Source organism: Marmota flaviventris, chromosome 5 (assembly GCF_047511675.1).
Source record: "Marmota flaviventris isolate mMarFla1 chromosome 5, mMarFla1.hap1, whole genome shotgun sequence".
Taxonomy (NCBI): domain Eukaryota; kingdom Metazoa; phylum Chordata; class Mammalia; order Rodentia; family Sciuridae; genus Marmota; species Marmota flaviventris.
Window position 1 is genome coordinate 70,642,824 of NC_092502.1, and position 144,179 is coordinate 70,787,002.

Here is a 144,179-nt window from a genome sequence, read left to right on the forward strand (position 1 = left end):
TTTGTACTGGGAATTGAACTCAGGGGCACTCAACCACTGAGCCACATCCCCAGCCCTATTTTGTATTTTATTTAGAAACAGGATCTCACTGAGTTGCTTAGTGCTTCTCTGAGGCTGGCTTTAAACTCGAGATCCTCCTGTCTCAGCCTCCAGAGGCCGCTGGGATTATAAGCGTGTGGGGCGCCCATCGAAGATCAACTTTCTAGATTCCACAACTGTGGACTGATTGAACCTCAGAAGGAGTACACCCCGTTGTGTTAAGTCCTGAATGCAAAGTTTTTTTTTTTTTTCTACAAAAATAATACAGGCAGACACATCATGGTTTTTCTTCAGGCAAGTATCCAAGGATGGCAAACTCTTCAGAGTTTGCTGATACAGACTTTTCCTGTCATTTCAGAAGCTCTAGAGAGAGAAAGAAAATAACCATTTAGTTTGAAGAGCGGATGAGAGGGAAACACAGCAACACACTCCAGTGACTTCCAGTCCATAAATGTATATCATATACTGTCAACTTTATGCTCAGGGTAAGTTTTATCCTCCCACCCCCCAATTTGTTTTACTAAAGTGGTGCCAAGAGTTAAAGTGAGACTGAGGAGGTAGGTCAGTGCTAGAGTGCTTGCCTAGCATATGTGAGGCCCTGGGTTTGATCCTTAACACTGGAAAAAAAATCAAAAGGTTAAAAACTAGTTTGAAACCCATAAATCTCATAGGGTTTTTAAAAAAATATTTTTAGTTTAATATTTAATATTTTTATGTGGTGCTGAGGATCAAATCCAGTGCCTCATACCTTCCATGCAAGCACTCTACCACTGAGCTACAACCCAGCTCCTCTTGTAGGGCTTTTGTTGTTGTAAATGTGAAGCCACCCAGAGATTCCACAACCCAGGGCACACTGAACACAGACAACAGTGTGTGTGTGTGTGTATGTGTGTGTGTGTATGTGTGTGTGTGTGTGTGTGTGTGTGGTACTGGGGATTGAGCCCAGGGGTACTCTATCATTAAAATACTTTCCCGATGGGTGTAGTGGGGCATGCTTGGAGGATTTAAAAGCCAGCCTCAGCAATTTAGTGAGGCCCTAAGGAATTCAGAGAGACCCTGTCTCAAAATAAAACAAACAAACAAACAAATAAATAAAAGGCAGGGGATGTGACTAAGTGATTAAGCACCCCAGGGTTCATTCTCTGATACCAAAACCAAACCAAACCAAACTATATTCCTAGACTTTTTAAAAAATATTTTAATAAGTGAGACAGGGTTTTGCTAAGTTGCCCAGACTGGACTCGAACTCAGCCTCAGCCTCCGAGTTACTGGGATTATAAGACAGTGCCACACTGCATCTGGCTGAAGATGGTTCTTACCAAAAATCCCTGAGTTACTTGAGAAAATCAATTGTCAAAAGAGAGAGCCAAGCCTGGTTTGGTGCACATGCCTGTAATGCCAAAGACTTGGGAGGCTAGATAGGAAAATTGCAAGTTTGAGGCCCGCTTCAGCAATTTAGTGAGAACCTATCTCAAAATAAAAAATAGAAAGGGCTGGGATGTAGTTCAGTGATTGAGTGCCCCTGGGTTCTTTGAATTAATACCCCCAAAACTTCAGGTGATAGGACATTGAAAAGAAAATTTAATATAATTATGTTCACTATGTTGTATTTATGTTTACTATTAGGCCAAATCATGTCATTACAGAAAAGAGCAAGTGAATTTGAAAATGACCAAACAGGGGTTGGGGTTGTGGCTCAGTAGTAGAACGCTTGCCTAGCACATGTGAGTCAATGGGTTCCATTCTCAGCACTGCATATAAATAAATGAATAAAATAAAGGTCCATCAACATCTGAAAAATATTTTTAAAAATTTACCAAACAGAATTTAAAGAATTAAAATCTATAGTTACTGAAATAAAAACCCAATAACTGGTTTACATAATAAACTAGACATGTTTGAAGAGAAAATTATTACACTGACAGATAAAGTTATAGAAACCCAGGGTATAGAACAGGGAAATAGTGTAGAGGTTGAGAGATGTAGATGCATCAACATACTTCTTCTTCTTTTTAATAAGGAATACTTCAACATTTTTCTTCTTTTTTTAAACATTTTTTTTTAGTTGTCAGTGCACCTATATTTTGTTTATTTATTTATTTATTTTTTTTTTAAAGAGAGAGTGTGAGAGAGAGAGGGAGATTTTTTTTTTAAGAGAGAGAGAGAGAGAGAGAGAGAGTTTTTTAATATTTATTTTTTAGTTCTCGGCGGACACAACATCTTTGTATGTGGTGCTGAGGATCGAACCCGGGACGCATGCATGCCAGGCGAGCACGCTACCGCTTGAGCCACATCCCCAGCCCTATTTTGTTTATTTATATGTGATGCTAAGGATCCAACCGGTACCTCACACATGCTAGGCAAGCGCTCTACCACTGAGCTACAACCCCAGACCCACTTCAACATACTTCTAATGGGAGTTCTGCAAGGAGAGATGAGAGTCAACATTCCATGAGATACTCATTAAACATTTACCAGAATTGACATGAATCTTCAGATTAATGAGGCATACTGTTCCAAGCAGGAAAAACAGACAACACACATCAGAGCAGATTGGCAGAATTCAAATGTGTGTGTGCCAATATGCCCTGTTTCAAAGTGTATATTTTAAAAGACACCAGAGAAAAGAGAAATTTCTAACAAAGTCATAAAAAGCAGTCTTAACAGAGGCTGCTTTTCATCAGTATCAGTGCCTGTGAAGCACCGTGATAGGTGTAGAAGTTGATATAAGTAGTGAGAAAACTGCCTATTTTAGAGGAGTATATAGTCTAATACAAAGAATGCTTTTAGAAGGAAGAAAGTGTTGTCTTTTTTTTTTTTCTTCTGGCGTTGGGGATGGAACCCAGGGTTTTGGGCATGCTAGACACATACACTCTACCACTGAGCTACATCCTTAGCCCTAAAGGGTCATGTCTCAAGAGAGGAACAGATGTCTTGAGCTGAGTTTAGAGGAGAAATTATCTTTGTTCTGTATGACAGGGGATATGGTACCAATCTGCTAGACTTTGAAAGACAAACAGGACAACGCTAACCACATCAATTTAACTATTTATTGAACACATATTATGTGTATGGTGCTACATTTGGAGCATTTCATCCTGGGTTCATTTATTTTTCACAATAATGCTGTTAGATCAGTATTGTTATTCTCAATTAAATATGAAGAGATTAAAACTCTTCAAGGATAAGTGAATTCCTGAAAACCACACAGCTAGTAAATTGTCCACCTTGGTTCAAGGTGGACCAAGCCTTGAATCTATATCTGGCAAGTTCCCAATTCCCTGCCCCTTTACCTCTCTAATGGTTTTTAGAGTAGGTACAAAATTTTCATTTCCAAAAGCCAATTATCATCTGTCCCTTGGGTTCAAATACCAGGACTTGTCACAAGATGTGGTTTGCAGGCGATTTGCATCATCAAGTCATGGGAAGAGTTGCCAAATTTCCTGGCCCTACTCTCCAAGATTCTAAGAATTAAGTCTGGGATGAGCCCAGAGAATGTTTGTTTGAGTTGTTCCATATTGAACCCAGGGTTTGCGGATACTAAGCATGTGTTACACCACTGGGCTACACACCCATACACACCCAGTCCAGAATTTGTTTTGCTTTTTTTTTTTTTTGGGGGGGGGGTTACTGGGTTTTGCATGCAGGAGCGCTTAACCACTAGCCACATCCCCAGCCTTTAAAATTTTTTATTTAGAGACAGGGTCAGGCTAAGTCCCTTAGGGTCTCACTAAATTGCTGAGACCAGCGATCCTCTTGCCTCAGCCTCTGGAGCATCCCGGGATTACAGGTATGTGTCACTGCGCCTGGCTCCGTTTGCTTTGTAAAGCAAATTTATTTAGTCTATCTTGAGAACACTGTATCTAGAAAGTCTTCGAAGAAACAAGTTCTTCTTTGGAAGAACACTCCAACTACGCTTCAAGTTTTCTAATGGTCTTTTCCATATTGGTACGCCTGAAGCTCTAGTCTTTACTTATCCTTGACAGCACAGGGACTAGTTGTAAGACTAAATGACTGATGAGTGGTTGAGCTGATCTTCATATATCTCAACTTAGAAGCACGAACTAAACTATTTGTCAAATTGCATAAAATCACACACAAAAAATCTGCAGTTTCGGCTTGGAAGATGTAGAGGAGCAAGTTAGGCCTGACCAATTACATGGTAAAGGCCAACTAAATTGGAATCTCGAACATTTAAGCGTCACCGGTCGGAGATGCTCGGGTAGGGTTGCGGGGATAGGGATGCGAGCTTTAAACGAGGTCGTTTGAGTCTTGCACAGGCGCAGAAGGACAGCGGTCAACCAAACCTCAAGGCGCGCCCTTCCCCCACCCTCTTTCCAGCGTTCCCCCAGCGCGCAGGCGCATAGAGCGCATCAAGATGGCGGCCCCCGTGGATCTCGAGCTGAAGAAGGTAAAACGGGTCTTTAGTAGGCAGAACCTCTTCTTTGGGGGATGAGGGACTATCATCCCTAGAATATCAACTAGAATATCGAGGGGGGCTGGGTCTCAGAAGGAAAGAGGCTAAAGGGGAGGGGGGAATGGTTTCCTAGAGTCTTGAGGCGGGCCCAGCTCTTCTAGCTGGGGTTGGGGGCGAGCGGCTCTTGCTGGGTAGAACTGGTTAAGCTGGGGTAAGTGTACCTGCCAATCCCCGGCCTGTCTCCAGTCTGAACTCTAGAGCCATTTCACTGCGTTTGAAACCCTCAGATATTCAGCTTCATGATAAGAACTGAAGAGAGCGTTTCAAATGGAAGCCCCTTCGGACCGCTTGCCCGAGCTGAGGCATCTAAAATTCGACCTCATTATTTGCTTTGAAAAGCCCCGAGTTCAACCTTTGTTTTTGGCCACTTATTGGATACCATACCTTGAAAGGTAGCAGTATCAACGCTTCAAAAAATCAGACGTTGTTATAGCAGTGTTCTTCAGGGGTTAAGCTCCCCGCCCCGTCCCCTTTTGGAAAGACTTGTCCAAAAAATCTAGTAACGTTTTCCAGTAAAGTATCAGAAGGAATTGTATTTCTCCCTTTGTTCAAACAATTACTTATAAATAGGTTGTTACTCAGAAACATTTGCCACCTAGGAGTGGGTCAAGGATTTTAACGACACTGCGGACCCCAAACCCTGTGTAATGTACCAGTTTAAATGTTTTTCTAAAAAGGTTTCAAAGATGGGGACTATGTACAGTATCGTCTGTTTTACCGTTTACTTTTTTGTTCATTAGTTAGGTTATTCAGGTTAGTAACATCTTACTTTAATGACTACCTTTGGTTAACCTTTGCATAAAAAACAGGACAGCTGAAATAGCTGTTTTGCCCAAGGAAGCTGTTATTCCTCTGGGGATATTAGGTGTCTGTGTCCTGTTTTTTTTTTTTTTTTTTTGCCATTCTTGAAACTTGTAAATTTAGTCCTTATGTGGTATTTTCTTACGGTGTAATATCTTGGCTTTAACAGTACTTGCTTCCTTAGCAAACTGTATACACAGCAATCAGAGATCCTTGGAATTTACATTTTAAAAAATCATGCATTTAAAAAAATTACCTTTTTTTCCTGTTTAAATTTAAACCATTTCATGGTTTAGTGAAAAAGCTAACAGGAGTACAATTGTACTTACCTACATTAGAATTTGTTGCTAAGAAACATAGACTATGAATGCAAATAGAAAATGATTGCATACTTTAATAGTTTGACAACCAGTTAAATAAGAGCTTTAAACAAGTTCTTTTTTATAATTATCTAGTGGCTTTCAATTTCTTTTCTTCTTGGTGAAAACTAGTAGGAAATTACAGACACCTGTCCAACTCCAAAGGAGATCTTTGGAACATCACTAGTATGTGACAACAAAGTCAGGATAAAAGTTAAGTAGTAGCCTTTGCCATGTATTGTTCCTACCAAATGTTGTTAAGGCATAAATCTGACAGCATGTGAAAGTCATTCCAGGCACTTCAATAAAAGTATCCAAGAACTGTGTTTATCTTCCCAGTTAAGTAGCATACACAAGGGTCACATTTGGCCTAGTATGTGCAGATGAAGATCATGATGCAATTCTGCCACTGCCTAGCATTTTCTCTTTTTGTTTTGGTCATTCTCTTTATAATGACTGCTTTCTGAGTTGAGACAGTAGAATGAAAAGATTCCTGAACTAAGGGGTCAGAAGAAATGGGTTGAAATATCTGTCTTTTCCACCTTTAGTGTTCAGTCTTGTGCAAACCAGTTTTCTTTCTTAACTCATTTAATTACTTGTTTGTGATATGTGAATGATGAAACTGCTACCCCTTACTTAGGATTATTGGGAGAAGTGAGATCTCTTTAAAGTTCTCAATAATATTTCTAAGCTAATATTTTGAACTAATGTGGGAAAGTGCTTTGAAATCCAGTTGTGTAATACAAATCTAGTCAGTTGTTACTTGATGTTTCTTGCTTTGAGTCTCTGGGTTTCATCCTCTATTGGGCTTATTGTTTATTATTTTTTGGCTACTTGATATGTTTATATTTAATGTGCATTTATTTTGCTTTTTTTTTTTAAGAGAGAGAGAGAGAGAATTTCAATATTTATTTTTCAGTTTTTGGCGGACACAACATCTTTGTTTGTATGTGGTGCTGAGGATCGAACCTGGGCCGCACGCATGCCAGGCGAGCGCGCTACTGCTTGAGCCACATCCCCAGCCCCTTATTTTGCTTTTTAAAAATTGATTGCATCATATATACATTTATATGTGTGTGTATATATATGTATATATATATTTGTAGACACAATACCTTTATTTTATTTATTCACTCTTATGTGGTGCTGAGGATGTAACCTAGTGCCTCATTACATGCTAGGCATTACATGCTCTACCATTGAGCTACAATCACAGCCTCTGATTGCATCTTCTAGGGAGAGGATAAATTCAGTATTTAGCATAGCTAATTATAATGTTAATTGTAATTAACATTAAACTTATTGACTCTTTTATGTTTGCATTAGTAAATTTCACAGCTTAGTCTCTGGTTAGGATCTAATAAATTTGGATTTGACTTAAATGTTTTCTGTAAAATGTTTAAACTGCTAAATCAAGAACTTGTTTTTATTAGGCCTTCACAGAGCTTCAAGCCAAAGTTATTGACACTCAACAGAAGGTGAAGCTTGCAGACATACAGATTGAACAGCTAAACAGAACGAAAAAGCATGCGCATCTTACAGATACAGAGATTATGACTTTGGTAGATGAGACTAACATGTATGAAGGTGTAGGAAGAATGTAAGTAAAATATGTCCTTAATGTTATTTTGGGAGAGCTTTTGTCTGAATTAAATCATAGAATTTGTTGTTCCTTTTTTTTTTTAATGAGGAATTGAACCCCACATAGGTATTGTTTAAATTTACACTTTGAAGATGGTTGAGGTGATACATATCTATAATCCCAGCTACTAAGGAGGCTGAGGCAGGAGTATTTCAGATTTAGGCCAGCCTTGGGCAACTTAGCAAGACCCTGTCTCAAATAAAATATAAAAAAGGTGGGGGATACAGCTCAGTGGTACAGTGCCCCTGGGTTCAATCCTCAGTACCACCACCAAAAAAAAAAAAAAAAAAAAAAAGGCACTTTGAAGTACATTTCTTAAATATTTTACTGTTTTTTTTCTATGATTAGTTACTGAAGTGTGTTGCTTCAATGCTGCAAATATGATTTTTTTTAAATGGGAATATGTTTATGTTTATGGGCATTTTGTATGTGACGATTTATTTTGGTACGTATAGTTTTAATCTCCTTTTCCCTACTTATTAGGAATCTACAAATCACAAATCTTTTAGATGTCTGACCGGAGTTGTAAAATAAAAAATAAAGATTCGCTTGCCATTTAAATACACTCATTCTAAGTGTCATGCATTGTTTTAATAGGACAACTTGTGAAAAATTTAGTAAGTCAGTTTACCTTTTCTAATTATTATTATACAATTAACCACCAACATTTCATTTTTTTTCCCCTCTTTTTAAAAAAAAATTTTTTTTTTTTGTACTGAGGATTTGAACCCAGGGGTGCCTTTACCAGTAAGCTACATCCCTACCCCTTTTTTATTTTTTATTTTGAGACAGGGTCTTGCTGAGTTGCTAAGGCTGACCTTGAATTTGTGATTCTACTGCCTTAGCCTCCCAAGTTGCTGGGATTACAGGTGTATACCACTCAGCCTGTCTTACCTTTTTTTTTTTTTTCCTCCTTTTGAAAAACGTCATTCTTGGGACTGGGGTTGTGGCTCAGTGGTAGAGTGCTTGCCTCGCATGTATGAGGTGCTGGATTTGATCCTCAGCACCACACAAATAAATAAATAAAGGTATTGTGTCCATCTACAACTAAAAAAGATTAAAAAAACAAACAAACCAAAAACAACATTCTTGCTGGGAATGGTGCACGAGGCTCCCAAGGCTGAGACGGGAGAATCGTGAGTTCAAAGCTAGCCTCAGCAATGGTGAGCAATGGGAATGGTGCACATGGCTCCCAAGGCTGGGGTTGTGGCTCAGTGGTCAAGTACCCCTGAGTTCAATCCCCGCTACAAAAAAAAAAAAAAAATCATTCTTGGCCAGGCTCAGTGGTGCTTGACTGAAATCCTAGTGGCTCGAGAGGCTGAGGTAGAAGCATCTCGAGTTCAAAGCTAGCCTTAGTAACTTAGCCAGGCCCTAGAGGAACTCAGTGAGACCCTGTCTCTAAATAAAATATGAGAAAAGGGCCAGGGATTGAATCTGGGGCACTTAATCACTGAGCCACATCCTCAGCCGTTTTTATATTCTTATTTACAGAGACAGGGTCTTGCTGAGTTGCTTTAGGGCCTGGCTAAGTTGCTGAGGCTGGCTTTGAACTCGCAGTCCTCCTGTTTCGGCCTCCTGAGCTGCTGGAAATACAGGCATGCGCTGCCTAGCCTGGCCAAAACGTTATTCTTAAAGAGAGAGAATAGGTCTGCTTCATATTCTCTAAGCAGAAAATGAGGAATGGAAAAGCTTTTAAGTTACAGGTCACATTCCATTACTATGAGCTAAAAGGAAAAGACTTTTATTTAGGTGTGGAAGGTAGGGGAGGAGGGTTTTTCTGGAATTTGGTCTTTACTTAAAATGTACCATTACTTCAAGTTTGGAGGTCTCTTAGTTAGAATGGAATTTGACCTCAGTCTTGGGATGACTTGTTTTGTGATTGATTTGAAGGAAGCATAGCATGTGTAAAATTTAGTAATGACTTTAGGATGACATCATGAGAAATAGACCCCTGCTCAGGGGCTAGGGTTGTGGCTCAGTGGTAAAGCACTCGCCTCTCACGTTTGAGACCCTGGGTTCCATCCTCAGCACCACATAAAAATAAATAAACAAAATAAAGATATTGTGCCCATGTATAACTAAAAAAAAAAGACCCTGCTCATGACTGGATAGGAGATGGATTATAGTAAACTTTTCTGATTGGCTTTCTTAGAATGAAAGATATATCACATATAAATTTTATCTCTGAGTTCTTTTCATTTTGGTTCCTTTTTAAGAGAGTGAGATTCCCAAATTGAGAATTTATTAATGGGACAAAAGAATTGGGTTAAGAACAAGTAGAATCCTTGATTAGGTGTCTATGTAGTACATTAGTATTAACTATAAGGTGATTTTTATTCTTAATGTGAATATCCTGAGGTCTTTAAACAGTAATGCTAGCTTTTCTAGCACGATTATTAACATGTTGTGCTTGGATTTTACATCCTTTGTATAGCCAAAGAATCTTTTCAAAATAGAAACACTTTTTCAGCATCTTTGGTCTTTTGAGCTACACTGAAGTTTTTATTTTTTAATTTTTTTAAAAATATTTTTTATTAGCTATTGATGGACCTTTATTTGTTTGTTTATATGTGGTGCTGAGGATTGAACCCAGTGCCTCACACATGCTAGGCAACCGCTCTACCACTGAGCCACAACTCCAGCCCTATTTTTTAGTTTTTTAAAAAAATATTTTTTTAGTTGTCAATAGGCTTTTATTTTATTTATTTATATGTGGTGCTGAGAATCAAACCCAGGGCCTCCCACATGCTACGCAAGTGCTTTACCACTGAGCCACAACCCCAGCCCTGAAGTTTTTATTTTTAATTGCAATACTTTCATTTATTGAACATTCACAGAAGTGATAGAATTGCTTTTTTAAAAAAATATGTCTGAAGTACTCCAGATAGATTATATTCCATGCAAAGAATGTTAGAGTTTAAAGGCTTGGATATGAATTAGCTAATAGTAGAATGATGTTTTCAAAAGATTTAGTTTATATAAATTATGTTCCTTTAAAGAAATGTGTAGTTTTAAGTGTTTGGATAATCTTTGGTTTTAAATTTGACTTTTGTGCTTTCTGCATCTTACTGGGAGTATGAGTTTGACCCTGCATTGTAGGGCATGTAAGGTGAATACTGTTTGTTGTTTGGCTAGAGTATTAGTGCCCTGAAAGGAAGAAAAGACTTGCTGAGTATTAGTCTGGTCATGAGGATGTTCTCTTTCTTGATGCTAAACCTGAAATATCTATTTCTGAATTTATGGTCTTGAGTAATCTTGGGTATCATTGTGATTCACTTCTTTAATTCTAGTGTTTACCTTAAATTGTTTTTTGACTATTATTTGTGAATTCTGATTAACAATATTAATTTTCCCAAATTCTTATTTTTAAACCACAGATTATAAGATCCAATTGTTTTTGTTTTAGAACCTGCAGTAGATTTTTCCATTGTGAAATTCAGGCCTCATTATTTCTTGCTTAACTATTGTAATGGCATCTTCATTGTTCTTCCTGCCTGCATTCTGTCTGTCCACATCCATTCTTTATATATCTGCCAGACTTGATCATGTTAATGTTTTTTGTAAAATCCTTTGTGCATCCTGTTGTCCACAGGATAAAATCTAAACTTAGCCTAGCATTCATGGTCATTCATAAGCTGTCCTTAAATTACCCATCTAGCCTCAGGTCTACCAGCCTCAGGATAGCACATAAATTTTATTTCTACTAGTTTTGTGTTATCTGTTGGGGACTTAAGGTTTCATTGGTCTTTAAACATGCTCTGAGTGATTAGTGACATCTGTCATGGGATAAGGGTAGATTACTATCGTCTGTACTAGCAGTTATATCTTTACTCTGGCTCTTTGGGTTTTCTCATCTATGTTTCCTCATTTCTTGGTATAATGCCTGGCACAGAATAGGTGTTAAATGTGTGTTGATTTGAATTGAGTCTGATTTTCTTTTGCTTGAAATAATTGCATTTTTCTTTTGGTTCTTCAAAGGAAAGGTTATGTTTAGAAAGTGTCAGAGCTTTAAGAATCAGTGTTATTCTATTTTATTATATGATTTAGTCAAGATGAAATTATAAAAGTAACATTTTAAATAAGGTCAGAGTTTCTAACCAAATTGTCCTTTTTCGGAAAGGATTAATCTAATAGGATTGTTTATTTAATTTTTCAAAAGTATTTTTAGTTGGAGATGGACACAATGCCTTTATATTACTCATTTATTTTTATATGGTGTTGAGGATCAAACCCAGTGCCTCACATGTACAAGGCAAACGCTGTACCACTGAGCTGTAACCCCAGCCCCTGATTGTTTGTTAATTCCATTGAGAAAGTTGATTTATTCTAGATGCCAGTCAGAATTGACAATGTAGAAAATCCAAACCTTTAGAAATATTTGGAGGGAAGTATAATTCTTGTAGAATAAAGGCTGTTCTGTGCATACTAATATCAGTATAATGGTATCTATTTTACCTTCTTCATCTTACATAGATTAGAAGTCAGATTTTTCTTGTAAGGGTATGGGTTTAACAAATCATTGCAGACCTGCATGCACTTTAACTCATAAGTATGGAGAGATTTGAAAGTGTTAAACACTTCTTAAACATGGCTATTTTTGGTTTAAAACAAAGAAAGTCAAACCAACAGGATCAGAGAAGATGAATTGCTATATACTGTAGGCTCCTAGTACTCATTGCTCAAAGCTATATTCCATCCAGTCCTTTGGCATGTTGCCAGCACATTTTAGTTCTCTTACTTCATATTCTTTGGAGAGGCTGTTGTGTAGCCTGATACTACTACCACCAATTTCTAGTTTTGCTACTTAAGCTGTTTGTGAGCTGACCTCACCATACTGCTTTGAGAACTATGATGAAAGTTACAACTGTGGGATGATCTGTCTGAATATTTGGAAGTGTTCATCTTTGCATCTTTCTAGCATGCAAACAGTGAATACAAATCTTAAATGTGATGTGAATATTTCTTATATCTATTCAATTTTTTTCATGAATAAAAACTAACATAATTACTTGTAGGGGTTTTCTTCTTTGCACAGTAGAGGATAATAATTTTAAAAAATTATTTTTAGGGCTGGGGTTGTGGCTCAGTGGTAGAGCACCCGCCTCGCATTGTGTCCATCTACAACTAAAGAAAAATATTTTAAAAAATTATTTTAATGTTTTTTGTAAGAATTATATTTCAAAGTCCACATAACTGAAATTTAATCATGCTAGCATTTCAAAGGATCATCATTAGAGAATAAATGTCAAATTTATTTTATTACAGTAGATAATTTATTATCAATATAATCCTGACCCTGATTTGATGTGAGGACTTATTATTCTAATTCCCTTTTTGTTTGAGCATTACATAAATAACATTTCTAGTTTCTAAAAGAGACAAATTAGGCTTTTATTTTTTTAATAAAGGAGGAACTTGAGTAGATTAGCCTTTGGGAAAAATCATAAGTGCCTTTTTAAAGCTTGAACCTGACTAAATATAACTTTGTGCCACATTTAAACTAATTTAGAGGTATGTTACCATTCTGTGGGTATTTTTTACATTTGAGGAACTAAGAATGAACAATGGTATAAATCTACCAACTAGATAAGTGTCTAGCAATGCAGAAATTGCTGTTTGGGAGCAGGGTTGCTATTTCTACTTGTTGAAGTAATTTAGTGGTTGATCTCTGATGGCTGAAAGATCCAGAAGTATAAATTTAAGATAAAAGTCACACAGGTAGAAAGTTAAATAGTATATGTATTCTTGATAGGTAACACATTTTAGCCTAAATAGTTAAGCAATTTTTCACCTAATTAGGTTGTAGAAATCTTTTTTTGTTTTTTTGGTGGGGTAGGGTGGTACCATGGATTGAACTCAGGGGCACTTGACCACTGAGCCGTATCCCTAGCCCTATTTTGTGTTTTATTTAGAGACAGGGTCTCACTGAGTTGCTTAGCACCTTGCCATTAATGAGGCTGTTTTTGAACTGTCGATCCTCCTGTCTCAGCCTCCTGAGCCGCTGAGATTATAGGCATATGCCTCCATGCCCAGTTTAGGTTGTAGAAATCTCAACTTTTTATTACAGCTTGGTTGAACTATGCTTAGTTTAAAATTTTAGGTTGGTTTTGTGGGGATCTTATTATGTGGATTGTTGCCCTAATTTGAATTTTGTTGTTTGGTAAAGGCAGGATGAATAATTTACAATTTTTCTAAGTTATGTTAAATGTTAATAGAAAACCTGCTGCCTTAGGTAGCCCTTTTATATTTTCATGTAGATTTAGAGTTGATCTTCCAGCCAATTTGATTTGTTGGTTTTATTTTATTTTATTTTTTTATACTGGGGATTGAACCCATGGGTGCTTACCCATTGATTCACATCCCCAGACTTTTTATGTTTTATTTAAAGACAGGGTCTTGCTAAGTTGCTTAGGGCCTCCTAAATTGCTGAAGTTGGCTTTGAACTCAGGATCCTCTTGCCTCAGCTCCCCAAGCCACTGGGATTACATATGTGTGCCACTGCATCTGGCCTGATTTGAGGTAATTTTAAAGTTGGAGAAATAGTCATACTATATTTTATTACTGAGAATAGAAAATAAAGTTAAAAAGTCTTAGTGTGGTAAATACTGTTGATAGTGTGGTAAAAATAGTCATGTTGTTGCTCTCATCAGAATCAAGTTTAAATTTTTAGTGCTTTCTACAGAAGGGGGAGAAAATGTGTAGAATACTTTTGGTGTAAGAGCCAAATTGCAAATTTATAAATTCTTTTAATGCTCTTTAAAGGTGTTAGTCTGTATTTTAGAGTAAAGAACACAAAGCAAAGATAAAACAATTTTAAAAGATAAGAAATTTTCCTGGGTTCAGTCCTCAGCCCTAGGGAAAAAAAAAGATAAGAAATTTAGTAGTTTTCTTATATTTTGGATTTTATTTTAAAAGTTCTTGGTGCTCAGCTGCTTTTACTAGTAGAATATGACCCACCCTTTTCTTCTGTTTTTATACAGAGCCATTTAAAATAATGGCTTTCATGCTCAGAGTTCTAAGGGTGGGGGGGGGGGGGAAGAAAGAAAAAAAACAACTTTTCCTGTTGTGCAGGGGGAAATGACTTCAGTTCTGTTGATGTCAAATATGTTAAGTAACCCCAGATGGACACGCGCTTCTCTTCCACAGATGTGGTACTCTAGGGAGAGATTTTTGAGTAATGTTCTTAATTTCCTTAAGTTGTCAGTGATTTGAAAACTTGATGTTCATTATAACCCTGTCCTACTGCTGTCTAGAATGACATCACTGTTTTTTTTATGTCAGGAGATATTAGCAAACATTTTTGTAAGAGGTACATAATTATATTTTTTCTACAGAAGAGTACTTTTAAATAATTCTTTCCCTTATTCCCCTTCCATGTCCTTCAGAATCTAAATATTTCACTGAAATATGAGAAATTAATTTTGAGAATGTCATGCTAATTAGAAGTCTGTTGTTAAAAAAGTAAAAAGAAGTCTGTTATCTTGAGTATTAACATGTTAAACTAGAATATTTCATGTGTGCTTGTTATGGGCTTACTTATTTTAGGCTCTGAATTTGTTTGAAAAACATAAATGTAATCCACTCATTGGTTTACTTGGAGGACTTTGTTTCTGTAGTTCCTGACATCAAAAGACCTGGCTTAAAAAAAAAAAAATATATATATATATATATATGTGTGTGTGTGTGTGTGTGTGTGTGTGTATATGTATATATATACACACACACACACACACACACACAAAATTTAACAAAATTGGCTTTTGTTGGATAAAAGTAGTAGTTTTGCAACAATACAGTGGTACTTCAGTGTGTCCCAATTGGTGATAAGCAAGAATAAATGTAGTTGACTGAAGGAAGGTTGAAAAGTACCATTTTACTTGTTGTTCCTATGTAAATAAAAACAAAGGTAGCAGCATTCTTGAATTGTTGCTTTGTCCCTGGGGAACCGTGCGCTGTAACTAACTTAACTCTAGCTGAATTTCTGTGAAAAGAAAACAGTTTAAATAGTACCAAGAATTTTCTGATTTTAGCTGCCATTTATAGAGGCAGATTCAAGAACAATTTAGTGTCTGATCTGTTTGAGATGACTGAAATGTTCGTGTCATGGAATATAATCTGCTTAAAGAAATATCCAAAAATGAGCTCAGAAAAAATATTGACCTAAAAGGCAAGAGTCAGTCCACATGTATGAACAGATGGTTGGCAGTGGCTTGTTAGTAGTCTTTTCTTTCTTATCACTTATATTAAAAATTTGCTGGGTACTGCAAATAATTTTTACCCTGATGGAGTAAATAAGCTTAGAGTGTGTTGCTTGCATCATTTATGTCTGTGCTTCTGTGAAGAATGTATGCACATTTTATTTTTAGAATTTAAGTTTGGATACATCTGGGAGAGTACCCCATTGTCCTGTCCAGGAACTCTTACCACTTCTTGTTTTGAGGAAGATTAGTTAACTTGAATTGGACTAGATTTTTTTTTTTTTTTTTAATTAGCTACACATGACATTACAATGATCTTGGCAATTCATACATTTGAATCATTGGGGTATAATTTCTCATTTTTCTGATTGTACAGATTGCAGAAATCACACTGGTCATAGAGTCACCTATATACATACAGCAATCATAATGTCTATTCTATTCTGCTGCCCTTCCTATCTCCCCTATTCCTCCCCTCCCCTCCCATCATTTCTCTCTATCCTGAATTGGACTAGATTCCTTTAAGACAGTATTCTTTTGGCTTTGGAGAGAATTTGAGATGTTCTTATGTAAAAATTTGCACAGTATTAAAAATGTGTCTTTCTTTTTTTTTTTAGTTGTAGTTAGACACAATACCTTTATTTATTTGTTTTTATGTGGTGCTGAGGATTGAGGGCCTCACACTTGCTAAGTGAGCACTTTACTGCTGAGCTACAACCCCAGCCTCTTAAAAATATATCTTTAAATAGATAAGAGTGGGACTACCCTAAGCCCAACCTTTTATATTGTTTCAGAGTAAAAAGATTTGAACCACAGTATGCATCCTCTATGTGTGTATCTGAAAAAAAAAAAAAAAAAATATATATATATATATATATATAGTTATTGTGTTTTTTAGACTATTTATTTATTTATTTTTATGCTGTGCTGAGGATCAAACCCAGTGTCTCACACATGCTAGGCAAGTGCTCTACCACTGAGCCACAACTGCATCCCCCCACTGGGCCTGGGCCATATTTTTAAAATATTTTATTTAGAGACAGGGTCTCACTGAATTGCTTAGGGCCTTACTAAGTTGTTGAGGCTGTGTGCCCAAGTATATTTATATTTCTCTATGACTCTCTGCTTTTGTACCAGGAGTTTTCTGTTCTGTATGTCTTTCAGTACTTGTGTGACAGTACTTTTTTTTTTTTTTTTTAACTGTCTAGTGGTTATATTTTATTCAGTGTTGTATTTTAACCTACTAGTAAAATACAGGTCACATCTCAAAAAGTTGTAGAATAACTCATTGCTTGCTTATGTGTGGAAATGTTTGGGGTTTGAAACGGCCAGTGTAAAAGTGGTAAACATCAGAGGTGATTATTTACCAGAATTCTTAGAATGCCAGATAGTAACCCAAAATAAACATCATGTTTAAAATAGATTAACATAGTACGGCTTCTATTTCAGGAGGAGTAGTTTTGATTTTAAAATAGACAGTGATTTTTAATTGGTACAAATTGAACCTTGCAGTGTGAGTTACTTATCTAGAACAGGGAATGTTTTTATGTGGGATTGATTTCCTGAAGAGACTGTGATTCTCTTAGAAATTTCAGTGAATTCTCAGTTCTAATTTTACTTGATGTATAGGTAGTCTTTAGTCCAGCTGACCTTTCTTCCTTAATGCATTTTCTTCCCTTGGCTTCAGGGTTATCACCTCTTCTTGGTTTTCCTCTTACCTTGGTCTCCTTTACTATTTCCTTTTCTTTTACATTTGTAAATGTTAGATTAACCTTGGGTTTAGCCCTTGGATTTTTCTTTTCTCTACACTCATCATGATTTTACCCAGGCTTCTTTTTTTTTTTTTTTTTTGGTACCAGGGATTGAACCCAGGGGCACTCAATCACCAAGCCACATCCCCAGCCCTATTTTGTATTTTATTTAGAGTCAGGGTCTCACTGAGTTGCTTAGTGCTTTGCTATTACTGAGGCTGGCTTTGAACTGGAGATTCTCCTGTCTCAGCCTCCTGAGCCGCTGGGATTACAGGCATGCGCCTCCACTCCTGGCTGGGGCTTATTTCTTTAAATGCTATTTTATATACTGACAAGCCCCAGATTTTTATCTTCAGCTTAGAACCTTCCCCTGACTCCACACTTGTATACCCAACTGCCTATTTTATATCTCCATATGATGGTGTAACAAGCATCTCAGAATTAGCTTGACCAATAAAATTCTTGCTGTTTACGAATAAATCATCTTTCTCAGTCTTCCTCTTCATAAAATTCAAATCTTTCCAGAAGTCTTCTAATGGGTCTCCCCTCACATTTCATGACAAAAACTGAGCCATGTGCTTGGACTTAAATCTTAAGGGACATGCCATGATGGATGACATGAATTAAGACTAAGACTTGATTCAGCTTAGACTTCACTTTCCTTGGGAAAGTGAAGATTTCACTTTAATTGGGGAAGTAGAGGGACCGAAAACTGAGATTATACATCAAAGAAAAAGAAACAGACATTGGGTAGCCAGTTGGGAGCATCTGCTAAAATTGTGAACAGATGGGCTGGGGATGCCACTCAAGCGGTAGCATGCTTGCCTGGCATGCGCACGGGGCGCTGAGTTCGATCCTCAGCACCACATAAAAATAAAAATAAAGATGTTTTGTCCACCGAAAACTAAAAAATAAATATTAAAAAATTCTCTCTCTCTCTCTCTAAAAAAATAAATAAATAAAATAAAATCGTGAACAGATAATCATTGCGGTGATCTACAATTAAGGGCTAACTGCATGAAAGCTGTTGATATATTTTGGATGAATTAAGTAGAGTTTAATTAGGGAGTATAGACAGGTGGAAAACCATTGAAATAATTAAGCAATATAGTAATAAGGATGTAAATTAAGGTGGTGGAAGTAGAATGAAGATAGAGGGTCAGTATGAAAAGAAACGGTAAATTGGGAATATAGAAAATGAGGAGGATACCTAAAGTTTTGGGACTGGTACTGCTGAACTACATGGTTTCCCAACTTGTTATCAACCACCATAAACCACTGGCATCCCAGATTGTTGAGCACATCCACATGGAGGCTGGCACAGGACCAAACTTGAGACACTCAACTTATAACAGTTGATGAAAAATTGGATATCACTACATTAACTGGTGTTCCAGAAGAGCATATCAAAACTAGAAAAGTCAGGATCTTTGTTCCTGCTCGAAATAACATGCAGTCTGGAGTAAACAACACAAAGAAATGGAGGATGGAGTTTGATACCAGGGAATGATGGGAAAATCCTTTGATGGGTTGGGCATCTACGGCTGATCCTTTGTCCAATATGGTTCTAACCTTCAGTACTAAAGAAGATGCAGCTGTCTTTGCAGAAAAAAATGGATGGAGCTATGACATTGAAGAGAGGAAAGTTCCGAAACCCAAGTCCAAGTCTTATGTTGCAAACTTTTCTTGGAACAAAAGAACAAGAGTATCCACAAAATAGATTGGCACTGACTGTATCTCTACTTGACTGTGAATAAAGTCAGCTGTGCAGTATTTATCGCCCATGTATACATCTCTTAATCACCTAATAAATTTGACCTTAAAATTATAAAAAAAAATAAAGTTTTGGGACTTAGATGAGTAGGAATGTGATGATAGCATTAATAGAAGCTGAAGCTGAGGTAGTGAAATTGCTTGTCTGGGATGTTGGTATGGGTAGATAAAATGAGCTTAATGTGGGACATACAAGTAGAATGACCTTTAGATACTGGATGTAGTGCAGATTATAGGGGTTGACATTATTTTGAGTATCATTGTACCAGTTGAACCTTTGAAAATAAATGAATTCTTTGGATAGAGAGCTTTAGCAGAGAGCCTTGTATAAGTGCTTGCAATATGGGCAGTGGAGAAGAAAGGGGGGGGAAGGTTTTATGGGTGTAGCACTGGAGAGTACAGTACAGAGATACAGCAGCATCCCTCAGAGTTAAGACTTGAGCCTATAGTGTTCTCTGTAGATTTCTTATGCCTGAGGTACAGCAGGTCTAAGTGCTCTATTTCTCAGTTATAATCTAATACTACATTATTGTTATCATTTTGGTAGTGAGGATTGAACCTAGTGGGGCTTTACCGCTGAGCTACATCTTCAGCAAACCCTCCCCTCATTTTTTTTTGATACAGTGTTTCACTGAGTTGCTGAGGCTGACCTCAAACTTGCCATCTTTCTGTCTCAAGTCTCTTAAGTCATGGATTACAGGCATGTGCCACTACCCCCAGCTAGCACTACATTGTTTATTCTGTTGCTCAAATAGAGGTTGGCTTTCAGGGTCAGTCAGGGAAATGTAGTGAGATACGTTTGGGCATTGAGAGTTCTTTCAGATTGTTGCCTGTGTCCTTTTAACATGTTCCTAACATTCATTCATTCATTTATTTATTAAAATATAGTGTAGTTGGACACAACACCTGTTTATTTCACTTGCTTATTTATTTATTTTTGTATGTGGTGCTGAGGATCGAACCCAGGGTCTCACCTGTGCGAGGCGAGCGCTCTACCGCTGAGCCACAACCCCAGCCCCTAACTTTTATTTTTTTGAAGCAGTTTATGTTTAAGAGAAAAATTAAACAGAACAGACAGCTCTCACATACTCCCTTTCTACCTCCTCTTCCCCCACAGTTTCCTCTATGTATTTCCTCTACCTCTTACAACAGTATGGTGTAATTGTTAAAATTGGTGAAGAAATATTGATAAAACATTGTCTCAGCATTTTCCATATTGTTCAAATTAATGGGTTTAACTATAATGTTTCCACATAAGCATATATCATGTTCCAATTGTATCCTCCCTTCTGGTTACCCTCTCTTATTCCTCCTCTTCTTCTCTAGTATTCATTCCTTCCACTATTTTTAGACTCTTTCTTTTAATTCTAGACTTGAATTAAAGAAAATTTAATTTCTTTACAAGAGAGAAAACTTGTCATATTTGTCTTTCTGTCTGGCTTATTTTATTTTATTATTTTTTTAATATTTATATTTTAGTTTTTGGCGGACACAACATCTTTGTTTGTATGTGGTGCTGAGGATCGAACTGGGGCCGCATGCATGCCAGGCGAGCGCGCTATTGCTTGAGCCACATCCCCAGCCCCTGGCTTATTTTATTTAACATGATGGTCTCTAGTTACATCCAATTTGACATGATTTTGTTCTCTTCTTCTTTCTCTTCTTGTGCACTGGGGTTAAACCCAGGGATGTTCTACCACTGAGCTACCACTGAGCTTTTTATTTTGAGACAGCATCTCTCTTCCCAGGTTGGCCGTGAACTTGTGGTCCTCCTTCCTCAGCCTTCTCAGTAGGTGGGATTACAGATGTGTGCCACCAAACATGACTGTTCTTTATGACTGAATAATACTCCAATATGTATATATACCATATTTTCTTTATTTGTAGACAGGCATCTAGGTTGATTGCATAGTGTAGATATTATGAATAGTGCCTCAAAACATGGGTATTCAAGTTGACAGGTTATTGTAGACTAAGATTAATAATTTACATTAGGGATCATTCTTTGTCCAGTCCTGGGTTTTGACAAATTATAATGTCTTGTATCCACTGTACATACCATAAGAATATTTTCCCTGTCCCTCAAATCCCATGTGCTCCATTTATCTATTCACCTTTTCCTTCCTCCCCACCACATCCTGCCTGCCTGCCTGCCTGCCTCTTCTTTTCCATGGTGAGTGCTTGCTGATCTTTCTGCTATCTCCATAGTTTGGCCTTTTCCAGAATGTAAGTTGGAATCACATGGTATATAGCCATTTCACAGTGGCTTCTTTTACTTAACAATAGGTGTTTACGGTTCCTCCCTGTCCTTTTGTAGTTGATAGTACATTCTTTTTTTTTTTTTCTGTTAAATAACATTCTATGAATGAAGACACGAATTGGTGTGAATATACTTTGTATACAACCATCTCACTGAGTTAGTTGCTCAGTGCCTCACTGTTGCTGAGGCTGGCTTTGAACTTACTATTCTCCTGCCTCAGCCTCCAAAGCTGCTGGGATTACAGGCATGCACCACTGTGCCAGCTCAGTACTGTTACTTTTTTTTTTTTTAAATATTTTTTTAGATGTTGATGGACCTTTATTTTATTGATTTATCTTTATATGGTGCTGAGAATTGAACCCAGTCCCTCATACATGCTAGGCAAGTGCTCTACCACTGAGCCACAACCCCAGCCCTCAATACTACTTCTTTAAGGTTACTTTTTTTAAAAAAATATATTTATTCTTAAGTGTTAAATGTTAGGTGGACACAGTATCTTTATTTTACATTTATGTGGTGCTGAGGATCGAACCCAGTACCCCACACATGCTAGGTGAGCATTCTACCACTGAGCCACAACTCCAGCCCCTAAGGTTACTTTTATTTATTCATTTGCAGTAGGTAAAGTCATTTTATAATAAGGCTGTTATTTCCATTTTGTTGGAAGTGAATTCATTTATTCATTTCCTGGATTGTTTATTGACTTTTTTTTTTTTTTAAAAAAGACATTCACTATGTTGCCTAGGATGGTCCTGAACTGCTGGGCTCAAGCAGTCCTCCTGTCTCAGCCTCCAGAGTTGTTGAGACTGTAGGAATGCACCATCATGCCTGGCTTTGGCTTTTTATTTTTTGAGGTGTAATGTACATAGAGTAAAACTTATCCTTTATAGTTACACAGTTTTATAAGTTTTGACAAGTGCATGCTATTATGTAATTACCACTATAGTCAAGCTAGAGAATAGTCACATCAACTCAAAAGCATGGCTTCATGTTTCATGTTTCGTACTCTCCTTTTACTTCCATTCCCTGACAACCATTGATTTTTTTCTGTCCTTGTAATTTTGCCTTTTATTTATTTAAAAAGTGCTATGTGAAAAGAATTATACCATATGTAGACTTTTTGTATCTACTTTAACTTAGCATAATGTTTTTGTGATTTCTCCATATTGCTGCATGCAACAGTCATTTGTTCACTTTATTTGCAGCCACTTGGGAAAAGAGTTAGTGGTTTCTTTTTTTAAAAAAAAATTTATTTTTTAATTGTAGTTGGACACAGTACCTTTATTTTATTTATTTATATGTGGTGCTAAGGATCGAACCCAAGGCTCCACATGTGTGAGGTGAGTACTCTACTGCTGAGCCACAACCCCAGCCCCGAGTTAGTGGTTTCTTATAGACCAATCATATTCCATTCAACCCATCATTTCCATCTGTAGGTAACTGTACAGCTACACACTGAAATGCTATTCAATAATAAAGCAAATCAATGATTTTTAGGGGTGGGAGAAAAGGATAATAATAATTATTATTATTATTCTGTGTTTTAACTTTTTTGGGTACTGGGGATTGAACACAGGGTGCTTTACCACTGACCCACATCCTCAGCCTTTTCTTTTCGTTTCGTTTCGTTTAATTTCATTTTTATTTTTGAGACAGGGTCTCCCTGAGTTGCTTAGGGCTTTGCTAAATTGCTGAGGTTGGCCTTGAACTTGATCCTCCTTCCTCAGCCTCCAGAGTTGCTAAGATTCCCAGAGTTGCTAGGATTCCCAGTATGCACCACCACGCCTACTTCTCTTATGTTTTAATTTCTTAACTTCCAAACTGTTTTCCATAGCAGCTGTACCATTTTGCATTTTACACACACACACACACACACATTTTTTTTCATACCTTTATTTATTTATCTTTTTATGTGGTGCTGAGGATGGAACTGAGGACCTCACACATGCCAGGCAAGTGCTGTACCACTGAGCCACAACCTCAGGCCCCCATTTTGCATTCTTGCCTGCAATGTGTGAAGATTCTGGGATCTCTCCAGGGTCTTATTATCTTTTTGATTATTGCTGTTCTAGTAGGTGTGATTATCCTTTTAATTCTAACCTATTTATGTGTTTTAATTTGAAACAGTTTTCTTGTAGACTGAATGTAATTGGGTCATGCTTTTAATCTAGTGGGATAGTCTTTGTCTTTTAGTTTATATTAATTATATTTCTAACAATGGTTGCTATGACTGTGTTTAAATCTACTACCTTGCTACTTGTTTTCGTTTCATTTATTCTTTTTAAAAAAATTTATTTACTCTAATTTGTTATACATGACAGCAGAATGCATTTCAATTCATAGTCCAAATATAGAGCACAATTTTTCATGTCTCTGGTTGTACACAAAGTAGAGTCACACTATCCGTGTTTTCATACATGTACCGAGGTAAAAATGTCCATCTCATTCCACCATTTTTTCCTACCCCCATGCTCCCTCCCTTTCGCTCCATCTCCTTTGCCCTATCTAAAATTCCTTCATTCCTCCCATGCTCCCCCGCCAATCCCCATTGTGGATCAGCATTCACATATCAGAGAAAACATTCAGCCTTCATTTATTCTTTATTCCTTTTTTCCCCTGCTTTCTTGGATTCTTTGGTTAATAATTTTTTATCTTTTTGCAGTGCTGGGGATTGAACCCAGGGTTTCATGTGTGTTAGGGGAATGCTTTACCACTGAGCTGAGCTAAATCCTCAGCCCTGATTTTTTTTTTTTTTAATGATTCTGTTTTATCTTTGGTTTACTAAGGATTCCTTTTTTTTTTTTCCCCTTCTGTTTCAGCAATTGAACCCAATGGCACTTAACCACTGAACCACATCCTCTCCTTTATTTAATTAATTTATTTATTTTTGAGACAGGTCTCACTATATTGCTCAGAGCCTCATTAAGTTGCTGAGGCTGACTTTGAACTTGTGATCCTTCCGCTCCAGCCTCCTGAGCTGCTGGGATTATAGGCAGCTCCTGTTAAATTTTCTAAATTTAGTGTTTATCTTGTGTTTTCTATTATCCATCTCTAATTTATCATAATCTACCTCAGATATTATTATACCACTTCATCTTTATATGTCAGATTTGTCTCTTCCATCCTTTGTTTTATTGTTACACATTTTACATATGAGCTCATGGTGTGTTGCTATTGTTTTTGTTTTAGATGAGGGATTAGCAAGCTTTTTCTTTTTTTTTTTGGTAATAAGTCAGTAATAATGCATTTTGATTTTGCTAGTCATAGGATCTCTGCCACAACTTAATGCTGCCACTGTAGTGAGGAAGTAGCCCTTGACTTTATATAAACAAATGAACATGGCTGGATTGACCTGCAAACTAGTTTGCCAACTAGTTTTTAAAATGATACCTCTGTTGTTATTATAGGACAAACATCTATTATATTCATTCTAATTTATACGATTTTCAGTACTTTTGTTTCTTTATATGTTGCCATGTTATACTCCTTTTTAAATTTTTAATTAAATTTTAATAGCATGTGTGAATGGTGTATATTAATGTGGTTCAGTGTGATATTTCCATGTATATAGTGTGTACTGATAAAATCCAATCACCATCCTGCTTCCAGGCTCTACTATTCTATCAGGTTAACTCTCTTTAGCTTCCAATATATAAAAAAGAACATGTAATACTTTCTGCATCTGGCTTCTTTCTTTCTTTTTTAAAGTTTTTTCCCTCTATTTTTAAAAATTGGTGCATTATAATTGTACATATGGTGAGATTTGTTGTTAAGTATTTGTATGTGCAGACAATATAACAACATAATTTGGCCAATATCATTCCCCAGAATTTTCCCTTTCTTTCCTCTCCTCTGCTCCCTCCCCCTTGTCCCTTTCCTCTATTGATCTCCCTTTGATTTTCATGAGACACGCCCCCCCACCCCTCTAGCTTCCACATGTGAGAGAAAACATATGATCCTTGACTTTCTGAGTTTGACTTATTTCATTTAACATAATATTCTAAAGTTTCATCCATTTTTCTGCAAATGATGTAATTTCTTTCTTCTTTATGGCTGAATAAAACTCCGTTGTACATATATACACTACATTCTCTTCATCCATACCCCTACTGATGGACACCTAGGCTTGTTCCATAGTTTGGCAGTTGTGAACTGTGCTGCTGTAAACTTGGGTGTGCAGGTATCACTGTAGTATGCTGACTTTTTAATTCCGTAGGATACATACTGAGAAATGGTATAGATGGGTCATGTGGTAGTTCCATTGTGTTTTGTGTATTTCATTTAATATATGACCTTGAGTTCATCCTACTTTTTGTTTTTGCAAATGACAGGATTTTATTCTTATGACTGAATGATACTCCACCGTGTGTGTACCACATTTTCTTTATCCATTTATCTGTTGATGAGCTGCTAGGCTGATTCCATGTCTTATTTATTGTGAATAGTGACACAATAAACATAAGTGTGCAGGTATCTCTGGTATGTTATCATTTTCTTTGGATATATACCCAGAAGAGGGAGATAGCTTGGTATTTTTAGTATTTTTCTTTTTTTTTAAAGAAACCTCCATACTGTTCTCCATAACAGGAGTACTAATTTACATTCCTATCAACAGTAAATGAGTTCCTTTTTCTCCACATCCTAGCCAGCATTTATTATAGTTTTTTTTTTTTGATAATAGCCATTGTAACTGGGGTGAGATTATTGTGTTTTGATTTACATTTCCCTGATAGCTAATGATATGGAGCATTTTTTTCATATATTTGTTCCATTTGTATTTCTTCTGTTAGTATCTATTTAGTTCATTTGTCCATTTTATAATTAGATTACTTTTTTGTGAAGATTTTGAGTTCTTTACATGTTGTGGATATTAACTCTTCAAAATGAATAGTTGGCAAATACTTTTGTCCCATTCTGTAGGTTGTCTTGTATTCTATTGTTTCTTTTGTTGTGCAGAAGCTTTTTAGTTTTATATAATCCCATTTATCAATTTTTGCTTTTACTTCCTGTGTTTTGGGGGTCCTAATCAGAAGATCATTATCTGTGTGAATGCCTTCAATGTCTTGAAGTTGTTTTCTTCTTGTAGTTTCTGACTTTCAGGTCTTACATTTAGATTTTGATCGTTTTGAGTTGATTTTAGTATAGGGTGAAAGGGGTCAAGTTTCAGTCTTCTGCATGTGGACATCCAGTTTTCTCAGTACTGTTGGTTGAAGATGCTGTCCTTTCTCCAATATATGTTTTTTTGGCACTTTTGTCTCAAATCAGTAGGCTATATATATATATATATATATATATATATATATATATATAGGCTTATTTGTGGGATTTCTGTTCTGTTCCTTTGGTCTATATGTGTGTTTTTATGCGAGTACCATGGGGTTTTTGGTTACTGTGGTTCTGAGGTATCAATAATTTAGTACTCCATCTTTGTTCTGTTTGTTCAGGATTGCTTTGGCTATTTGGTTCTTTTTGGGCTTCCATATGAATTTTTGGATTATTTTTTAGTTCTGTAAAAGATTTCATTTGATGAAGATTGTATTGAATGTTTATGACTTGTGGGCAAAATGGGCATTTTAATAATATTCTTTAAAATGATGAACATATGGGAGGTCTTTCCTTTTTTATAGGGCTATATGACATTGATTTCCAGATGAAAATAGAGACTTTTTAAAAAAAAAAAAATACATATATATATATTTTTTTTAGAGAGAGAGAGAGAGAGAATTTTTTAATATTTATTTTTCAGTTCTCGGCGGTCACAACATCTTTGTTTGTATGTGGTGCTGAGGATCGAACCCGGGCCGCACGCATGCCAGGCGAGCTCGCTATACTGCTTGAGCCACATCCCCAGCCCGAAAATAGAGACCTTTTACAAAGCAGTAACTCTAATCTAGGTTCTATAATCCTGAGTATTATAAGCATGTTATCTGTGTATCATTTGTCATATTAGAATATTTTCCGTCTTCATGGTTTATTTTTCCTTTTATGGCACATTATGAGCTCCAGAATTCTTTTTCTTCCATTTGGTTTTTCATTAACAATCAGGGTCTCTATGAGATTCTTTACTTGGAGAAATTGTGTACCTAATATTTATCTATGATAATAAGACTTAAAATTGTATTATGATATATCCTCTCAATAGAATCTGATATTTCACTGCCTTTTTATTTTATTTTTTATTTTTATTGGAAAGGAAGAAGTAATACAGTCTGTATTTGTAGATTATATGAGTGTCTATCTGGAGAAGTAAAAAAATCCTAGGAGAAAAGTAGTGTTAAAGGTGGAGCCTGGTCCATCAGCCCTGAGCCAGCAGTGATCATGCAACAGCTGGCTATAATGGATAGCTAATTAGGGGACTGTCATTCAGCATTACCAAGCCTGTCCCCAGTGATGCAAATAGAGGGCAATAGGAATCCCGAACAGGGCTGTTGGAGGTGAAAATAAGAGAACATTTTGATTGGAGGTAAAAATAAAAGAACATTTTGATGTTTTCTAGTAAAGTTGACAATTCAGATACCCTGAATCAGCAATTCCACTCCCAAGCACATACCCTAAACAAACTCAGGGATGTGATTGTGAAAGCACACACACATTCCTGTACAATGTTCACAGTGACATTTAAAAAAATTCTCAGGTTGTCAATAAGCCACATGTCCATTAAGAGTGAAATGAGTAAATATGCTGTGGTGTATTGAAACAAGATGTACAATAACAAGCATGAATGAATTAAGAATTAGCTACACGACTGAAGCGCTTTTTTTTTTTTTTTTTGTGGTACTGGGGTTTAATCCCAGTGGTACTTTACCCTAAGCTACATTTGCTTCACTGCCTTTTTAAACAGCAGATAATGTGTTTCCTAAAGACTGTTTTCCCAGAAATCTAGGCATTTCAATTTCCTATAATGTATCTATGCCCTTTCTTGAATTGGAAACTAAACCAAATTTTTCATGAATTTTTATGTGTGAATATTGACCGTGTTATTATTCTTTAAGGTAAACAGTTGAGTTTACACAGTACTCATCCTTGTTTAAAATTTCATGACTGAGATGCCTTAGGCTTATGGTAGTAGGTTGGTCAGCCTTAGTCCTTTAAAGTTGGCACAGTCCAATATAACTACCTCGGGGATGTGTGACCATGGAAAAATGTTTTTGTTGTTAGTGTTCTTGCTTTCTAGTAATTTTATTTTCTGCTCAAGGGATTTAGTATCTGTGCAGATAGTTTCTTTTTAAAGGCCACATAAGTAATGACTTGACCTCTAATCTTAGCTTTGAAAATTTCCCAGACACTAATAAAGATTTGATGTCTGATGACCTATTATTTGAGAATACTACTAATTGGCCAGCAATCAATGCTATTTAAAAATGTGCATTTTACTTTGAAAATTATTTTCGTGGCTAAAACACTTGGTGAAATTATGCATGCAATGATAAAATTTGTCAACTCTTGGGCCTTGTTTTATAATGCCTTTTACTTGGTGTCACTAAGACCTAATGCAGTTCAAAACAACTCTTCTTCTCAAATACTAGCATGATTCAGTTCTGAAAAAAATATTCTATTCACTATAGTCTTATCCAAAGTATTCTTGGACCCAGTAAGTAAGAACATTTTAGACACCAAGTGTTCTATAGGAAAAGACCTAGATTTAATCATTGTTTTTCATGAATATGGTCAGTCTTTCTAGTACATGTATGAGCAAGTTGACTTTTTTTTTTTTAAACAAAGGATCAAGTTACTGCTGAAGACTTGATCATTGATTAAATTATCTAGGATGACTATTATGTCACAGTGGTAGTGTGACTTAATAATTACTAGAGTGAAAAAGAGTAGTTCACCAGATTGTATTAATATATGTGACAAAGTGTAATTATGAGTAAGGAAAAAGAAATTTCCTCCCAAAATGTCAGGGAGTAGCTAGGTGTTTTTTTTGTTCTCTTTTTACTTGTCTTATATCTATGATAACACATATATCCTCTGCTTGAGAGCCTAACTAGATGGTGGTGTTTTTGTGGAGCTAGCAGAGAAAATTGAATATTGCTACCTTGATATGTTTTCTTTGTTGACTTTTTTGTTAAGAAGTGTTATTTAGTTCTTTGTTGCTAAACTCTATGTGCAAAGAGAAGAAATAGTCTGATTAATTAATTATAATCTTTAATTGAAATCTGTTTTAGCTTAGATAATCCTGAAAGCGGTTTGAGCACTGGGGTTTTCTCTTGGTTCCAGTTGAAGGAAACTCCTTTAGTTCATTTATTTGAGCAATAAAAGAGCTTGTTCTTCCCTTCCCTGAAGCAAAAATTATGAACATAAAGCCACAAAACAGATTCAGTGTTAATTTTTAAAGAAGCTTCCCCCTATTTCCACCCTCATCAGTGGCGAATAATATGCCTATGTTGGAAAAAGTTGAAATTTTCCACTTGTGCATTTGAGCTTTTCAGAGGTATTATACACTCTGGAAATAATAATAAAAGATACTGGGCTTATACAGTGCTTTTTGTGTGAGGAACTCATATAACACTAATGCATTGATCCTAACACAGTACTTGATTGTGACTTTAAAAGGTCATGAGTTACTGCTGTTACAAGGAAAAAAGAAAAGAAAAAAGATGAAGGGAAGCTTCAATTTACAAATATTATTTAAAAAAATCCAGATAAAATTAAATTATATAAATGTAAAAATAAAAGTTATAGGGATTTTTATCATTTGTTGACTTTTTTGTTAGTTTGTGGTATTTATTTTTTTATTATTATTTTTTTGTATCTATGATTCTACTTAAAGTCTGATTCCCTTCTTAAATTAGAAAGCAGAGTGTACTTTTAAGCTTTTATTCCTTTTTAGCTAAGAAGGCTTAATACCTGTGGTGGTTTTTGAGTTTATTACAATATAACAGTGTATTTTATTTGTTCTGAACTGGGAAATTATCCTCTTAAGTTTTCTTAGTTTTTATATTTGTGGTATATAGCTATTGATTTTGACAAATACAGTGGTCATGTGGATTAATCTTCAACTTTTTGTGTTTTGTAGGTTTATTCTTCAATCCAAGGAAGTAATTCATAATCAGCTATTAGAGAAACAGAAAATAGCAGAAGAAAAAATTAAAGAATTAGAGGTAAAGTTTGAGTGAATATTGACAATAGCAGTCAGCTTTTATGAAAAAGTAATTATTTTGTGTCATGTTAAATGAAAATGTATGTCTGCCAAGGTTCATGTCACATTTTTATTGTTTATGTTAGAGCCGTGAAGTGGTCATATTCATGGCAGTGCATAAAACAAACAAAACAGTTTCTTTGGAGCTGTAGGCAGTTTTGAAGCTAGGATGCTATTAATCTGAATGTATTTCCTCTATTACCTTTGAATGGATGTTTCTATTTATTAAAAACCGTAAACAAGAGAGCAATGCATATTTAAAAACCATGTAGGTAGTGGATTGTGGAGGATGGGTAGGAGTGTGGGTAATGGTAACAGTTGTTAGAGACTCCTGGTATAATGTCTCTTATGTGTCGTAATTCCTTTAACCTACTTTAGATTCTAGACAAGTGAGGAAAACAAATTTTGCTTTATTTGTTTTAGTTAGGGAGAAAGATGAGAGGTAAGAGTAAGTTAGTAAATCTTTGGGACCTGGAATTTATTGGTATAGTTCCTTTATACATATTAAGATTTGATGGGGTGTTTTGGGCTTTCGTGAAAAGTCCATCATGCATACAATAAAAGTTAGATTTGACAGACCACTGGTAATTATTTCTTACGGATTAAGATTTCCCAAAGTGGGGGTGGATATGTCATGATTTCATAGGTCACTTTATCTAATTTCTGTATTATTTGAAGCACTGGTTTAGAAACTGACTCAGCCGTCTGCTGAATTGGGGAGCCGCCTCCTATAGTCTCCTGGGGATTTTTCAGGGCACTGACTTGGCATTGCCTGGTAGTGTATAGTATCCTAGGTTTCTTAGTTTGACTAACTGATCATTTAAACAAAGTCAATGAAAGATTTGAGTTGAAAGATGAATTGTAAAAACAAAAAGAAGCAAACAGTGAAACCTAGTGAAGAAAAAACTGTTGACCTGTGGTAACCAGGTAATTGTTGTATCCAGTCGTATCATTTTTATCAGCTCACCTGTTCACAGTAAATTTTATATCCTGTAGTGTTTTCACTTAAAAGAAACAAAATATCTGGAAATCCCCCACCAAAGTATTTTCATGTGTAGGCAAGACAAATACTTTGCAACTAGATATATGATTCTGAAAATTTTTCTTATTCATAAGTAGCAATAAGGGCATTAAAGTTTTCAAATGGTAATTTTATATAGTTCTCTTTTTATGAAAAGAAAGATCTGTGTAAGGATATTGAAAATGATATATGGGCTTTAAAATTGTTAACACTGTTTACCCTAAGGAAATTAGAGAGTTCTGATTTTCTGTTCTGATTTTCTTTTGCTTATTCAGTTAGTTGATCAGAAAGATGTGTGAGGTCTCCTAGATGATATTAAAAATTTCTCCATAGTCTGTTTAGTGAGCGGTGGTATTTATCTGATGTGCAAATGTTAGTCGTTACTGCATACAGAACTCAAAGTTGTGTTTTATGTTTTTAGGAACGTTCAGCTGTTTTAAATAGCATTCCACATTTCACTGACCTCTGATTTCCATTGTTGCTATGAGGTGTTTAATTGTTACTAATTTGTCTTTTCTCCTTGGCTACTGTGTGTGTGTGTGTGTGTGCATTGTATGTTTTACCAGGGATTTATCTCAGGTCCTTGCACACGCTAGGGAAACTATCTATGTCCCAGCCCTTTGTTTTGTATTTTGTGGAATAGGGATTGAACCCAGGGGTACACTACCACTGAGCTACATTTCCAGCCCCTTTTGTTTATTTATTTATTTTAAATTTTATGACGGAGTCTTGCTAAGTTGCTTAGGGCCTCTCTAAATTACTGAGGCAGGCCTCGAACCTGCAATCCTCCTGCCTCAGCCTTCAGAATTGCTGTTTCCAGCCTACATTGCATTTTAACTGGTTTTCCTCCTTCTAGCCTTCCCTCTTTTAGTCCTTCTAGCACATTTAAGTTAGAATGACCTTTCTGTGATGTAAATTTGGTAATATTACTCCCTTTTGTAAAAATTAATTGTTGTTCTATGGTAAAAATCAAACATTTTAATATATTTTCAGGACTCTTTATGAAATGACTTCTTTTTATTTCTCTGTCTTCCCTCATTTCCTTAGCCTTCTGAAATATTCTGAACTTTTGGAATTTCTTGTGCTTTCTTTGTTTCTAGTAGATTTTTTAAAGATTCTTCCACCTGAACATGTCCTTCTGCCTTTACCAGCTCCATGTACTAATCCTTCAGTTTTTAGAATACGGCTACTTTTCTCAAGAAGCATTTTCTAATTTCTTAAATTATGTGCTGCTTTCTTCTACTCCCTATTTATTCTTTTAGCTTCTTAGCACAGTTTGGGAATTTGGGAATATAAACTATGACTAGTTGAAGTAAATCACAAATATGATTTTCTATTGAATAAGATAGGATAGGGAATCCTATTAAGGCTTTTATTCCCCCAAAGTAAAGGCCACTCCATGAAAATAAACCAGAAGCATTCCAAACATTCCAGCCAAGCCTTTGTCTCAAATTGGGGAAAATGGAAGTGGGTAGGAGTAGACTTGAATAGAGGGTATAGGAAAGTTCAATTTCAAGGACTAAAAGGGCACAGCCAATTAGAAGGTCATGGGCTGAACCAACAGCATTGGTACTTTTCTAATATCTGTTTACCAGAGATTTTGACCAGTAGCACTGGTACTTTTCCAAGACCTGATTAGCATAGATATTGATCAGTGCCCCTACTCTGTAGCTGTATAACCCCCAAGACTAGTACATTTAAATGGCAACCTCTATTTGATTCCCTCTCACCCTGTAGGAGCTCTTTCTCTTTTCTTCTCCCTTAAAGAACTCCTGCTCTTAGGCTCACTCTTCCTCATCCAGGGATTTCATTCTCTTCATTTGTGAGACAAGAATTTAGAAGGGAGGCACTGGTAGGAGGCTGGGTTCTGCTGTAACACTAAAGCAGCAGAGGCTGAAAATCTAGTTTCAGTGTTACTTAGAAAGCTTGATGTAGATTTTAGAAATCTAAATGTTTTTTTCTAAAGCCTCCCAGTTGTTGTTCCTCTTCTAAATACAGTCTTTTCTTTTGTACCCTAGTATTTATTGCCAGTACAATTTATTTCATCTTAATCCTGTATAATTATCATCACCATCATTATACCTTGCAATTAAGTGGGGAAGCACAATTTATACAAAACTTTGCAGACAAAGGACAGGCTGTTTCCTTTTACATGTATTCATCTCTGAAAGAGTAAGTTTCTTTTTGGTCTGGGTCATAAGTCTAATTTTTAATTAAAGTGTTAACTTGTTTCATTAAGTAGTCCACTGTGTATGCCTCATTACCCTCTACCAATAGTCTGTATGAATGACACTGTGGACAGACCTTTTCTTTGATATAGTTGTTCAGCTTCTCTGACCTGAAAGCTCATCTTCATGGTATTTCTTAGATTCCTTTTTACTCAGCTCTGTTCTTACTGTTTTTTTGTTTGTTGTCTTCAGATCCACTCCCCATTTATTTTATGCCATTTTTTTTTTATTAATGAATGTAAAGTTTACTTAGAATTTGTTTAGTTTTTGATAGCCACTAAGTTGGCTGACATGGATGGAAGTCCTTTTGATAGAGAGTGATATTCCTTACTGGAAGATAAAGACAATCACTGTCTTAGCATGCATCTAAAATTATGAATGTGTATATGTAAAATAACCATAATCATTAAATTTTTTTTTTTAGTTGTAGGTGGACATAATTCCTTTATTTTACTTATTTGTTTTTATGTGGTGCTGAGGATCCAATCCAGTGCCTTAAACGTGCTAGACAAGCTCTCTACCACAACCCCAGCCCAAACATAATTATTTTAATGAAGCGTTTTCAAACAGTATTACAATATGATAATGTTTTATAGATTTTAATTTTTCCTTTATAAAGATGATAGGTCAAGTTCTAGGAGGAAATTACAACCATGTTATCAAAATAGTGATTAGTAGAACAATGATGCTGGTCCTGTTCATGAGAACATACAAAACAGTGCTTTGGGGATGATAGAGTAACCATATTATTTATGTCATTATTTGAGGAGGTTCTTTATTTTTAAAAAATACTGATAGTAAGCCAGGGTGATAGTACATACCTATAATCCCAGCAATTTGGAAGGCTGAGGAAGGAAGATCAGTAATTTTGTGAGGCCCTGTCTCAAAATAAAAAATAAAAATTGGGCTGGAAATGTAGCTCAGTGGTAAAGTGCCTCTGGGTTCAAACCTCAGTACCAAAAAAATACTATATAACTTCTTAAAGCAGATAACAGGTGTATAATAGTTAATATAGTATATGTTGTTATTAGAAAAAGTGTAAAAGCACAGTTTTAAAAAATAACTGGGTTTGGTGGCTCAGGCCTGTAATCTCAGCTATTCTGGAGGCTGAGGCAGGAGGATCATAAGTTCAGGGTCAGCCTGAGCAATTTAGTGAGACCCTGCCTCAAAAGTTTAAAAAAAGGGCTGAGGATGTAGCTTAGTGGTAGAGTGCTTGCCTACAAAGGCTCTGGTTTGAAACCTTAGAATAGCAAAACCCAACCAAACCAAACAAACAAAAACACTCACCAAAAACATAATTGTTTAGGATTTAGAATTATGATTTTTTTGAGTCTCATTAGTCTTTGTAAAGTAGTTTTTTAAAAAGATGTGTAACATTATTAGGAAGAAATCCTTTTTTGACAAAATTCAGTTTTAAAGTTTAAATTATTGATTGAGGAGATTGGTGTCTTCTGAAGAGTGCAAAATGCATTTTATATTTTTGCTCACTCTTTTGGATGTAAGAAGGAAACAATTACTTATTGTCCTCTTTTGCAGTTTTGAAAACTTAGCTTCAGCATTCAGATGAGCTAGAATTTCCACTATTGTGAATTCTAGGCAGTAAGCTTTTAGTGATATGTGTGAACACATTTACAGTTGTTCCCATATGTCATTTATGTTCTCTGTCTTGTTTCAGATGTGGACCAAAAAATTACTAGTTAAGGCTAATCTGCCTTCAACTAAAAGCCTCTTATATTTTAGGTGCATGCATATACTGGTAACCACCATCCTTCCCCTCTATCTCCAGCAGGATTACCACCCCTTCCACCTCCCAGTAAGCTCAGCAATGACAGAATAAGGAAACCCATGGCCTTCTGTCCCTGGCTTAGTGCCACTTCTGATACAGAGTGTTGGAATTCTTGGATTGTTGAAATAGTTCTCCAGCCCAGGGTATCAGTAAAATCTAAAAAAAAAATTATGTAAAGCTCTGACTTGCAATGTCCTGACTCTCCCACAAAAATGACAGTTTTGGTCACCAAGTGGTTCCTGAACTTAAGTGGAAAGAAAAGTGATGAGAGAACTGGACGGGAAGTGCCTGTGTCACCCTGCAATTGGGTTAGTTCTGATATTCTGATGAGAACATGTTTTGGAGAAATTCCCATGATTGAGGAAATTTTATTCTGCCTCTTGAGGGTGTTTTTTTTTTTTCCCCATAGCATGGATTGCACTTGGGTAGATGTCCAGTTTTGCCCTGGGTACATTTCTGAGTTGGTACTATTTTGTGTGTCATGGGACCCCTCTTTGGATGTGATATCCAGTGGACTCTACTATATGATTGGCAGTGATTCTTTTTTTTTTTAAATATTTTTTAGTTGTGATGGACACAATGTCTTTATTTTGTTTATTTATTTTTGTGTGGTGCTGAGGATGGAACCCAGTGCCTCACATATGTGAGGCAAGCACTCTGCCACTGAGCTACAACCCCAGCCCACACTGATTCTTATCTGTGTTTTCAGTGAAGAGGGGAGGTGAGAGCAGAGCCAGTGGTGTAATGTTTTTATACGAAGTGTCCGAATGGTTCAACTGCTTGCATAACTCAAAGTTTAGAATCCATTAAAATTTTAGTCATTTATTTATTTTGTAGTAAAATGAGCATTTATAGAAATATGCATTAAATAATGTGTATAACTGAATAAGTAGTTATAAAGCAAATACCTGTAATGATTTTCAGGCTGAGCAATTGAATAATTGAATATTGGCAAGACAGTAGATCTGCCCCGTCCACCCCTGTTGTCCACTCCCTGGTCCACTGCCATCCTGCCTACCTGCTCTGCAGCTAACCACTACCTTAACTTTGTTGATACCTTAATTTTGGTGATAATTATTTCCTTTTTAAAAAAATTTTACTACTTGCAATGTGTCCCTTAAAACAATAAAATTTAGAGGTTTTTTTGGACTTTATGAACAACATTACTCTATATTCTTTTTTGCCTTCTGTCTTTTGCTCAACATGTTTGTGAAATACATAGTTATCTGAGATCGTGATTTGTTCACTTTCATTTCTTTTTGGTAGCCTATTATATATAAGTGCCAGGCGGACAGTCCATTTTTATCCTTAACAAATCGAGATGTTCTCAGAGTGTACAGATTATTTCAGCCTCTTGTTTGGGGAGCTGTTGTTCAGAGATCACCCCTAATCCTCATTTGAGTTTTGAAAAAAAGTATAAAATGTCTCTATCCTCTTGCTAATTTTCTGCCCTCAGTAGTAGTAGCTAAATAGCTAGGTACTTATAGGTGCCTTTTCTTTCTTTCTTTTTTTTATATTTATTTTTTAGTTATAGGTGGACAACAATGTCTTTATTTTACTTTATATGGTGCTGAGGATTGAACCTAGTGCCTCACACATGCTAGGCAAGCGCTCTACCACTGAGCTACAGTCCCAGCCCGTCTTTTTTTTTTAATTTTAAAAAAGTGAATGCAAGTTGCCAGCATACTTTCTTTTCTGTGTTGTTTTCGACTTGGGGAGTCTTGAGTCAAGTGGTTTCTCTTATTGTCACATATGTTGGGATTTCAGATATGAATGCTTATATCTGTAGAGTTCATTTACATTCTCAACATTTGTAAAAATGGATGTTTGTTTTAAAATAGTTTTCAGTTATTTAAGACTTAAGTCTAAAAGAGCTTGGTGGTTGGAAACCCCAGAATTTATAGTTACCTGTATATAATCTCTGTGTCCTGATATATTAGGGCTCAATGTAGCTGCAGAATCATCCTCTATGGTTTTCAGAGAAGAGTAGGTGTATGTCCCCAAAAGCCATATGTGTTCTTTTTCTGCTTGATCATTCCTTTTATCAATATTATTAATGACTTTGTCTGCATATGTGTTGTAATCTGCATTCTAAAATTTGCCCAAATGTAAACTATCTATGATATATTTTATTTCCTCAAGAGAAATATTTTTTGGTTTGAGAACTTAGATGTGAACTCTACAGTTCAGATAGAGTGAGCCTTTTAACTGGATAGCTTTTATTTATGAATTTGTATAATACATTTTTACACATATTTTATATGCACATAATATACATAGCTTTGATATGATATCTTCCCTGATGGTACATCTTTATTTTGATTAAGGAAGGGAAAAGACTTGAGGAAATTGGGTTTGTATTCCAGTTAGCCAAGAGTTCATTTTTTTTTTTTTTGATTCAGTTATTCTTTTCTTCTTGTATACATTTGGAGTATCTTATTTCCTCTGTGAAGTACTTGCCTGTGTCCACACCAGACTATTCCTTTGAATGCTTCAGAGTTATTGACCTTAACCTTCATTGTTATATGCTTTATGTAGTATATACTTTTCTCTGTGTCTAACCATAAATATATGTCCTTATCCTCCTCTCTCCCATGCTTGAAAGTTCCTCAAGTGATTTTTGGACTTCTAGAGAGTAATTTCTTTCTTTCTTTTTTTTTTTTCAATATTTTTAGTTGTCAGTGGACCTTTATTTATGTTATGTGGTGCTGAGTATCAAACCCAGTACCTCACACATGCGAAGAAGAAGAAGGAAAAAAAAGAATGAATCAGACTCTCTTGTATTTTTCCTTAACCTAGTTTCTTCCTTTGATCAGTCTGTTTTCATACCACAGATGTCCTCTAACCTGAAGTTATAGATACTGGCCAGAAAAAGCAAGATTGTTTGTACTCAAAGTGGGGAAGGCCATACCTTTACGAATGAGCATGGTACATATGTCAGATCAAATGAACGGAATTCAAAGAACTGGCTTTTGAACCAACAGAGGTCTCCAAGTCTGTTAGATTTACTGTCGAGCATTTATTACCCTAAATTTCTAACTTAGAAGCCTATGTTAGAGTTCTTGGTTCTAGAATTAGGTTGATTCTAGTTCTAGGTTGTTGTTCTCTAAACTTCAGTTTCCTCATCTATAAAATCAGAGAATTGAATTCAAAGATCTTAGGGTCACTGCAGTCACTGTGTCAAGTTTTATCATTGTAGCTTTGACCCCCCCCCCCCCCCCCCGAATTACCACTTCAGGAACAAAAATGCTCCCTTAAAATGAAAAGACAGAAAGAAACAAAATAAAAAAGTAAAAACCACAAACAAACAAACAGTTTCCTTTCTGTTTAGATCATGACCTTACTTGAAATGTTTTATTGGAACCTTGTTTTTGAAGCAAAAATAAAATATAGTTGTCTGCCTACAACTTTGCCATCTAAAATGTAATATAAGATGATGGCATCTCCTTTGATACCTTTTGTAGTCACTTAAGTCATAGAGGTGTACATATGATGGCTTAAAGGTAGTATCTATTAGGCATCATCTGTTTTAGAGATGCATACTTTTGGGTAGAACTGTGCTGACAGCTTACTAACTTCACATACATAAGTCAACACGCCTAGAAAGATAGCATTTTATTCATTTGTAGTGCTTTATCCTATACTGTTTTATAAATACTTGGCACTTAGAATATTAGCATCTATGTCTGTGTTCAAAAAATGTTCATAATGATTAGATTCCTTCATGCACAAGGGCATTTTGTAACATGTATCTAATTTTTATACAATATATTTTATGAATTTCAGTTAATCTGATGTAGTTGTGTTACTTTCTTAGAGCTTTACCATTTTTATTTTACCTGTTTATTCATTTTTCAAATAATTTTTGCTGTTATTTCTTTTATAAAATGGGGATCATGCTATTGTTGCTGATTATGATTAATTGGATGAGTCTCTTCAGTCTCACTTTGTCTTATTTTCAAACAGATCTCTCACCTGCCACCAGCAAAATAAAAATATTTGAATTCCATCACTGATTATGTACCCCAAAGCCATTCTTTTGGGTACATAATCATTCTTTTTGGTACATAATCATCTTGTGGGGAACTTTTTCCAGAATGGGCACAGAGGCATTGTATTCCTCACTTTTGTATAAAATAGTTTAGTTCAATTGCTTCTGCTTTTGTTTTTAGGAAAACACATGTAAGGGTGGAACAGTACTCCAGGCCAGGAAACCTTATCAGTTTCCACTGGTGTTTTATACATACTCTGTTTTTATATGTCACTCTAAAGGCTCAAACTGTGTGATGCTGTAAAGACATGGAAAATGATTCTTTCTTAGGGTTGGAGGAAGTGATGACTAGTGTGTTTTTTTGCTGGTAGTATCTGATAATCCCCCTCCCTTTAGCTATTCTAGGCATGTTTCGTTGTCAGGCGTTGTCGGACTAAATTGCTAAAAATAACAAATAAGGGGAAGGCTGTTCTGAGGCCAGCTCTTGCCACTGTCTGTAATCTGTTTAATTTAGTTCCTAGGGAGAAAGGGCAAAAGGAACATGGTGCCATTCTCACTGAATGGATTTTTTTGTTCAAAGTGCTGACGAGAGAACATTGTTTGAGCTCTCCCTTTTCCCAAACCCCTAGGGCTTGTGTACCCACATCCACTTACAGTGTTGAGCCAGAGCTTGGGGGCCCAAAGAGCATGCTCTGATTCAGTGGTTGTGCTAGAGATTAACCAGGCAATTGTGGTCCTTTACTTATCTTTTAATGTGGCTTTTGACTGTGGAAATGTGCAGTTAGCCTATAAGAGAGAGAGAAAGAAGTCAAGTGCCTCTGAGTTCAATCCTCAATAACCACTCCCTCACTGCCAAAAAAAAAAAAAAAAAGACTAAAGCTTTGGATCTGGAATCATACATTTTCCTCCCCTTTATAATATTCACTGTCCAGTTGGAGAGGTCTGGGATGATTTCATGGGAGAGCGGGCATTTCTCTTGAGCTTTGTTGTTGTTGTTTGGATTGAACCCAGGGGCATTTAACCACTGAGCCACATCTCCAGCCCTTTTTAAATTTTGAGACAGGGTCTCACTAAATTGCTGAGGCTGGTTTTGTACTTGCAATTCTCCTATCTCAGATTTCCTGAGTTGCTGGGATAATAGGCATGCACCATCACACTTGATTCTCTTGAGCTTTGAAAGTTAGTTGGAATTTTGCTAGATAGGGCTGAAGCAGAGAAGAAAAGGCATTTCAAATCAAAGATAGCATGGACAAAAGTCTGGAAGTGGAATGATAGTTGTTCTGGAGTGTTGCAATGGAAAATTAGGCTACAAAGATTCATGGGAAAGGATTTGAAGCTAAGATGAATGAAATGAGCATTGCTTCTGCTCACTTTTTCTGTATACTACCTATTCTGGGCAAGTGATGATTCCCAGTACCAGTGTGATCATTCACTGGTTTGCACACAGCGTTCCATGTGGACTCCACAGAGGTTATCCTGCTACAGACATTCCACATATTTGTAGGAATAGATGTACTATTGCTAATTCATAGATTAGTTTCTCTAGTCATTTTCAAATTTCATAACTAATTTTAAAAGCAAATTGAAAGTTTGATTTGGGCCATATTGTCTTTGCAATACTATTAGTCATCCAGGTAGAGATGATGAATAGACAATTGGATATCTAAATCTAGAACTCTGGGCTACTGAAATAAAATTCTAAGAATTTCTATAAATTGTTAAATTTATAGGTGGCATTTAAAATATAGTACTGGATTATATCAACTAAGGGAAAAGGGTAGAGAAAGTTTGGTTTTGTGACCTGAGCCTTGGGTCCCTTTAGTGAATGTAAAGTGCTTTCAGAGGTGTGAACAGTGTACAGTGTGAGAGAACTGAGTGAATATTCACATGGGCAGTCCTCTGCTAAGAAAAGTCCAAGCTGAAGGATTGTGACCAATTTCCTCCATGGTTAGGGGGCTGCTTTTTCGAGCTGTTCAGGTTCATGGCTTTGTCGCAGCAGCAGGGGCCTTCACCTCTGTTGGACCTGAGTTGCAGGTGTTTTGCAGCCTTCCCTTATTGTACTGATCCTGGACTTGGACAGGCTTGGTTAGCTGAGGGAAGCAGGTTAGTTCTTTGTGGGAGGGGAATATGGAAGGTAGAGGTTGACATCAAGTTAGACTCAGAGCTGAGCACTCTCTGAGACCAACTTCAGGGAGGGAGTGGTTGAGCACATTATCAAATCCCTCTAGGGACTTTTTTTTTAATATTTATTTTTTTTAGGTGTAGATGGACACAACACAATGCCTTTTATTTTTATGTGGTGCTGAGGTTCGAACCCAGGTCCCGCACTTGTTAGGCAAGTGCTCTACGGCTGAGCCACAATCCCAGCTCCCCTCTAGGGACTTTTTAATCTTCAAATTTAGTTCAAAATTAATAGACAGGTCTGGGGATATATCTCAATGGGTAGAGTACTTGCTTTGCATGCATAAAGCCCTAGGTTCAATCCCCAGCACCACACACACAAAAACAAAACAAAACAAAGAACCTACTATATGTATTTGCTTTTACCTGTGGAAATACTCTACACACCCCTGAATTTTACTCATGATACCATAATATATATGATGGAGTTTCTAATCTTCTTTACTTTAAACAAATTAGTACCTTAACTATTCCTTATGCACAGTTAAACACATGTACACACACTTTCCTACCCTCTTTGATATCCAAGTATATGCTAAGAAAAGCTTCAACCTTTTAGAATAATTTTTATCTTAAGGGTTCTTAGGAAAGTAGTAGTTACTTCTTTTCTTTGCTCTGGTGTGCATAACAAATTTGACTCTGCCAAATTTGGGCAAAGTTGGGCAAAAAATGTAAAAAAAAAAAAACACACCTCATCTTTTTTAATATATTTGGCCTTTATTACTGGTAAAGATTTGGTTGAGAGATGTGGCTTAACTTGTAATAATAACAGGTTTCTAATACTGGTCCAGAGTTGGGTGTATAAAGCATATGTACTTATTCAGAAATCTTTGGAAGGGTGGGACAGCCACAGGTATATCTCTGCAGAGGTATATCTCTTCAGAGGCAGGCAGAACCTATCTTCAGACTTAACAAAGAAATATGTGCCTTCTGCATGCAAGCAGCTCCTGGCAGAGCCAAAGAAGCATGCCATTCAGGAAAGATACTAATTTTCTCAAGAGTAGGTAACAGCTGTAGCTAATGAAAATGGCAAGGAGAAGAAGCACCTGCCTTCTAACTTCATATACAGTGATCACTTAGTACATGCCTGTCACATAATATTCACTAAATATTTGCGTATGGTACATGCTTAGTAGCTATTTTCTGATTGAGCATATTGACCGCCCCCCCCCCCCCCCCCCCAGTGCCGATGAGATAAAAGGGTGAGGTGGAGCACACTTGTAATACCAGCTATTCAGGAAGCTGAGGCAGAAAGATCACAAGTTTAAGGCCAGCCTTGACAATTTAGTGAGACCCTGTCTCAAAATAAAATTTCAAGTAAGCGTTGGGGATGTAACTCAGTGGTGGAGTGCCCCTGGGTTCAATCCCTAATACCACCTCCCCTCCATAGCATAAAACATGAAAAAGGATAAATGGTATTTTATACACAATTTGTACTAAAATTAAATTAACAAACACCTGTGCAGTTTCCACCCAGATTTAATAAATGTTAGGGTTTTTTGTAATTACTTTGGGTGTGTGTGTGTGTGTTATACAAAGATCAAACAATGCTGATGAAATTGAAGTCTTAAAACATCTCTCCCACATCTATGCTAATCTTACTACCGTTGCTCAGAAGCATTTACTATTTCAAAAGTTTGGTCTTTATCTTCCTATTCCATGTTATATATGCATCCTATATTTGGCAGATGAAATGTTCATCTTTCAGCAGTTTGCCTTTTTCATTCAACATCAGGTTATTGAGTTCTGTCCACACTAGTACATCTATATAGCTCATTCTTGTCAACTGCTGTCGTGTAGTCCATAAGAATATGTAACTTTCTGTATTTTATTTAAAGGATTCAGTAAGTGTGGCCAAAGGGCTTGGTGACTCCTCTGTGAAACGTAAATATAGCCATGGATAGGGCTAGTTGTTGGGTTTAAGGATGGAAGTGCCAGCAGGTCAGTGGTAACTGCCATTTTTATTTCCTAACAGCCATGAATTCTGTGGTGAAGCCATCTCAAGAACTTGGTTGCCTCTGTTCATGTTCTCAAAATGGTGATCACATGTCTTTTTCAGAGCCAGAATTGGAGAAAGAAGGGGATCGGAGTGGGAATCCAGGATTCCAGGTTCTGGACTCCAATCATTATACCACATATTTTGACTTCTAAAGAAATGGGATTCTTATGCAGTAGTTGGATAGTCTGAGTGTCTGGGCCATCTAATATTCGTGGTCCTTTTCTTATAAAATGATAAACACCCAGACACCAACTCTTTTTGAATAAGAGATTAGGAGTAGTTTCTAAATGGTTTGGCATCTGGAAGTTGAAGAAAGAGCAAAATGAAAACCACCCCTTGAATCATGTTTGCAAAGAGAATTGTGCCAAGGGCTTGTTTATTACTCCAGTGTCATTATAAATTTAATTGGTATTATGTCAGCTACTTAGATCAGAGCAAATAACATATTAAACTCCATTCTGTTTACACCAGTTCCTTGGTAACTTGGTGGGTGTGGAGTTGGGGACAAGTGACAGCCATGACGTTTGGTCTATAGAGTGATTTCATCATGGTCTGATCCCTGTATCATGTGGATAAAGAGTGGGTGATGTGGACCTGACCTCTCGGTGGCCCTCCGAATACTCCGAACTATGAACAAAGATCCTGTTGCTTGTGTGACCTAGAAGTTTCGCTTTGAGTCAGAGAACAGCATTTTCTTGGGTGCTACTGACAGGTATAGCTATGAGTTTTCCTTTTTTCTTACTTAATGAAAAGAAAGCTAGGGATTTTGGAAAGTTGTAAACAGTCTTTTGATATGGGACCATATTTGTAGTTCTCCAATTGTGCCCTCTGCTGACCCATACAAATCAGCTCAGGCGGTGCCTATGAGTCATGCATCTCTGCTTGTTGGGGCTTTGAGCTCTTGCTTGTTTTCACTGTCTCCAGGTCCTTTTATGGGTTTCCGGTTGCCATATCTCTATTTTTTTAGTTGTATAAATATGTTACTTGATTGGAAAGTAGTAATGTGATCACATAGAAATTTCCTTGTCCTTGTTTGTCCATTGGCTCTCTGAGTTTACTGTAGTAACACATTAATCTAAATGCTTAGTGTTACTTCTTTATATTGAAGTTAATTTTCATAAATTTTCAGAAATAAATGCCAGTTCATTTTATCCTGGCTCTAAGTCTGGGTGGAGTACAGACTGATTTGCTGGTGAAAATAATTCATTAGAAACTTGCTTGGCTGGGCCTATTTTCAGACAGTTTTGCTGTCCCTTTCTTTACCACTTGTGGTGTAACATTTTGAGAACAGTTCTTCTTTTTTAAAAAAATTGAGGTAAAATTTAAGTACTATAAAATTCACAGTGTTGCATAATCATCACCACTGTCTGATTCTAGAATATTTTCATCATTCCAGAAAGGAACCCATTACCCCTTAAGCAGTCACTGCCCATTTCACCTTTTGCCAAACACAGTAACCATTGATCTAGTTTCTGACTTTGTAGATTGCCTGTTCAGGATGTTCATATAATAATGTGGCTTTGTGTGTGGCTTCTTTTCACTTATCTTAATTGTTTTCTGGCTTCATCTTGTAGCATATATCAGTAATTCATTTCTTCTTTTGCCTGAATAATATTGCATTGTACGGTTGTCCTGCATTTTCTTTATTCATCAGTTGATGGATATCTACATTGTTTCCACTTTTTTAAAAAAATTTTTTTTATTTTTTTAGTTTTCGGCGGACACAACATCTTTGTTTGTATGTGGTGCTGAGGATCGAACCTGGGCCGCATGCATGCCAGGCGAGCGCGCTACCACTTGAGCCACATCCCCAGCCCCTGTTTCCACTTTTTGGCTGTTAAAAATAATGCTGCAGTGAACATTCACAAGTTTTTGTTTGAACACTTGTCTTTATTTCTCTTGGGTATATACCTCTCGGTGGGATTGCTGGTTCATATGGTAACTTTATGTTTTAACTTTTTGAGTAACTGCCAAATTATTTTCCATAGCCACTGAGCCATTTACATTCCCATTGGCAACCCATGAGGATTCCAGTTTCTTCCACATTCTTGCCAATACTTGTTATTTTCTGTTTTTTATTATAGCCACTCTAGTGGGAATAAAGAAATATCTCATTGTGGTTTTTATTTGTATTTCCATAATGATTAATTATGTTGAACATCTTTTCATGTGCTTAGAGGCCAGTAATTTATCTCCACTGGATAAATGTTTGTTCAAGTCCTTGGCTCGGTTTTTAACTTTTTTTTTTTAACAAAAGTCTTTGTCTTTTTGTTGTTGAGTTGTAAGAAGATAGGAATTCTGGATTGCTTTGAGCAGAGAGCAGGCTTAGAGTGACTCCAGGTTTTGGCCACACATACCTTCCTGTTATCCTGCCTTCAACTGAGTTGAGTCAGTTACACCTCCACTTCTAAGAATGCAAGGTGTTGCCCTTCCTTCCTCTTTCAACAGCAGACACACCCTAATTTGCCTGTCCCTTACCTTGCCTGCAGGTCAAACTCCACTGCTGTGCTGCTGACTTCATTCTGTAGCTCTCCTTCAAGACTAGGACAGATTAAAGATGAAATATTGGGACTTTTTTGTATTATTATTATCTGCTCATTTGGTAGTTTTCACAGTCCCTTTGGTCCTTCTTATTATTAAAAATATTTGGGGTTTTTAATTGTAGAAAAAAAGAAAAATAACATCAAGAATTTCTTGATTTTTATAAAATGTGTTTTCATGTTTCTTTATTATGTACTGGACACATTTTTTTTTTCTTCTGTGATGGGATTTAGAAGCCTGTTCTGTGTAGGCTCTAATGTTGAGTTTGTTTGAGAAAGGAAACAGATTGCAGGGTTGGGTTTCTTGGTGGTGATATTGGTAGTTCTGTTGGTCCTTCTTTTTCCTGATTTTTTTGCTCAATTCTTGAAACAAATATAGATGTCATGTTTACTATCCTTTTAGTACATTTGCACTGCACAGAATTCTCAGATGTGGTATTGTGTGGTCTCTTGAAGAACATTCTCTTGGCTCCTTAATTTCCTTCTTGAACATAGCATTTCAGTCCCTTTCAGTATTTCTTTAGGTATAATTATACTGATGCTTCTATAACTTCGTGTTGGGCCGTATAAAACGTGTCTCCTTGAGCATAGGAAGTAAAATTATTTGCCCTTACACTGTATTGCATGTGCATGACTCAAGAGGCTCATCTGTATCACTTACAATATAAGCTAATTTTCTTTCAGGGAACTTTAGGGTCCGGTCTCAAGTTGGAAGATATCCTAGAGGCCATGTGATATCCCTATCTAGCCCCTGGCCATTTCTGTTGTGCTATTATAACTGTTCCTTATTTAAACCCATCTAGTGATTTCTAGCTGTTGCATCCTTTTTTCTGAACTACTCATCTCCTGGTATTTTTGACACAGTTTTTCTCCTTGTTAGTATTATTTGCTAGTTCCTCTTCTTCCTTCCAGCCTTACAGTTTTTAAGGCTGAGTCCTCTTATTCTATGAATTTCATCTATTCTTACAACTTCAGGTCCTACTCTTATGCAAAATTGTATCTCTAGCCCAGATTGCTTCTGTGAACTTCAGAGCCAATCTATTCTTCTTTTTACGTAAACTTGAATTTAGTAGGGTGCAAACAAAACTCATAATACTCCCTTTTAAACTTGGTCCATGTTTCAGTGGATCCTGGATTCCTTATCTTGGTGAAAGACAACACTCAGCCAGTGTGCAAGCCCAAGCAAGGCATATTGGTAGATCATTCTTTTCGCAATTCAGAGGCTTGAACTCAGGAATTCTTTATCACTGAGCTACATTCCCAGCCTTTCATATATTTTGAGTCAGGATCTGTTAAGAGCATATGCTGGCCTCGAATTTGAGATCCTTCTGCCTCAGCCTCCTGAGTATCTGGGATTACAGGCTTGTGCCACTGTGCCCAGCTAGGAGGTCGTTCTTGACATTGTACCCCTCCCCCCAATTTCTGATCCCTAATGAAGGTTATTTCTTAAATCTGCTTTTTTTCCATTTCCACTGTAACCACCGTACTCTTTTTTCCAAATACTGTTTTGCATTGGCCTCCTAATTGTTTTCCAGTACTCAACACTTGTAGTCTCTAACCTAGTCCTTCTTAATCTTTTTTACATCATAGCACCCAGAAAATTGTATTTGCACGATTCCCTGGGGTAACTGGGCAAGAGTACTCAGAGTTGGAGGCAGCTGCTCCAGGGGCCACAGGGATCAGTATCTTGACTACCATCTACTACCTCTTCATGACTCATAGAGCACTCTGTGGAAGCAGTGTTCTAATTTATTATGCTTCAGCCAGAGTGAGACTCTTTCGATGGAGATTTGATTTTTTTGTTACTTTTGCTTAAAACCTAGTGACTTTCTATTGCCTATTAAACACCAAGATTTAATATGTTGAGATCCTGCATGAATGCCTTTATAATGCACCAATAAAAAAATGTGGGAGTAAGCTGGATATGGTGGCACATACCTGTAATTTTAGCAATTTAGGAGGCTGAGGCAGGAGGATTGTGAATTCAAAGCCAGCCTCAGCAACTTATCGAGACCTCGGCTCAAAATAAAAGATACAAAAGGGCTGTGGATATAGCTGTGGTTAAGTGCCCTTGAGTTCAATCCCCCCGGTACGGCGGGGGGGGGGGGGGAGACAGTTGCATGATTTGACTAAGTCTTATTAGCCTCATCCCTCTACTCATTCATTCTTTCTCCACACTTCAATTTTACTAACCATCATTTAATTCCCCAAACATGCCATGTACCATTTTGACCTTTTGTACATGCTGCTCCATTACTCTAGAATTGCTCCTTTTCTTCCAACTTGAACCTCTCCACTTAGTTAATTCTTTCTCATCCTTCAGATCCAAGTTCAAAAGTGCCTCTGTGGTTTCTTTGATTATATCAGGTGTTTCTTCCATTACATTGTGCTTTCCCTCAGACCCCTTATTTAGTTCAATGTCCATGTGTCCTTTGATAGTGAACATGGGGGTAACTTGTTCACTGCTCTAATCCCAGTCCTCATGCACATTAGAGCATCCAAAACTTCTCTGAAACATAATTTTGGATGTTCAGTAAATGTTGGTATAATGAATTCTGTGCTAGTGAAGCATTAATCAAATCAGACAAGATTCCCTAGTTTTATGGAACTTACACTGAGATGCAAACAAGAACTAAGCAAGATACTCTCTTATAGTGAAGATGGTATTTTAGAGAGTAAATGGTAACTGCTTTTATTTGAGCCTTCAGGAAAGGCCTTATCAGGGTGAAATTTCAGCCAATAAAATAAAAAGAAGCAGCTAGCCTCTTAAAAGTACCTTGAAGAAGAACATTCCAGGTGGAAGGTATATGTAGTAAAATGTCTTAAGATAGGAATAAGTTGGGTGGAGTTATTTAAGCAAATGAGAGGGGAATGTGGCAATGTGGTTGACAGGGACCAGATCATGTACAGTCTTACTGGCCAGGTTAAGAAGTTTGGATTTTATTCTAAGTGGGACAGGGAAGCCAGCATGTTTTGTTTTGTTTTGTATCATGGATTGAACTCGGGGGCACTTGAACACTGAGCCACATCCTCAGCCCTATTTTGTATTTTATTTAGAGACAGGGTCTCTTAGCACCTCACTGAATTGCTGAGGCTGGCTTTGAACTTGCGATCCTCCTGTCTCAGCCCCCTGAGCTGCTGGGATTACAGGCATGCGCCACTGTGCCCAGCTAGCAGAGGGTTTAAGCCGAGAGATTAACCTGATTTGCATGTTAAGGTAGCCATGACAGATTTCCAAAATAAGACATAATGGAGTTTGGACTAGGATGGTAGTAATGGAGTTAGAAAGAAGAGTATGGTTTGGGAATACATTGGAAGTAAATTAGTATGAGTTGCTAATGATATATTAGAAGTAAATTAATATTTGCTGGTGAGGGAGATAGAGTTTGGGTCGGGGGAAGGAAATCAGGGATAGCTCCTGGTTTTTTTTTTTTTTTTTGGTAACTTTTGGTACTGGGGATTAAATCCAGAGGCTCTTAACCACCGAGCCATATCTCCAGTCCTATTTATTTATTTGGTACCAGGAATTGAACCCAGGGGTACTTAACCACTGAACCACACCCCCAACCCTTGTTTATATTTTTATTTAGAGACAGGGTCTTGCTCAAGTTGCTTAGGGCCTCTTTAAGATGCTGAGGCTGGTCTTGAACTTGCAATCTTCTTGGCTCAGAATCCTGAGTTGCTTGAATTACAAGTATGTACCACCATGACCAGCTCTTTTTGTGTTTATTTTTGTTGTTGTTGTTGTTGGCTTTTTATTTATTTATTTTTTTTTATTCTGATTTGTTATACATGATGGCAGAATGCAGTCCATTTCATATTACACATATAGAGCACAATTTTTCAAGACGCTGATTGTACACGAAGTATTTACACACCATTCATGTCTTATACTTAAGGTAATGATGTCTAATTCATTCCACCATCATTTCTACTCCCTTACCCCCTCCTCTCCCCTCCCTCCTCTTTGCCCTACAAAGGTCCTCCATTCCTCCCATGCCCCTCCGTACCCCCCCCATGCCAATCACCATTATGCATCTGCATCTTCATATCAAAGAAAACATTTGGCCTTTGTTTTTTGGGGGATTGGCTTGCTTCACTTAGCATTATATTCTCCAACTCCATCCATTTACCTGCAAATGCCATGATTTTATTCTCTTTAATGCTGAGTAATGTTCGATTGTGTATATATCATATCCATTCATCTACTGAAGGGTATCTAGTTGGTTCCATGATTCAGCTGTTGTGAATTGTGCTGCTATAAATAGTGATGAGGCTGTATCCCTGTAGTATGCTGTTTTTAAGTCCTTTGTGTATAAACCAAGGAGTGGGATAGCTGGGTCAAGGAATTTCCTCCATACTGCTTTCCAGATGGGCTTCACCTGTTTGCAGTCCCACCAGTGTGCATTTTCCCCCATATCCCACTAACACTTATTGTTGTGTTCTTACTTGCTGCCATTCTAACTGGAGTGAGATGAAATCTTAGAGTAGTTTTGATTTGCATTTCTCTAACAGCTTAGAGATGTTGAGCGTTTCTTCATATGTTTGTTGGTTGATTGTATATCCTCTTCTGAGAAGTGTCTGTTCAGGTCCTTGGCCCATTTATTGATTGGGTTATTTGCTTTTTTGGTGTTTTTGGTTTTTGAGTGCTTTATAAGTCCTAGAGATTAGTGCTCTATCTGATGTGTTTGTGGTAAAGATTTGCTCCCATTCTGTAGGCTCTCTATTCACCTCATTATTGTTTCTCTTGCTGAGAAGAAGCTTTTTAGTTTGAATCCACCCCATTTATTGATTCTTGGTTTTAATTCTTGCACTACAGGAGTTTTTTTTAAGAAAATTGGGGCCTAATCTGACATGATGGAAATTTGGGCCTACTTTTTCTTCCATTAGGTGCAAGGTCTCTGGTTTAATTCCTAAGACCTTGATCCACTTTGAGTTGAGTTTTGTGCATGGTGAGAGATAGAGGTTTAATTTCATTTTGTTACATGTGGATTTCCAGTTTTCCCAGCACCATTTGTTGAAGAGGCTATCTTTTCTCCAATGTACGTTTTTGGCACCTTAATATAAGATAACTGAAGTTATGTGGGTTAGACTCTGTGTCCTCTAGTCTGTACCACTGGTTTACAGGTCTATTTTGGTGCCATTACCATGCTGTTTTAGTTACTATTGCTCTGTAGTATAGTTTTAGGTCTGGAATAGTATTGCCACCAGCTTCATTCTTCTTGCTAAGGATTGCTTTGGCTAATCTGGGTCTCTTATTTTTCCAGATGATTTCATAATTGCCCTATTTCTATAAGGAATGCCATTGGGATTTTGATTGAGATTGCATTGAATCTGTATAGTGCTTTTGGTAGTGTGGTCATTTTGACAATATTAATTTGCCTATCCAAGAACAAGGTAGATCTTTCCATCTTCTAAGATCTTCTTTAATTTCTTTCTTTAGTGTGTTGTAGTTTTCATTGTAGAGGTCTTCCATCTCTTTAAATGTATTCCCAAGTATTTTACTTTTTTTGAGGCTTCTGTAAATGGGGTGGTTTTCCTAGTTTCACTTTCAGTGGATTTGTCACTGATGTACAGAAATGCCTTTGATTTATGGGTGTTGATTTTGTATCTAGCTACTTTGCTACTTTGTGGTTCCATTCCAAGTTTTCCAAGGAATTTCCTCCATACTGCTTTCCAGATGGGCTGCACCTGTTTGCAGTCCCACCAGCGTGTCTTTTCCCCCACATCCTCACCAACACTTATTGTTGTGTTCTTAATTGCTGCCATTCTGACTGGAGTGAGATGAAATCTTAGAGTAGTTTTGATTTGCATTTCTCTAACTGCTAGAGATGCTGAATTCATTTATTAGTTCTAGGAGATTTCTGGTGGAATGTTTTGGGTCTTCTAGGTATAGAATCATATTGTCTGCACATAGTGATAATTTGAGTCCTTTTCCCCCTATCCTTATCCCTTTAATTTCTTTTGTCTGTCTGATTGCTCTGGCTAGAGTTTCAAGAATGAGGTTGAATAGAAGTGGTGACAGAGGGCATCCCTGTCTTGTTCCAGTTTTTAGAGGAAATGCTTTCAATTTTTCTCCATTTAGAATGATGTTGGCCTGGGGTTTAGCATAGATTGCCTTTACAATGTTGAGGTATGTTCCTGTTTTCCAAGCATTTTGAACGTGATCTTTTTTGTATTTTAAATTAAGCAGTTGGATGAGTGCCATTCACTGAGATGGGGGAAATGGGAAGGGAGTGAGGTGATTGTAAATCAGTTGTGTGTGTTTTAAACATGTTGGAGGGTTGGAGATATAAATTTGGGAGTCATAATGGTTTTCAAAGGTATGAGATGACTGAGCATGTCCAAGAGGTGTCCCTGAAAGAAAGGAGTTCCAGATCAGCTTCCTAGAAAGTACCAGCATTGGAATTTGAGCAGAGGAGGAGCTATTAGTAGGCAAGGGGAACTTTCTGTAGGAAGAAAGTGCGATGTGGTGCTATGAAAACTAAGAGAAGGAGATATTTCAAGGATTGTGTAGAGGCATGCACACCTGTAATCCCAGCCTACTCTGGAGGCTGAGGCAGGAGGATTGCAAGTTTGATGTCAGCCTGGGCAACTTAGTGAGACTCTTGTCTCAAAAAATAAAAAAGAGCTGAAGGTGTAGCTTAATGATAGAATGCTTGCCTAGCATGCATGAAACCCTGGGTTTGGTCCCTGAGACTTAACAAAGTCTTTCTCTTCTCTCTCTCTCTCTCTCTTTTTTAATACTGTCAAGAGATCAAGTTAGATAATAATAGAGAAGTGGCCCATGCTTTGGGCAACATAAAGGTCACTGGGCCTGGACTACAGTTAGTTTAGTATGCCAGGTGGAATCATGGTTGGAGAGGGCTGAGGAGCAAGTAGAAGTGGAGGCAGCTATTAAAAACAGTTGGCTCAAAAAGCTTTGCTAAAGGGCTGGGGCTGGGGCTCAGCGTTAGTGCACTTGCCTGGCATGTGTGAGGCACTGAGTTCGGTTCTCAGCAACGCATAAATAGATAAAATATAGGTCTATCAACAACCAACCAACCAACAAACAAATAAATAAATAAAAAGGTTTTGCTACGAAGAGGAGGGGAGAAAAAGGGGCCGTCAGGTCAAGAGGAATTTGTAATGGTTTGCCTCACCAAGAAGGATCTTGCAGAGAAAGAAATAAAGACTAAGAAGAAAGGATAACTTTGGGAGTTAAATTTTTGAGAAGGTACATAGGGATGGAATCACCATCTAAATTGAAGATGGTTTTTGATTCTAATCAAAACATCTAATTGTTTTGATTCCTTTAAAAACACAAGGACACTGTACATTTCAACAATAAGGAAAGGAGACTCTGTATATAAGCATAGTCAGTTAGTAGATTTAGTAGTGGGAAGAAGAGTGACTGATTGCTTTTATTTTCTTAGCTGGTATAGGAGATTTGAGGAGACAAGACAAATTTTGAAATTGTTGTTTTGGAGAGCAGACAGTGAACATATCTGACAGTGTTAAGTGCCTGTTTGATATTCATGGCCCTGAATTTTAAGCAAGACCATTTGTCACAGTTAAGTGTGTTCTTTCAGCAACATTCTGCTGTTAGGTATAGGCATGGACTGTGTGGGTGGTTGGGTTTAACCTGGTGTTGGCATTTTGCCAAGGTAAGTGCGACAGATGTGGGGGGGGGCAGCAAAAGAGATATGGATATGATATGTCAAGAAATTTGTAATGTTTTGAACAACCCACAATAAAAAATTAAAAAAAAAGAGATATGGTATATACAAGGAGAATAAATATAAATGATGGACCATGGAAGCTAATCTGTGTAAGAGGGAAAAAGGCTGTGAAAATATAATGAACAGTGAGAAACTTGTTGAGTGATGAAGCTAAAGAAATGCTGGGTGAAAAGTATTGGATAGAAGTGACTGAAAGAATATGAGGTAGTGGTGGTGAAATTGAAATTTGAAAGGTAGTGCAATTACTGGTATTATTGACAAGATCTATGTGCTTTGGACTGGGTGGCTGAAGTGGTGTAAAGTAAAAATTGTGAGGGAAGAAGAGGTCATGTATTGGATGGATCATGTGCATTCTAGTGGAAGTTAACTTTCATTGTATAATCAGTGGTATGGAGGAAGACGAGCCATTGATGAAGAAGGGATAAAAACCAGCCTATTGGAGGGGGAATTATCTGGGCGTGCATGATGCTGTGAATTTCAAGAACCAGGGTTGTTGAAGGAAAAAGAGTGAGAGATGGTTTGACAGCGAGCTGAATGAATGGAAACTTACGCTTTTATTAGATAACTTGCATTGACAATTTAAAGTCTCTGAAATCTCTACTGGTTGTACTCAATTCTACCCTTAAAACTCCATCTTTTTTTAAGAAGAGAGATTGGTAAATTATAGGCTGCTGGCCAGATCCAGCCTGCTACCTGTTTTTGTGGTCTGGAAGCACAGTTGTGTCCATTACTGATGCCATACCCATTGATTTGCACATAGTCTATGGTTGGTTTTGTGCTACAGTGGCAGAGGTGAGTAGTCACACAGCTCCACAAAGACTGAAATATTTATTATCTGGCTCTTCATAGAAAAAAATTGCTGACTTCTGATTTAGAGCAGTGGCTTTCTTACTTTAGTGTGCCTCAGAAGCACCTGGAAGGCTGTAAAAACAGATTGTTGGACTCCACCCAGAGTTTCTTATTTAGTGGGTCTGAGTTGGGGCTCAAGAATGTACATTTCTGACAAGTTCTTGGGTGATGCTGATGCTTCTGGTATATTAATCACACTTTAAAGAGCCATTGCTTTAGATATACAAGGTAGTGATCAGGTTCCTTCTACCCTTAATCTACTGAACTAAATATCCTGACCTACTTCAATGCTATCTCTTGACATGATTTACTGAATTGTCATCATTGCTTTTCAGCTTGGTACTCCCAAGTGCAGTGATTCTTTGGATGAAGTCTCGTCAGTGCCACATACATTGGAACAGTTGCCATTCCTGGCCCTACACTTAGCTATGATCGATCTTTCTTCTTTGTCTTCCTTGATTGTCAGAGGCCTGGGACTCAAATGGGGTTCGAGTGTTAGGGAGAATAGCAGTAAGTAGAGGTCACCTAAATTATAGGGAAACCAAGTAGCTTACCTCTGTGGTTTGGAAGAAGTAAGATTACCCTGTCACCCCAGTGTGTCTATCTGCTTTAATGTGCTCTACTGTGTAGTAGAGGTTTGTCATGTGTTGAGAGCCACAGCTGAAGGGGCCCCAGCAAACTTCCAGCTGCCAGCTGATGATTGGCTCATAGCGGCCCCAGCAAACTTCTAGCTGCCAACTGATTGGCTCCTCTGCGGTGATGCTCATTGAGCTGTTTCCCAGCCAATTGGCCTCAAGAGCAGGAGGAGTGGGGGAGGTTGAGAGGCTTGTGGGAAGCCGGTGGTGGCAGTTGGGCTCTGAGGGTTTTCCTGAGGAGCTGTGTGGTGTGGTGTGTGTGTTCTAAAAATAAAGGTCGTTTCTTTTGACAAGTGGCTCCTGAATTGTGCCCAGCCAGACTGTGGCAGTCATGGCAGATTTGAGTTGGAGGTTGATCACAGAAAGGGTCTGGGAGTCTGATACCACACAGTAGCAGTATCAGTCTCTTGGCAGGTCAACCACACCTGGGAGAAAAATAAGGAAAAATATGAATGGTATTTCTAAAAGAATTTCTAGAAGATTCAGGGACTGAGCTTTCTCTTTAGTCTTTTGCTCCATGTCTAAGCTTGCTTTGTCTTTCTTTGAGCTTGTCTCCCAGCACTATAGTTCAGCAGTTAGCATAGAGCCTAGGGTGGCCTCAAGTAGTAAAGTAGATGTACCTGGTGAGTTCACAAATGGTTGTGACCTGAGCTCTCTTAGCATCAAATCTGGGGTCAGGCTTCACCTGCTTTCTCTCTGCTGAGTGCTCCTCACCTGTTTAGGTCATGGGAGCACTTATTCTGCCAGAGCTCTACCCTGCTCCTGGTGACCACAATCCCTCCTCTCCCTTCATTTCCCTTTCTGATTTCTCTGCTTGTGCCTTGTCGCCTTTCTTTTTTTCTCTTTTCCCTTTTGCTCCACCAGCCTTCCTCGTTTTGCTTCCTGTTTGCCAAGACAGGCCTCTACAGCCCCCAGTGAGTTCTTGGCCTCTTGCTAAACTCTCCCATGACAGGCAGCTGGCACCTTCCAACCACTACAGTTCTGTGACAGAGAAGACAGTCAGTGGGGCTCTTGGGCTTTTGACTTGGAAATCATGGGAGAGGCAGTGAGAAGGTAGCCCTTACTTCGTTTTTTTTTTTTGTTGTTGTTGTTGTTTTAATTAAAGTTGGCAGGGGTCTACAGAAGCTGGAAGCTTGGAGTCAACACAAGGGAGAAGTATGTGGCCATGGTAGGCGAGACTCAAAGCAGAAAATCTCTTTCACAGATCACCAAAGACAGAAAACCTAAGACTGCCTTGTGTGTTGCGCCTGTAGCTTGGATTGGAGGTGGGGGGCCAGCCAGAAGAGCTACTTTGGTTCACCATGTCTCCCTTTTCCTCTGAGCTCCATTTTACTTGTTTTATTTGTTTAGTCTTTAAGACAAGAGTTCATTAGAAGAAAGGATTCTGTGACTAAAGAAAAATTGGGGAAAGAGCAGGACACACTGATATTGTCTGAATTCTCATTTTATAAATGGAAAAATAGAGAATCAGAGAGGAAAAACTTTTATATCCTAAGGCATGACAGACAGGAGAATAATAATAATTTAGAGAAGGAGAGCTTGGAGACAAAGTTCCTAAGAAAAGAAAAAAGTCTATAGATACAGCACCACAAGATGCATTACCTCAGGAGTCTATTTGAGAGATTGTGTAATATCAGGAAAATTCTAGGGACTTGAGCTTCTTCCCTTTGAAAGGGGATGAGTATGAAATGCCAGCCCCTCAGTCTGTCTCCCAGAAAAAGAACCTCAGGTTGATGAGCAATGACTCGAGCAATGTCACTTCCCCTGGTGATGCTGAGCCCCACAGGAAATCTCAGAATTTCTCATCAGGACAAGGCCTCACAAGAATGTCGCTACACCCAGAGCTTTGTGGTTTGTTGTCACTGTAGAATTTCCTAGGTACAGGGTTCTGAGGGAGATTGCACAGAAAGAGACTGTAGTGAGAACTGCACAGGCCTTTCTAGGACTGCTGGTGAAGGTGTGAGCTCCACTTGTGCCCTGGAGCTTATAAAAGAGTTGTTGTCCCTGTACGGCTTATAGCAGCCCTGAAGCCAACTCCAAGTGAAGCTGTTAAGGATTTCAGAGTTCAGGACGTGGGGAATTGAGATGGTTTGTTTTGTAGTTTTCCAAGACCACCTACTAAAGCCTAAGAACCTGACCCTCAGGGCCTATTCTTTTGAGTAGAGATGTTCCCCCTGGGATCAGTGAGATTGAGTCATATATATATATATATATATATATATTAATTATATAAAATCTGGGGGGCAAGAGGTTAAGAGGGCAATGCCAAAACCCAAAGACCATTACAAAGAAGGATGGTCAGTTTCTGTCTTTGCTTCCTCAGGTACACGTTCCTCATTTATTTAATTAGGAGGAAAATATCAATGTGTGTCCAAGTTAAATCTTTAGACATCATATTCCCGAAATAATGCACTATATTTAGTAAGGGACAAGTTTCTGTTGTGTACCAGCCATTCTTCTAGACAGTAGAAGTGTATCATGAAACCAAAAAGTCCTTCCCTTGTGGACCTTTCTCATTATGGAAGCCAACAAATATCATTTTAGGTAGTGATAAGTGCTACTGAGAGAAATCTGGATAAGGAGACTAGGGAATATGGGATGGCATGTAATCAAGAGGGTCTTTCAGATAAGGCTGCACTTGAGAAAGCCCTGAAGGAATTGAGGGAGCAAATAAAGGTTGATGGGTATCTGGGGAAGCAGTTTCCTACACAGAGAGAGTAGCAAAGGGCAGACACCTGTCAGAAACATAAACCTGGTAGGCTGGAGGAACAGCACAGAGGCCAGTGTGGCTGGAGCCGAAGCAATGAGGGGAGAGGTGTCAAAAGTTAGAGACTTAGCCGAGAGCAAGACCATGCATGGCTTTCCCACAGTTGAAAAGCAGGAAATCTGAATGTTTGTATTCTCCCTACCCCCTATCACCAGATTCATATGTTGAAACCTAATCTGTGGTGATGTTAGGAGATGGCACATTGGGGAGGTGATTTGATCATGAGGGTGGAGTCCTTTGAATAGGATTAGTGCCCTTATAAGAAGAGGCCAGGGGAGCTCGTTTGCCTTCCCACTATGTGAGGATCCAGTGAGAAGGCACTATCTGAACCAGAAGGCAGGCCCTCACTAGTACTGAATCATTCTTGGTATTGGACATCCAGCCTTCAGAACTGTAAGCAATAAATTTCTGTTGTTTATAAGCCACTCAGTCTATGGTATTTTGTTTTAGCAGCCCCCAAATGACAGAGCTTTGCCTTTTATGCTTAAGATGGGAAGCCACTGAAGGGCTTTTAAGTGTTAAGAGATGACTGGTCACAGTGGAAAAGGAACTGAAGGGCAAAGAGCAGAAAAAAGGAAACTTCCTAGGAAGCTAAACTTTAAGGTCAGATTCTGGAGACATTTTAAGACTCAGCTAATAGGTTTTGTTGCTTGGTTGAATGTTGGGTGTGAAAGATTCAAGGATGATGTAAAATGATCTTGTCTAGAGCAGTTGCACAAATGGAGCTGTCATTTACAGAAATGAAGACTGCATTTCACAGAATTTCTGACTTGACTGATAGTGTCATAAATAAGCTATGGAGATTCAAGGAAGATAAAGGTTAATTTAATCACTGGCTCCTTAATTTTCTTCATTTCCTCTGATAACATTTATATTTGGTAATTCTGGCATTTATTTTTGGGATAAGTATGATCCTGCCATGTATACTCTTAGGGACATTTACCCAGGTCTCTGCATTTCAGTGGGGCTTACAGAAGAGCTTTGGGATAAACTGTCTCTGGGGGCAGTCTTTTCATGGCTTCCTATTAACACAAACTGGTGGCGCAAAGCAACAGAAATTTATTCTCTCACAGTTCTAGAGGCCTGGAGTCCAAAATCAAGATATTATAGGGCCATGCTCCTTCCAAAAGATTTAGGGGACAATCCTTCCTTGCCTCTTCTAGCTTTCTTGTAGATCAGTCACTCCAGTCTCTACCTTCATCAACGTGTGGTGTTCTCTTTCTCTTCATACCTGCCTTCACGTGGCCTTCTTGTAAGGACATTAAACATTGGGTTTAGGGTCTTCTGTAATCCAGTATGACCTTGATTTAACTTGGTTGTATGTGCAAAGACCCTCTTTCCAGTAAGGTCATGTTCACAGGTACCAGAAATTAGTTCTGTTTGTGAAATATGGTCCAACCTCCTTTCTTAGGTTTGGGTTTGACTTAGATCTGCTTGAGAATGTGTTAGGAACATTGAAATAGTGGAAAATGTGTCCCACTGTGCTAGGGCTGCCCCATCTGTTGGAATTAATTTTTTAAAAGAATTTAAGTTTATGTAAACTAATTAAAGATTGATAAGCATCATGTGCATTAATGTTTGAAACTTGAAGACCTTAGGATTTTCAGGTGGTAAAATTCATGAAAATGGAAGACAAAAAGAAGAGAGGTTATGGGACAAACCGTTTTAAAAGCTGAGAATTATAAAACCTGAATTTGACCAGAGGTCTGGCAGTAGGGCACACAGGCCTTGATGATGTTCCAGGTTTATGGTTTTGCCAGATGTGACTGCAAGCTGGTCAGGATTGAATGCAGCAGACTTCAGTTCCTGCGCACTGGCCATGGCAGGGGAAAATCCTGCTTCCTCTGCCAGCTCATCCCTTAACTTTCAGATGTGCTAAAGATGCCCAGGGTGGTGTATGCTGCTCACTCTGATTGCTGTCCCCCTCTGTACAATACCCAGTGCGAACATTCTTTAGCAGTGTGTCAGGAGTTATTAAGATGTGCCTCTTTTTAACTCACAAGTCTAAGGGTTGTTTATCAAAGGAAGTTCAAGTTCCCACTCTGCTATCATGATGATAGAACTATATCATGTTTAGCAATGTAATTAAATAAAATTCCTTAGCAACAGTATACATTTGTGGTCACTGAATTGTTATCATAGTCACAGTGAGTTTTATAGAGCCCCTGTTATATTACAAGGAAGTACGCACAAATTGGCAGTAAAGAAATTTTGAAGTTAGGAAGGACAAGCAGGAGTCAGAGTTTCGCACAAAACCAATGAAGATTTGCCTTGCCTGTGACATTTGGCTCCTATAGGCAAAAGCCTCAGAATGTATCATATAATAAACATCTAGACAGAGTGGAAGAAGTTAGACATGGGGACATGTGCACCAGGCACCCGATAGGTTTGCTGGTAAAGGCAGTGAGGAATAGATTGTTTAGATTTACCCATGTCAGCAGTGGCAACCAGTTTTTAAGCAGGGCCTGTGGAGCCACTTGAAGTAGTGATGTGTGGCTGCCTGCCTTCTGCCCCAGCCTTTCCCAGGTTTCCCTAGGTCATTTTTAGGTACTTGGATGAATGGAGAAGGGCTGAGGAGGGCATTGATGGCCCGTGGGCTGCCTGGAGCAGACATTACTGCCTCCAGCCTGGCTCAGTCGCATGCACTGTGGGAGGGCATAATTTTGAGTATTCCTTCAGAACATGAATCTTATTCCTTCAAAAAAAAAAGCCTTCATTTCATGTTTGCTAGGTAGGGATACAGCCACAACTATGTCCTCAAGGGAGGGAGCAGTGTGGTAAAGCCACCATACTTCTGGGGTGAGCACAGGGCAAATAATGTACACACATCATTTCCTTTGACTAACCTTTTGTAATAGTGGTCCAGATGTAGCTTCTAAAAGGAATTAAATTTCTTTGTCTAAGTTGAGACTTTTAATTTAGGACCCAGATGGGGCAGGAGGTAAACTTCCAAAAGGTTTCTGCTTTTGTCGGTGTGTCACTGTCCTGGATTCCTGGCGGCAGCAATTTCATTAGAAAAGCAGATTCCACCCTGACTCATCTGCCTCAGTGAGACTGTGATCTGACTCCCTGCACTCACAGAAGCCTAAGGCCACTGGACAGACCAATGTACACTGTCCGCTTTGTGGCACTGGTGTGCTATGGGCTCCTGGCCTGAGCCATGGAAAACCTTGAGAGGAGACAGTCTGTTAGTGGGCAGGAGCTTCGTCCTGGAATTTCCTGGCCTTTGTCTGGTATAACTTCATGTATCAAGATGCCCATTTTTAGAGCCCACTTCCTTCTGGAAGAAGAATTCAGCTGCCTGCCCTCCACAGAGCATTTCTGCTTCCTCTTCCAGGCCACTGCCTCTCCTTGCCCAGGGATCTACCTGTGGGTGGCAGGTGACAGGAGCACTGTGGGTACACCTTGCTTCCAGTAGATAGTATGCTCCTGGAACTGATTACAGGAGATGACATAACCTATGGGCATAAAAGCTGCATCTGCCAACCTGGCCTGTTCACCCTGATCCTAACCCTTCTTTCTCATATTGCAGCAGAAAAAGTCCTACCTGGAGCGGAGTGTTAAGGAAGCTGAGGACAACATCCGGGAGATGCTGATGGCACGAAGGGCACAGTAGGAGCCTCTAGGGGGAAGCTCTTCCTCTTGACACCTCCCCTCCTGGCAAGGGTGGAGGGGCCTTTGCAGGGTAACTGCTTCCCTCTCCATGGATGGACATGTTTATCTGGATGGCTTAGCAACCCCACATTTTCTGTATTGTCTCAAACCCCTTTTAGGTCCCACCCCTTTAACTTTCCCCTGGCTCTGCCTGCCACTTCTGTCCAGAACACTCTTCCCTCCGCAGGTGAGCCATGAACTCCCAGGAGAGGGAAGATGGGAGCCAGGGCAGATAGGGAAGCACTGCCTGATCCTGCCACTTGGCAAGCTGGTCAGACCAATAAAAAGCTTCTGTCCTACTCTGCTGTCTGCTTTTCTTGCGTCAAGTGATGAGAAAGAAGAGGGGGCAGTGGCATCTCCTTCTCATTGAAGCCCTTCCCTTGTTGTGGAGTGGAATCTTGCCCTCTTCCCTTTTCCCTTTTGGTTCTTTGATCCCTGACTTCTGGTCCTGTGTGTAGCACACAGAGAAGGAAGCTTAAGTATGGCTCCTCTGCGGCACTTGGCCTCAAGATTCCTTTCCCTGCTTCCTCCCAAACATTTCAAAAGAAAGTTCAATAGTAATCAGCACCTCTAAGTCCATCTCCTTTGGCCAGTATCTAAGGTGGACACTATGATTCTGAAGCCAGAGAGAGGCTTAGGGGCAGTGATGTGTTGAAGTTGGACCTGCTAAGGAGAAACAGCGCCAATCTTAAGAAATTTTGTTACAAGCCAGTTGTTAGATACAGTCATTACTAAAATCTAAATTAAGTAAACCTAGAAATTATATATTAAAAACAAGGACAGTAAATATTAAAAACATCCTTTCCTAATACTTCTACATTTGGCCACAACATATGCTCTTGAGGTTAGGAGTGTGCTGCATTCTGGGGGTGGGGAGTACTACTTAATAGTGTGCTTCTGAGCCATGGCATCGTGGGGGCATTTACATCATAAAACAAAAGAGATGGTTCAAAATATGGCTTTGAACTAATAACTAAATGTATATTGGCACAGTATTACTTCTAATTGCAACAGGCAGAGGCTGGCAGGGAATTGTCAGCTGTTGCAGTAGAACTCACTCTGTGGCAGATCAGCGCCACCCCGTGGCCAAAGGTGAGATGAGTGACATGGCTGGGTAGAGGGAAGCAGTGGGTGGGAACAGCAGGAACAATCCACGTGACTGCGGGTTCCTGGGCTTCTAGAGAGCAGGCTTGGGACAGCCCACAGTTACCAAGAGGCTGGCTCCTTTCCTAGACCATGGCAAAAGCAAATCTGAACTGTACTGGTGAATGCTTCTGCCTGAGACTGTCAGAGCGGCACCAGGAAGCAGAAGGACACCTGGTCTGGGAGCCTGCCTTCCTCATAACATCCACACTATTGGTGAAGTGGCCAGAATGAAAAATGAAAGCTGCTCCTTACCATGTCCACTAATTAAGTTATCCATATTTTTACCAGCTTTAGTGAGCAGACGAATAGTTAGAAGTGGTAATAGAATTCAGGAAGCACAGACCCAAGATACTTAAATTATTTGGAATAATTTAGACAACTGAGGTTTGGACAAATTTATTGAAACTACAGGGTGTTAGCAGAGAAATCATCCAGTGGTATTAAATAAATCTCATCACTACTCTGAATGTATAATTTAAAAATTATAAATATATATATTTCATAACTAAGCCTTTGGCCAAAAAAATAAAAGGAGAGTCATTTAGCACATTTGTTAAAGATCAATAAGAAATGGATTTTGAACATTAAAAAGATCAAGTCACTGAATTAAACAGCAGCAACCCTCACTAATCTAGAATCCCATAGTGTGGAAGGTAGAGGTGTCTGCGGAGCTAGTCACTTATCATAGCAATCAGAAGAGACGGGGTGGGCACACCCATCGGAGGTGGTGGCATAGCTGTCAGGGCAGAAGGACTGGGCTGATCAGGTAAGCATGTCCCAGAGGCAGCAGCAACAGAGAGCAGTCCAGCAAGCTGTGAGGCAGGTGGATGGTCCCACATCATCTCTTCTTTGGTCTTCCACCACATACACTGGAGGGAGAAAGGGAGGGTGAGAATGATCTTGTGCAAACCTTAGACCTTGTAAAGTTAATGTCCCAGGACCAAGGGAGGGCCACAGCTGGCAAAAGCCATTAAACAGCCTTTTTGCTCCTACACGTGCAGTACATGAGGAAGAGTAGCTCATCAACTATTTTTCTTCCTTCAGACGAAGGACACACTCAGTCTCACAGGAATGAGTACTAGGGAGATTACAGAATAGCCCTGTGCCTGGGGAGCCAGAATTGGCAAACCCTAGGTGGTTGATAAGCACCTCACAGGAGTTTGGGGAGGCATTTCATCACTCAAGAGTAAGAGGAGGGGCTGGGGTTGTGACTCAGTGGTGGTACAGCACTTGTCTCCCACACATTAGGCACTGGGTTCGATCCTCAGCACCACATACAAATAAATAAATAAAATATTGCCTACGGTCACTGCAGCAGGAAAGCCCCCAGCAGAGTCATAAAATAAAAATATGTTTAAAAAATAGGAGGAATAGGAATAAAATCTCCTAAAATGGGGCTTTAAGCCCTGAAAGGATAACCAGGAACCCTGTTTTTTTGTACCTTGGCAATACACCATTGCAGAATGTGCCTCTAAACTACACTGTGACACAAAGCATTAAAGCAGGCAGGGAGGAAAGTCTGGTCAAGTGGGACAGATGGCTGGAACCACGTGGGGTGGTCTCCTGAGTTTGATACTCTGCTTTCCTCAGAAGGGTGTTAGAAACTGAGTGCTAATCAGATTCACAGGTCAAGAAGGACCCCCCACAACACACACCTTTTACTTGTCAGCTGACTTTGTGTAGGACCTCTTCTAAATGGCTGGTAGTCAATTCCATAGTCACTTTTTAAAAACCTCAAAACAGGCATCATCAAACTCATAAGCAGTTACAAAGTTTTGCAAAGCTTATGAATGTATGAATCTTCTAAAGTAGAGCATTCCTTTTGGCAGTTTTCTTTCAGTTCTATTTCTGTGTTTTGTATCTATTTTTATACCTCTTCTCTTGGCGGCTTCTCTCTGGTGCTGGTGTCGTAGCTAGAATGCGCTGGCTTAGCAGGGAACTTTCCCAATCCTCCCCTTGTATCAGTGGTCCTCTCCCAGGACCTTCCTCTTCTTGCTTTCATGGCATAGGTTTAACCCATCCATTTTAATTTGGCCTCATTTAGCAATGCAGGCAAAGGTGGTCTGGACTGGGAGATAGATGACCCACCTCCACCAGGAAGCCTGGTCATAGGGAGAGGCCGACCTGTTTATTCTGAGGCTTCATAAGGTACATTCCCCAATTAAGTCCTCACAAGAATCCCGAGATAGATAGGTAACGTCATTAGTCACTTGGCTGATGAGCACTTTGTTTTAGAGAGGTTGTCTCTTGTTCCAGTAGAGAGGCAACCAGGCAAAGTTAGGGCAGGAGGGTCTGAGTCCAGGCCTTTGTAGCCTAAAGCCTCTGGCAAGCCAGTCCTGCTCAGGCCCAACTGGGAAAAGAAAAGGGACCAGGAAGAACATAGGGGTGACTGGAGCTACAGTGCAGTCCTCTCCCACACCAAGGCAGAGCCCTAACCCGCTGTAGCCTGGGCACTCCAGGCCTACGGTCACTGCAACAGGAAAGCCCCCAGCAGAGAGTCATCTGCATCTGCCTGGAAGATCTGCCCATGTCCTCAGCCTCCCTGATTCCTGTATGGCAGGGGAAACAGAACACAGTGGGCTCCAGAGTCTGTGTAATAACTCCTCTGCCAGTTCTAGAACTAACCTACTTGATTCACTCATAGGCCTTCCCAGAAGGCCAGAGTTCATCCTGCCAAGCCTGTTCTGTGAGAGGTCCTGTTTACTAAGGTGCTCACAAGAGCCAGGACCAAGGTGAAAGCCTTTCACCTTGCATGACCTAACCCTGAACTGCCCTGGCAATAGGCGCAGGACACCCACCTCTCCAACCCCAAGGACTGGGCGCTAAGGTGCCAGTCGTGTTTTTCCCTCCTGTCAGAACTACTGAACCTTAGCAACTGAACTGGGGAAACAAAATGTCCTAGTCCTGCTTTATCCATTGCTTTTCTCCTTCAGCTCAGCCAAGGTTATTTTTGCTGGGGTTTATTTCACATCACAGTCTCAGAAACCTGGGGAACTAGGGACTTTGAGTTCATTATTCTCAGACAATGCTGACAGAGGTTAGAAATGGTAGGCAGCTACAGAACCCAGACTTCAAACTGGAGAGCTGTCAACTGTGACAGGTGAGAGCCCACACAACCCTTAGACTCTTGAGGCATTGGTTTCCCAGAGCCCTTAAGAGTTTTCCCCCTTTAATTAGCTTAGGACAGACCTACCCTGAGCCATCTGGAGGGTGAGGGTGGGTAGAGGGTGGAGTCTGAAGGTAGAAATGGCCTGTGTTTTCCTTTTCAAGTCACTCGGGGTGGGGTGGGGTGGGGTGGGGTGTGTGTGACTATCCCAGGAGAAAGCCCTGGGCCTCCCAGTTCTTCAAAGCACAGGCTGTGGGGCCCAGAAATGGCAAATCTTCGAATCATATCTTTTTTTGAGCCATCTCACCAGCCCTTGAGACAGATTTTTACAAAGTTGCTTAGTGCCTCACTAAGCTGCTGAGGCTAGCCTCAAACTTGAGATCCTACTGCCCAGACTTGGGAGTTGCTGGGGTTACAGATGTGTACCACTGCACCCAGCCCAAGATGTTTTTTAAGAAGAGAGAAAAGGAAAGGGTCAGCAATGGGTGAATGTAGGAGCAGGCCATGTCCTATAGGCAAGATCAGCGTTTAGTGCTTGGCTTAAGATCTTGGATATCAAGTGCCCCACTGTGGCAAGCTTGGGAACAAAGGCTGGGCTCCAGCCCTGACTTCCTTAAAGTCTTAAAGACTTGACTTCCATTTCCATCACCAAAAAGCTATCCTCTCATTGACTATCCAGTGTCACAGACAACCCTATCAGCCAGTGGTAGGGGCCTGTGCCCTGGTCCCAGGCAAGCAGGGACTGAGGGATTCTTATTACCAGGGGACTACAGTTGGACTGACTGGGGTTCATGTCAGGGGTCCTTTCATTGCTTGCCTCTCTTGCCTGCAGTTGCCCTTTTGAACTATCCCTCTGAATTCTCAACCCAGTCCAGTATGGGGCCTGCACAGGAGCTTTGGCAAGTGGATACAAGTGCAAAGGGATGAGGGGCAGGTTAGGAGAACATGCAGGGAACAGGTGTATGAGTATGCAGGTATAACCCAGATGACCAGACTAGGTCATAAAGGGCCAGGATAATCTTGTGTCTTGGGTACAGTACAGTGCAGCTTTGGGAGGAGCGGAGCCATTTCTGGCGGGGGCATTCACCCCCTTCTTGCTTTTGTTGTGGAAGCAAAAAGATCGAAGACACCGGGAGCCAGGTAGTCTCCTGTAACCCACTGCCTGATCTCTAAGCTCTAGGACTGTCACCAGTGGGCACTGTAACTTCTGGCCACCAGACAGACACCAACAAGTTGCCCCTTGGTCTCAGGATCTAGGACTATTTATACCATATAACCCCAGATACCATCCACATGGGCTTCTCAGAAACCTGGTTCTGGGTAGTGGGCAAGTGGGCCAGGGTGACCTGTAGGAAATGTGAGCAGAGGCCTTCTCAGGGGAAGGCTCCAATTCTCCATCACCCTGGAATATAAAACCTTCAGTTGCTCAGCTTGGACCTTTTAAATGATAAATAATTAAATAATTTGATGTGGTAATAGAGCCTTATTATTATTAGGTCCTTTATGCATGCTGGTGAATGCACCTGTATAGTCCCAACCCAAAAGAGTTACAGAGCAAAGACAAGAAGTCAAGAGGCTGGGGCCCCAGAAGGTTTTGTTGCCTGGGACCTTCAACAAGAAGAAACAAGGAGCCAGGAGGCAGCTCCTTGGGGCTGGCCTTCTATTATTAAAACTACCACATCTAGCCATGGTGGTACACACCTATAATTCTACACTTGGGAGGCTGAGGCAGGAGGATCCCAAGTTTGAGGTCAGCCTTAACAACTTAGTGAAACCCTGTCTCAAAAAATAAAAAGGTGGGCTGGGGTTGTGGCTCAGCGGCAGAGCATTTGCCTCTCACATGTGAGATCCTGGGTTCAATCCTCAGCACCACATAAAAATAAATAAATAAAATAAAGGTATTGTGTTCCAACTACAGCTAAAAAAATAAATATTAAAAATAAAATAAAGGAGTGGGGATGTGGTAAAGCATCTCTGGGTACTTCAGTCCCTAGTACCAAAAGACAGCCATGCTACTTTCTGAGAAAGTGGAGTTGATGGCTTTGCCAGGAGCAGAAGAATCTGTAGTCTAAGCTGCCCACACGGGCATCTAGATCAACAGAAGGTTGTCAACCAGCCTTCAGGGAGGTTTCAGAGGACACAAGAATAACCTTTCTGCTGCACATAAACCAAGACACAGGGAGAATGAGATCTTTATAAACATTTCCAGAATAAGTAAAACCTCAAGCCATCTCGTGGCTCCTGTGGACAGGAACTTGCTGGGGTGTCAGTTCACCTTTCCTTGAGTGTCCATGTACAGTGGGATCATTTACTACCCGGCACTAAGGGTCACACTACTGAGAACAGTATCCTAAAGGTACTTGCTCAAGCCCAGTGAGCACCAGCTAGGTCTGGAGAGAGAGAGAGAGAGAGAGAGAGAGAGAGAGAGAGAGAACACGAGTGCGAGGAGGAGGACGCTAGAGGGAGGCAGCAGGGAACTAGTCCAATTTCCATCCTCTTAAGGGCTTATTTGGGCAGACCAGGAGCATGTAGTTTGGACTCTATAGATTTCTTTGAAGGCAGAAGGCAGGAGACACTGGGAACCCTTCTAACTTTACTCACCCCCTGCAGAGAAATAGGGCAGCAGGATTGGTGTACCCATAGACCAGGCTCTATCCCAGCAGCTGCCTGTGCCTGTGAGGCAGGCCATCCCAGGCTCCAGGACCTGCCTGTCCTACTCTTCCAGCCACCTAAAGCTTAAGCTCTTGCCTTGCAGTCTCTTATAAAGCTGATGCTAAGAGAGAGCAGGTCTTCCAAGTCCTTCCTGCTTCAGTGACCTAAGAACTCTGAGGTAGACCAGCGTGAGCCAGCCCTTCACCTGCTGCCCACCTGATCCAGCAGGCAGCCTGCCACTGCTTTCCATACCATCAGTGCCACTGATATGGCCTGGTCTGGAAAGGGTGAGAGCCTGTTGACCTGTGTGGGGTCTCTGCTTCCAGGTCTCCAGAAGTGCAGGTGCCAGTGGCCATCCTATGAGGCGGCAGCTATCCGAGGGCCAAGACCAAGTCTGGGAGACTGATTGAGCCGAGGGAACACCAAGTGAGTGGTCATCTGAATGAGTCCCAAGCCCATCCCACCTCTACCCTGGGCTTATTCACAAAGTCAACTTGTTCTTTAGTGCTGTCCACTCCCAATGGTGTGAACAGATGATCCGATAGAACCATTTTTGGGTAAACAACAGAAATAATTTAGTACATTGCATAAATGTGCCAGCCCAACAAGTAGGACTGTCCTGCTATACCTTCCAGCCAAAGCCCTAACCTTGGCACCTTGGAATAGAGCCACTTACGACAGGGGTGGTTGTAGATACTGGGACAATTGGGAACTTCTCAGAACCAGGGTTGCAGTGAAATTGCCTGAGGGATCACCTGGGCCAGTCATATTTTGATGATAAGGTGCTAAGCTCAAAGAAGGGAAGCAACCTGAAGTGGGATCATGAACTGAAAGGCAGGTCCTGACTCATCACTTTACCATTCTGCCTCCTGACCCAGGGCTCTCTGTACTTCAAGATGGCTCGCTTCAAACCAGACAGCAGTCTGACTGCCTGGGACCGGAGATGTGACTCAGTGGAAGGAATAAAAAGCCTCTTTCCTTGCTGTGCCCCTCCTGTCCCTCTAAAGCCAGGTTCTGTGTGTGTGTGAGGTCAGGATCTAAGCTCTGCCCTGTTTCAGAGCATGTCTCAAGGAGTTGGGGCCATCACCGGAGAGTGACCTGATTCAGCAGGCAGCTGAGATGGAGTGAATTTTCAAGTCCCACATGCTTGGCGAGGGGTATAGTGGCCCAGAACAAGGACAAGGCACTTGGGGGGCAAGGTAGCTGGGCCCTGAAAGATCTACTTCAGCTTTTCCTTGGCCACCTCACCACCCCTCAGGTTGCTTAATGTTCTAAGGCTCATCACCTTGTACAGAGGTGAAAGTTGCAATCCTGATTCTGCCACTGACAGGGCTATATGGTGTGTCTCAGTCTTTTCACTTGCAAGATGTGGGGAAATATTAAAAGTTAGTTGTGACAAAAACATAAAAGAAGACAGTTTCGCTTGGCAGGATCTGGTGGGAAGAAGAGAGGACTTCATAGGAGCCATAATGTGGTGACGTCCTAAAGAGAGATGAAAGCCTAGGTTTTCAGCTGTGTGATGAGACGGGCTTCTCCAACCAATCCACATTCAGACTGGAATTTGTAATGTGTAGCTCTAAGTCATTACAGGATTACAAGGGTGGAGGAAGCGGCAGTCCGGATGAGGCAAGGCACAGCTGCTCCCAGAGAAGGGGAGGGAATAAGCGAGACCAGGGCACTCTATATGGAGGGCAGGCAGGATACACACCACTTTAGCTCTTCAAACCCTTCAGATGCTAGAGAGGATGAAATATTGAGAAACATCCATTTCCTTAGATAATGGGTGGAAGGAGAACCTAAATGGATACATGTGAGCATTTTCCTAGGCTTATGAGTCTACCACCACCATTGACAAAAAAGACACTACTGTGGTTTGCAGAATGTAAAATGAAACCAGTGAACAGTCAAATTGAAAGACAGATTGTAAAGAATAAAAAAGTCAATCAAATGTGAGTAGTCCAAAAACTGAATGTCAAAAATTCTAGCAAAACTTGTGGCTTTGTTCATTGACTCTCAAGGGACTAAATCCTCCAGGGACAAGAGAGTACCTTTAAAGAGGTGGCTGCCTATAATCTGTTTTTTTTGGATGGGGAAACTGCCGAGATGCAGTAAGGGAGCTAATACCTCTCTTGTCCCCAGTTCAGAATATTCAAGTAAAAGGTTGGGCATCCTCTACCCCCATCTTTGGAGGAGGAAGAAGGATGCCGAGGAGCTTGAATGGGCACGTGTGAGAGAACGCATTGTGCGGCCAGTTTCCTCCTGTGAAATGCAGCTGCTACAGTGGAGGCTGACTATTGTGGTGCCAGTGGATGGAGGTTCAGGGGTGTTTGGTGGTTTCTAGCCAAGACCACACCTGTTCAAGTTAGAAGAAATGAGGGCTTTTTAAGTAAAGCATGATCAACAAAAGAAGCTAAGCCAGGGTGTCCATATCCCGTCTGTATCTGTGCTACCAACTTGGGAATTGGCCAGTCCCGAACCGAGGTCCCAGCTTTGTTCTTCCATAGCTGGGCATCTTCAGGTAAGTAACTTGATTTCTTTGTAAAGCCTCTGCTGCCTCCACTCTAGAATGACAATACAGGGTTGTGGAAGCTTCTACTTGGGACAAGGCAGCAGGATGCAATGAGGACAAAGGTCAGTATCATTAAGACAGGTCAAACATGAAAGCTCTCAATTTACAAAGTTTCATCACTGGATTTCTTAGTGAAATCATATAGTACATTTCACAAATTAACTTTCATGACAGTGCTACTGAAGAACTGAGCAGCTCCTTTCCAGCATAGCACACACACATACACATTCTCGTTTGCTGGCCAGCTGCACGTACAAAGCTGGATTACCAAGACATAATGAGCAGACATCCCCCAGAGTGCAGGGATCGGTGTAGCCACAGACATGCTACCAGCTGACTGGGGGCTCTACCTAGATGAGTATATAAGATGAAAAATTTAGATACTTAAGACAATTCATTTTACTTTTATAAACCTAAGGAGATAAACAATAGTTTCTCATGCTGGTGAGAGCAGGAAATAAGTTGCCAAATGGGAATCTCAAATGGTTCACTAGGGTGATGGCCCCATTATGCCTGTACAAAACTGTAGCAAGTGATTTTAGATGCCTGGAGGGGAGAGGGAAGAGACACTTGAGTTCAAAGTAGATAGCAGTTTTTCTTTTGTCTTGAAGTCAGCCAGGAGACTTGGCATGGGACTGAAGGGCAATAATGGGAACGAGTATATAGGACAGGATGAAAACAGCAGTTCCTCAGCACCCTACTGTTCCACTAGAAGTCTCTCATCCACTGCCTCAGACATTCAGACTAGACCAGAGGAACCATGGGTGTGAGCTGGGGAGGATGTTACTCTAAAAAGCAGGTGGGAGAAAAGGAGTCAACAAGTATGAGAAGCCCCAAAACATACTTGGGAAGAGGACATATTTTTTTCTGTCATGGGTAACATTACTATAACATAAGGCAGGGAAGCAATTTATTATAAAATAAACATATCCTTAATTCAGTTTGTTGTTACTTTTGTTTTTGTAGTACTGGGGATTGATTCAGGGCTGCTCTACCACTGAGCTAGGCCCAATTAAGTGGGCAAAGGACTTAAAGAGTCATGTCACCACAGGGGGTATCACAAGGTTAGCCAGGCTATACCTCCAACTCCTTTTATTTTGAGACAGGGTCTCACTAAGTTGCCCAGGCTGTCCTCCGGCCTTAGCCTCTTGAGGAGTAAGGGGTGTGCCACTGCAGCCTTAAATTAGTTTTTGGAGAAATAATTATAAGTGGGGCTGTTTAAGTCCAGGCGGGGGAGAAAATCAAGGAATATCTAGAGCCAAAAAATGTGATTGTGCCTCATGCATGAGAGTTCTATGACCCTGGCACAGGGGGAATCCTCTAACAGCTGGCAAGCAGTGCATGATCCTGCTCAAAAGTGAGACACAGGAGACCAAGGCTATGAATGGTGGTGGCTGACCTGATCCAGAGCACAACCTGGCTCACAAGCCCCTCTACATCCTGGTCGTCTCATAATGGGTGTTTCCTATTTGATGAAGACCACACCATATTTACTGTTAGGCTTCAAAAGACACCAATGTAATCATATGCTAAGGGACTTTAACACTGAAACCATCACAACACAGTGAGTAAAGGAGCAGGCCACTTTGTGTTATTAAGGGTTCTGGCACATAAGAGCGAGTGAGTGAGCAAGCAAGCAATTCCATTTGAATGCCCATCATTCCCTGTGTGGGCTCTCTCTCATCCAGCGAGGAGGTCCACAGAACAGAGTAGAGGAGAGTGTGGGTGTGCAGTCACTATTCAAGACCTCTGGAGACCAAGCAGGAAGCATGTCTGATTTTATTGCGTAGTTACCATGTATATATATTCAGGCAGTAGCTAAGCAGATTACAGGCAGCCACCAATGCAATTTCTTGCTAACTGTCCTTGCAGCGACCAATCAAGGAGTGGGCTGTGGAGCAAGCGCAGGGACTGCAACACCGTGGCCTCACATCCAGGGTTGTGCCTAAGGGATAAGCGGCCTGCTGTTCACGTGCCTAGCACAAGGGGAGTGGCCTGCCACTCAGACGCCCTTAATGTATGCCATGTATCCAGTACTCTATGCACTTGTCCCCACAATGCTCCTTTTTTTTTTTTTTTTAAATTTTTTATTGTGGGTTGTTCAAAACATTACAAATTTCTTGACATATCATATTCCACACTTTGATTCAAGTGGGTTATGAACTCCCACCTTCACCCCATACACAGATTGCAGAATCACATCAGTTACACATCCATTGATTTACAAATACAATGCTCCTTTTTTAAAATAAATATTTATTCTTTATAAATATTTATTTTTAATAAATATTTATTTTATTTATTTATATGTGGTGCTGAGAATCGAACCCAGGGCTTCACACAGGCTAGGCAAGTGCTCTACCACTAAGCCACAACCCCAGCACCCCTACTATGCTCTTTTGAGTTAATGTAATCCTGATAAAAGTTGCAGCAAGTTTTTTGTTTGTTTTGTTTTTTATAGACTGATAAAATTTACAGAAAGGCAAAAGAATTAGAAAACTAAAAGGAGATTTCACATAAAGCTATAGTAGTCAGACAACTCAGTATTGGCAAATGTTGACTGTGTATTCCAACAAATAGAACAAAGGAACAGAACAGAGAGGACATAACAGACCCACATGAATAGGACTAACTGGTTTGACAAATATGCAAAAGCAACTTATGGAGAAAGGAAAGTCTTGACAAACAAAGGATGTAGGAAAAATTTTGGTGTGCAAAACACAAAAAGCCCTCAACCATTTTAAACCTTCCACTTTATACAAAACAAACCTAAAGTGGATAATAGATCAAAATGTAAAATTATAAGACTAAAAGACTTAGAAGAAAACAAGAGAATCTTCATGACCTAGAGTCAGTTTGGCATGATCCAGAAAAGAAAAAAAATTGGTAAACTGGATTTTATCAAAATAAAAACTTTGTTCTGTGAAAGACACTGTTAAGGGGATGAAAAGAAAACTGCTCTCTACTTTGAACTACAGGCTGGAAGCAAATACAACAGGAGACTTGGATTATAGAAAGAATCAAAACTTCACAGTAACAAACAAAACAAAACAAAACAAAAAAAAAAACAACCCAATTTAAAAATGGGCAAAGGACTTGAAGAGACATGTCACTAAAGGGGATATGAGGAGCATATAACATCATCATTAGCTTTAAGAAAATGCAAGTGAAAGCTACCGCAAGATACCATTATATACCCATCAGAATGGCTAAATGAAAAAAAAAATAATCTAAATACTAGTGAGGATGCAGAGCTACTGGAACTCACTACAGCCACTCTGAAAAACAGTAGCAGTATTTTTCTTTTTCTTTTCTATTTTGTGGTGCTGGGAATAGAACCCAGGGCCACCATGATGTGTGCTAGGCAAGTACTCTACTACTGAGCTACATCCCCAGCCCAACAGTAGCAGTTTCTTAAAGGTTAAAACATTTTGATCCATGAAGTTTACTATTGAGTATTCACTTAGAGCATGAAAACTTACATGTTTATAGCAGCTACATTCATAATTCCCTAAAAGTGGAAACAATCCACATGGTCCTTCCACAGGCTGAATGAATAAATTGTGGTATCACACAGTGGAATCCTACTCAGCAGTAGAGTGTCTATCCTCCAGATCCTCACAGAACACACCAGCTGTTCCACACTCCATTTTGCTTGCTAGGCATTATCCAGAATGACATTTTAAGCAGGATTTAAGTATCAGCCCAAATTTCCCTTGGCTAACTCTACTGGACAATTCTGAAAAAAACTTAGGTCCTTAGGCTTCCATAGAATTCAGGGTGGTCCCTTCCTTCAACGACAGCAATTCCATATCTATTTTCCAATCTGGAGTTGTATGTAGGATTTCTTTTGAAAAGATATTAGCACAATCTGCAATGGTGTTCATGAAGGCTCAGGAGAGCCTCCCCAGAGCATGGGTGGTTTTCTGCTTGATTACCAGTGTGCTGGACCCTTGGGTACAAGGACCTGATCTGCTCAAGGAACAATGTTTCTCCTGTCCAGGCTCAAATCTGGGTGAGTGACATTAGTCAGTCTTCTCACTTAGTGTCTGACCTTTCTGAAACTTAGTGTTTTGTGGCATACATTTGGTGTTCATGTTCCAGCTGGTTCATTACATCTCTGAGCTTGTAGTTCCAAGCTTATAAAAACGTCTGCCTGCCTTCAGGCCTGAGAAGCCCTGTCTTCCAGTCCCATCAGTCTTGTCTTCCCTCAATTGGTGTCCTTTGGAGAGAAGTTCACCCCGCAGTGGTGGCTAACTCTAATGGACACTTTTGAGTTACCATTTTACCTAATCTCTAAGCAACAGTTGATGCCATTGATCACTCCTCTCTTAATACAGGATCACTCAGCTTTCTGGAAATCCCATTCTCCTGGTTTTCTGCCTCTGACTCTCCTGCAGGTTCATTATATAGTCCATGCCAGAATTCCTTAAAGCTGAATCCCATGCTGCTACTTTTTATTTTCCCTTTGTTTCCTACCAACTTGATCTCATTTCAACCACCACCACCATTCCAAAGCTTTCCATATTTGTGTCTCGAGCCAGACCCTGTCCTCCAAGCTGCAGGCATACATACTAGCACTTACCTGACATCTAAATCTGAATGCTCAGAACCCAACATGATCTCCTTCCAACCAAACATAGTTCCTTTCCCCTTTCCTAATATTTGCAGACACTACTGAGGCATCTGGTTCCAGTCAGAAATTGGCCCTGACTCTCATTTTCTCCCTCAACCTACATATCCAATTCATTATCAAATTCTGTTTATTTTACTTTAAATATCTCAGATGTTTTTATTTTTCTCCATCATCAGCACATGTACTTGTGCCTCTCCAAGCCACTCTCCACACAAAAATTAAAGGGATCTTTTAAAAACTAAAAAGCTGATAACAACTCTCTGCTTAAAATCTTTCAATGGCTTCCTATTGCCCACAGGACAAAGATCAGAACCCCTAAAACGCTGTCTAACATCCTGTTTCTCTTCTGTTGCTAACATCCCATTGCTCTCTGCCACACCAGTTTCCTCTTCTAGACTCTCACATGAGCCTCATTCTCTTCTGCCTTAGGGCCTTTGCACCTGCTGTTTCTATAACAATTTTTTGCCTGTTAACACTGATTCATCTTTGAGATCTTAGTTCATACATGCACCTTCACTGGGAAGCCCTCCCAGACTGTGCTGCCAAATTGTCCTTCCTTTATATGTTTTCATAGCATTTTGTTTTTTCATAGGAAAGTGTATCTGTTATAGAAAAACCTGGTATATGAGAACTGCCACTAAAGATGAAAGGTGCTGAAAGACTGAAGAAAGAGGGGGACAAATCCAGAATTGCACAAAGTGCAATTTATTAGGGACTTATGTACAGAAACATGTCTTGGGTGACAGCAAAACAGAAAGGATCTCCACTCCTGAGGCTGGAGGAAGGGGTTTACATACTAAGTTAAACAAAGGTGGCCCAAGACCAACTGGAGTGTACTCAGGTTTTCTTGGGAGACGGGGAGAAGTCAAACTGTTAGTTCTGTATCCATATTTGAGTACACAACTGGCGTAATTCTGCATCATGTACAACCAGAAGAATGAGAAATTATATTCCATTCGTATTACTGTCATGTATAACTAATTAGAATAAAAAATTTAAAAAGTAAAACTATTAATATCTCAATCTTGAGTTAAGAAGTAGTCCAGGTACAATAGCAGGGAAAAATACTGGGTTGGGGTGTGTGTGTGTGTGTGTGTGTGTGTATGTGTGTGTAGTGCTGGGGATGGAACACAGGGCTTGTGCATGCTAGGCACGAGTTCTCCCACTGAGTTTCACCCCAGCCCTAGTCTGAGTACCTTAACAACTTTATTCATCCAATAGTGTTTGGAATGTGTGCCAGCATCACCTAGCAGGTAAAAACAATGATAATGACAAGATAGCTTTGTTAGGATCCCTACAGTGCCAATTACCAACTAGGGATTAATGTCTGGGTCCCTTCCTAGACTGTAAGGCCTGATGAGGGCATGGAATGGATGACTGACCCTGGTGAAGTGGGTGTTCCCTGAAGTATGCAAAAGGCAGACTGACAACTGGTCCTTCCACAGCTAAAGTGCCCCTAGATAATGCTGTGCTAAAAGACTGGGCTAAACTTTCCCAATCTGTGACCTCAGTTTGGTGAAATTATTTACCAATTGAAAAATATAACATTTTTTAAAAGGAATCTACTCACAATAGGATTAAAATTATAATGTATCAGAGGGAAATATAATTTTAAAACCAACAAAAGGTATGTGAGAACTATATGAAAAAAATTATAAAACTTAAGGATACGAGACAAAAACTGAGAGATACTTTCTTTGTTATAGGAAGAAGTGTTATAAACATGTCAACTCTTCATTCCAATGCCATTTCAATCAAAGTCAAATTTGTTTTTCTGTAGAAACTTATACACATTCTTAAATAAAGAGTAAATAGTTAAGAATAGTGAAGAAAATTATGAAGAATAAGAGGTTTGTGTTCCTGTGTGTCCTAGAGGTAGGGAGCATGCTTATCATACCAGACTCCTGATTCTAGCCCATATGAATGTATACATGAACTTGGTAAGCAACAAATCTCATTTCAAATTAATGAAGAAAGGATGACTGTGATATTATGATATACATATTTTGATTTTTGAACATAGTTCCTGGTTTGTAACTCTTTCACTTTAGGAGGGAGGCCCTCTCTTTAGAAGGCCCTCTTCATACAAACCATAACTTCTCTTCCTATGGCAGGTCACAAAAAATAATCTTCCCCTGCCTCTCTGTGAGCTAGCCATGAAGAAGTTCTCCAATCTGACAGACTACCAGAGAGGAAGGAATGCTGCAGAGAGGCCAAGGACAATCTGGATGGACCTTGCTAGATTTCCCATTCAAGTCTATTTTATTAGATCACACCATTCTTGTCCAGTCATATTTCTACACAGACGTTCAAGCTTCAGTCATGCCTATGTCTCCATAAAAACTCTAAAAAGACAGGGTTTAGTGTGCTTCTTAGACAGTCTGACATGTTGAGATTCCCAGAAGGTGGGGTACCAGAGAAGGCACAGATGCTCTGCACCCTTCCCCTCACACCTTGCCCTCAGCATCTCTGTCTGTACCCTATGTAATATCCTTTATAATAAACCAGTAAACATGTTCCCCTGAATTCTGTGTTCCACTTAAGCAAATTGACAGAATCCAAGAAGTGGGTGTAAGGACCCTAATTTATACTCATTGGGTCAGAGCACAGGCAAAACAACCAGGGGCTTGGGCCTGGCCAGCATCAGAGGGGTAGCAGCCTTAGGGACTGAGCCCCCAACCTGTGAGCTCATTCCCCAGTACCAAAAAAAAAAAAAAAAACCACACAAAAAAACACCAAAACCAGAAAACCAGATTCTCTATAAGTCAATAAGAAAAGACAAACTAATTAGAAAAAGGGAGGGGGGGCTAAGAAAAAAATGTATAAACAATTCACTATGTGAAACAAAAAAATGGCCCCAAATTTCTATTTTTATATTCAAAGTCACTAGTAATCAGGGAAGGCAAATTAAAATAGGTGCCATTTTATACCTATTATAGGTACTAAAATTTCAGATTCCAGATTAGATTTTTTTCAAAGAAAAAACGTGAAATTATGCAACTGTAGTTGTTTATTGCAGTAACAGGAGGTAGCAGAGCTGCAGGGAACATTTGGGTCTTGGCTGCTCAGTCAAAGTTGTCCAGAAGGCAGCAGCAGCAGAGTGCAGTCCAGCACGCGGCCAGGAGCGCCGCGCACCCACTGTCTGTCTTCCTTTCCCGTTCCATCACGTACACTGAGGGGCAGGGAGGGGGGCAGGCAAGGGAGAGAGAGACCCAGTCAGAGGGGACTTGAAGAGGCAGCACTTACCACACTGCATGGAGACTTGTTCACGCTAGACTGTTAGCTCTATGAGGGAAGGGCAGAAGTCTGGTCTACTGCTCTGTCCCTGCTCCAGTGTCTGCACACATCAGGTACTCAGCAGCTGTCAGACTACAGTTTCCTGCCACCTCTCCTTCTTCAGCTATGAAACCCAACCCAGCACCTCGTAGGGTGCTGTCCAGAGTGATCCAATTTGCAGCAAAACTATTGTCCTGAGCCCCACCCCAGCAGCCTGATTGGCAAGAACTGACTGGAAGCCTTATAACAGCTCTATGTACCTATCATTATGTAACTTCCGTACACTGTTAGCAGAAGTATAATTTGAGGAAATCTTTTTTTTTTTTTTTTTTTTTTGGTATTGGGGATTAAACCTAGGTGTGTGTTTAACTACTAAACCACGTCCCCAGGCCCTTTTAAATTATTATGTTTTAAATTTTGAGACAGGAGCTTACTAAATTGCTCAGGCTGGCTTTGAACTTGTGATTCTCTAGGAGGCCTGTGTCTCCCAAGCTGCAGGGATTACAGGTGTGTGGCCCCACAACTTTGAAGGGAAATTTGGAGGAAGGGAAACAATTTTGACCCAGAAAATCTATATCTAGAATTTACAGAAATTATTGCCCCAGCGTTCAGAGTTGTACATAAAGTAGGATTGCTGCTCCATCAAAACAACCCCAAAGCAGCAACAATGCCAGTGTCTATCCACTGGAGTCCAGTTGGCTAAATTAAGGCAAACCATATAAAAGAATACCAAGCATCCATTAAAAAGAACTAGGTAGTTCTTCCATGTGACCAAGAATTTAGGCAGGAATGAAAGCAAAGAACATAGCAGTGTTTTGTTTTATTTGTAGAAGAAGGACACATATATGTCTCTGAAAAGAAGACAAGAAACTAAAAGGTCAGAATGTGGGGAAGAGGTGGAGGTTTTCACTGTGTATTGTTTTGGTTTTTCTCAAATCCAGCTTTGTCTTATTCCAAAGCCACTCTTCAAAGCCACTCCTCTACAGTCCCTGAAGGAGTCCTGCCATCAGGACAGCATCTGTGGCTTTTTAGCAGCCCTGACCCCTTCTAGCTTCTCCACAAGTACTGGCTGTAGGGTATGTGGGGGCAACTGGCGTGGACTGACTTGGGCTCCTAGCCCCAGTAGCCCAGTCCTCTGTCCTAGACTGCCTCCCAAGTCTCTGTTACCTAGACACTCCACTCACCCTGTTCCACCAAACCTGAACTGACCCAGCCCCTCCCAATCCCTGGTCCTATATGCCTTACATCCCGTTCTGATTCCTCTTAAGCTTTGCTGCCTCTGTCAGCCCTGAGTGACCTCTGGGACTCCTCCTGGGCAAACTTAGCAAACAGGAGATGCCAACAAATCACCATTCATCCCAGCACAGAACTCAGAACCCAGAAAGCACCCCTTATCCTTGTGCAACTCCTACAGTGGAGCCCTTGTGAGTAAAAACACCTCCCCACCCCATGCCCAGTCCCAAACAGCTCCCTGCCAACATTCCTTTTGTACCTACATCCCTCTCCAGCAATACCAGTTGGCAACATTTCAGAATTTACCAAACCAATCCCAGCTGCTTCTCTCTGGATATGGGCAGAGAGTCAGAAGCCCACTGATCCAGGTCCTGGAGGAAGAAGGTACCAGAGAGCAGGCCCACTCAGTGGTCCCTGGCTCCCCTCTCTCTGCTCATCCCAATGACTGTGACCCCCCATGCTCTTCTTTCTCTTCTCCCCCTCAGCAAAGCCCCTCCATCCTGACTTGCACTCAGTTGCTCTCTGCTCCTGCTGGCGCATAACCTCAGCAGTACCCTTATCAGGATCTTCAGTGCCTTCTCTTCTGCCATGCTAAAAGTAGTGCTCCTGGACTTCTCTCACCAGCAACTCTGTCGTTGAGCATGTCCTGTCCTTTGTCCTGCAAACATCTCCCCATTTCTCCTCTCCTGGTCCTCCATCACCACCCTGGAAGCTGGGATATGGGACTGAATCCTCCCAGCCAAGGCACTTGCCTACTTCTCCTAGACTTAGCCTCCGTCACCCTCTCCATCCTCACCACTGGGCTCGAGTGTGGAAAGCCCTGCACATCAACAGGTAGAGAATACATTATGGTCCCATTTTATGGAGGAGGAGACCGCTTCAGAGAGGGTTACATGGTTTGTCCAAAGTCAGCTAGAAAGGAGCATTCACAGCGTGCTCTGCAGCGTGTTCCCATGATTCTACATCAGCTACCTATCATGTCACTCCTTTGCTCAAACATACAGGCTTCTACTCCCTATAGCACTTTTTCCTATATTGTCCATAGATGCCATGGGTGTCTTTGGCCATGTTCAGCAACCCTCATATCCAGCCTACCAGAGCCTCCGATGCCTCAGAGCCAAATCCCTTTGCATGTATAAGACCTGGATCTACAGACCTATTTGCCCCACAAGGCAGGCTACTTCTTAGCATAGCACAGGTCTGACTCAGCTGGCCTGAGAAAACAGCTCCTCTCAGGAGGTCTTCCAGTGCTCTAGGGAAGGCTGTACCTCCTCTTCATGTAAGCCAAGGAATTCAATTCTAGGCACATGCACAGCATAAAGGCAAGTGGTTGGCTGACTAATAATCCAAAGAGAAGTGTTAATTCTGTGTGGTGAAATTCCCCTCTGCTTCAAGCACCAAGCCTACACTTGGTGGCTGCAGAACTCTAGCCACTGAGAGGCTGGGTGAGGACAACTCTGCCATGAAGAGGCAAAAGCCGGCTTGAGGCTGGATTTGGGCAGTAGAGGTAGAGCTGCCCTGAACACAGCCATACTGTGTAGCGGGCGGGTGTGTGTGAGTACCTCTCTCCGGTGGGCAGACTGCCTACTGCACACCAACAGGCTAGTCCTCCGTGAAGGAGGTAGGTCAAAAACTCCAAAGGACAACCCTAGCTTTGTTCTCAGACAACCAATGTCCCTGTCTCCCCAGCCCTTCTCCCTACCACAGGTGTGTTTCAGAATCTCTTCCAAGGAACCTGAGGTTCAGCAGGAAGCAGTGGGTGGGGTGTGGGTGGAAGGGGCAGTAAGTTCTTGCAATCTTATGGTAATGGGAAGTTCAGAGAAGAAAAGGGGAAGGAACCCTCCTTACCTGATAGAGTATGAAAGACGTATAGTATATATTTTGGATTTCATCCATGTTTCCTGGCTTATAATTCCCTTCCCAAAACTGGCGACAGAAACTAGGGTTTCTCCAAGGAGCATTATGGAAATTCTAACCTCTTTGCCTTCCTGTCTTGGTGTTGGTCATAAAGAAATTCTCTGAACTGGGAATGGTGGGGCAGCCTGTTATTTCAATGCCTTAGAAGCTGAGACAAGTGGATGACAAGTTTGAGGCCACAACCAGCAATTTAGCAAGATCCTCAACACCTTTACAAGAATCTGTCTCAAAATTTAAAAAAAGGACCGGGATGTAGCCCCGGTAAAGTAGATCATAAGACCCTCTTCATTCCAGAGGGTCCTGCCCCACACCTTGGAGGGAGGACACTTCTGTCCAGTCACATTTCCACACAATTGTTCGTGCTTCAGTCGTGCCTATAAAATGAAGTCTCCATAAAAACCCAAAGGACAGGGGCTGGGGTTATAGCTCAGTGGTAGAGCGCTTGCCTCACACTTGTGAGGTACTGGGTTCAATCCTCAGCACCACGTAAAAAAATAAATAAATTAAATAAATAAAGATATTGTGTCCATCTTAAATAAAACAAAACAAAACAAAACCCAAAGGACAGGGTTTGGGAGCTACCAGATAGCTGACTGGTGGAGGTTCTTCGAGGGTAGTGCCTAGAGAAGGCATGGAAGTGCCACATGCTTTTTTCTACATACATTTCTTCATCTATATCCATTTTAACACCTTTCATAATACACTGGTAAACAGAAGTGTTTCCCTGAGTTCTGTGAGTCACTCAAGCAAATTAACTGAAACAAGAAGAGGATTGTGGAAACTCTGATTAATAGTAGGTCAGTCAGAAGTACAGGTAAAACTTTGGGGCTTGATGCTGGCATCTAACGGGAGCAGACTTGGGAACTGAGCCCCAAACCTGTGGGACTGGATACTGTCTCTAGGTAGATAGTATCAGAACCAAATTGGATTAGAAGACACTCAGGCTTCTATAGAACTACCTGCTTGCTCCCTGGTGGGGGGAAAAAAAATAGCTTTCTGAGGTCACAGAAGTCTGTGGACTGCTATGGTGCAAGAGCAGAGGAAAGATGGGAATTTTGTTTACTGATACAGGGAATATCCCCCATCCAGGTCACAATTCCCAAAGACATCTTATCCCATTTTAATGGGAAGGACTACAATCAGGATTTCAGAATAGGGATTTAATAACATCAAATTGGATTTAAGTATAGGGTCATTGGCCTGGCATGGTAGCACCCACCTATAATCCCAGTAACTTGGGAGATGGAGGCAGGAGGATCTTGAGTTCTTGGTCAGAACTTAGTAAAACCCTGATTCAAAATAAAAAATGAAAAGGGTTTGTATGTAGCTCAGTGGTAGAGTGCCCCTGAGTTCAATCCCCAGTATCACAAAAATAAATAAATAAATAAAAAGAAAAAAGAAAAAAATTTAAATAAATGAGTTGAAGATGCAGCTAAGTGGTAGAATACTTGCCTAGCATGCACAAGGTTCTGGATTCAGTCTGCTTAAAATAAATGTATTTATTTGTTTCTAAATAACCCTGGGCAGGTGATAACCTCTCTTAGCCTCAGTTTCTTTTGCTATAAAACAGGGTAATCCTAGTACTCTGTACCAAACAGGTTGCTGGGGAAACTAAGAGATCATGCATGTAAAATGCTTAACACACTGTAAAGCATTCAATAAATGCTCAATGATGTTATTACAATTATTCACAAGACTAACTGTTATTACAATTAGTAATAACTGTTATTACAATTATTCACAAGACCTTTTAGCCAGTCCACTCCCTTGACTGAGTGAAGAATTGGCCTCTTGTAGACAGACCTAGACAGGGGAAAGGAAAGGAAGCTCACCTGGGTTCTGGGGAGAAGCTTCAGAAATAAACAAGAGTTCAGAAGGTAAAGCCATAACCTGTTTTAGAAGCAAGGGTCTTGCAAGATCAGTTAGCCCTTCACTACATGTTGACGAGAACAGCTCCAGTGTGAGGGAGGGATGTACCCAAATCCATTGAGGGAGCAGAGCCAGGGTTCGAGCACTAGATATCCTTGGCAGGAGGATATAAGAATGCTGGATGGGGGTCTGCCAGGAACGCAAGGCCCTGCCCGTGTGTACATACTTCATCAGTCCAACTCACGCATACACAGAGTCTCTGTCACTTCTCCTTTGGTCTCAAACAACCACATGGCGCCAGAGCTCAGGTCACAACTTTGGAAAGTATGACACTGGGAAGGCCAGGTAAGGACCAGAACAGAGCAACTTCCAAGATTAGGGGACAGGGAGCTCATATACTGCGTCCTTATCATGGGAACAATCAGGAGGGCAGTATAGGGACTGTCTGCCCAGAGGCCATAGGCACATCTGTATCCTGACTGAGCTCCATGCCTAGTAAAAACCCACCCACCTACTGAAGGCCTGGACACTGCAGGCAATGTTGGTCCCCTGGCTGGAAACCACACCAAGGCCCACCTACACCTGCCTAGACCACTTGCCAGGCCTGTCTTTCATGGATCTTGAAAGGGCAGTGACACCTGTGAGGAGAGATGCCTCCTCACCTCCAGAAACTGGTCTGGCTGCATACCCTTTAAACAACTCTTCATTCTTCTTTCCCTGCCAGAGGAATGGTTTGCCTGCCCCAGGGCAGAGAAGTACCCCTCACCCCCAAGTCAGCTCCAAAACCAGCTGCCTGATTCATTAGCAGGCCCCTCCTAGGTTGAGGCCAGAGACCCAGGTCAAAGTTGAGTTACCCTGTGAAAAGCTCCCCTTCCCCCAACACAGATCTCTTGCTTCTCTGAGAGGCATCTGATCTGTCTGGCAGGCTCTTTCCTTCACTCTCCAGCATCCAGAACTAACACAAATAAGAATCATCAGGGAAATAGCATGGCAGCGTGGTAGTAAGCAGGTACTAGCCCCTTTTATTTCACTCATCTAGCTGGGACCTGTCTGACACTCCTTCCTTCCTGGTTCAGGCTCTAGTTCAGTTCTGCCCCTGACTTAGCCTGTCCCTGCCATCTCCTAAAATTTTATTTTGTCTTCACTTGCAAAAAATGGGGTTGACAGTGGTACTGAAGATAACTCATTGGCAACCAAATGTCACCTGATCATTCCCCCTCCCACCCCAGCAGCCATGTGTCAGAGCCCCAGGAGAAGCTGGGCCAGCCTTGAGAGGAACCCAATAGAGAAGCAGCAGGGAATCTGAGATCCTTCCTCCTCCTCTACTTGTCCAGCTGGATCCTGCCCACTGTCTGAGGCCTCCAGGCAGACTGGCCAAGGGGGATTTTCCCTAGTCCACCAAGACTCCTGTCGACTCAAAATTCCTGCCAGCATAATAATCTAATCGTAACTATTCAAAAACAGCCTTAAAAACAGAAGGAAAAAAGCACAGAGGCAGGGAGGGTCCCAAGGAGGTACTGAGATGACAAAGGTAGGCCCCAGGCCAGTCCATGCTGTGCAGCGTCCAGAACAGAGAATGCTGCAATAAGAAGAGACTTTTAACTTTGTGTGCCAGGGATGTTTTCATTTAAACTCTTGTCACACAAATAGAATGAAAAAAATAGGACCGTCTCAGAACATTTCTGTCTATCCTAACTAGATTCCAAGTTCTTCTGATGTGGGGAACAAACTTTCTCCATGTACTGCCCCACAGGGCCTGAAACATGGGGAAGGACAATGCAGGCTGCACGGGGAACTGTGAGCAGGCAGTGTCGGTCTACACAGGCTGCACCAAAAGCCTTGTAACCAGGGACAGGTGATTACAGGGCTGTGACAGTGGCAGGGTCCCTGAACTACTTGGAAGGGCTGCATGGCCCATAGTCTAGGTTCTTATCAATGTCATAGGCTCAAAGCCTACCAGGACACTGGGACTGTTCTTAGTGTCCTTAGCTATGCAGAAGTTTGAGTTAGTTCATTTGTGGGTCTAGAGCATTTCTAATTAGAAATTAACACAGAAATAACCACATGCCCATAAGACAAGAGTTTTGTAACCAGTCATCTCCACTTCCTTACTGTCCAGCAAAGGGACACTGGTTCAAGGAAACATCATCTAGAGGTAGAGAGACTCATGACAGGACAGTGCATTCCTCAAAAGCTCATTATCGGCCAGGGTGTTGGCACACACCTATCACACAAGCTACTCTGGAGGCTGAGGCAGGAGGAACACAAGTTCAAGGTCAGCCTGAGAAACTCAGCAAGAACCTGTCTCAAAATAAAAAAGGAATGTGGATATAGCTTAGTGGTAGAGAAATTTCCTCACATGTGTGTGGCCCTAGGTCCAATACCCCTAGTACTGAAAAAGAAAAGAAAAAAATAAATAAAAGAAAGCCCATTATCTCCCCAGGTGTGCTCTTAGCTGTTGTAGGAAAAACCTGTTCAGTAATAAATCCAAATGCCAAGGTATTTCAGAAATGTGTTTTACTTTCAACTAGGAAAAAAAGTACATTTTATTCCAGTAATTCTACATGTTGTGTAAAAACTAGATAAAACAAAAAGAAGATTATCAGAGCCACCAAATGGGGGGATAACACCGTGCTTGCACAAAACTGACCCAAGTGGAGGACAAGTGACCTTGTCTTCAGCAGGCTTGTGTTTCAGGCTCCCAGATGGACTCAGATTTGGGGACAGGCCAAAAGACCAGTCCTACTCAGGTGAGAAAAGAGGAGGGTGAAGGCCTGAAGGGCCCCACACTCCTAAAGCAAGTTGCTGTAGTAAGGCACAGTTTAGCTCAGTGCCTACCACCAAGTGTCAACGAAGTGCCTGCATAATCATAAGGAAGTGGCCAACTAAAGTGTAGTTAATGAAAGATGATACATAAAACTGGAATTGTAGCTTGCAAAAGCCTATCAAATATCAAAATGAAGCATGACGAAGCATGATGTTGCGAGTGACCAGATGTGATTATGCTGGAGTCTAAAATTAGAAGGTGAGTAAAGCTGACTTTTGGTCTGAAAGTCTAGCCCGAAGTAGAGAAGGGTGATTCATCAGTAACTAATCTTTAAAGACATCTCACTTCTTAAGCTTTACAAACCTTACCCAAAAGAACTGAAAGCAGGTATTTATATAACCACATTCACTACAACATTGTTAACAATAGCCAAAAAGAGGAAGCAACTCAAGTATCCATTGATGAGTGAATAAATGAAATGCTGTGCATCCACACAACAGAATATTACTCAGCCTTAAAAGGGAAGAAAATTCTGATATATGCTACAACATGGATGAACCTTAAAGACATTAATGCTAAAAAGAATTCAGCCAGTCAGACAAGGACAAATACTGCATGATTCCATTTATATGAAGTACCCAGAGTACAAATTCATAGAGTCAGAGCAGAATGGTGATTGCCAGGGAATAGAGGGAGGGAATACAGGGAGCTGTTGTTCAACAGGTACAGAGCTTCAGTTTGGGAAGACAAAAAGAAAAAAAATGTTTTCGAGAGAATGGTGGTTATGGTTGCACCACAGTGTGAACGTACCAAAGGACTACACATTCAAAAATGGTTAAAACATCAATTTTTATGTTACAAATATGTTACTACACACATGAAACCCTGCAGTCTTTTAATCTTCTGCTTATTCATGAAGAATTCAGGCACCTCAACAGCCTGGGGAGGTGACACCAGAGCTGAGCATGAAAAACTCTTAAGTTGGTGGCTCAGGAACATTCTGTTCCGGCAGCAGTTTCAGTTCTCTTCACTTTGGTAGCGTGGATTAAACCTGCAGTCCCTCGGGCCAGCCAAAGGCACCTCCTGGTCACCAAAACACCAAGTCCACTCTGGCCTCCTGTGTAGCCCACCTGCCTCCGCACACTGTTTCACATGGCACTGGCTACCCTCACATCCACACACATGCAGGGGGAAGAAGCTAGGGCTGCTGACACTTGGCTCCGTCTCCCTCCCACCTCACATGCCCACTTCTTGTTTTCCTGACACAGCCAAACCTGCAGGGGAGTCCAGAAGTAAAAGACACTGTCCCTGACTCAGGCAGCTCATGGACCACTTGGTAAGAAGAGACAGAAAACCTATCTTAGGAAGTGCACAGTCCCATGGCAAATTGTGGAGGACCAATAATAAACAATTGGAACTCAGAATCAGGACAGATCCTTTCAGTGAGTGTAGGTGGGAAGAATGTCAATCTCATCACTGCCCTGCCCTCTTTTTTCTTTCTGTGTGCAGCTACAAGAAAATTGAAGTAAACAATGGCTAGTAAGTGGCTCACCAAGAAGGGAGCATCCCTTTACATTGGCCCTGGCTGCCATGGCCCATCCTTATAGCCCTAGCTCCTCTCCTTTTTTTATGATGCTAAGGATAGAACCCAGGGTCTCACACAGGCTAGGCAAGCATCCCACCACTGAGCTGCATCCCCTGTTCTGGCTTCTCTTGACTGAGAGAGCCACTGTGGCCTGATGGCTCCTCTTTCCGGAGTGGAATGTTAGTGAGGGGGGTAAGGCATGACCTGCTGTTACATCCTTTCCAGCAGGAGAGATGCATAAAAAAGGGGATCATGGAAACAAAACAAGAAGAGTGGAGCAAAAATACTAAGTGACCCAGAGAACCACAAGCCCTCAACTCAGAGGCTCTGAATATAAGATAACTTCTGCCATGATTTTAGAAGGCTGAATAGAAGCCAGAAAAATAATTATTTTCTTGGTTTTCAGGCACTGGGTTATAAGGAGAGAAATGGAGAGGTTACTTTGAAAGGATCATGCTCTTTGGAACTTGCCCAAATGGGCAGAGATCATCAAGGAGGAAGCTGTTGGGTTTTGCCAGTTAATGCCCAGACACAGAAAGGCACAGGCTGCTCTGTTATCGGCAAAGTCAGCCTGACTCATACTGAGTGCCAGCCTCAGGAGTCTCATTCAAATAGTACTTGCCACATTTTCTAAGAAGGCAAACACTGCCCTATAGTTTTTACTGGATACAAAGCGTGTTTTATCTTAGGTATACAGACCATAACTGGCTTCTACCTGTACCAGATTCCACTGTTACTGATTAACAGCTCCTGCAGATATATTCATGCAAAATACCCCAGGCTGTTTTTTTTCTCCAATGTCAGGCTTAATTTTACACCAGTAAAAACAGTTGTGTTTTCTCCTGCATGCACCTCAATTTAGAGCCCAGTACACAGCGAGTTCTGAGGCAGGGATGGGACAGAATGACCAATCTCAAAGAACATGGTGAGACTATGGTACATGGCATACCTCACTTGTAAGGACTGTCCCCTACGTCTCCCCTCTACTTCCTGAGCACACTGGCCACACTTCAGAGGGGGAAAAAAAAGGTTAACCTCGCAGATCTGGAAAGAACTGTGCGGCACCAGAACCCTGCCAAGTGATTCATGGCAACTATGTCATCATGCAGCACTGCCGTAAGCTGTCACCCACCCAAAAACCAACTCAAAAGGCCTGAAAGTCACCACCTTACCCACACAGACATACTTATTTGGCAAATGTGAGGCCAGAAATATCCCCAGTGGAGAAAGGAACATGGAAGGAGTGCCTGGCTTTCAGGACTGTGACTAGACCTCTGCTGGCTTGGGAGACAGGGCTGGAGCTTAGGAAACAACTCCTTCCACGGTCACCTCTATCAGTTTTGTCACTGAAGGCACATCAAAGTCTCCAACATCAAAACCAACCATTTTCCCACTAAAATAGGCTAATGGTTGCTATGAAAAAATCCTCCCGTGGAAAAATAAGTGGGCTTGACCTTGTAGAGAGGTCAGATGTGTAGGGAACCTCCAATATGCCAGGAAGGCAGAGGCATCTATTTCTCCCCCTGCACTGAGAAGAGCTCAGCTACCCAACGTAGTGGGTTTATTTATACCATCACTGGTTAAGTTTGGAGAAACCTGAGACAGAGCAGAAGCACTCTCAGACTCTGAAAGCCCAGCACTCTGCACACCCAACCTGAGGGACACTCTTGGTTGGACAGGCTGTTTGCAATGCTGAGGTCATCATCTGCCCAGATCACAGCCAAGCAGACCCAATCTCTTGGCCTGGCAGCCCACCAAGGAAAACAATGCAGAGACAGGAGAGAGAGAGCACTAGAGCTCAACACCCTAGGGTCTAGCCTCAATGCCACCTTAAATGTGTGACATTTAGCATCCTCACCTGTAAAATGCACTTATTCCCTCACTGCACTCTTCAGGGACTTACTGAGTTAATCCACATAAACCAGCGTGTAGTTTACAGCAAGGATGCAGTGTATGTTAGCTGCTATTGCTACTCCCCAAACAGAGACCTGATGGGTAAGTGGCTAAGACACCTGGAAGCAACATGAGCATCGGAAAGCTGGTAGATCCTACAAACAGTTCCATTTTACACATTCCACAATGAGCTGAGGTCTTTTTGAAGACCAAACAAGGAACAAGGAAATGGAGTAAAAGAGTTACCTTTCCCTATGATACTGCCTCAGTGGAACTTCTTGTGAGTCAGGCTTCTGGGTGACAATCCAAGAAGACTGAGGGCACCATAACCACATAGCCACCCTCGTTACCTACACCTACCATGCCAGCAGGCTGGTGCTAGCTGCACTAAGAACCCCACACCCCTGGCCTCACCACTCTTCTTCCACAACTGAAGAGGAGAATGATTCTATTCAGGAATGCTTTTTGACCCCCAAGAGGAACCCTGGTGACCCTCACCTAATTCTACCTGGATAAAGATGCCGAGGGCTCCAATGCACGGGTCACTCTGTGCCCATGGCCGAGCACAGAGCAGTCCATAGGCCCAGCACCAAGGAGTCACCAAATGAATGAATAAATGAACAATTTGCTCTGCCCCCATTACCTCCACTGGAAATACTCTTTCAAGCTGCATGTAAGCGAGCTGCAGACATGGGCTTAGCTGGCAACTCGCTAAAGCAAAGCATTTATAAGAAAATGCATGAAGACCCAAGCTCTTAAAAAGGTACCTACCCCACTTCTGTCAGTTCATACCTTTCCAATGAGATTTTTGACAAACCCCAAACTTTCCGGAAAGGGCTGAGGACTGTCCTTGGCATCATTTTATACTATATAAGGGAACAATGTGCCTAGAAGATCTGGGAGCCAAGCAAACAAAGGAAGCTCAGAGTCTGAGCCATTAGGCCGGGGAAAGTAGGCCCTGTGGCCCAGAATGTCCCTTCCTAGCAGGGGTCCTTTTGGAAGCTTTCCTTCAGATCTGCAGCTCTAGGACACCCTGTCCACAGCCCTGGGGAATTCATGGCTACCCACAGGCTGATAGAGGGTCTTGGATGGGGCTATTTTGGAGGCTCAGGAAGAAGGGAGAGGAATATTGATCCTTCCTAAATGATTCATGATACACATATTGTCACAAGCAAAAATCCATTTTTACTCATTAAAAACAACTCACAATAAATGCAGTCTTACGCACTCTCTAAAATCCTCCAAGCTGGGCAAGTGCTTGTAGTCTGGGGGTGTAGCTCATGCCATAGTGCTTGCCTAGCATGGGCAAGGCCCTGGGATCAGTCTCCAGAAATCAGAGGGATCCCAGATGCTATTTTTTAAAAAGTCTAATAGAGACCCACCTCTTCCCTCCACCAAGAAAAATGCAATTGAAAGGCATTTAAATCTTTTCTAGAATATTTTCAAATTATGTTAAGCACATGTATCCCCAGGAAAAGTATTTAGTGCCTAGGGCCCCGAGGAGAAAGCTAAGGTACAAAGAAGAAGAGTATGTGTAGTAGAGGGTGGGGAGGCTCTACAGAACAGAACCTGGACTTCAGAAAGCCTCTGAAGTCTAAAAGGTGGAGAATGGTTAGGGTAACCCTAGGAGAAGCTACCTCTTCCAATCAGGACACCAGCCTGAGTATGCAAGTCACCTTTGATCAAATGAGGGAAAGGTCACTGAGCCCAGCAGGAAAGGAAAAGGAGGGGAACAGTACTGTCCTCTTCAATCTAAAAGGGTAGCAACCCTGACAGCACATAATAACAAGCTTCCTGGTGCAAGGTGATAAGACTTTTCATGAGTTGATAGGAAAGTAAATATTTGCTGGAAAAAAGACCCAGTCCCTCAGGGGGACGGCAAGACTACAACACCAGACCAGGGCAGAGACTCAAATACTGCCAGGATCTACTCACTGGGTCTGTCTCCATGGACCCCTGGCCTCAGCCAGCCTGTCAACTTGCAGGACAGGAGCAGGATTCTTTTCATCTCTTATCCCCAAGGTCCAGCTCTTAAAGATTCTGGCTCATAGATTGATAGGTTATGCTTAATAGTCCATTTAAGTAAATGATAGTCCATACTCTCTCTATGGCTCAGTTTCCTCAACCTGAAAAATGAAGATAATAACAATACCCACTTCTCAGGATTGTTAGAAAGATTATATGAAATAGTCTTTGAAAAGTAGTTAGCACAGTGCCTGGCACAAAACAAACAATAAATTGTGGCTACCATTCTATGAATAATTTAGACTACGGGAAAAACACAGCATGAAGTCAGTGCTGTGAGACTAATATCTAAAATGGAGAACTCAGTGAAAATTAGTGATAGGTACTGGTAACTGAACCCAAGGACACTTTACCACTGAGTCACACACCAAGCCCTTTTTATTTTTTATTTTGAGACAGAGTCTAAGTTGCTGCGGCTGGCCTCAAACTTGCAATCCTCCTGCCTTAACTACCCAAGTTACTGGGTATAGTTGCACACTCTGTACATAGTCTTTAAGATTCATGCTCTCAGAGGCCAAGATGCAATTAAGGATAGACTTGACAAATTTAAAATGAAAACACAAACATCAGAATATGTATCACTTTCATATAGTATTAAATATAATACTGTAAATAATCCCCTGGACAGAGATTAACACACTAGATGAATTTCAAAAAGGCTTGCATCATAAAAAAATTTTTAAAAAAATCAAAATTCTAACTACCATCTCTGGATAGTAAAATTATAGGTGTTATTTACTTTCTAGAAAGAAAAATATCTTTTTTTTTTTTTTGCATTGCTGAGGATGGAACTCAGGGCTTTGTGCTGCAAGGCCACACACTCTACCACTAAGCCCACCCCAGGAAGACACAGTTCTGTAATTTAAAAAGTTTTTTTTTTTTAAATCTAGGTACTAGGAATTGAATCCATAGGTTCTTTATCACTGAGCCACATCCCCAGCACTCTTTTTTATTTTGAAACAAGGTCTCAGTAAATTGCAGAGGTTGGCCTTGAACTTGTAATCCTCCTGCCTCATCCTCCCAAATCACAGGCATGCATCACTATGCCCAGAGATAAAAAGTTATTTTTAAAAAGTAGCCATGTTTCTCCCTGAGAACCTGGATATGAGTGGGACCAGAAGCTCTGGAGTGCTAGCAGAGCTCAACTAAGCAGAGCTTGAGAAGAAACCAGCTCTCTGGGCCACTGATCATTCTGGATTTGATTCTCACACTGTCACTGTCTGCTAGGCTAAGTCCTCATCCAGTGATGCAGACACCAATCCTTGCTACCTTCTTTGTCAGCAATCTAATTATAAATCACCTTGTGTCATATCCCAATTTTTAGAGCATCTTAACTCTGGGGAGCCACAAAATAAGTAGAATGCAGACCTTTTCAAAAGGTACCAACTTCTACCAGTGTAGCCGGTTCTTCTGAGTAACTTCCATGAAAACCCAAGGGAAGCTTCAGAAAATGAAAAAGCTGTCAGTAGTCAAGAGGTTCCTCCTCAGGTTTCCCGTGTGGCTAACCACACTGACCACTGGGAGGATGGCAGTAGGTGCTTCTGGGCACTGTACCACACAGGCAGCTGGTGTATTGAGAGCCACATCACTCTGTGCACAAGCCCTGACCCTTGGGCCCCTCCAGTGCAGCTAATGCTTCATTGTTATTTGGAAGAGTGCATCCTAGGGGAAGATCCCTGTCACCCTGGGCATCCCCTACACTAGAACCCTACACATTGAACTTGTTCTGCAGAAGGAAGCTGGCACAGGGAGGTCCCAATAGTGCCTGCCTGGCTCCAATCCTTCTGGGACTGACATACTCTATAACCCAGTGGCACCTTACAATTTCCTTAACTACCTTTTCCCCAAAGCAGTCTTTTTTTCCCTTGGCCACTAAACCAATGTGCTCACTGTTTACAGCAGCCTAACTGAAGAAAGCTATGCAACAGCTGAAGGGACTAGGTGTGTCATGTTTGCGAAATGGGGTAAAATAGTATTAGAGCAGAAGACCCAGGCTGCACCCAGATAGCAGAGGGCTAACAATGAGAAAACCGGTCTGAAAGCAGCCAAAGGCTTCAAAACACCTTCTGTTTCCCCAGGCCAGCCAGGTCTGGCCAACGCAGCCTGCTCTCAGACAGCTCACCAGCCAGCTGAGGAAATGGGATCTGCACAGAGCAGTTGTCTTTATACTCCATTACCTCAGAGTGCTGTGCAGGCCAAGGCATTCGAAAGGCAAGATGGAGTATTTTGTATAAAGTACTTGACTAAAGCAGATTGTGCCTCTATTCCTGAGAAGATGGAAGAAGCTGAGATCATCTTTAGGAGTCTAGAGCACCTCATGTCCTCATGATCAGACTCTCTTCAAATGACATATAGGTCCATGAAACTCAATGCAGTCACTAGGGAGACCATCACTGAAGTGTTGGGCCTAGCTGAGCAGATCTGTCAAGTTAAGGCCTGAAGTCATGAGTCCGTGGACAAAGTTGGTGCCAAGTCCCCAGTATACTCACTAAACACCCGTCTCATCTGCTTTTGTGAAAGGAGTTACAATTGAGTGCCACCAGAGAACACATCTTACCCACAAAGTCTTTCCTCACAACTGCTAATAATGTGTGATAATTCTAAAGTACTTTAAGGATATTCCCTAACAGAGTGCAAAAGAGCATAACAGTTATGAATACAATTTAGAACTACATAGGCCTGGGTTCAAGTCAAGGCTCAGCTAGTTACTATTTCAAAAGAACTTAGGAAAGTTATTTTATCTCTCTGAGTATCAGTCTTCTCATCTACAAAATGGGATACCACCAGGACTATTGTAAGGATTAAATAGGATAATGGACACAAAGCATCTGAAAAAGATCTGACTAGAAATGGTGACATTATTGAGTTACTAATACTAAATTACAGAGGTCAATTAACTGGTATTTTTTTTTTTAACAAGTGAATGGTGGCTCCAGGGAAAAAGAAAGACAAGGTCATAAAAAATTTTCACTTGGGCTGGGGCTGTAGCTCAGTAGCAGAGTACTTGCCTAGCATATGAGGTACTAGGTTACATCTTTAGCACCATAGAAAAATAAACAAATAAAATAAAGGCATTCTGTCCATCTACAACAAAAAACAAAACAAAACTTTTTTTCACTCATACGTGGGAAGCCACGTGATACATGTAAGTATGTCAGGCTCTCGCTCAGAGATCTGGGGGATCATGGGCAGGACACCGCTTCCCCAAGCCCCTGATTCCATATCTGTAAAATGTGAGGTAATATAACTTACCCTGAAAGACTATATAAAAATTGGAAGCCATGTATACAAAGCTTTCAGCTTAGAATCAGGGATGGCAGAGCATGCTCAGTAAATTATGGCTGCTGAGGAGACAGGCTCTGGATGGAGCGAGACTGCTGGGTTTCAGTCCGACTCCACCGCTTCCTAGCTGTGTGCTGAACAAGTTCACCCTTCAGTTTTTTTTTATCTTTATGACAGAGATAACACCAAGACCTACCCAGAGGTTGTTCTGAGGACTAAATGAGTTAATATATAAACATGACCAACCTACACTAACTAGTAGGCAAATATTAGCTCTAGTATTCAGATAGTATTTATTAATTATTGCATATAATAAGTATCTAATATTTAATATTAAAAGATTTGAATCACTGGTCTCAAACTTCTTTTGTTCTGTTTTAACATAGGAATTGCTACTGAACACCAGATGCTCCAGCCTCAGACTGTAAAGAGGCTCAGGAACAAAGCCTGTCCAGTCAGAGGGAGTTTTTTATAGTTCCAAATTCCCAAAACTACCTCCCTCAGCAGGCCACCAGAAAAAGTCATGTATTTTTCAGTTGCTGAAGAAGCTAATTAGGAAAGCTTTTTTCCTTCAATGGGCTCAAAGGCAATGACCCACTTAAATTTTTAATTATTCAGACTCTGTGGTAGTGGTTCTCAAAGGAGAGTGATGTCGGCCCCTAAGGGACATTTGGTAATGCCTGGAAAAATTTTTGGTTGTCAAAACTGAGGAGATATTCCTGGCATTTAGTGTCTAGAGGCTAGGATGCTGCAAACTACAATATACAATGATCTCTACACTTCAGTGACAGCCAGATACAAATGACGTGTGTAAGCCAGAACTTCCCAGGAAATAACATGAAAATGATGAGATGATAGAGTATCTGGATTATAAGTGGAATTTTTAAAAAGTCAATGAATGTTATTACTATGCTTATAGAGTAGAGAAAGAGTAAGGGCCGGAACTTGGTAGATAGAGGTAAGGATGTCATCGAGCTACATCTCTCAATTTTGATTATTCAGAGGTCTATGACTGCCAGTATTGACCCAGGGGTCCAGCCCCTGCTACATAATGAATCTTCTGCTCAGACCTCAAACCAAAAAATGAGTAAGTTTGAAGGAGAGAAAAGTAATGCAGTCTGTTCTGCAAAATCAAGCCCAGATTTAACAACCTGAAAAAACTTTTTCCAGGCTCATATTGTCCTCTCTCCTACATTACTTCTAAACTCTTCTTCATCTTTAGTAACTTGATAGCTAATGGGAAATCCATCAGTCCGTACAATTAGACAAGTCTCCTATCGTGGAGTTTTAGATATCAAGAAGCACTTAATTCTATAACTAAACTAGAGTCAAAACTGAAAATTATAAATCTGCAGGACAGAAACTCAATCTACCAAATTATTTTGTGTGCATGTATGAATATGTAAAAACAAATCCCATCCATATGTACAACTATAATGCACAATAAAAAATGAATAAACAAAAAAACCCAATCCAGACTGGGAGGTGGGGGGTACCACTCAGTGTCACCATAGTATTGATGCATTAGTGACATGTGAAGGATTTATAGAGGTTACCTGTATGGAGCCAATAGGGGGTAAAAAATTTCCAGCTCATACAGAGGAAATGGCATTTACAAAGGCCATGTGGGAGAAGGGTGTCTGATGATGGGAGGAGCTAAAACCTAACCTGTAGCAGAGTCAGACCCTGAGGGGTCTCAAGGCCTCTGGATACTGGTCATTATTCTAAGAACAATAAAAAATTATAAGGAGGGCATAAAAAATACTTAAATTTTAAAGTTGTACATATAGAGCCCAGGACAGAGGAAATGCCTCCAAACTAACTGGAGCCTAAAAAGACACTACAGAAAGGAAGCGGGAATGGTTTCCCTCCAAACCAAAGTGCCGCAGTCTGGCTGGGCCAAAGAGCAGCAAACTCTACACTCCATATCTTCTCTGGGGTAGGGAAAGGAAAGGCCTTAAGATGACTGAAAAACAAAGTTGGTGTCAGAACACATTTCAAGATCCACAAATGCCAGAGGACCCCATAAACTATTTTATTTTCTAGTTGGGGAACCAGAGAAAATGGTCCTTGTGACCATCAGAGTGATCTTTCCCTTCTCCTAGAAAAAGGTCTATGTGCCCAGCCCCACTTGCTGGACCAGAAACCATGAGCTTCTCACACCTCTGACAAGCCCACCTAAAGCCTTAGAGACACTGTGGGACCTTAAGGCACTTTCCATAGGAGTCTACAAAAACACCACAAGCATTTGAAGATTCAAAAGAATGTCCCAGAACATGTGTCAATAGATGTGAAAGGAGAGAGGAAGGTGAAATGGATTGAACAAATATAAATGAAGGATCAACATATGGAGGAGTATTTTGCACAAGAGTCACAGCTGCCACTAAGAAGGCAGGCAACAAGATAAGCCAGGAAGCCGAGGAGGACAAATTACCAGAGGGGCACAAGATACACCGAGCCTGGCCCTTGTCAAGTTCTGAAGGGGGAAGCAGCAATGGAGCAGAGCCCAAAGGAGCTGGTGACTCACACTAGAGGTGGAGCCACACAGGGAATGTCAGTACAGCCTGGCTCTGCCACTAGCTGGCTCTGACCTTGGGCAAATTACTTTCTAGAGGTTTAACTGTCATGCTAATTAAATGATAAAGGACACGCTACTCAGCACCAGGCCTGACTCTTGACACTATCTTAGTAGTATGTATAGAGATGACATGAGGAGGAAAAGGAAACCCAGGGAGGCCTGAAAAAGAAATGCCAGAGGACATGGGAGCAAGGCTCAGCCACTCGACAAATACTTGGAATTCAGGTAGTAAATGTAACATACGAAAGCCCCTGCCTTCAAGGAGCTTGTGTTCCTGTGGGAAGAGAAAGGCAGCCAGGGAACTAGCACACAAAATTAGGTCAGGCAGGGAAAAGGGCAGAAGAACAGGACATAGGGAACCTGTTTGGGTGCTATACATGGGAGGGATGGGATGTGTTGGGGGGCCTCTCTCGCTATGTAACAGCTGAGCAAAAATCAAAAGAAAATGAGGTCATGAAGCCAGGTGGGAATCTTGAGGGACAAGAACAGCAACCACAAAGGCCCTGGGGTAGGAGTATACCTGATTGGTGCCCAGGTCAGCCTGAGAAGGAGCAGAGTGAGCAGGTAGCCAGGTGATAGGTGTCAGAGAGGCAGCAGCAGCCTGCTCACATAGGCCCTTGCTGGTCACCTCAAGGGTTGGCTTTCACTAATGAGTGAAATGAGGAGGAATTAGGGAGTCTGGGTAGAATTACACAGTACAGGACATCAACGGAAGGAAGAATTCTAGTCACAGACGAGAGATGACTTTGGAGCTGTCCCCTTTGCCTCAGGCCAGTGGGGACCCTCAGGGTAGATAAAGAGGGACCCTTAGTAATTGGTTTCCCCTCCTTTCTCTGAGAGCTTCTGGTTCCATCCACAAGCAAAAGCTCAAAAGTTTGTGAGGGCACTAACTCTTCCTCATTAACCACTAAGGAGTCATAAACTGTATTCCTTTAGTTATTCTTTACCATGGTTGGATAATTCCAATTTTATAGAAAGGAAGTCCAGAGAACTGAAGAAACCCTACCTAAATTTCAAAGCCAATGTGACTTTTGGTGGCCCTATGCAGTGTCCTTGCTGGGATGGTCTGTCACCTGATACCTGGCAAAGAAAGTAGAGACCAGGCTTGTCTATGCTGGAAAGGCTTCCCGGGAGTGCAGATGCCTGACAGGAACTGCTGATGAAAGAAGCACACAAGGCCCACACAAACCAGCTGTAATTCCACACCCCAGGCCAATTAGCCAGAGATGCCAGACCACGAAATTTCTTTCCCTTCTATCCACACACTGACTGATGAAAGAACACAACGTGAGACACCAAGAATAGTGTGTAGAAAGCAAAACACGCCACTCTATCACCTCCCCACAATCTCTGACTTGTGGGCTAAAAGAGGCCTCTTGACATCACGCTCCCTGGCCAAGGGCCTGATAGCCCAGAAGATACACTCCCCTTCTGTTTCCTCCAATTAAAAAGAATTGTAATAGGGTCACTGGGTAGCTTCTGGCTTGGAACCTGGTTCAAAAGCCAATTGGGCTTTGGAGCTCCATGGGGAGATCCCAAAGGGATGCTAAAATAGAGCTTATTTTATTTTAATTAGTATGTTGCCAGATATCACAGTTCTGACCCAGAAGAACATGTGCAAAACCTCAACTGCGGACGCAAAAGAGTTAAATAACAATGGAAGGACCTCAAAGGGAAAGTTAGGAGGGCCACCTAACATGAATCACAGCCACCACAAAAGAGTAAAATTTATTACTATTTATTTATTCATACATATTCATTCATTCAATACATACTGAGGATATATATATATATAACACACACACACACACACTATATATATATATATATATATATATATATATATATATATATATATATATATGTACATACATGTATGATATATACAAATAGAATATGTGCATAAATATGTGTATATAGAATACACACACACACATATATATATGTGTAGTACTGAGATAGATAGATAGATAGATATTCTAGAATTCATGGAAACAGAGTTGAAGACAAAGGAAACTCTGCCTTCATGAAGCTTCCAAGGGGAGGGGAGATTAAGATCAGGGAGATTAAGGAGCTTGCTTAATAAGAGGATTTGAATCCAGCTCTATCACACTCTATCCCTGTCTACCAGGAAACTGGTGTCTTGCTAACTACTAGGTAGTTTTATTTTGGTTTTTGGCAGGTTGACCAGATAAGGGAGGAAAAGGGCTGGAAAAAAGTATTCTTCTTCAGTAGGTGTTAGAGAGTCTCTGCCAAATCTGCACTGGATCATAGAAGCAGGGTACAATGAGGACATGTGCTCAGTTTGGAATGAGGAGCCTTCCACTCTAGTTAAGACTCACTGACCCTGGCAAGTCAAAGTTTCCAGGCTTCAGTTTGAATATCTCTAAAAAGGAGGTTAGCTTAGTAAGGAATGGTGACTGAGTTCATCTTCTCTAACAATTCAAACCTATTCATAGTGGCTAATTAGAATGTTTGGGTAAGGAGGACTCTGAGGCCTCCACATTTATGTCTGGCAGCAAGAGCCATAATGGACTAGCGATGTCTGCTATGGGGTTAGAAGGGTGATTAATCTGGATGGATTTCTGAGAATTTTTCCATTTCTGATGATCTGAGGTATCTGAGTAGGATCATTTTAATTTGGTGATAGAATTAAAACTCTTCTTCTTGTTTGACCCCCTAGCCAATTCACAGAACTTTCCTTCAAAATTGCTATTTTCTGATGTAAGACTAGAGATACTACAGCATTTAATTTTTTCACTTTTAATAGTCCTGTTAGTATGCCACATCATAAGAACCTAGAAGTAGTTCTGTTACTACAATGCTTCATTGAACCTAAGTTCACCTGTCACCACTGAGGGTGGAGATAATGTTTCTAGAGATTTTCCATTCCCCATCCATTTTTGCAAAGCGATTCTACCCACCCACCCATTCAAGGGGTGAAATCTATTTCCCCTTCCCCTAGAATCTAGGCCAGACAAAGCTGTGGCTGCTTTGACCAAAAGAGTGAGATAGAAATGACATTCTGAGATCTCTGAGCCTAAGGGGTAAGAAAATCTGACAGATCCCTGTATTGTGTTTATGTAAGACTTGAGGAAATGTGGGTACATGGTATACAGAATCATTTTTTTTTTTTGCATGTTTGAAATTGTCTCAAAATTAAAACACTGAGTTTTTATTTTTTTAAAGACAGTCTGGCAGCTTCCATTCTTATGCTGTAACACAAACGAGGTTCAACACCCTGAGACAGATCCACAGAGCAGCACTGAGAAGCCCCGTGGAGGGAGAGACATCCAGCCCAGGTAGTCAAACCATCTTAGCTGAGATGTCAGATACTAGACACTTTTTTTTTTTCTTTTTTGGAACTGAGACAACTTTTTGTTAAAATGAATCAGAAGTCAGGTGGGGTGATGCACACCTGTCATTCCAACTACTTAGGAGGCTGAGGCAGGAGTATCACCAGTTCAAGGCCAGCCTGGGCAACTTTGTGAGACCCTATCTCAACATTTAAAAAATAAAAAGGGCTGGGGATAAAAAAAGGAAAACAGTGGGGGACGGTGCTTGGGATGTAGCTCAGTGGTAGTGCACCTGAGTTCAATCCTCGTACTAAAGTAAATACATAAAGTCAGAAGTAAAAGATTCCACTGAAACAGTGAACAGAACAAAACTGAACTGAACCAAACCTTCAAGGGAAGAAAGATTTAAAAAAAAAAAAAAAAACCATGAGAGTAGAACGGCCAAGACTGGTTAAGACACATGCAGGAATAACAGCATTTCGGGACAGAACCTTCTGGGACCTCCCATTGTGTTCCCTCCCTCTGCTTTCTGAGGCAGCTGCCAAACCAAATGGCTTTTCTCTGCATTGCAGGTGTAAGTCAACTCAATAGCACCCCTTAGGACATGATAAAAAGCCAGTAGGGGGCTGGGATTGTGGCTCAGCGGTAGAGCGCTCACCTAGCATGGGCAGGACCCCTCAGCACCACATAAAAAAAAATAAAGGCATTGTGTTGTATCCATCTACACCTAAAAAAAATAAATATTAAAAAAAAAGCCAGTAGTAAAGTTTAAGAATGATAGTGCAGGACAGAAAGGGCATGTACCCAACCCTGCACACTGGTTACCATTGTCTATGTTCCTGCCCCAGTAGATGTCCCACACAGAAGAGATTTTTCCTGCCCTGTCCAAATTACAGAGCCTCTATTTGAGATGGTCTGACATACCAATAGATAATCAAAACACACAACAAATTTCTATCAGTCTCAAAAGCCTTAGATTCAGGTTTGGCAATATCTGGCTACCAAATGGGTCTTTTGGATTTAATCCTTAGGTTGAGGTCAGTTTCACATTCTTCTTGGCTAAGTGCTTTTGCTTCTGTTTCCTGAGTTTGCTTCTATACATTTCTGCCCTTATGTCATTAAGACTTATCTTCCTATACATCTTGAGAATATTGGATAATTCCTGCCCCAATATTGTGTGGGAGGGTTTCAACTCCTTGCAGCATCTGCTTCTTCAGAGTCCCTTTTCCTGTCTGTTTGGATCACCATCTTTCATCTTGGAGTCTTTCTTTACTTAGGTGTTGGTGATTCTCTGCAGCTGGTTGATATTTAAGGCTGAGGTTCTATCAGTTGCAGCCTTCATAGTCCTGACTAAAACATATAGGAAAAGCCTAAACTACAACTCAGCTGATTGAATCCAGACACTAAGGAGCAAAACTGGACATAAAATGGAAACTAACTGAATTAGGAGAGGGAGGAGGTGCTCTGAAAGAAGCCTGTGCACGATACCACTGAAGCCATGGTGGCCAGGTGGAGGTGATATTTTATTTTGACCTCCAGAGATGTGTAGGGAAGGGTGGGGGCAGAGTGGGGATAAGGGGTGGGGAATAAAGGAACAGGGCAAGGCGCACACAGCGGCATGGCCGGCTAGGGGCCTGATCTACATATACACTGCTTAAATGATGGATTTTAAGCTGATGTAGTTATTAGATGAGATAACTGCTGGTCTTGGGGGTGGATATATTTTGCACATGGAGAGCAACATGAATTGTTGAAAGGGAAGAATGAAATGGACTGTCTGCATAGATGGTCACAATTAATTCTTCTCGCCCTGTGCACACATTCTGCTCCTTTAATCCAGGGGTCTGTTCTAAACAGATGTAAATAGCCATTATTCATAACAGCCAAAAAGCAGAAACAACCCAAATGTCCATTAACTAATGAATGAATAAATAAAATGTGGTATATCCATATGATGAAATGTTATTTGGCAAGAGAAAGGAATGGAGTACTAATCCATGTTCCAACGTGGCTAAACCTTAAAAGCATTAAGCTAATGTTTTAGAAAAAAGCCCGTCACAAAAGACCAAATACTATATAATTCCATTTATAGGAAATGTTCAGAACAAGCAAATCCATATGTAGAAAGTGAATTAATGGAGGAAGAGAGTTGGAAAGAGTACAGGGTTTCTTTTAAACGTGATGAAAACACTGTGGGATTATAGCACTGATGGTGGGAAAATTCTGTGGATATTCTAAGTTGTATACTTTATAAACTTACACTGGATTGTATATTTTTAAAAAATTTTTTTTAGTTGTAGTTGGACACAAAATCTTTATTTTATTTATTTATTTTATGTGGTGCTGAGGATAGAACCCAGGGCATTGCACGTGTTAGGTGAGCACTCTACCGCTGAGCCACAACCCCAGCCCCTGGATTGTATATTTTATAAACTTTTTTTTTTTTTTTTTGGTGGTGCTGGGTTTGAACCCAGGGCCTTGTACATGCTAGGCTAGCACCCTAGTATACAATCCCTAGCCTGGATTGAATACTTTAAATGGGTGAATTATTTTTTAGGAAAGTCACTACCCAAAAAAGGGGAAGGGGGCATGGTATCTCTTTCCCCTCCTGCTGGCTCTGGCTGGCCTTGTGACTTGCTTTGAACCCTGGAATACAGGGTATGTGATGCTGTGCCAGTGCTGGGTCTAGCTATCAAAGCCTGGCAGCTTCCACCTTCACCCTTCTTGGAACCTAGTTGCCATATAAAGCAACTCGACTAGTCCACCAATGATGAGAGACTGTGCATAGAGGGAGGCCTCCCAGAGGCAAACCAGTACCCCCATCATGTGAAGGAGGCCATCTTGGATATCCCAGCTGCAGCCAGGCTGACAGCTGAATTAAGTCACACAAGTGATCCCAGGAGAGAGCACACGAAGCAGAACTTCCTCAACTCCCAGAATCATGAGAAATAATCAAATCATTGTTATTTTAAGCCTCTGAGTTTTGGAGTGATGTGCTATACAATTCATAACTGAAACATGGCCTCTGTGAGCCTCAGATTCTACCTGTTACCTGGGACTGATGCTACAGAGTTGTGAAGATTACATGAGGCTAACATCAAGCACTGTGCTCAAGAAATACTAGTTGTTGTAATTATCATGACTAAAAAACATCCAAGAGATCCTTGACATAACCTACAAGTGTGTCCTCTGGGAAGCCTATTCCCACAAGCAGCTGCTGCTTCCAGTCACAGTTTCCAAAGGGCTGGTTTCTTGAGACAAATAAAAGGGGATTGTTGTTATAGTTAAAATCTGAAAAACAAAATCTGCATGATAAACAGATGAGGAAGAAGGTTCTGCTTAGATTAGCCATCTATTTCACCAACCCAGCCATACATCACACATTTGTTAAGACCTCACTAGGTACCAGATATCATTTAAGAATGGCTAGGGGGGCTGGGCAAGGTGGTGCATGCCTGTAATCCCAGTGGTTTGGGACACTGAGATAGGAGGATCACAAGTTCAAAGCCAGCCTCAGCAATTTAGTGAGGCCCTAAGCAACTCAGTGAGACCCTGTCTCTAAATAAAATACAAAAAAGGGCTGAGGATGTGGCTCAATGGTAAAGTGCCCCAGAATTCAATCCCTGGTACCCACCCCCCCACACACACAAAAAAAAGAATGGCTGGAGGAATAAAAAAGAATGACATTATGACTTTTGCAGGTAAATGGATGGATCGGGTGACTTTCATGATAAATGAAAAAAGCCAATCCCGCCCCCCCCCCAAAAAAAAACAAAGAATGTTGGTTTTGAGTGTTCTCTCTGATACGGAGATGCTAATACACAAGGGGAGGTGGGATGGGGAAGAACAGAAGTTCAGTGGATTAGACAAAGGGGAATGAAGAGAATGGAAGGGGGATGGGAATAGGAAAGACAGTGGAATGAATCAGACATAACTTTCCTATGTTCATATATGAATACACAACCAGTGAAACTACACATCATGTAAAACCACAAGGATGGGGTCCTAATTAGAATAAGTTATACTCCATGTAAGTATAATGTCAAAATACTCTCTACTGTTAGGTATGTCTAGAAAGAACAACAACAAAAAAGAATGGCTGAAAGATATCTTTTCTCCTTTGAAAAAGAAACCTTTTCTACCTATCTAGTCATTAACAGAATGACTAGACATTCAAGTGTGTACACTTGAATTTCAGCAGAGAGAATTTGTTGTAGTAGAAAAATCTAAAATCAACCCAGTAGGAAAGAAAAAATTTAAATTTTCATAAGGCTCAGATACACAGAAAGAGAACACAATTCTGATTAGAAATTCCAGAAACAATATCAAGAGCAAAGAATGAAATGGGCCCCCAAAGGGTTCATCCGTTGATGAGCCTAGACCTTCAAAAGGTCCAATTCATAGAACCTGGACCCCAGATGAAATAACCTGACCACTTGGCATTATCTGCAATTATAAATTTAAAAAAAATATATCAATACTTAATTATACCACATGTAAGAAGGAGGATCAAATCTAAGTATTTTCTGCATAAAGTTCAAACCTAGGAAGGTTCTAGACAAACTCAATAAAGTTCCAAACTCATCAAATGCATATTAGAGAGTGGTATAAGCAAAACTGGCCTGGAAATGGACAGAAAGACCAGGAGGACTATGGGTGAAAGACATACCATGAGGTTCATACTGGGCTCAGTCTGTTGGATGACCCAAATGCTATACCTTTTTTTCACTGATGTATAATACATAGGAAAGTGAAAAAATCCCAAATGTACATTTTGAAGAGTGATTCTATCTAAATTAAGATATGAACCATGTCTAACATCCTACTCACTCTAGTTCTCTCTCCCCCACTCAACAATAGGAGGTAACCACTATTCTGGTCTCTATCACCAAAGATGGTTTTTGCCTGTTCTTAAATTCCACACAAATTCACTTATAGTATGGGGTCTTTTGGGTCTGTTTTTGTTCATGAGGTTTCTTTTCAGACAATCTCCCCCTGAGGTGACAAACCTGAATGCTAACTACTCTGATTTCACTAGTTATACTTCTGCACTTTTCTAAGCATGCACTATAAAAGCTCTTACAACCAAATAGATCTCCTTGAAAATAAACTAAATTGTTTAAAGGCTTTCAAATACTCTATTCAATCTTAACAGAGCTTATGATTTGACAGTATACATCTTTCCCATATTGATTTAAAAATTCCTATTAAATATATTTTTCTTCCAGGGAGTCCACCTACTCTAAAGAATCCTCAAATCCTAGTATAAAATAAACCATCAATTCTGTTATTGCTTTTGATTAGTAAGAAATTAAATTGTGGGAAAATCTCTCAGAGGAAGCCTAAGGCCCTAAATTCAGATGACTGAATCAGCTCAGAAAAGGCAGGAGAGGGACTAACATGCAGCAATAAATTATAGGTTCAGATTGTTTAAGTCAAACTATCAGGATCTTAATCTAGGATGTGCTGTTTCTAGCTGCATGACCTTGGACAAATCATTACTGTACTCTATACTTCAATTACTTCATTGTAAAATGGGAATAAGTTCACAAGGTTGTTGCAAAGATTAAATGTTTATATATATATGGCTTCTGAGAGACCACTTGGCACATAATAAGCATCTGTAACAATTAGCTGGTTTAGAAAGTTGAAAAAACTATAAGAGAACAGCTATTCTGCAAACCAAAGAGTTATGAAGTTGTCCCAAGACATCTAGCACAGTGCTTCTCAAGATGTTTTGTTTTTAATCTTTCTCTGACTGACGTTTTGTAAAACGCAAGATTACACGCTTGAATGTCACAGGAATATCAAAATGCTCTAAAAGTTTCTAAATGTTTACTCTCACTTTCTGTATTTCTCATTAGAGTCCAATAGTGTTCACTGTTTGTGGACTGGCATTTGTCTGAAGACTGAGCTTTGAGTAGCACTGTTCTAAGCACACGAGGAGGACTCAGAAGATGGCTGCAAATTCAACTAGCAGGTTAAACAGAATTATGAAAAAATTTAGTAAAGAATACCAACCCCAACAGCAGGGCAAGAGGATGACTTGAAGGTCAACACACTGACAGATAAAATAGCTGAACAGGCTAAACTAAAAAGCAAAACTGGCTACAGCAAAAACACAACTGGTATTTCCCCACACCAGTGCTCCAGGAGATGACCCTGAGAACATGTTGGCCAGAAAGTCATCAGCCCTAAGAGGGGACAAGGGACATTAAGGAAGAAGAATTGAGCTGGGCCTCTTGAGTCATCACCACCAAACATCAACCACATGTCACAAAGGCCAGTTTCTTCTCTGACAAAGAAAATATGCAATCATTTTCTTTGGTGATGTGGCACTACATACATGCACACCACATATTCACAGTCACTCACCTGTGGTCTTAGGAGGCTCCTGAGGCCCACCCTGCCAGCCGTACTGTGGATATCCTGGGTAGGGGTACCCCTGCTGAGGTGGGTAGGGCCCTGCCGAAGGCCCCATTGGTTGTGGTGGATAAGGTGGATAAGGTGGATACGGGGCCGACGGACCTGGGCCTGGATATGGTGGAGGGTTCCCTGGATTCATCAGGGAGTTTCAAAGTGCACCTAAGAGACAAAAAGAGTAGAAATTATTTGCATTTAACCTATGGAAATTATTAGGGGAAAAAAAATCCCAAATTATGTGATCCTTTACAAAATGCCTTAAAGTTGTCTCAAAATTCTCGCAAATCCCTAGTTTTGCCCATTTTGTTTCCTTCTCATTATCACAATTGGGAATTATGTCTCTGTTTATTTGTCTTTTGTCTGTCTCCTCTACTAGATTGTAGGTTATGAAAGGAGGGATCAAGTCAATTTTAGATTACTAACATGTTGCATGTTGCACATTCTCAGGAGTCTGAGACAGGAGGATCCAAGTTCCAGGCCAACCTCATTAACTAAGTGAGACCCTGTCTCAAAATAAAAAGTTAAAAAAAGTAGATATACAGCTCAGTGGTAAAGCACCCCTGGGTTCAACCCCCAGTGCTCCCTACACACACACACACACACACACATTCACACCCCACCCCGCCAAAAAAAAGAGACTTGTGCAGTGTCGCCACAAGGCAGGTCCCTAAATAAATGTGTTGATGAATAACAAGATATTTTTTTAAATTCCTTGAAATGTCCAGAATGTGGCTAGATAAGTTTAAGGTGGTAGAAACTCTAATAGCACTATGAATCAGATCCATAGAAACTGACCCCTATTAGAAACTCTCCAGTAAATAGGGTTGGGTCACACTGGGGTCTCCTGTCAAGGAGCACGGCCAGCAGTGATCAACCAAGACTGTGAACTGGCCCTGCGCTGGGGCAACGGGTTGATCTGTGCACTCTTCTCAGACCCACTTCTCTGAGCAGCTGCACAGAGCTGCCTATGGAGAATGCTGAGCACCTCCTTTGACCATGCAGGCTCCCAGGGCTCTGGAGAGCTCATCAGGAACCCTCACTTATGTTTACAGGTTCCTGTCCTCCAGGTTTGCTTCTGTGAGGCAGGCTATGCTTCCCAGCCCCCAAGTTCATTAAAGGTTCTCTTGACTGTACTTAAAAGCTCTGAGGGTCAACATCTCGTTTCCGTCCTTCTGTAATCTCCACAGAGCATGGCGCAATGACTTTCAGACTAAAAGCAGACAAACCATTACTGGGAAAAAAATTAAGTATACTTTCTACACATGACTCACTTAAACAGCAGGATGCCTGTCATACTGCTGCCTATACTGTTACCTAACTCCTATATTGATATTTAACTTTTTGAGTGTGTCCTATCCCTGACTAAAAAGCAAGAGTCTCATACTCAAGATTTAATAATTTCACTACTAATTCTTTTTTATAACATTCAATCAGTAAATTCAGCAACTTCATATGAAGGACAGATTGATCCCTAAGTAATGTTGCCTAGAAAATCTGGATTAAAGTAACAGTGGAATTTTCTGGTTTCCCATACAACATCCATGTTCTCCCTAATAGTCAGCTTTCCAGTTGAGGGAAAGCTCATCCCATCTTAGTTCTAGGATGAGCCCATCTTGTCTAAGCCAACACAGGGCATTATCTCCCCCTCTTTCATTACAACGGATTCAAAGAATACAGGATCAACCCAATCACAAATGGCATCCCCTGGCCACTGAGACTGGTTCTGAAGTGGTTCAGTCTGTAAAAACCTCTCTTCACATTCCCACCCATATTCCCTTCCCCTTAACACAGGCACACGCAAAGTCTAGGAAAGATAGGGCCTACAAAATTGCTGACAACCAATCTGTCAGCCTTAAGATGAAGTGGGCACTTCAGAAAGGCAGAGCAAAAAGAAGAAAAGAAATGGGATTCCAGATGACTTTATAACAGCTCATAAATCAAAGACTGAAGCCAGCCTAACCTAAATTACCTCTATAGAATTTCCAGTCCTGAGAACCAATGCTAAAGTAAGCTAATGAGCTCTTGTGAGTGATATTTACCCTATTTACCCAAACATACATTTATGCAGGGCTGACTCAGTGCCTGACACTGGGTAAGTAGTGCTAGATGGATCTCAATATGGCTCAAACCCTTTCCCTGGGCAACTGGGTAAACAGACTGCTGAAGGAGGGGCTTATGCCCAGCAGGAGGAGGTGGGGATGGAGACAGTCCCTTGAAGGAGGCAAGTATGAATTGAAACTTTATCACATGGAATCAGGACAGCTTGAGGGTCCCTACTGTGATTAGAGCTGCATTCTGGCCCCATTTTGGAAACTTATTTTTCTAGGACCTTAGCGGGACAGAAAAACAAAAACAACAACAAAAAACTTAAGTTCTCCCCCTTCTCTGATCTCTGGTCTATGTCAACGTGGCATCATACCCTGAGCTATAGGAAGCCTTTGTGCTTACCCTAATGCAAAAGTTCATGGTGACTAACACTATAGTCATCACCTGAATCGGGACACAGGTAAATGCTGGCCACTTCTGCATTATTTCTTTTCTCCTATCAGGAAGGTTTTGGAAAATCTAGTGAGCCCTGGTTAACCAAAATCGGTCTCATTACCCTGCTATGTCCATTATTTATTTTTAAATCTCAGAAGTAGAACACAGCTATTACTCTGTCCTGAAATTCAGTGTATGTGACCTAATTTTATTAAAACTGTAGTTGAACTTTATCAGTCTGACAAGACTGTACAAAGATCTCACTCTAGGCAAAGTCTGGAAGTATATTTCTCTGAAGACATTATTCTTCTAAGAACAATGAGCAGTGAGGAAAAATCAATGAAGAGTAGAGAACTACAATTTCAGACCTCCATGTTTCGTGTCTTTTCTTGATCTATCTGTTTGTATCAATTCCTCATTATCCTGTGCATTTCCCTTCCGGGGCCTTCAAAACTCTTTTCCAAGTACACATACATGTGTTCCTCCCACTTGCCCCTAAATCCTGTTTTTCCCTCATTTATGGTGTGTCTCTTTCTCCCTCTGTCTGAAGAATCACGTAATGTCTAGAGGGAAAAAGCCACCTGCTATTATTCAGAGGCACTTAGAAAAAGCATCAACCACAAAGGTGCTCCTGCCACCATCATCCCCTCCCACACACGCACTCCCTCCCTGTGCTCCCAGGACAGATGGTCATCTTGGAGGAATAAAGATCTGGGTCTATTTTCAGTTTCTTCTAAGCAGGGAAAAAAGTCCCAGTAAGAGAACAGCAGAAGTCACAGAAAGAGCATCTGAACAAAATCAAAGATCTTAGGGCTGGCATTTGAAAAGCAGGACTTCACCCAGTGTGAATCAATTGCTCCCAAGCTGGGAAAGAAACAAACCAAAGTAAAAAAGGTTACCTAACAATGACATGAACCACTTAATATAACCAAAACACAAACAAGGATTAAGTTTATTGTATGATCTGAACTTTGTAACGTGACTGCTTGCTCTTATAAATTTGGTCAGTAAAACATAAGCCCTACTATAGTGAAGTCTTACACTAAGGATCAAATGTAAACAGTGGAAATTGTAGCATTAAAGACAACTCAGACCTCCAAAAGGGATAGCTCAAACAGTGCAGCAGCCAAGATCCATTAATAGCCTATTGAATACTGCTACCCCACGATCCCATTAAGGCACACTTAGTCACAGGATTAGCAGTCATTCAACCGCACAATGAGAAGGGCAGAAACCATTCTTTGTGAAAGTGGTCCACAGAGATATAACACTTTTTTTTTTTTTTAAAGACCTCATCAAAGCAGCGATCCAGGAAATAAAAAATAACAACTTTGAAAAATATTAAGTTACAATCTAGGTAGCCAGACTGGTATTGACTGCAGGCAGTACAGTGAAGTTGCCTCTAGAAAAACCAAACAGTGTCAATGGAAAAAAAAATGACAGATACTAATACTTGAGGGGGACACCAAAGAAATGACTTATTCAATCACCAGTAAAGGCCATGTACCCAGAACCTCTAATTGATTTTTTTGTTGTTGTTTTCTTGTGGTGCTAGGGATTGCACCCAGGGCCTTGTGCATGCAAGGCAAGCACTCTATCAACTGAGCTATATCCCCAGCCTCTAATTAATTTTTTATTGCCTCATACATAAAGGAATACACACAGATAATCAGACATTAGAGAAAATCCTCCCATATGAAAGACAGACCAAATAATATACAGAGTAGAAAAAAAAAAAAAACTCAAATATCCAAAAAAAGAAAAAAATAGTTAAATACATTATGATGTATCTATATAATAGTTGTATGAGTTTTTTTTTTTTCTTCTCCTTTTTCTTTAAATGGTGTTGGGGATTGAATCCGGGGCCTTTTGCATGCCAGGCAAGTGCTCTACCCCAGAGCTATACCCCCAGCCCTCAGTTTTAATTTATGCTTTTGAAGTATGATATAATACTGTATAAGGGGCTGGGGATGTGGCTCAAGCGGTAGCGCGCTTGCCTGGCGTGCGTGCGGCCCGGGTTCGATCCTCAGCACCACGTACAAACAAAGATGTTGTGTCTGCCGAAAACTAAAAAATAAATATTAAAAAAAATTCTCTAAAAAAAAAAAGAAAATACTGTATAAGAAAAATTTAAAAGCTAGTCAGCATCATCCCAACTTTTTTTAAAATACTGATAAACGATCAATTTAACAAGAGTCCTACAACAAACCAACACAATAGTCGCCTAATTTAACAGAAAGGTACAATTGCTACTATTCCAACAGGAAAAGATAGTGTTTCCAATAAATAGTATGAGTTAATTGGATATCCTCATGTGTGTCTAGGTGTAAGAATAAACCTTGATCCCTACCCTTACACACAAAATACAATTCACAATATATCACAGACCTATAAATAAAAGCTAAAAGCATATCACATATTCACAACTTTGGGAGGATTTACCTTTAACCCAGCAAGTACACGTAGCAATGCATTTCTATATTATGAAAAACATCCGTAGGTGGTTTTGCTGTGCAAACACCACAGGATATATATACACAAACTAAGATGGCTACTACATCACTAGGTGATATAATCCCATGGGATCACTGTTGTACTTGCAGTTAGTTGTTGATCAAAATGTATTCAGTGCATGACTGAGGACTGAGGGGAAGTTAGAGCCTAAATTCACTAAAGGACATATACAAGAATGTTTAAAGCACCTTTAGTTATAACAGCTCCAATCTGAAAACTATCCAAGTGTTCATCAATAAAATAGATAAATTACGGTAAATTTATATAGTAGAAAAACCAGGATGGCAGAAAGATTGCAAATTCAAGGCAAACCTATCTCAAAATAAATAGAACCTATCTCAACATGAAAAGGGCTGGGGGTACAGCTCAGAGGTAGAGTGCTTGCCTAGCATGTACAAGGCCTGAGGTTCAATCTCCAGTACTTGGGGAAGAAAAAGAGCCAAGATTAATCTAGGAACACTGAGGAAAGAGACACAGGTAGCCTTCAGGTATGATAGAAATGCTCTGTATCTTGACATGAGTCATATTTACAATTATTGAGTTGAACATTAGAATTTCACACTCTAAGTTATATAGTAACAGGTAATATTCAGATATAAGGGAAAAAAATTAATGGTGGTTTTCCTCTGGCACTGGAATTATGAGTAATTTTTAGTATTTATTCTTATCTGTATTTCTGAAATTTCCAACAGGAGAACTCAAGTAGTCAGAGGAAAATTCCAGTTTTCTTAATTCTTTCTGAGATTTCATGCTGCCCCCCCTCCGCTTTTTTTTTTTTTTAAAACTGGCTGCAATACCTCTTTAGATCTATACACTTCTGAGACACCATTCTTCCCTCTGAACAACCTATCCTACATTTGCTCTTTACTGCTTTTTGCCATGATTTTTGTAGTTATGATTCTTTTTTTCATAAGATACTTCAGTTTCCTGTGGTCCTAAAATGTTTTCTTTCTGCTTTAAACTGAGAAGTCACTTGGTTGCGTACAAGACATGGGGTAAAGACAACGAAATTATATGGTTACATGCAGACTTCCCATCTTGGACCCTTCTTTTTTTTTAAATGAGATAAGTTTTTTTTTTTTCATAGCTTTATTTTTTTAAAAATTTTTTAGATGTAGATGGACACAATACCTTTATTTTATTTACTTTTATGTGGTGCTGAGGATTGAAGCCAATGTCTCATGTTTACCAGGCAAGCGCTCTACTACTGAGCCACAGCCCTCATAGCTTTCTTTTATTCATTTAATTTTTATGTGGTGCTGAGGATTGAACCCAGGGCCTCACATGTCCTAGGCAGGCATTCTACCACTGAGCCACAACCCCAGCCCCCACCTTGGACCCTTCTTACTATCAAAGCCTCAAGTCATGCTTATCTTTATATCCTTAAATATCTTTCTTTGTGATTTATAAAACTTTCTTTATGAAGCTCTTACCCTAAAACCTCCTCTTTTCTCTGGTCTTTTATAGGGCCTTTGTAAATAGATTGAGTTTTTCTTGAATTTTACACATAATTTTGGGTGTGGTTTGTTGGGCTAAAAAAGGCTTTAGAATTACTGCTTTTGTGCTGCCATATCCATCTTTGATTTACAGTTTTCATTAAATTTTAGTGGTGACTGGCTAGTCTATTCCATTCACACAGTCTTTTATCCATTCCATGAAAACTTCCAGGAACATCAACTATAACCCAACACTAGTGGTTTCAAGCACTACCAAGACAACAATAAGCAAGAGACAGTTCCTATTCAGATTACTGAGAGACAGAAACAGGAACACTAACAATTATAAAAAACCAAGTTAAGACAGAAGCACAAAGTACAGTGACCTCAAAGGACACATGTGACTAGTCAGGGAAGTTAGACATAGCTTCCAAGAGGAAGTGATGATCACACTGAGAGTTATTCTTAAACAGAAATTTGGATTACTCCAACTTTTACTCTTCAGAGGCAACAATTTGTGAGAAGTCTCAAAGAAAGACTAAAGCCCATCTGAGGGGTGAAACAGGTTCATTATGGTTGAATCATAAGAAATAAGACTAAGCATCAGTTCATAGGATTTTTGCACCCTCCTTTTCTATAGTTACTCCTTATTTCTTTAAAAAGGATTCATGTATCTCTGTATATTTGTTACTACCACTAGAAAACTATTTATTTATTTATTTTTGGTACTGGAGGTTAAACCCAGGGATACTTTACCATTGAGCTACACCTCCAGTTCTTTTTTTCATTTTGAGACAGGGTCTCCCTAAGTTGCCAAGGCTGGCTTTGAACTTGTGATCCTCCTGCCTCAGCCTCTCAAGTTGCTGAAATTCCAGGCATGTATCACTTAATAATTTATAATATTTATAAAATACCTGCTTATGACAGGTTTTATGGCAGGTCCAGAATTGGGCACATGAAAGAACTTGAGCATTAGATTAGGCTTTGTGGTAAAGTTGAAAATATATTTTTTAAAATTATCTTTTCCATAAGTCTGTTGTTGCATCATATGGAAAATGCTGAAAGTTCTCCAAACTTCAAGGGTATGTTAAGGATAGTTTGGCTATGCAGACTAGAAGAAAACCTACTCTGGGAGATCCAGAGGGCAGTCATCCCAAAGAGTGATTCAGTGTTACTGAAACTGAGGTACAGATAGAGGCACCAATGACACTCTAGTCAGGAGAGTCCAACCATACACACAGGTGTGTGCAGGGAGCAGAGGTAAAAAAGGACCATCTCAAATCCAAACTCCAATGCCAACTCTTAAGAACAGCCAATCTAGCACAAAAGGCCTTCACCTCAGAAAGACTCCTGAGGTGAAAGACTTAATCCAAGGCCTCAGGGGAAGACTGATAGCAGGAGTTCACTTTTAAGGATGGTAGTGGGGCTCCCAGCAGCAGCACACTAGGAGACCTTTGATCCTTAGCATAATGTAGGCAAGATCTTTGGTTTTATGAGTTGCTCACTATTTCTAACACATTTTGCTGTGTACTGCCACTTCCTATGTTGCTTCTCTTTGCGGGCAGACTGGAAGAAGATAAGCTACAGTTATTCCCTTACTGTCCAAATATTGATTCGGGTATCAACCTCCCAAATATTACTAGCCATCACAATATTTTGTTTGCCAGAGTTGTATGAGACCATGAGCTATCCTCATATAGTTAATGAATGAATACTATTAAAGCATATCATTTTGTGTGCTTGTGGTACTGAGGATTGAACCCAGGGGTGCTTAACTACTGAGCCACATCCCCAACCACTTTTTAAAAATATATATATATTTTTTATTTAGTGATAGTTGCTTAGGGTCTTGCTAAATTGTTAAAGCTGGCTTTGAACTCATGTTCCTCTTGCCTCAGCCTACCAAGCTGCTGGGATTACAGGTGTGCACCACCGTGCCCAGCTAGAGCATGTCTTTTGAATCATCATTATAGCTTGTGGCTTTAGAATAGCCTCTTAGAGTACACAATGACACACAGTTTGGATATGGGACTCTTTACTGAAAAAAAGGCATCTGAGTACACACAGAAGGCAAAAAATAATAGTGGGTCATTTATCTCTGGAGTCTCTGGCCTATGTGATGAAGACGTTCAGACACTGTCTTATTTTTTCTCTCATAAAGAACTATTGATATAGCCAGGTGCAGTGGTGCATCCTGTATTCCCAGCAACTCAGGAGGCTGAAGCACAAAAATGTCAAGGCTAAGGTCAATCTGAGCAATTTAGCAAGACCCTGCTTCAAAAGGGACTAGGGCTGGGCGTGACAGCACATGCCTATAATTCCAATGACTCCGAGATAGGACGATTGCAAGTGCTTCAGCAATTTAACAAGGCCCTAAGCAACTTAGTAAGACTCTGTCTCAAAACAAAAAATAAATAAAATTTTTAAAAAGGCCGGGGAGACTGGGATTGTGACTCATGATAGAGCACTTACCTAATCCTCAGCACCACATAAAAATAAATTTTTAAAAAGGTATTGTGGCCATCTACAACTAAAAAAATAAAAGAAAGAAAGAAAGAATATTTGATGTAAAAACTATGCACTACTTTTATAATAATATGTATGAAACTAAAACTATCTACAAATTAGTTAGTAATATGGTTTGCTAATTTGCTGTTCAGGTAACTGCTTTAAGCCACTATCCTCAACATTAAGATAACACAAAGATGTAATAAGCATTTTCAACTTGCCCTGACAGTCAAGAATAGGAAGAGTTAAGTCTGATGAGTCATACCCATATTAATTATCCATAGTGATTCACAATTATTTGAAAATATGGCTACAGTCTACTAATTTTTCTCCCTCCAATATTAAACTTGGTATGTACATACTACCATTCTTTCATTTTTGGAATATTTGAGGGAATCCAAAGGAGTTCTTTTCAACAGAGGATATCATATTACTTGCTAAAATCTTTCTGTATAAAGTGTTCTGTACAGAATCTTTGGCTGGATCCAGGACCTACTGCTCTATAAGCTATAACTTTCATTAAATAGTCTTTGGGGAAAAATCATTACTACCTGAAAACATCAATGACTAAAATGGCCTATCCTGAGCCACTATATCACTGATTTCCCATTCTTCCCTAATGTTTTTATAGATGAACCATTCTTTTGTCTTATAAATTCTTCAATAAAAACACATTTTTAGTTAAACCTCAAATAAATAAAACACTCTATCCTTTGAACCAGCAACTCTACCTTATCTTACAGATAGATGTATGCTTGTGCCAGTATATAAAAAAAACCAACTGCATGGGATATGCAGAAATTTATTTTAGATGTTTATAATAGCTATATAATATATACACAGGATATATAACATCCCAAATGTCCATCATTGTGGGAATGACTAAATAAATCCAGGCATGTTCAAATCATAGAACTGTTGCTATATGACTCTTAAGAAGAATGAGGTGTGGTGGCTGTAATCCCAGAGATCCAGGAGGCTGAGGCAGAAGGATGGCAAGTTTGAGACCAGTCTCAGCAACTTAGTGAAACCTGTCTCCATAAATAAATAAATAAAGGGGCTGGGAGTGTAGCTTGGTGATCAAGTGCTCCTAGGTTCAATCCCCAGTACTGAAAATAAAAAGAGAAGGAGGAAGAGGAAGAACTATATGTATACGTGCTATTAAGAAAAATCACCAACATGGTGGGGAAAAAAAATGATTTGCAACACAGCATATTCAATTACCCCATTTAAGTCTAAAAATAAAGTTCTATATCTAGACCTAAATGGATGACAATTATATTAATATAGTTATTGATTAAACTGTAGATTTATGTTACATATACTTTTTTATACTGTCATATTCAACAATAAAAATTTAAACTCCTGCTGATTATCTTTGGATAAAGTCAGCCACAAGGTTTTTTTTAGAAGAAAACAATCCATTTTTTAACTTATTGAGAAGGAAAGCCACGATTATTTGTGCTTCAAATATAAATCCAACTTCACTGAGAACACAGTTTGTACCAGTTGCTATCAGGTACCCCACCAACACAGCCCCTGAAAGACAGGTTCTGCCAGCCTCCTCCCAGAAAGACGGAGCCTCAAGGCAGCAGCAGTAGTTGCAACAGTCCCACGGGTTCCAGACCAGTTCACCAAGGGCCCCTTCTCCAGTCTTCATTCATTATGTATGGTCCTCTGCAAAAACCAGAGCACTGTCTCAGTGCGCGACTCCTGTCTGCCTTCAGCTTTGGGAAGGAGTATCTAAGAGTGGATGGACCTCAGCACATTGTCTGACAGCTCCTAACACTGTTGGCAAACCACAGCCCCTCCCCACACTGCTGGACCTTCACGGGGGTGGGGGGTTGGGGGCACACCCAGCTTCACCCAGCCACTCAGCTCAGGGACTCTGGTAGGCAACTCACCAACACGATATCTGAAAGACAGTGGAGAAGTGAAGGTTGGCTCCGCCTCAGAAAAAAAGGCAGAGGCCTCTGAATTACATCTAGTCACTGGGACATACAGGACAGCACTGTAACTCTGGAACTTCAAACAGTCAGCTCTCAAAATGAGAACAGAGAGAAAATGAGGCTCAGCAAGAGAAAGGATCAAAAGAGAGGGCAGCAGTGAACAGAAGGGAAGGGAAGAGGAAAGAAAGCCGTTAACATGGAAAGTGAGTTAGGGAAATGAAAGGAGAGGTTAGGGCTTGGAGAGAGAGAGAGAGGAGGAGGATCGGACTCTGCCCCCTGCCAAGTTGAGAGGACACACTAGAAAGGGTCAGGGCTAGCCCTCCCAACAAGCCCAATGAGACCACTTCTCAGGCCAGGTCCCCCACCAACACAGCCCCTGAAAGACAGGTTCTGCCAGCCTCCTCCCAAGGCATTAGATTAGGCGTTGGGGGAAAGTTGAAATCTTGATGGTTTAGAAAAAGGCCCCTATGGCTTAATGTGCTAACAATTTAAGCACTCCTGGTTCCTGATGAATACCAAGCCCAGGTTTGCTCCACTATTGAAAGCCACTCTCCTGACCCTTCTGGGAAGCCATAGCTCAGTCAGCACTGTGGGTGGTTCCTGATGGACAACAGTGAATTTCGCTTCACACTAGCAAGTACCACCGCTGCCTATCATATGCAGCACCCTAAGATCATACAACCCCAGGGCAGCTAGCTCACCCTTGTCCCTTTTCCTGTTTCCACAAGATTTTTTTTTTAAAGGCATAGGTTTCACGGACAGACAATAAAGGCTGGGAAAAAAATGCTAGATCATAACTTCAAGTGCCATCTTTAGTAACATCTAGAGAGCCCTACATGTGAAAGACATAGGGCTCAAAGTAGTTTGGGATACGGCTGAGTTTTTTAAAAAATTGCATTCCTTAACCCCCAAGAAAAATTGTAGTTTTCCAGGAGCACTCTTGTACAGAAAAAAAACAATATATCTCAGCATCAATGAAGCCGTGCCCCTGGCTAAGGGCCCAGAATTTAATATAGTATACGGTCTCACCACCACTCAGGCCTCATTTTGACAAACTCTGCATCAAAGTACCAGTGACTTTGTTTTGTACATACTCCTGGATTCTCTGGTCTTCCTAGTATTAGAGAGCTATATAAATTTTAGGAGGACAGAATTTAAGGGAACTGTGTGAAGGCCTGCCTACCCAAACCATCCCTACTGCTGCCTGAAAATCTTACTGTTAGACCCTTGGGTGAGGCAGTATTTCCACTTGTGGGGAGTGTGGCATGATTTGGGGAACATAGACCAACAACTTCAGCTTTTTATAATTATCTGTATTTGTCGCATACCATATAGTTTTCAACTTAAGGCAATAGAACAGTTTTCCTTTTACACAAATGTTTACAGTTTTGTTTTTGTTTTAAATGGGTTGATTTAAAGAGTGTTACTTAATAGCAGTAAAGAGTCATGGAGATGAGACAAAATTCATGTAGGCAGAACATGAAAGTGTAACAAACACTTGGGAGTTTGCATGGCTTACTTAAAATGCAACAACTTCCTGGAGGTTCTTGTGTGGCCACCACTAGACATTAAAAATCCTCAAGCGTTACCCTCAAGTTAGCAGAACCAGAAGGATGCAGAAATTAGGATCAGAGATTACAGTGGCCTTAGAGAGGGTGGTGTTCGGGGAGAGAAAACTGGGAATGGGAAGACAGAGTCTGGAGTGTCCAGGAGGCTAGTAGCTGCAGGAAAGCATCAAGTTTTAACAATAAGGACTCAGGATAGACACATTCCTACAAACATCGCTCCCTTCATATATAATCTCCCCAACTGATCCTGCCTAAGGTCCTAGTACTGAAAGCTGACTGGTAAAGTTCTATGTTCAGCATTAAAATTGAACATGGCAGAGGAGCCAGTGTAATCCCAGCAGCTTAGGAGGCTGAGACAGGAGGAGGATCATGAGTCCAAAGCCAGCCTCAGCAAAAGCAAGGCGATAACAACTCAGTGAGACCCTGTATCTAAATAAAATATAAAATAGGGCTGGGGATATGGCTCAGAGGTCAAATCTCCTGAGTTCAATCCACAGTATTAAAAAAAAAAAAATTGATCATGGCAGAAATCTAGGACATTTTCAGGTCTTCCTCTCCCCAGAAACCTTTGCAATCCCTACCCTTGTAAGAACACTGAGCATGTCTAGATAGTTTTCAGTTGTGATATGTTTTCTAGACCAATGATCTTGGGACAGGTTAACAATTCTTAGCACAAATCATCAAAGAACTAGTGATAGCACAAATCACAAAGAACTTTGACTAAGGCATTACTTCCTAATGAGCAAATTCAGGTAGAACAAACTTTCCTCCCACCATGACTATAAATACTCTTAAACCTTCTAATAAAAAGTTCATAAAAATACAAATCATGTCTCATTTGTGACAAAGTCATACCACAGATTTCTACCCACAGAGAATAGATTCAAACCATTTGTCTTGATTTTTGTTTTTGTGGTATTGGGCATTGAATCCAGTGGTGCTCTACCACTGAGCTATGTTCCAGTCCTTTTCACTTTTTATTTTGAGACAGGGCCCTGCTAAGATGCTAAGGCTGGCCTTGAACTTGCAGTTCTCCTGCCTCAGCCTCCTAAATTGCTGGGATTACAGGTGTGAGCTACCATATCCGGTTTCTCTTGCTTTAGATGTGAGGACCCATTCAGTGATACCCAGATCTGGCTTTGAGGCCTAAATCAGTAGATGCTCCTCAACTTACGATGAGTTCACACCCTGATAAACTCAATTTTAAGTTCAAAATATTGTAAATAAAAATGTAGTCAATACAACTAACCTACTGAATACCACAGCTTAGCCTAGCCTACCTTAAATATGCTCAGAATACTTACATTAGTTTACAGTTAGGCAATATCATCTAACACAAAGCCTATTTTATAACAAAGTGTTGAACACCTCTTGTAACTTACTGAGTACTATACTGAAAGTGAAAAATAGAATAGCTACATGTGTACTTTTACACCATCAAAACATACAAAAATCAGCCAGGTGCAGTGGCATACGCCTGTAATCCAGTGGCTCAGGAGGCTGAGGCAGGAGGATTGCGAGTTCAAAGCCAGCCTCAGCAAAAATGATACGCTAAGCAACTCAGTGAAACCCTGTCTCTAAATAAAATACAAAATAGGGCTGGTGATGTGGTTCAGTGGTGGAGGGCCTCTGAGTTCAATCCCTGGTACAAAAAAAAAAAGTAGAAAAATCAAAAGTTGAACCATCATAAATAATCAGTATTAATATTTCACATGTCACCTAAGAACTATCTTAGGTTTGCGTTTGGTGACGCATACCGATTGTCCCAGTCACTTGGGAGGCTAAGGCAGGGATCAGTTGGCCCAGGAGTTTGAGACAGTTTGGGCAACAAAGTAAGACCTGTCTCAAACAAAACAAAACTCTACAAAAATGTAATTTTAAGATCACTTCCTTCTGAAGATCCATTTTTATGTGGTCCTTGAAGTAGTATAAACATTTTGGGCTGTGAAGCTAAAGGGTCAAGTCATGTCCAAGTCCCTTATTTCTACATTGCTGCATTTTAATTGCTGACTCCCATTTATAGCCAAGCCAATTAGTAGTGTTGGCCAAGCGTGGGGGAGCTTGGAGGCCTAGAACACAGCAGTCAGGTCAGTTTGAAGAAAACAGGAAGTCTGTTCTTTCTGAATGTCCTTTAGGTAAGAGAGCTATACCGGGCCAACAAATTTCACAAGTCTAGGAGCGGGATGTGGTAGTTTCATAAAGTCCCTGGGCATGTCAGCAAGCACTCTGAATCTGTACTAGAATTTGTTGCAGGACTGGTGGCCTGATATAGGATAGAGAAAATTTAAAAGGTGTTTCACTCTTCATCCAGTTTAGTGAGATTATCTACTTCTGCCTCTCACCGACTTAATGACTAACTTCTTTTAGGGTTGAGATAATTTCTGATAATATACTTGTTAAAAGGGTTCTGGGTGGAAAGCTGCCAGCTCAGCAGCCTATAGTGTTACTCAGTTTTCTGCAGGTGATCAGGAGTCAAGACAGGGTAACAGAGAACAGAATAAAAGGCAGGGAACAATTGAGCTTATTTACACATCAAATGCAAAGGCACACTTAACCTCTTGATTACAGAGTGACTGACAACTGAGCCCACAGACTCCAGGGACAAAACACAAAAAGATCTTAGGGTTTGAATGAGATTTCTAAAAAAGCTTATAACTCCTACTTCTTTTTTATTTTACTACATCTCAAAATACACCGTTCATCAAAAATTAAGATATTCTGCTTTGGAGTAATTCAAATTTCATATAACCTCTCATTAATTTTCCTTGTGACTTCTATGAAGTGGGTACTGAACATTATTTGGCTCAAGATTGAGGTATGTTTCCATGCCAAGAAAGGAGTGCCCTGCCCAGGCCCTTCCGTGACAAAGGTAAAGGGCTCAGAATGTCCTCAACCATACCCCAGGTCTGCCTCTCACCTTGGCCCGGTTCCCTTTAAGGAAGACTATTTCTGTTGAAGGCCAGTCCTGGTTGTGTATCACAGCTTGTGTTTAGGGAAACACACTTTTTTTCATGACAATGAGGTCTTAAATTCTCTACCAATGGGAAACTTGTGGGCGTGGCAGGGGTGAATGAAAGTGGAAAATTTCCAAAAACTCTTGCTTCCTGACAGCACATAGTTATTGTGTCTGGGAGACAGAGGGGGGTGGACTGTTTCTTTCCAAAGAAAGCATAATTAGTTGGCCAGTTAAAATATAATCAAAGAGATCTACAAAATGGTTAACTTTTTTTTTTTCTTTTAAAATGTAGCCAAGACATCTAATTGCCAGTGAGTGAATCTTAAGAGGCTCCTGCAAAACACCTTAAAAGCTACTGCAGCCTTTCACACACTTTGGAGCTTTAAAAGTACTTCAGGCTTTTTGTACAGAGAATGACTTCACTTATCTGACCGGAAGTCCCTTTCCCCAAGTCCCAACCACTCTGAATTTGCCCTCCCTGGAGTGCTGCAGCTGGTTTTCGTAGTTTATTAATTCCCTAAACTGCCTTTTCCTATACACATCCCTGAGGGTCCAATTTTGTTTTCTGGAGTTAAACAAATACAAAACAAATTGGTGGAAGGTTCAGTGGCTTCCTCCTACAAAAAAAGAACTTTTAAGATTTCAATACAAAATGGATAGCTAGCTGCGTGTATCTTTGGTCACAGCAACAATATACTTCAGGGATGGGAAAAATTATAAACCACTAAATCATTCCTCTTTATAACCAAAATAGCTTTTTCCTGTTTCTCAGGAAATTAAGACAAAAATGGCCAATTAATACATTTAAGCAGTCTTACACTGATAAGTTCACAAGCTGAGAGAAGCTGGTAGGAAAAGCTCTGAGCTAGGAATCTTTGTTTTACAATTACAGCTTACCCAGTGTTTCATATTTTGTGTTATGGGTGCTGATTCTTCTCAATAACTTCCTCTAAATCCACCAGTCACTTGAGGATTTCACGCTAAGGATAAGAGGTCTTTGCAAGACACTGCAAGAGAAGTGCTATGAAGATTAAAATTTCCATGCATACTGAGGAGAGAAGCTCAGTCATTTAATATAGTCAAATGAGATACAAGAAAATGAGCTGCTGTTGGGTGTGTCTTTTCTCAAAGAAGAAATTTTTAAAAAATCTACTAACAATGTCTGGGGTGTTGAAGGGGAATTGGGTGCCTACGTCACCATGTCTGTTATAAATATTTCATATGCAGGGTTCAAGGAATTCCATCAGACAAGAGTTAGGGTGTTTTTGCACACCAAGTGTGCCCCCTACTCCAAACCAGCCAACGTTTCAGTAGCTCTTCATAGCACACAAAGCCTCAGCTGAGCACTCAAGTTTTTTTCTAATCGGCCCTAACACATTTCTGCAAACTTTTCACGCCCCTGAACAGCCCCAGCACGCGGTCCAATTACCAAATCGTTTTTTTTTTTTTTTTTTTTTTTTTTTAATAATAACTCCAGTGCAAGGCCCATGGTCTCCTGCCCCGAAGGTCCCCTTTCCCTCTGCCTACTCTTCCAATATCCAGTCCCCAGGATCCCGCTCGGATTTCACCTCCCCAACAGGTCTAGTCAGATCCCAATCCTGCGTTCTCAGCAGCAGCCCGGTTTCCTTGTCCCCGCAACACCTTCTCTGAAAGCCCGGCTACCCAGCGCCGGGCTCAGCGTCCCCGGCTTCCAGTCCACCCCGCCCCGCTGCTCCCCGCGGGGATGCAGACCGGCCTCCAGCTCCCAGCAGGCTCAGCTTGGAGCACGTACTGCAGCGCCTCAGGAATCGCAGCCTAAGGCGAAGAAATCCAACAGCCTCCCGCGGACGTCCCCTGAGACCGGGTGGGGCAAGCCCAGCTCCCAGCCCGCCGATTCCTGGAGACTCGAGACAGGCAGAAACCTGGAACCCTTTAATCCACCTCTGGGAAGCCGGGCGGGCGTCGCAACCATGGGAACCCCAGGGCAGCCGCTGGGCGCCCGGGTGGGCATCTGGCAGGCTGCAGCCGCTTCCCCGGCGCCCCGCGCCTCCCCAGCGGCTGTATGCGCCCCGCCGGAGCCCGGCCAGTCTCTGCGTCGGCTGCCTCTCGGGGCGCCTTCTGGGGAAACCAAGGGCGCGCGCAGACGGATACGCCCCGCCAAGCCTCACCCGCTCTTTGGCCTCTCTGGTCCGCTGCGCCTCACCTTTCCTCAAACTGCCCAAGTACGAACCAGGTCCCCGCAGGAGGAGACTGGACCAGACTGCACTAAACGCGCTGCACCTGCTGCGAACAAGTGAGGAGCCGCCGCGCGCCTGACGTCACTGCCGCCCAGAGCGCCTGTAGCCTGGAGTCACCTGATCTCCCTGGCAACGCACGCGGGGCGGGGCGAGGCGAAGGGCGGCGTCACAGCACAAGCCCCGCCTCAGGCGCTCTCTCCGAGACGCCGCCAGGAGCTTTCTGGGCTGTAGGCACCGCCCCTTGGCGAGGCAGTCTGCGGGTCCCTGCTAGGTCGTTGGAGGTGCAACCAACACCTGAGACTCCAGCAGGCACCCTCTTCTCTGACTGAATCGATTCTCCAAGACTCCCACAGATACCTTATCGCCAATATTGCATGAGCCTGGGAGAAAGGGCCAGTGTTCCTCCGGGTTGGTTGTAGTCTGCTGCCTCCTTGCAGGTTCTCGGTTCAGGGGCTGGAATTTCACCTGAGATGGCTTGGGGCTGAGGCTGATAACTGGATTGCTTTCTGACAACTTTTCTTCGCACACCTCGCTTCACGACTGGAGGGGGTATGGAAGAGGTTGAGGACAGTCCAAGATGATCCTGAAGGTCTCTTCCTGATCCCACAGGTAGACGAATCACTGAAAGGCTCCGGAAGCAAAACCTTGAACAGGCTTGCAAGTCCTACTTGCACTGTTTTTTATTTTTATTTTTTTCATTTTAGGCATGGATTTTCTGGGCTGGGATGTATTTCAGTTGTACGATGGTTGCCTGGAATGCGTACTGAGTTCAGATCCCCAGCATCCCAAAAAGAAAAGAAATGGATTTTCTGTCCACACTCCTCTTCTTGCTTGCTGTTATGGTATGCCTAAGCCATTGCGACTCTCTTTTCTCCCCAGACTATAAGAATGTAAACAGATGAAAAGAAAATGAAACATCCCATGGAGAGCTCAGCTTGTGAGACACCACTTATCTCATCCTTTCACTTCTTGCTGACTTTCATTTAGTTTTACTCTCCCACTGTCTGTGCCACTATGAAATATTGTATATATTGTCCTTCCTTCTTAAGAGTATGGACACTTAGACCAAATAGTTTGTTTGTTTGTTTGTTTTTTTACAATCAACTTCTAGTGAGCACTCTTTAGTGCTAGGTTGACTGAGACACAGTTCTCTAAGATCAAGAGTGAATGAGTTCTACATTGCTGGTGGGACTGCAAACTGGTGCAACCACTCTGGAAAACAGTACAGAGTTCCTCAGAAAACATGAAATGGAACCACCCTTTGACCCAGTTATCTCACTCCTCAGCATATACCCAAATTACTTAAAATCAGCATAATATAGTGATTATAAATATATTTATAATATATTATAAATATTGTGGCCACATCAATATTTATAGCAGCTCAATTCACAACAGCTAAGCTATGGAACCAACCTAAATGCCCTTCAACAGATGAATGGATAAAGAAAATGTGATATATATATATATATATATATATATATATATATATATATATATACATACATACATATATATAATGGAATATTACTCAGCAATTAAGAAGAATGAAATTATGGCATTTGATGATAAATGGATGGAACTGGAGAATATCAAGGTAAATGAAATAAGCCAATCCCAAAAATCCAAAGGTGAATTGTTCTCTCTCATATGCGGATGCTAACACACAGTAAGTGGGTGAGGGAAGAATAGAAGTTCACTGGATTAGAAAAGGGGGAATAAAGGGAAGGGAGGGAGGATGGGAATAAGAAAGACAGTAGAATGAATATATGAATACATGACAAGTGTAATTCCACAACATGTACAACCACAAGAATGGGAAGTAATACTCCATGTATGTATAATATGTCAAGATACACTCAACGTCATGTATATCTAAAATGAACAAATTTTAAAAAAAAAAGAATAAAGGAGTTCATCCCCAGCATGGGGGGGGGGGGAAGCATATGGGTTGTGTTCTCATATTTAAGTACCACTTGTACTATTTTATTATTTAATTGTTTTATTTTAGTGACACTTTTTTACTTTTATACATTTATTTTTAGAATAAACTAGCACATAAATGGGAAGTAAGATAGTTGTGAAAGGTAAAGAAGAATCATGGCTCCAGATAAAAAAATGCTTAATAGGGGCTGGGGTTGTGGCTCAGCAGTAAAGTGCTCAGCTAGCTGGCTGGTGCGAGGCGCACTGGGTTCAATCCTCAGCTAAATAAATAAACAAACAAACAAACAAATAAATAAATAAATGTGTTGTGTCCAACTAAAACTAAAAAATATATATTAAAAAAAGAGCTTAATAGCAGAGATGAGACTGAAAACATGAGCCCTGGTACCCAGGGGCAGAGAAGAGTGGTCAGGAAGATGAGGAGAACAGGCCTGGGTGTTTTGGTGTTCTGAGAATTCCAACTATTTGGCAGGGCAGTGTTGGGGTGGGGAGAGGGAGTTGAGTTAGAATGAGGTTTGAGGGATCCTGCAGGGACAGAGAGGAGGAATCAGAAAGAAAGAAGTGGACAGAGATTTGGAAAGAGATTTTTGAAAGGAGGTGCAAGGTAAAGAGTCCTCCTAAGGGGTGCTAAGAGCATTAGGGAAAGAAGGCGGCCAGGCTCCAGAAGACTGAAAGGAAGGAAGAAGCATGTGGGGTAGAACCCAGGGCAGCTGTTAGTCCCCCAGGACCAGGCAATCGGCTGACAGAGGAAAAGCAGCATTGTCTGATTGCCTCTGAGAAATGAAGTTCATCCATGCATACCGCATACTATCTTTGGGCCATAACTATAATCTGACATTACCCATCAAGACAATAAAACTTTTTGGTCAAGGGATTTCCATGCCTCCTCCCTCTAATCTGGACCAAGCAAGATAAAGATGGATGGAATGAAGGAGGAATTACCTTGGAAAAGAGGGAAGTGTCTCATGGCAGCTGGGAATATTGGGGGAGTGCAATGGGAGAAAAGATAATACAGCACATTTTCAGTAAGGTTCCTGGCCACACCCCTTTATCTGAGTCAGTATGGTGAAAGGTGACCATGAAAGGAAATACAGCATTCCTCACCCCAACCTCCATCATCGAGGAAGGAATGCTATCATATGTGTAAAACTCAGAGAATGTTTCTGATAGCACCCAAGAACCAAAGATGTGGCCAGGGAGCACATCAAATTCCAGGACCAAGCAGCAGACCAGACATAGAAGTTATTGGAGTTTCATCAAATGTATTTTTCACAATGAACAATAGGTTCCATTCCTGGAAACAAAGAAACATGTCTGGGTACAAACCCCCTAGCAAAGCATACTTTTTTTGAAAGTCTATTAGCTACAGAAGTTTTGATGGCTCTTCAATACGTGTTCATTCAGAAGAACCCTCCAATGATTGGGGAGACAGCATGGTGCAGTGACTAGGAATCTATGCACTGAGATTTTTCCTTTTTCCTTGGGCAAGTCTCAGTCTTATTGTAAAATGAGGATAATAATACCAATTGCACAAGTCTATCAGAAACTTTAGTTCAATTTCACGGCTAAGAAAGAGAGCCTAGATTTTTTTTTTTTCCCCTCCAGTGCTAGGGTTCAAACCCAGGGCCTTGCACTTGCTAGTCTATTGGCTGCCACATCCCCCAGCCCTTTTTGTTTTATTTTGAGTCAGGGTCTCACTAAGTTGCTGAAGCTGACCTCAAACTTGAAATTTATTATATATTCATTCCAACCCAATTCAACAATGGAGTGAAAGTATTTCTTAGAGTCTGAAGATGTAGCCAAGAGTTTCAATTCCCAGCACTAAAAACCCCCAACCAAACAAAACCAAACAGAAAACCCTAAGAATGTTTCTTGGATGTCTGATGTGCAGTCAACACTGAGTTGGATATGAAGGCAGCATGTACTCTGGCTTGGTCCTCTAGACATCAGACTCCTGGTGAGAAGATGAGACAGCATGAGACCTTGCCACACCACAGTAAAACTGAATGCCAAACTCTATCAGGTCCCCTGTGCTCTCAATATTCATGGAAAGGGGGGCCATGTCAGCAGTATGACTAAGGCTGGAGGTATGAAGGAAAGGGCCTGGGGCAGAGCCTTGAAAAATAGGCAAGATTTGGAGAATGAAGAGGAAAAGAGCATTCTGGGTCAGAGAGGCAGTAGAGGCTCAGTAAATATTTGTTGGATGAATGAATAAATGAATAAGAAAAGATTAAACATGAAATTATTGGGCGTAGTGTAAGGTAGTCCTGATGGATGCTTTGTTGAATGCATGAGTGAATAATTAAACAACATGCAAAAACAATAAGACTACAGAATGGTGGGCATTACCATAAGACTAGCCTAAGTGGACTGTGAAAAACAGAGAGTTGTGGAAAATAAAACACAGAGTTAGATCAGACTGTGGAGGAACTTCGGAGACAACAGATTCTTCTGGCAGGAGCATGGGGTCTGGTTCAAGAACCCTATCGGGTTCCATTTGAGCTCTATCATTTACTGACCACATGACCTTGAGTGAGTCTAAAAGAAATTTCATCTAAAAAAATGAAGTTTGATGTCTGCTTTATAATGTCATTTTGAGGATTAGCTGAGGAGCCTATGTGGTTTCTAAGTGGGGGGGTCTGACACATAGTGAGTGCTCCAAAGTAGTAGTGTTTATTAGTTTTTTAAGGGCTGAGCAGAAGAAGACAGATTCAATACAAAAACTATAGGGAACCACTGAAGTTTCTTGAATGAGAAGTGGGAGTAGAAGGCAGTGTTTGGTGAAGAATTACTTGGCAGCAGTATTCAGGCTGGATCAGAAGGGGAAAGCAGGGCCACAGTCAAGGGGCAGCTCCAGAGAATGATGAAGGGCTGACTGGGGATTAGAAGCCACCCCTCCTGAGAAAGGGAAAGCTGTCCAGTTGCTGGTACGCGTGTGGGAATAGGAGCCTGGCACACAAAGGCCGTCAGTAGTCCTATCAAATGAATGTCTTTAGATGCCACACAAATTGAATGTCATTTTAGAGCTCACAGGCTCAATGGCAAACGCTAGCAGAATTCCTCTCAGTCAAGTACAGAGTTTCAAAGCACTGGAGAAGTCCACCAAGACCTGGCCTCTGGCCTATTCAAGGTCTCTCCCTGATGGAAACAGACAAAGGAACACATGTGAAAGGGAAGCAGGTGAATGTGACCAACACAGAAACCAGGGAAGGATGGCCAGTCTTCTTTCATGTGGAGATACTAAGGAAATTGAAAAAAAGTTTCCACTTCTCCTACTGTTTCCTAGTCTACTGCTTTAACAGAATTTGAGGCACATGTGAAATAGAGGCAAAGCCATCAGTTTGATTCTGGCCATAGTTCAAGATTTTGGTTTTCACCTGAGCAATGGTCTTAATAGGTTTTTTGGTGTTGTTTTTTTTTTTTTTCTATTTGTTTGTTTCTGTACCAGGGATTGAACCCAGGAGTGCTTTGCCAATGAGCTACATCCCCAGTTCTTTTTATTTTGAGACAGGGTCTCCCTAGGTTTCTGAAGTTGGCCTCAAACTTGTGATCCTTCTGCCTCAGCCTCCCGAGTCATTGGGATCATTGTGTGCCACCACATCCAGTTGGGTCTAACAGTTTCATGCCTATCCCCAATCTACATTTCCAAGTTCCAATTTACACAGGTGGCACACAACTGTAATCCCAGTGACTCGGGAGGCTGAGGCAGGCAAGGATCACAAGTTTGAGGTCACCCTCAGCAATTTAGCACTAAGGCCCTAAGCAACTTAGGAAGACCCTGTCTCAAAAAAATAAGGGCTGGGGCTGTGGCTCAGCGGTAGAGTGCTTGCCTAGTACATGTGAGGCACTGGGTTCAATCCTCAGCACCACATATAAATAACTAAAATAAAGGTATGTGTCCACCTACAACTAAAATATATTTTTTTAAAAAGGGGGGTGCTAGGGTTGTAGCTCAGTGGTAGAGCACTCGCCTAGCATGTGTGAGTCACTGGCTTTGATTCTCAGCACCGCATATAAATAAAATAAAGGTCCATTGACAACTAAAAAATATGAGAAAAAGGGGGGGGGCACTGGGGATATAGCTTAGTGGTAGAGTGCCCCTAGACTCAATCCCCAGTCCCCATTTCCCCAAAAATCTCTAATTTGCTAGTCAAGAATCTCTGCAAGTCAGTTTAAGAGGGAATGATAATATATTGTTTTGTGAAACCAAAAATCCAGGATTCAATCTAAATTTCAGGTATAGCTGGATCCAGGAACTCAAACACTTGTCAGCAGAAATCTCCTCTCATGTTCTCTTAGCTCTTTTTCCTTTGCATGACTTCATTCCCACTCAGTAGTCCACCTGAGAATGTCAGAGTTACATGCCCACAGTCGGAAGTCCTGCCAACAAAAGGTTTTCTCTTTCCTAAGAGTACTCAGAAAAGTTCCCGAATGGAGTTCTAATGTTTGGACAGATGTGAGGAAATTGCTTTCCTCTGAAGGTGTGGCAGCAGCCAGGGGATGTGACACCTTGGATGATTCCATGTTCTCTTTTGAATCTGGGGGTTAACTTAGCCTCCCTCAAATCCCAAAGATGGACATGTGGAAGGGAATGGCTTCCCAAAGAAGATTGAAATTTACTTACCAGAAGTAGGAGAAATGATTGCTGAACAAACAAAAAACATATCTGACTCATATAGGCCACCAATACTGAAAACAGGACCTACAGAAAGTTCCTGCAGGTTCATGTATTGTAATATTTCAGGAGGCTTGAATCACCTGGGAGTCAGCTTACCTTCTTTTGCATTTCCAGGAACGCTCTATCCAATGATGAGCAAACTCTAGGACTCAGAGTTTCCTCCCAGTTGAGAGCAAGGTGTGGGACCTGCCATTGATTTTACTTAAGTGTACTCTCCTCTGAAAGTGTCACTTCTGAGGAAGGTGCTTCAAGAGCACTTAATAACTCTAAATGTATTTGTACAGCATCTGGAGTTCTCAAGAGGCATCACATAAATGCATGTGATTCTAATTGTGACTTTCTGAAGTGCTGATTCCTGAAGTGGCCTGGCGTTCTCCTAGTCATCTTAGAATACCAGGCCTAGTGGAGAACAGATTTTTCTTCCAGGTTATGACTCAGCTGACTATGGCAATGAAATTCCCAACAATTCTGAAGCATCAGGCTGGGGTTGTAGCTCAGTGGAAGAGTGCTTGCCTAGCATATGTGAGGCACTGGGTTCAATTCTCAGCACCACATAAAAATAAGTACAATAAAGATCTATCAACAACTAAAAAATATTTTTTAAAAATTCTGAAGCATCTCCCTGCTTTTCAATCTTTCAAAGTATTAGAAAAGAAAAGCAGCACGTGTAGCTTAGAAATAATCTGCCTATGAGTCTATTTGCATTTGTTTATAAAATGAGCCAATAATAATATAGCATATAACAAGAAGAATAAGAAGTCAGAGAAACATTAAATCCACATATCTACCATGTGACAGGAAATGTACTAGCCTCTTCAGATATAGAAAGAAGCAAAACATTTTAAAAGTTCTTGCTCATATGAATTCCAGTAGGTGAGTCCATTCATATGCCAACTTCAAGTCTCCTCTGTGTCATTGATGAGAAACAATAATATATACCAATAATCAGACATGGCAGATTCTCAGTGAGTGTTTCATCTATGCCAGGCTCTGCCAGGACTCCACATGCATCATTTCATTATTCTCTTCTTCCTAAGCATTAAAGGTAGGCTTCAGAGAAATGTGAGTGAACACCTGCTGAGTGTGGTGGTACTTGTCTATAATGCTAGCAGTCAGAAGGCTGCAGCAGGAGGATTTCGAGTTCAAAGCCAGCCTCAGCAGTTCGGCAAGACCCTATCTCTAAATAAAATATAAAAAAGGGCTGGGGATGTGGCTCAGTGGTTAAGCGCCCATGAGTTCAATCCCCAGCACTGGGGTGGGGGGGGAAGAGAGAGAGAGAGAGAGAGGTGAATACCTGCTCAAGGGGCCACAAGAAGTAAGGGGGGGAGGCAAGACTGGAACCCATAGATCTATATCTGCTATTGCTTCTACCTTCTCTTGGGGCATGGGTGGGGGATGCTGGGAGTGGTGGGGATTATGCTGCCCTGGAGGCAAACTTGATATAAAGGGAGAAAGTGTTACTCAGCACCATCCACTTGTTATAGGGGAACGTGGTTCAGGGTGACTATATTTTCTGATTTTTTCCAAAGAAGCCAGCAAACAGGATTTGGATGTGAAGACCAATTTAGAAAACCTTGTGAAAGTCAAGCAAAAGCTGTCTGGGCGCAATTCAGGCCACAGATCTGCCCCTCTATTAAGAGGTCATGCTGCCATGGAAAAGTAGAATACCGGATAACCACCCTGTGGGTAGAAAACGGCAAATATATCTTTGTGCTTACACAAAGTATTTCTCAGGTTGATTCTAAAAGGTAGAAAAATAGGATCCTTATTTACCCAAAAGGCAAAGGCCTTAATGAGAGGTACCAGGGAGGGAGCAGCTGGCGCATACCAACTCCTTGTCATGGAGGAGGCTGGCATAGAACCATCTTCTGCTGGGTTGACAGGCCATGCTTATCTGAAAGAGAAAATTTAACTTCGGGGCGGGCTTTGTGTTATATCTGAGGCCCTAATAATGATCATTATGCTGTCAGCACACAAGACTTAGTTCAAAATAATTCTCCTCCTAAAAGTCACATTCTACCAGCTTCTTGGTCGTCCTTTGCTGCCTCCTCCCTTGGCCTCCCACACTCAGTGAGTCTTTCCTTTTCCCCAGTCCATTTGCCAAGGGATTGCAGCCACAGGATGACATATGGAGGTCTCATCACCAGTGTGGTCTGGAACGAATGGAGTTTGTTGCCTGGTGGTGGTAGCTCCTCTTCCTGGCCCGGCCTTTGGAGGGAGAGGGCGGGAACACAGAATGGCTTCCATGGTTCAAAAACATTTGCAACCTAACCGACTGAAACTCTGCAAGACAATATTCTTACTTAAAAAGTGTAAAGGAATCCCCATTCTCAGATCTTAACAAGATCAGAAAACCTCTGTTTACTACAAGAATTGTTTGAGAAAGGGAAGTGAAATCTGGCACAGGAAAACTCCCATTTCTATCTGCTCTCAAGATAGTAACTTTGCAGCCATATGCCATGTGTGTTTCATCAGAGCAAAACAGCACCGTAGTGCACTGGGGACAGATTTGCTGTTGCCGCTGCTGCTGCTGCCGCCTCCACCACCTCCTTCTGTTGCTTGGATAAAGCTGAGACATGTGGCACTGTTGTGAGATTCTTAGAAGATCCAGGCAAGTACTGCTAGCTGGGCCCCTGCAAGTTGGTTTGCAGCACAAAGCTCTAAAACCCAACTCCTCTGAGTCCTGGCAACCTTCTCTTTGGGAAATATACACAGGAAGGACTTAGATGCCTTCTGAAAGGAATGGGACAAAGAAAGCTTGTCCCTCCTCCTCTTGCTTGTAAGATTGTTTTTGACTACACAGGTATTTTTTTCCCACACAGAGGGAGGCAGAGCCATGCTATAGTTAGGAATGTTCAGACACCTGTGTTCCAGGCCTGGTTCTCCTGCATACTCTACTCACCTAGGGACCCAACACAATTTACTGAACCCTTTTGAGCTCCAATTTCCTCATCTGTAAAATGGCAATAACAATTGGATCAACTACTCAGAGCCATTGCGAGGATTCAGTGGGAAAAATGCTGCACACTATAAGCTGTTCCCTTTGCACATGACTTGTCCTCCAGTTTGCTGCACCTTGCAAGCAACCCCCTGCCAACCCACTCACACCTTAAAAGTCAAAAGGCAGATCTATCTTCTAGTCTTGGCCCCACCACTTCTTGGAAAGATGATCAGGGGTCCTTGAAATGCCTGATGCCCAGGGCCACTCTAGTCCAACACTTCAACTGTAGCAGTAGCAACACAAACTGCTATATTTGCCCCTATCATATCTAGCGCCTATATTAGATACCATTTTTTCCTGGATTTCTGGGCTGCTTTAGTTATAGTCCAAATAAGAGTGTGTCTAGCCTGCCTCCCATTCCAGGACCCTGTAGAGGTCCATTTGTCAACCTGCAAGGTATGGAGTCCATCTGTATCAGAGTGGGCAGTGGTAGGTACATCCTTATGTATGCAGACCCCTGGCCTCCATCCTAGATACACTGCTTCTGAATCCCAGGGACCAGGGCCTACTGCTCTTTAGGTGTAACAAGCCCTCCCAGGGAGCAGATGTTCATGACAGTTAGCTCTTATGGTCTTCTGGGACCTCAAACTCTGCAGATATTTCCCTCCAGCTGGGCAGCCCCAGTGACCTCTTACCAGAGTTTGGTGCTTCTCTCCACACTACCCGCTTGAGGCTGTCCCAGTTGACTCACATCAGAACCCATGGTCATGCTGCCAGCTTAGAGGTCTGGAAGTAAAGTGTAAAACTGGCCCTGGTCTCACTGACTTCAGGCTCCCATCCCATGTTGACCCCTTCTCCAGGGAACACTCCTGTCAGACTTTACCTCAGACTCTCAATGTTCCCACCTCTTGGCTTCTACAGACATTGTACCCTCCACTGGAATGACCCTTCTGCTGCTTTTCAAGTCTCAGCTGAAATGTTACCTCCTCAATTGTCTCCGGGTAGCACAGACTACTCCCTCCTCTCTCTCTGTCCACTTTCCAAATATATCACCCATGACTCTGAATTACCTTTATTTGTAGGAGTGTTTCTTCCCACTAGACTTCGAGGGATTCGCATTTTCTTCATTTCAAATTCCAAACCTTTATCAGGACTGATAAGGCTCCTCATGACGTGGCTCCTCCTCACCTCTCCAGGCAGTCTGCTACCACACTCTGTCCCACCCATGTGGCCCAATCCCAAGCTCACCAAGCTCCTTGCTGATCTTGAGCCTTTGTTCCCTAGTGACCTTCCCCTGCCATGACCTCCACTCCATCTTTCCATGGCCGACTCCATTGCTCAAATGTCACTTCTAATAGGAGTCCTTCCCTGGCCAATCAATCAAAAGTGGTCTCTCTTTAGCTGGTCAAGGTGGCACATGCCTTAATCCCAACTACTTGGAAGGATGAAGCAGGAAGAGTATAAGTTCAAAGCCAGCCTGGGCAACTTAGCAAGACTTGGTCTCAAAATAAAAAGGGCTGGGGATGTAGCTCAGTGGCAGAATGTCCGGGGTTCAAACGCCAGTACCACAAAAGAATAAAAAAGTAGTCCCTTTCCAATATTTTCTCTCACAATTCCATATTTTCTTCCTTTTTTAGTACTTTTCACAAGCTATAGTCAATTCACTCTTAAATCAGCCTTATTGAGGTATAATTTGCCTATAATAAGTGGCCTATGTCACCAGGCTGTGTCACTTGGATATAGCACGTTTCTGTCCGATTTTCCTGATTCCTCTTTCTAACCAATATCCTCCCTCCCCATGGCCAACCCCAGTCAAATTTTTGCTCTGCTTTCTGTCCCCCCAGCTTAGTTTTCCTTATTCTAGAACTTGTTTTAAATGTAAGCCTTCACAATGTACGCTTCTATCTGGCTTCTTTGATTCAGCGTATTTTTGAGGTTCATTCATGTGGTAGAATTTATCAATATTTTGTTCCTTTTTTATCACTGAGTAGCTAGACATTGTGGAAACATAATACAACTTATCCATTCACCTACTGATGGACAGCTGAGCTATTTCCAGTTTTGACCATTATATATATATATATATATATATATATATATATATATACACACACACACACACACACACACACACACATATACACATACATACATACATATACACATACTGCTCTAACAGTCCATGTGCATATGTTTGCATGAATATATTTTCATTTATTTGGGGTAAACATCTATAATGGAGGTTGTTGGGCATATGGTAAGCATATGTTTAATTTTTTTTTTGGCACTGGGGAGTGAATCCAGGGCCACTTAACCACTGAGCCATATCCCCAGCCCTTTCTGTTTTTTTAATTTGAGATAGAGTCTCACTAAGTTGCTGGGGCTGGCCTTGAACTTGTGGTTCTCCTGCTTTAACCTCTCACATACATGGGATTACAGGTGTGCACCACCATGCCTGGCATTTTCATTTTTGTAAAAATGTGGGTAATTGATCCATTTCAAGTGTGTTGTGAAGTCGGGATTGAGTGGCATTGGTTTCCATGTTACTCAATTATTCCAACACCATTGCTGAAAAGTCTCTCCCTTCACAAAGGGTTGTTTGAATTGTGTTTCCTTTTCTTTAATTATTATTGGTCTTTTCCAGTGGTCTATAAATTCTATACATTTGTCCTTGTTTAACCTGAGTTCTTTCTATTCCTGCTACCTACTTACAGGTGAAGAAATCAGAGAATGTGCGTACTTGGAAGTTATTTCAAGACATGATCCTTGGAACAGGAGAAGGGGACTGGGAGAGTGAAATAGGAAGGCAGGAAAGCCAGCACAGTGGTGTTTTGGGGGCTGGTCACTATTGTGGGGCAACTGGGGCTCCATCCATGGGGACAATGCTGAGGAGTGCTGTGGGGTGCCCCCTCAGAATTGTCCACTGAATGTTAGAGAAGGGACCCTATCTTTGCCAGCTCCAGTCATGGTGGTCAGAGGTTGCTCCAGAGGAGTGGCCTTGCTCAGACTTCCAGGATGTAGTGCTTGAGGCCAGAGGGAAGCCCCAGAAAGGTGGCAGGAGCTGGGAGGAGCCACTAAGCCAAGGAGCTGCTACCTGCTCCACACTGGTTGCCACAGCGACAGCTGAGTAAAAGCAAAGCCAAAAGGATGAGGGGAGGGTCCAAGAGGTTTCCTGGCACATTCATTCTACACATATTTATCAGTGCCTTGTGTGTACCAGACACCATGTGAAGCACTGGAGAGTGTCACCAAAAAGCCAAGCCCTGTCCTTATGGAGAAAAAGACAGGAAGCAGATCAATCATTGCCACAGTCATTGTCGTGGCAAGCAGAGATCAAACAGGATCAGTGAATGTCAGGATGGGGTCAGGGATGGTGGCTCAGTACTACTACTAGAAGGCCTCTGTGGACCTAGTGTTAAGAGAACAAACAAGGGAAGGAATAGAGCCATGTGGATACCCAGGCAAGAATGTCCCAGGTAGCGACAACCACAGGCGAAAAGCTTGAGGAGGAGCAAGCTGTGCATGCCAGAGAAACGAAAGGAGGTCACTGGGCTGGAGCAAAGTGAGAGGGAAATTGAAGAGGCCAGTTGGAGGGTCTGACAGGCCTCAGAAATGAGTTTGAATTTTACGCTGAGTGTGATGGGAAGCCACTGGAAGGTTTAAGGTTTGAAATTTGGTCTTATTTGTTTCAAAAGTTATGTTCCCACCTACAGGCATGGTTAAAACTTAAAAAAAAAAAAAAAAGTGGTGATACCCAGTGCTGACAGGGATGCAGAAAAACTGCAACTCTCATACACTGCTGGTGGGAATGTAAAATGGTACAGTCAGCTTGCAAGAGTTTGGCCATTTATCATAAAGATAAATATATACTCACGATGCAATCCTACTCCTGGATATTTACCTTAGTGAAATGAAACAGAGTCATACAAAACCTGTACATAAATGTTTACTAGGACTTTATTAATAATGCTCCATACGGAAAACAATGAAAATACCTTTTACTGGTAAACACTAAATTGTGGTACATCAACATAAGAACACAAGAATAAAAATGAATTATTGATAAAATAATCAACAAGCTTAAGGGTATTATGCTTAGTGGAAAAATCCAACCTCAATAAGTTATATACTTTATAATTTCACACATATAACATTCTCAAAATGACAAAATGAGAAAGCTGGGCATGGTGGCACACTCCTATAATCCCAGCAGTTTGGGAGGATGAGACAGGAGGATTGCGTTCAAAGCCAGCCTCAGCAACAGCAAGGCGCTAAGCAACTCAATGAGACACTGTCTCTAAATAAAATGCAAAATAGGGCCGGGGATGTGGCTTAGTGGGCTAGTGTCCCTGAATTCAATCCCTGGTATCTGCCCCCAAAATGACAAAACTAAAGATGGAGAACAGATTAGTAGTTGCCAGGGCACAGAGAAGCATAGAGTGGGTATAGATATGAGTAAAACAAGGTGGCACTGGAGAGTTCTTTTGTGTGATGTAACAGCTATGGAGATAGTCACACAAATCTGTGGGATAAAGTGCATAGAACAAACACACCCACACACCAATGAATGCAGGTGAAAACTAAATTAGGTCCATAGTCACTTAGAAGCAATGCACCAAAGTCAATTTCCTGATTTTGCTATTGCACTGCAGCTATGTATAAGATGTCACTATTGAGGGGAATTGGAAAAGGGTACAGGAGACTATTATTTTTGCAACTTTCTGTCTGCCTATTATTATTACAAAATTCAGAAATAAAACTCTAGCAGATGAGGATTAAAAACTATACTTAAAAAAAAAAATACTGGGGATTGAACCCAGAGGCACTTTACCACTGAACTACATTTCAGCCCTTTTTACATTTTATTTCGAGACAGGGTCTCTTACTAAGTTTCTGAGTTCCTCCTGCCTCAGCCTTTCAAGTTGCTGGAATTGCAGGCGTGTGCCACTGAGCCCTGTTCATAAATGACTTCTTAATATTGGGAAATTTGCAAATGGATTAGGGTTAGATGACATTTGATAATTTCTTTCAATTTTCTTAAGTGTGGCAATGTTTTTATTGATTGATTGGTTGATTAATTGCATTACTGGGGACTTAATGCAGGGTTCCATGCATGCCAGGCAAGCACTCTGCCATGGAGCTACCTCACTAGCCCTTAGGTGTGATAATGTATGCTTATCCCAAGTTCACATTCTTAGATGATGTAGTTTGAAGATTTAGAGGTCAAAGTGTCAAAAGTATCTATAACTTACTCCCAAATAGTTCAGCAAATACGTGTCTGTGAATATACATCATTTAAAAAATGGCAAAATGAAAACAATTATTGAATCTATGTGTTGAGTTTATGGGTGATTATTGTATTTGAAATGTTCATAATAAGAAGTTGAAAGAAAGATGAACCACCAATATGTACATGCATCCCTGAAGCTTTATGGTAAGTAAAGAACCCAGACTCAAAAGACTTCACGCTGTAAGTTTCCATTTAGATGACATTCTGCAAAAGGTGAAACTACAGAAACAGAAATCAGATTAGTGGTTGCCAATGACTGGGGATGGGGGGAGGAATTGACTACTAAAAAGCAAGAGAAGACTTTGGGGGTGATCAAAAAGTGCTATATTTTGATAAGGATGGTGGATATACAACTATATGTGTTTGTCAAAATTCATAGAATTATATACTAAAAAAGTTGAATTTTAATGTACATAAATTATGCCTTTAAAAAAACAGAAAGTACCATGTGCAGAAGACCCATTAAGAAACAAGTTACAGCTAGGTGTGGTGGTGCATTCCTGTAATCCCAGAGGTTCAGGAGGGTAAGACAGGAGGATTGCAAGTTCAAGCCAGCCTCAGCAACTTAGCCAGGCACTTAGCAATTCAGTGAGACCCTGTCTCTAAAATATATATATATGAGGGCTGGGGATGTGGTTTAGTGATTAAGTGTACCTGGGTTCAATCCCTGGTATCAAAAAAAAAAAAAAATCAAGTTACATGAGGATGAAGATCTTACCTGTCTTAGACTTGCTTGATTATCTTATAAAATAGTTGGCACCAATAAATGTTAGCCAGTACTTGTGTTTTCCCCCAAGGGGGGAAAAACTGCTGTGTTCCACTGACTCTCTGGCTATGGAGTACCCTGGAGTGTAAGCTAGGCCCACAGCAGGTGCCCAAATGAGTGCTTGTTGAATGAATGATTTGGCCCTGTCTCATCCCCATAGCATGACTTATTTTCTGTGGCATTCTCTGCAATGGAGAGGTCCTCAGATGTCCTAGTGGTCTCCGGTGGAGGGAGTTCTGTGGGTTATCTTAGGGTACCAGCAACAGCTCCAATAGATGGCACCTAGATGCTTCAACATTTTCTTCCTCTGGCACAGGATGGGAATTTTCTCTCTGCAGTGGGGTGAGTGGTCACATTTAGGTTAAATATGGGAGGGAAGAAGAGGGAAGGGGAGAACATGCAGAAAACACCAGATGCTCTTTCTAGCTTTTAAAAAACACAGGCATTAGGGAACACAGATTTTTATCACAGTCTGTTTCACTAGAAGGGAGAAGTGGGGAAGGGAATAGCAGTCTGTGGAGGGAGACTAATGGAGATCTCAGAACTGGATCTGGGGTCCAGTGATAATGACAGTAAGCATCACAGTGACGACAACAGGATTAGCAGACACTGTATGGCAGGTGCTAAGCATGCCACACGAAGTATCTCAGGTAGCCTTCTCAGTAACTCTACAATTATCATCATTCCCATCTTCAGATTAGGAAACTGAGGTCCAGAATAGCAAGTAAACCAAATCGTACATTTTCCTCTGTGCAAACTGGTATACAAATGCATTGAGCTCCTGAGATTGCAGAGCGTGCGAGGTCAGGAAGGACACATATTAAACGAACAATGATAGTTCTCCGAGGAGGAGGACGGATGGCTGTGGTAAAGGTGGGAGCTCGAGCTTTTATCGTGCTGCGTAATTTTCACACTGGGGCTGTGCAGCCGTGTGGTGCGGAGGAGGGGTGGTGGTGCCCGTGTTCAGGAATCCCAGAGCTAATTTGGAACCGGGTTTTAGGGACTGCAGATCCCGGGTTTAACCCGCAGACTGCGCAGCCCTCCAGGAGCCACGGGGCCTGCCTCCTGCTGGTGGAGGGGGGCGACCAAACCACCAAACGACTTTCCACAGGCTCCTTGTCTCCCGCTCTGGGTTTCCCGGGGGACTCAGGCCAGCCTCGGTGTCTCGGGGGCCTTCGGAGAGCCCATTGCCGGGTGTCCAGCCCCGCGGCCCGCCCACTGTCGCCGAGCCGACTCCGGGCCAATCAGACCCGGGAGATGCCACTCCGGAGATGAGAGTGGCAGGAAATCAAGGTCAAGGCCCCGGACACAATGGGGCCATTGTCGGTCTCCAGTCAGTTGACTTTCAAGCAGCAGTTCCCCTTCCACCCTCGCTCCCTCTCCCACCCGCGATCCCTGCCAGGAAGTCACCCAAACCGGCTGCCTCCTTATTAGCCCCCGCCCAAAGGGAGCCGCATTCTGGGTCCTACCCCCGGAGGCGCCGGCCTGGCCGCCCCTGCATTATCTGTTCCTTCCACCAGGTGGCAACAGAGCACCACATTTCTGGGAGCCGGGAGGGAGGAAAGGGGCGGCTGCTCAGTTGCTGATCGGGGCGTGGGGGAACCTTGCCTTTCCTGTTTTATCCCAGAGCGACAAAAATCCGAGTTAGATTTGCCTTCCCTCATCCTTTACTCTGAGGTCACAAAGATCTGGAATCTCAGGAGCTCTTGCCCCAGCAAATGACAAAATGGCCGTAAATGTAGCACTTTTCCTTGGTGGGGAAGAAACTGAAAGGGGAACCCCCTTATTGAGCAAGTCCCAGAAGGAGGAACCCTGACAGCTTCTCTGGTCAGGAATAACAAACCATCTGGTTGACGGGTTGTGTTGGTGTATAAATAGTATTTCTGACCCCCACCCCACCATGACGTCCTCCCCCAGAGCAAGTTATAGGTTTCCTTCTTCACATATATCACAGTGTGCATTAGGACACATATTTGTCTGATTATTTTCTACTAGAATACACCCTCTAAGAGAGCAGGAACAGAGTCAGTTTTTGTGCCAAGTACAGTGTCTAGTACATAGTAAATGTTCAATAAAAATCTGAGAAGGTAATGTGTGAATGATGTCCACTGAAGTTCCAGAGAATCCAGCATGTATGAATACAGGTAACACCTGGGCCCATTTAGCAGGGGCTGGGGGCCTTGGCCCAGATCATCGATTAGAGAGGAATGTCCCCTGCGGCAGAAAATTTTGAGATTAAGACATCTGGACCTGGTCTGGCCACCTGGCTTCACAGTTCCACCTCCACCCATCATGTGTTGAGCAACTTTGTACATATGGACCTCTCTGGGCTTCAGTCTCCTCATCTGTTAAATGGTAATAAAAATGTCATCTGTCTCTCTAAAAGCCAATGTGAGTGTGTACAGAGCCTGGAACACTGAGCACCCAGGGATATGAGTCATTATTATTGCCGTATTGCCATGATTGGGCAAAGAGGCCATAGCCCAAGTGCCCAAGTCAGGTGCCAGTTGAGGGTCTGGGGCTGGGGCTGTTCTAGTCTTTTTTTTTTCTTCCCTGTGAAGTGGTCCAGGAAGCTGTGGCTGGTGGGGCCTGTTCCTCTTTCCAGTTGGCTGGTCTTCCCCTCTGGTTAGAAGTCTGATCTGTCTCTGCTGCTGGGTGTGTGTGTGTGTGTGTGTGTGTGTAAAGATAATGATCAAAGCAACACAAGAAAAAAATGCATTTGTTTTTAACTTTAATAGGGGATAGGGCCTGGTCTGGGACATTCCTTGAGGAAGTGATTTGAGGGAGCTGGAGAATGAGAAAGAGGAACTATCCAGAAGACCCTTCCTTTAAAACAGCCCACTCCTAGGGAACACCATGATGTCC

General features: G+C 40.9%; 1 protein-coding gene and 1 long non-coding RNA gene across 2 annotated transcripts; both read left to right on the plus strand.

Annotated features, from left to right (window-relative positions):
• Nucleotides 1–4,382: 4,382 nt before the first annotated feature.
• On the plus strand, nt 4,383–62,113 carry Pfdn1 (prefoldin subunit 1). The gene is made up of 4 exons (XM_027927902.2): nt 4,383–4,450; nt 7,110–7,276; nt 30,320–30,404; nt 61,693–62,113. The coding sequence occupies exons 1-4, from the start codon at nt 4,418–4,420 to the stop codon at nt 61,774–61,776; spliced, it is 369 nt and encodes a 122-aa protein (XP_027783703.1). The 5' UTR covers nt 4,383–4,417; the 3' UTR covers nt 61,777–62,113.
• Nucleotides 62,114–69,048: 6,935 nt separating this feature from the next.
• LOC139705694 (uncharacterized) lies at nt 69,049–72,227 on the plus strand. The gene is made up of 2 exons (XR_011707504.1): nt 69,049–69,144; nt 69,597–72,227. It is a non-coding gene; the product is annotated as an uncharacterized lncRNA (long non-coding RNA).
• The last annotated feature ends 71,952 nt before the right edge of the window (nt 72,228–144,179 follow it).

Coding starts and splice junctions, on each gene's coding strand:
- Pfdn1 (XM_027927902.2), top strand. CDS start 4,418: ATGGCGGCCCCCGTGGATCTCGAGCTGAAGAAG. Junction 4,451..7,109: donor TGGATCTCGAGCTGAAGAAG/GTAAAACGGGTC, acceptor TGTTTTTATTAG/GCCTTCACAGAGCTTCAAGC. Junction 7,277..30,319: donor TATGAAGGTGTAGGAAGAAT/GTAAGTAAAATA, acceptor TGTGTTTTGTAG/GTTTATTCTTCAATCCAAGG.